Source organism: Benincasa hispida, chromosome 11 (assembly GCF_027475165.1).
Source record: "Benincasa hispida cultivar pf3 chromosome 11, pf3_genome.v1.1, whole genome shotgun sequence".
NCBI classification, from domain to species: domain Eukaryota; kingdom Viridiplantae; phylum Streptophyta; class Magnoliopsida; order Cucurbitales; family Cucurbitaceae; genus Benincasa; species Benincasa hispida.
Window position 1 is genome coordinate 78,823,044 of NC_143488.1, and position 101,956 is coordinate 78,924,999.

General features: G+C 34.5%; 2 protein-coding genes and 1 pseudogene across 5 annotated transcripts; 2 read left to right on the forward strand and 1 right to left on the reverse strand.

Annotated features, from left to right (window-relative positions):
- Positions 1-7,647: 7,647 nt before the first annotated feature.
- Positions 7,648-10,060, forward strand: LOC120090844 (pentatricopeptide repeat-containing protein At1g59720, chloroplastic/mitochondrial-like). Its single transcript, XM_039048548.2, has 2 exons — positions 7,648-8,712; positions 9,209-10,060. The coding sequence occupies exons 1-2, from the start codon at positions 7,846-7,848 to the stop codon at positions 10,034-10,036; spliced, it is 1,695 nt and encodes a 564-aa protein (XP_038904476.2). The 5' UTR covers positions 7,648-7,845; the 3' UTR covers positions 10,037-10,060.
- Positions 10,061-21,206: 11,146 nt separating this feature from the next.
- On the forward strand, positions 21,207-52,191 carry TOP3A (topoisomerase 3alpha). 4 transcript variants are annotated; one of them, XM_090307663.1, is made up of 24 exons: positions 21,470-21,599; positions 21,729-21,963; positions 22,837-23,015; positions 23,105-23,177; positions 23,257-23,379; positions 23,513-23,634; positions 23,729-23,801; positions 23,884-24,000; positions 24,410-24,493; positions 26,018-26,197; positions 26,314-26,442; positions 32,824-32,898; positions 34,533-34,622; positions 34,760-34,864; positions 37,043-37,077; positions 44,296-44,425; positions 45,399-45,451; positions 45,531-45,630; positions 46,825-46,863; positions 48,059-48,137; positions 48,846-48,917; positions 50,365-50,682; positions 51,087-51,207; positions 51,705-52,191. In XM_090307663.1, exons 3-24 carry the CDS (start codon positions 22,843-22,845, stop codon positions 51,949-51,951), a joined length of 2,538 nt encoding a protein of 845 aa, XP_090163789.1. In that variant the 5' UTR covers positions 21,470-21,599; positions 21,729-21,963; positions 22,837-22,842; the 3' UTR covers positions 51,952-52,191. The 4 variants fall into 4 exon arrangements, with proteins under 4 accessions (XP_090163790.1, XP_090163787.1, XP_090163789.1 ...); XM_090307662.1 differs by having other exon boundaries at positions 21,478-21,599; positions 21,721-21,963; XM_090307664.1 differs by lacking the exon at positions 21,729-21,963 and having other exon boundaries at positions 21,207-21,599.
- Positions 52,192-52,572: 381 nt separating this feature from the next.
- LOC150032926 (uncharacterized) lies at positions 52,573-66,136 on the reverse strand (annotated as a pseudogene).
- Positions 66,137-101,956: the final 35,820 nt, after the last annotated feature.

Sequence of the window (101,956 nt, forward strand, 5' to 3'; positions counted from 1 at the left end):
ATCATGATCCATCTGAGGTGATTATGAGAACTATGAATGATTTTTGCAATGTGAGACTTTGGTGTTCATATATCCTTTCTTTCTTGTTTTTTTAGTACTTCGATCAACCTTGACACATATTCGTACGAGGTCGGCCACGTAGCTTGTTAACTTTGACTGGCTCTTCTTGTCTTCCTTTTCTAAGGCCTTTTTTCCCATTGCAACATCAACGATGAGCATGGCTAACTGTTAGGATTGGTGTCCTAATTCTCCCGGAGTCTCATAGTTTGTAGTCTATACACATTGTTATGAATAAAATAAGAGTTATTTTATTTGGCATTTACTCATGTCCAATAAACAAAGCTCCATGGTTATTGTATGTGAACTTAAGCATGTATATGGGATATGCAAGTGGATCATGCCTTAAATGATAACCTAAAAAGGTCTGTAGTATAAGGATTAAGGTGGGATACCTGATCCTAATGACACTACGGATACGACCCATTTTGTAAAGGTTTGCAAGTGTTGTGAACTACTATGGAAGATAGATCCTGACCATTCGTGTGAAGATATGCAAGCAGGGGTGTCCTATACAAAGAGTTTATATAAGAACGGACCACGAGATGACTAGTCTCTTTATATAACGCCGTTGATACTTGAGACTTACATCTCACCTAAACGACCATAGGTTACATGACCTCAATTCTGAGTATTTTTGGAACTTCTGCTTTTAAGGGCGGTCCTATGATTAGTATGGGTTAGAATAGCCAAATTGCCAACTCAACATGTCTACCTTTTCGGGGACTTGTCTGATTTGGGAGCTAGGAACAAAGTTACACAAGATGGAATTCACTCCTTCCTTGAAGCAGAGGTAAGTAGATAGATTGCTCCCTTAAGGGCTCGAAGTGGATATGAATATTTCATCTTTTTCATAGATGATTATTCAAGGTACGGGTATCTCTACTTGATGGAACGTAAGTTTGAAGCCCTTGACAAGTTTAAGGAGTATAAGGCTGAAGTTGAAAACTTGTTAGGTAAAAAGATAAAAACACTACGATCTAATCATGATGAAGAGTATATGAACCTCCAATTCCATAACTATATGATAGAACATAGGATTGTGTTCGAACTCTCGGCCCCAGATACATCTCAGCAGAATGGTATATCAGAAAGGAGAAACAGAACCTTGTTGGACCTGGTTCGGTCTATGATGAGTTATGCTCATCTTTCAGACTCGTTTTGGGGTTTTACAGTGGAAACTGCATGCTATATCCTAAACAACATTCCCTCGAAAAGTGTTTCTGAAACACCTTTTGAGCTATGGAGAGGCCGTAAAGGTAGTTTATGCCACTTCAGGATTTGGAGGTGTTCGGCACATGTACTAGTGACTAACCCAAAGAACTTGGAACCACGTTCGAAGGTTTGCTTCTTTGTAGGCTACCCCAAGGAAACGAGGGGTGAATGCTTCTATGATCCGAGTAAGAATAGAGCGCGTGTTTCTACAAATGTTATCTTCTTCGAAGAAGACCACATCTGGGATCATAAGCAACGAAGAAAACTCGTTTTACGTGAGATTTCTAGTGAGACTGAGACTGCTGAGGGTTCAACAAGAGTTATTGAACAGACTGACAGTTGAACAAGAGTTGTTGAGGTCGGTACATCTAGTCAACCAGCTCAAGAGTTGAGACTGCCTCGGTGTAATGGGAGGATTATGAACCACCAGATTGCTACATGGATTTAATTGAAGCCCAAAACGCCATTTCTAATGATAGGGTCGAGAAACTGTTGTCTTTTAAAAAAGCAATGGAGGATGTTGACAAAGATGAATGGGTTAAGGTCATGAACCAGAAAATGAAGTCTATGTACTTCAATAACGTCTGAGAGCTTGTTGATCCACCTGATGGGGTAAGACCTATTGGGTGTAAGTGGATCTTTATGCAAAAGAGAGGTATAGATGAAAAGGTGCAAACCTTTAAGGCTAGACTCGTGGCAAAGGGTTATACCCAGGTTGAGGGAGTTAACTATGAGGAAACTTTCTCACTTATTGTCATGTTGAAGTCTATCTGGATTCTCCTGTCCATAGCCACATTTTATTATTATAAAATATGGCAAATGGACGTCAAGACTACCTTTCTTAATGGTAATCTGGATGAGACCATCTATATGATTCAACCAGAGAGGTTCATTGTTCCAATCAAGAGCAAAAAGTTTGCAAGCTTAATAGGTCCATTTATGGGCTGAAACAAGCATCTAGATCTTGGAACATCAGATTTGACATTGCTGTCAAGTCATTTAGCTTTGACCAGAATGTTGATGAGCCTTGTGTTTACAAGAAGATCATCAATAGCTCAGTAGCTTTCCTGGTACTATATGTGGATGATATCCTATCATTTGAAATGTTGTAGGGTATCTGATTGACATTAAGAGTTGGCTAGCTGCCCAGATCCAAATGAAAGATTTAGGTGAGGCACAATATGTTCTCGGGATTCAGATCATCCAGGATCAAAAGAACAAACGGTTGGTCTTGTCTCAGGCATCATACATTGATCAAATATTGATCAGATATAGGATGCAGGATTCCAAGAGGGGTTTATTACCCTTCAGACATGAAATCATTTTGTCTAAGGATCAATGTCCTGAGACACCTCAAGAGGTTGAGGAAATGAGATGGATTCCCTATGCTTCTACTGTAGGAAGCTTGATGTATGCAATGTTGTGTACTCGACCCAACATTTGCTATGCAGTAGGGATTGTCAATCGGTCTCAGTCCAATCCAGGATTTAATCACTGGACGAAGGTCAAGATGATCCTAAAGTATCTTCGGAGAACGAGGAACTACATGCTTGTATATGGAGATAAGGATCTGATCCTTATAGGATACAACGTTGCTGATCCCTTTACAAAGGCCTTCACGGCTAAAGTGTTCGAGGGTCACCTAGAGAGTTTGGGTCTGCGGGACATGCATCATCTTGTCTAAGGCAAGTGGGAGATGATACTAGGGCATGCTCTAGTTTATTGTATATTGTACATTTTGATATTGTATTGTACATTACTCTCTCGAGTCATTAGAACAAGGGGGAGATTGTTGGGATTGGTGTCCTAATTCTTCAGAGTCTCGTTGTTTTGTAAAGATACACATTGTTCAATGAATAAAATAAATGTTATTTAATTATAGCATTTACTCATATCCAATAAACAAAGCTCCTTAGTTATCTTATGTGAACTTAAGCATGTATATGTGATACACAAGTGGATCATACCTTAAGTGATAATCTAAATAGGTTTGTAGTATAAGGATTAAGGTGGGATACCTGATCCTGGTGACACTATGGATACGGCCCGCTTTGTAGAGGTTTTCAAGTGTTGTAAACTACTATAGATGGTTGATCCTGACCATTCATGTGGAGACGTGGAGTGGGATGTCCTATACAAAGAGTTTGTATAAGACCTGGACCACGAGATGACTAGACTCTGTATATAACGCCGTTGATACTAGAGATTTACATCTCACCTAAACGACCATAGGTGACATGATCTCAATCCTAAGTGTTTTGGGAACTCCTGCCTTTGAGGGCGATCCTTTGATTAGTATGGGTGAGAGTGGCCAAATTGCCAACTCAACATGCCTACCTTTTTTGGACTTGTCTGATCTGGGAGCTGGAAACTCAATCCACAAGATGGAATTCACTCTTTTCTCGAAGCAGGGATAAGTAGAGAGATTGCTCCCTTAAAGGTTGATTCTGGGGCTTGAACATCATGACCATAACTTCTCTTTAAAAGAGAAGACTCAGTCATGGTAGGACTATGACTTATGTTCATTAGAGGGATCAGTGGTACTTAAGGAGACAGATGTACCTACAGGGGTATAACGGTTATTGGCCCAGTTGTACTTACGAGCGATCTGTGAAGGGTTGTGCCCAGTGTTGATTGGTTAAGATGGACACATAATATATTTGTGGTAAGGAAAGTTCAGCTGTCGATCTTTAGTGGAGTGCCTGGCAATTAACGGATGGTGGATCCCGTGACTAAAGAATTTAGTCAGTTATTCATGTACCGTTAGAGCTTCGAGCTACAGGTCCATAAGGTCCCCTTGGTAGCTCAATGAATTCAGTTGAGGATCAGTTCTTGGTGTTGATTTGAAATGTTCAAATTGACAATAGGTATTTTGATTATATGTGATATAATCGGTATGATGTATGAGATATATCTAGTGAATGATTGATGTAAATGAGTTTTACATTAAGTACTATGGAATAGAAAAAGAACTATGGTTTATATGTTTCATGAGATGAAATATTAAAACTATAGGTTATAAATATAGTATAATAAGTTGGTTATCATTTATATTTATAATAATATTAATTACTGGATAATTAATTCTTTTTCTTTTAAATAACCAAAGTAGTAGGTGGTTATTGAATCGTGGTAACCGTAAGTTTAAAAGGAAAGTGGTTTCCTATTTTAAAAATAATTTTTTACAAAAGATTGAAAAAGTTTTGAGTTTTCTCTCTGCGCAAAAGAAACTTACGAAGTCGACAAGTAAATTCGGATTTACTAAACGACGGTTGGACGAGCTAAATGATCGTGCAAAGTAGAGCTAAACGATCGTGCAGTATTTACTAAACGATCGCATAGTTTGGCTAGACGATCGCTGGCCCAAGGTAAACGATCATGTAGAGTCTGTAGGCGATAGACCGAGCTAAACGATGAGTTAAACGATCGCATAGCTTTTGCTAGACGATTGGGCATCAACCTATGCGATAGATATCCACCATCTCCCACTTGCCCAGTCGTATACGCAATCGTTGTTTCCTCCATTCGTCTGCCTCATACCAAGTCTAAACATAGCCCACCCTTTGGATTCTCACACCGAGAATACCAAGGTTGCCTTGTTGGTGGTGGCAGACTAAACTTTACACCGTCGAGGTTTTCTAGAGGTCGTTCGTGGTGCTGTGGAAGTCATTCGTGTTGCTGAGGAGTTTGTGACCGAGGCCATCGTTGAGGATGAGCGCGAAGTGTTCGTGTGGTGTTGTAGTCGTGTAGATCGAGCGCTCGTGGTTTCTGTTGTTCAATCATAGTCACGCAACGGAGCGTGGAGACGCATCCTCATATGTACGTAGAGTTTAATCTCTGTTCATTTGAGTTTATTCATGTTGTAATTTCTCTGTATGAATTGTATAACCGTTTTTATTGAAGTCAATTGTAAATGCATTGTTTATTCATGATTGTAATTTGGAATAATCTTGTTCCACTGCTCATGGAAATCTTGATTTCGATTTCCTTCATCTAGTGCATCATTGTGTGATTGGTGGAGAGCTTGCACTTCTTCCTCATAAAACTCAAGGATGGATCTTGAATTCCTTACTTGAAGTGAATGTACATGGAAATCCTTTAGCTCTTGATTTGTTTCTCCAGCCATTTCCTTCCTTTCTTGTGTTGGAGTCTCCCCCTACTAGACTTCTGAGGATTACCCTTACTTCTCTCACAGATGGTCTTTGCCCTCTATCTTTAAAGCTATCTTTGGTCGGCCTCGAACCATCTGCTGACGACATCTGCTTTCATTTTTCAATCGGCCAAGATCCTGACAAATTCCCTTAAATATCCATTGTGAATTAGGGCAACTGCATGTAATCTTTAGTCATATGGTCGTGGTCTCGATGGAAGAAACAATATCTCTGTTTATCCCTATGATGTGGCCCTGTCTTCATTTGATCTAGTCCTCTCGAAAGGTTTATATGCTTTATCTCTATAAATATTTGTTCTACTGGGATAGTGGTTGGAGTGTACTTCTCACGTCTTATAATATTGTTGAACTTTTTCTGTTCTTGGTCGTCTAATCCACGTCGCTTAATCTCTGGCTATACTCTTTTGGTCATCATACCTCCCAAGGCCAAAGTGGAAGTGACCATTTCCTCAACTTATTTGCTATTCCCTTTTATCGTATTTGCTCCTCGACGCTCATATACCTGTGTGCTCTGGTAACCAACTGTATATGGGTCTTTGCTTCCCTTTTTTCTAAGGATCTTAGGAACCCCTCATCTCGTAGTCCATTGTAGAAGTAACACACCAAAATTAATAACACCAAAAAATACAACTGAATTGGAATATAGAGGAATTAAAAAAAAAAAAAACAGAGAGAGAGAGAGTAACACACCAACCTCAAACTAATTAAGTATTCTGTATTAGTTTGGGTTGCATAATAAAACAATAAAAATAGGTTAGAAAAAAATCTATAAATACTTATAATGTAGGAAGAGAACTAGTTCGAATAGAGAAGTATCTATGTTACTTTTGTGAAGTACGATATGGATGGAGTCCACGGGTTGCTGGATCAAAACACAATGAGGCACCCTACCACCTACCAAACAACCAAGAGTTAGAACTTAATAATATGAAAATAACATAACCAAACATTAGAAAGTAGAGAAGGAGAAATCGGAGTTAAACAACTCATCGGATTGACAAAATAAATCTTGGGCAATGGAGGCTCTCAGCAAATAGAGAATGATCAATGTTGTTATATAGGAAAAGTGAAAGGAGAGGGGTGGTTGTTGAACATTAATAATAGTTCCAACAAATATTAAAAAAAAGTGTGACCAGCCTCATAATATTAAGTTTACATCATGGGTAAATGAACTCAAATCCAATTAATAAACTGGTTGAGTAATTAATGAAGTAGTTGAATGGGAAGTGGAAATACGTAAGTGGAATAAAATCAACAAACAATCAAAACAGTCATTACTAAAGTTGGTGGACTGTTTAATATATAAAGTAACTAATAATGCATAATATTGAAAATGTGCAAAATGTGTGAGTATGATCGAGTATGTTCAAGCATGATCGAGTATGAATGATTGAGTATGATCGAGTATGATTGAGTATGTTCAAGCATATCGAGTATGATCGAGTATGTTAAAGCATGATCGAGTATGAACGATTGAGTATGATCAAGCATGACCGATTATGAATGATCGAGTATGATCGAGTTTGTTCAAGCATGATTGAGTATGAACGATCGAGTATGATCAAGTAATTCTTTCTCCGAGATTTCATCTTCTACAATTCTAATAGCTGAAAAATCAAAATAAGGTATGAAATTAAAATTTCAGGAGAAAGACTCATCATTGGTCGATCTAGGGTTTAGAAAACAAACTTGAAGTGGACAACGCTCTCCCCCACCAAGCTGCAATTTTTCAACCAGTCCCCGTGCATATTCAACAACCAACGATCGAAGCAACATCGAGGACCAAAAACAAACCGTACAATGGGTTATGGGTGAACGGAGGACTGTCAAAGCGGCAAGGACATGGTTGAGGAGAAGATTGAAACGGCGAGGGGGAAAGGGAAAACACCAGATTTGTGAGAAAATAACAAATTTGTGAAGAAAACATCATATACGTGAAGGAAAATGAAACGGTACATATGATACGTATGAGAGAGAGGCATGGTTGAGGACAAGCTTGAGGAGAAGATTGAAGCGGCTAGGGTTTCAGAGGATGGTTGAGAGAAACAGTGACATACGATACACGAAGGAAAATCGGTGAGATAAGATAATGGACCAATGATATACCATCTCATGTTGGGCCTCCAAACAATCCTCCATAAAATCCTAACTCAATTGATGTTGACTACTAAAAGGCACAATCTAAAACATCCGTCGAGATTTCTTATTAATCTGTAAAACAAACAAATGAATAAATGAAATAGTCCAGAACATAATCTTAAAGCAAGAAAGCTTTGCGGCCTGTCTCGTCTTCCTCTGCTGAGACTTTACTTCTTAAGTCCCAAAATTGGGAGCTTCAAAAAACAGTTAAAGAACTGGAAGAAGAACAACGATTTGCGTCTCTCATACAAAAATGTCCCAACATGAGAGTGCTCCGCCAGCTTCACGCCCACATTCTCACACGCCCTCTTCCCCTTTCCACATTTTCCTTTGCGCTTTCCAAAATCGTTGCCTTCTGTGCTCTTTCTCCGCTTGGCAACGTCGACTATGCCCGTTCAGTTTTCGCTCAAATCTCACACCCCAACATCTTTTCTTGGAATTCTATGATCAAGGGCTGTTTCCAGATTCAAAACCCCTCCAAAGAACCCATAATGTTGTTCAAGAAGCTTACTGAAACAGGGTACCCTGTTCCCAACTCCTTCACTCTGGCTTTTGTTCTCAAGGCCTGTGCTCTTGTTACAGCGTTTGGAGAGGGCTTACAGGTTCATTCCCATGTTTTAAAAGATGGGTTTGGTGGTAGTCTGTTTGTACAAACCTCGTTGGTTAACTTTTATGGGAAATGCGAAGAGATTGGTCTTGCCAGGAAGGTGTTCGACGAAATGCCTGTGAGAAACTTGGTGGCCTGGACTGCGATGATTAGTGGGCACGCGAGAGTTGGAGAAGTGGATGAAGCTATGGAGTTGTTTAGGGAGATGCAGAAGGCTGGGATTGAACCGGATGAGATGACTCTAGTGAGTGTGGTTTCGGCTTGTGCCGTGGCAGGGACCTTGGATATTGGCTGCTGGTTGCATACTTATATTAAGAAATATTTTGTTTTTACTGATCTCGTGCTTAGCACTGCACTTGTAGATATGTATGCTAAATGTGGATGCATTGAGAGGGCAAAGCAGGTTTTTCTCCAAATGCCTGTGAAAGATACAACAGCTTGGAGCTCCATGATTATGGGATTTGCATATCATGGACTTTCAGAGGATGCTATAAACGCGTTTCAACAAATGTTGGAAACTGAGGTAACGTATGATGATATGCAAGTTTCTTATAGGTTAATAATTTTGAAAAGCTTCACTTACATTTTTTAACTTCTAATTTCAGTTCTTATCAGATTAACACTGATGCAGCATATTGATTAGACTAATAAGTGATGGTTTTGTATCACGTGACACAAGAGAAACTGAACAAAATGAAGGAAGACATTCAAGAAAATTTAATGACCAAGTAGACGAAATACATTATAAATCATATATTTTAGCTTATTATCATTATTATCTTTATTAGCCTAATCTCTTGTACCACACTCATACGTACAATTAACATGTCACATCAATATTTAGACAACGATAAAGATTTAGAACTCTAGTGACACATTTCTTCCTTTACAAGTTCATTCTTCTCTGTGTCAGTTCTAGTTCTTGTTTTATAGAAGTTATGGATGTTGATAGTTCTGCACTTATTAAGATAAAACTTGTTTTCTTGCTTTTCCCAATTACTTTCAGTTGTGATTTTCAGGTGATGCCGGACCATGTAACTTTCCTTGCCATTTTATCAGCATGTGCTCACGGTGGACTTGTCTCTGAAGGTCGAAGATTTTGGTCACTCATGCTTGAATTTGGCATTGAGCCATCAGTTGAGCATTATGGTTGCAAAGTTGATTTACTGTGCCGGTCAGGTCTTGTTGAAGAAGCTTATAGAATCACTAAGACAATGAAAATCCCCCCGAATGCCGCAACTTGGCGGAGCTTGCTAATGGGTTGCAAGAAGAAAAAGCTGTTGAATCTAGGCGAGATCATCGCCAGGTATCTTCTTGAGCTAGAACCCTTAAATGCAGAGAACTATATTTTGATTTCAAATTTGTACTCTTCTCTTTCACAATGGGAGAAGATGAGTGAACTAAGAAAGGTAATGAAGGAGAAATGCATTAAGCCGATACCAGGTTGTAGCTCGATTGAAGTTGATGGTGTTATACATGAGTTTGTGATGGGTGATCAGTCCCATCCGGAGGTGAAAATGTTGAGAGAGTTTATGGAAGAAATGTTGGTTCGAGTCCGGGATTCGGGGTATAGGCCTAGTATTTCAGATGTGCTTCACAAAGTTGTGAATGAAGAGAAAGAAGGTGCTCTAGGTGAGCATAGTGAGAGATTTGCAATGGCATATGGGCTACTAAAAACTAGAGCACCTGTTGTGATTAGGGTAGTGAAGAATCTGAGGGTGTGTGGAGATTGTCATGAAGTGATTAAGATAATTAGTATGATATATGAAAGGGAAATCATTGTACGAGATCGAGTTCGATTCCATAAATTCATAAAAGGTAAATGTTCTTGTAAGGATTTCTGGTGACTAATGTGCTTATATTTTCTCTCATGCGTAATCTTTTTCCTTCTGTTTTATATCATTTTCTCCCACACGATGAAAGATAAAATTGAAATCTCAACCTTTTTTTTGTTGAAATTGAAATTCATTGTAATTTGGGTGAGGAACGTGATGCAAGCTTACTTGCACAATGGTTGCATGGTTCATGGATGTACAAAAATACATGTCTTCAAGGCTTTTGAAGTTTGTATGATTCAACCCAATTGATAATGATTTAGTTTTTAAAATTTATGTTTGTAGCCTTCTAATCTTTTTTTATTGTTGTTTTCATCTATTTTAAAGGACTTGAAATTCTAAAGTTAAAATAATAATAATAATCTTTTTATTGTTTTTATTTATCATTATTATTATTTTTTATCAAAACCTCACTTGACTTTTGAAAATAGTAGTAGAATGGATAACAAAATATAGTATGCTATAGGTAGTGTATACTTTGGTATTGAAGCTAAAGTAAATTCATTTTCTAAAAATTGATTTTTCATAGTATACACTTGGTTTGTATTTGTTAATAATATTTTCTTTGGGTGCTATCTTTAAAAAAAAAATTGAACAACTAATCTCTCGAAACGATGGTCAAATCCAAACTTCAGATTTTGAGTTGATAATACAAGCATTGTGCCAATTGAGCTATTCTCATTTTGGCTTTTTTTTTTGTTTTTTGTTTTTTTTTTTTTTTAATAATAAGTCAATATTCATTGAGGAAAAATGAAAGCATAAGTTTAAATAATAATAATAATAGAAAAGAGTAGGTTTTTTATATCTTGAGTGGTGTCATTATACCATGTGAAAATTACCAACGTATCTTCATTGGTCGTCATCCTCACCTCCACTATGGTTACCGATGGTTACTACCACCCTTAACTCACAATCTCTGACAGCCAATTCCGATGACTACACTCTAGCAACCACCTCCAAGGACGACCCTTTTTGGAGGAGTTGTTAGAAAGGGTACGAGATGCATGAATCGTGCAGTTGGAGTGTGAATTTTGCTTCCCGAGACAGATGTGTGTCTTCCATTCAAGTTTTCAATGAATGAATGGGTCTTCTTTTGTGACATCTTGGCGGTTGGATGGTGAATTTTGCTATCATTTTGTTACCCACTGACTATATGTAGTATGGGATTTTTAACTGCCCCAACACTTTCTGCTTCTGATGGCAACATGCTATGGGGTGGAGGTCACTTTTGTGGATCGCAGTCTCACGCGCTAATCCCTACAGGTGTCCATAGTAGGCCGGCCGCCCTACCTAAACCAATCATCATATCGGTCCCTACGACTACCTTGTTACGAACGAGCTACCAAGTTCACACTTTATCCCATCCTAAACGAACATCAAGCTGTTCGCAAGGGCCAACTTGATCCTCTTCCCCAGAGATCCCAGATGAGGGAACCCTAAAGGATCTTATCCAAAATAAATAGATCCATCCGAGTTTTTTCTTTTTTTGAAAGGTATAAGAAAGACGTAGCTATGTATTTAAAATAAAAAATTCATTTTTAAATTTATTTCACAAAGAATTCAGTTTTGATTTATGTAGTTTTAAATATTCAAATTTAGTTTTTATAATTCTAACAAAATTATAAAATATAATAAAATTTAAAACTAATATTAGTTTATGGTTAAACTTTTTGTTAAAAATATTTAGCCACGTGGATTATTTTTGGGATGGATAGAAGATGATTGTAGAAAAATCTTTTTTTTTTTTTTTTCGTGCTTGGTAAAACATATTTAAATTAAATCTATTAAAATCACTTTTTAGAAATAGCGTCAATTCCATGCTTATTTTAGAAGTAGTATCCTATTGCTTTTTAGATTTTCCTACAATCAAGCAGAGTTTTTAATGAATATTTAGGCCCGTTTGATTCATAATCTATATTCTGTTTTATATTTTTAGATTTACTGAATTAAGTGAATATGTGTTTGACAGGCAACCGAACTCTTTCTGAAAATTGTTTACGAATTTCGTGATTCAAACCATGTAAATTCTGAAAACAACCTTTTCATGTTTTCATTGATCCATAATTTGAATTTTAAAATTTAAAATGCATAATTGTATTAAATAATGTTAAAAATATTTAGAAATATAGTATATGTCATGTTATAGACTCGATTTAGTTTTTTAAAAAATTAAAATATTTATTATGTAATATATTATAGATTAGATTAAATTCCAAATTCGATCTTATGGTTAATTAAAAACATGAAGTACGACTCTGTTTTTATTTAATCCCTTGTTTTCAAATATAGGAAAATGAGTCATTTTCTTTTCTTTTCAAGTATAGCAAAACTTCAGTCTATCAATGTCATAGATGAAAAATAACACCATACTAATAGATGTCTAGTGTTAACATTATTTTCCATTAGTATAGTGTTAATATTGTTATACTTGAAAATATTTTCAATCGTCTATTTATTAAAATAATTATCCTTTTCAATTTTATACTTTAAAAATAAAATTTATTTTATATTTCAAATCTATATTCTAATTATCATGAGTTGAATGCATCAATTTTTTTTTAGAATAAAAGTATACCATGTTGTTGTTTTCTTTTAAAATAAAGCTATTCCCCTTTTCAAAGTTAATTTTTAACAAACAAAATATATCATTATAAATAATTTTTTAAAATTCTAAATTACAAACAAGTTTTTTTAAAAAAAACTTATCTATTACTCTACTTTAGCTATTATATCTCAAACAAGTTGTTTTTTATTTATTTACCAACATCAAAACTATTTTTTCAAGTTTAAGTTGAAATTTAACATCAATTTCCTTTATTTAAAGATTGATCTTTCTAGAAGTACAATTGTCAACAACTATAGCTTAATTTGGAAAATGTATTTACATGGTACATTTTATTATTATTATTATTATTTGCCAAATTGATAAAAATTAATTTCGAACTCGAGAATCAGAGGTGAAGATTAACTTTTATAAATTATTAAAACTTCAATAACGTGATTTGATTTATTTAAATCATAGAAACTACAATAGAAGCCGTGTTAGCTGGTGCATGGTCTCGTTGAAAAAAAAACGTCTTTTAATCAATTGTCTCTTGTATATTTATAACAATTTCACCTATCATTTGGCATGTGTAATGGCATGCACAAATCAAATTACACTCACAAAAAATCAATAATCCCTCAAAAAAAAAAAAAACCCAATCAAATCAAATCATCAAAAATCCGTCGAATGAAACACAATCTCAGCATCAAAACTCCTACCCATAGCTACCGTCTCCACTCCACAGGCCGTCACCGGCTCCGTCGAGTGCCCGCCGTGTCGGCCGCCGTCGCATGCTTGAAAAATCTGGTGCAAATAGTGGTGGTGGTGGTGGTGGTCACCGTCGTGATCGGAGGGAGGATGATAGTAAAGCCGAGCAGTTTGAGGACAGTGAGAGTGAAATCTCGCCGCCATTCTCACTCCTACGTCCAACAATTCGACGAATTTCCCCATTGATTAGGCTCTCTATCTCTCTACTGTTTGATTTTGTGATGAAAGAGAAAGGGAATGAAGAAGATGAAGATTGAAGGGGCGAAAAAGGGTTTATATAGGCCGTTGATTTTTGGGGTTTCGTATCTCTTTCGTTTTTGTACGGCTTTTGCAGTGGAGGGCCTCTTTTGTTCTTATTTACTGTGTTTCCCCATGGATTTTGTGATTTCTCTTTGTGGCCATGGAAGGAGTCAAATTTGTGAAAGTAGAAGAGTTGTTGGGGTTTTTATATGAAGAAAATGTGAAAAATGTAAAAGCTGTTAATTCTTTTTCCTTCGTGAGAAAAAATTGTGATTTAGAAGATTGCGAGGGAAATGTTTAATCACTATTTAGTTTTTTGAAAAAAATAAGTTTATTAATTTTTTTTCTTATATATTTTTTAGGAGTATTTTCAAGATTCTATCTAAGTTTTTTTTTTTTTAAATGGCTTCGAAAAATTTTGTTTTCAATTTTATAACTTGTCTAATAAATTAAATGTGTTGGTCAGAAGTGATAAAAGTTACGCTAAATAAGTCGTGACTAAGAAAATTTAAAAACAACATACTTAAATATATTTCAGATAACACTCATCTTTGTACATCCCATCAAATTGTCAAATTATAATTTATCAATTACAAGTTTTTTTCACTTGTTTTTTAAATATTTTAATTCATTTTTCATGTATGTGATGATAGTAAAATGTATAAAAAATGGTGCATCAGATATAGAGATGTCCATCGGGGTGGGGAATCCCCAATTAGACGGAGAATGAGGAAGAGAACGGGAATAATTTTTTTCCCGTTGGCTAAACGAGAACGGAGACGAGGATTATATTCCCCGCCCCGATGAATATATTATATAATTATATTTATATAATAATAATTACTAACTACTACTACTATTATTGTCTATATATATTTTTTACAAAAAAAAATTGTGGTATAAAAAGTTAGTTATTTTCTAATTTTCATTCCAATTCGTTCATATTTTAATACATCTCTAAATTGTTTTAACATTTAAAACCTTCTACCTTAAGTCATAAATGTTGAGTATTTAAATGGAAAGCTTGACTATGATATTGTAATATTTAAAATTTAACTTTTATAAATTATTAGATTAAATTATATTTTTATACATATGATAGTATTATTTTTATAATTATTTTTTATATTATTTTATTTTAATGTAAAATTTATTGGAAATAACTAATTTGATATATATAATTTTATTTAGTTGAAAATAAACAAAATTGCTAAAAATGAATATATTAAAAAAATAAACGGAAAGAATTTATTCGTGGGGATGGGGACGAGGAAGTCTTCCCCATCCCTAGCTCGCCATGAACATCTTTAATCATATACATTTAATATTGTTTATTTAAAAAAAACTAAATGGTTATCAAACGAAATTATAGTTTTAAAAAACTTATGTTTGGTTTTATGAAATTGCCAATCAATTCAAATGGTAAGTTTGAAATTAGAAACGTTTGAATTTTATTTAAAAAACGTTTCTTTACCTAATGTGAAGAAAACATAGTCAATACATTGAGAGAACGAACATAAAATTTAAAAACGAAAGGTCTTTTTTTTTTCTTTTCTTTTATTTTTTTCAATCTATGTTATGTTTTAGGGGAATTATATATGTTATTTAAATGAATAATTTTCCCTTTGCTTTTTATGCTATTTTTTAATTTTGATTGTAAATTTGTGAATGTTTTAATTTGTCGATTGAAAATACTGTTTATACTTTTCTGTTATAACAGAAAAAAGCGAGTCAATTTTATTTTTAAAGAAGTTATGTTCTCTCTCTCTCTCTTTCTTTTTGACAATAAATAAAAAGTTATGTATTTTTCTTTGTTCTTTTTTTTTAAAAAAAAAAAATTATATATATCTTTTACAAACAAATGCATCAAGCTATAAATAGTTCAGAAAAGTTCTCTGTTTTAAAAATTACAAGCTTGACACTTGCTAAGATTGATTTATTTTCACCAAAAAATTTATATTTTCTTAAATTCATATAAAGTTACCTTCAAACTTCAATAAAAGTATTACACTTTATTAAATAAATATGACTTGTATTTTTTTTTTTTTAAAAAAAAGAAAGTCACTCTTAGTCCCTAAACTTTCATAAAAGTAACAATTTAGTTTATGAATTTTGGTTTGTAACGATTTAATTCTCTAACTTTCAAATTCGTAACAATTTAATCCATGAACTTCATTATGTAATACTTTAGTCCTTATACTTTAAGATTTATAATATTTTAGTCCACATTGTAGAAATCAATATTGAGATTTAATGAGATTTCTTGTCTAAATAAATCGATAAATTAATTAGATACTTTATTTTTTATATATAAAATACATAGTCTGCATTATAAAATAATAAGAATTAACATCTAATTTTGATAGATTTGTTTACGTAAGGAACTACATTGTTGTGAATTTAAAAATACAAAAACTAAATTGTTATATACTAAAGTTTAATGATTAAATTATTACAAAATTAAAAGTTTGAAAACTAAATTGTTATAAATCAAAATTTAGGGATTCAATTATTGCTTTTATGAGAATTAAAGGGCAAAAAGTATTTTTTAACCTCATTTTTATGTTCTAAGTTTGAATTGAAAAATTGTCCATACAAAAATTTTCATGTAAAAAGTGACATGGTAGTCTTTTTTTTATTTTTTTTAAATTTTTATTTACGAGTATTAAGAAACTACATTGTTATAAATTTAAAAATACAAAAATTAAATTGTTATATACTAAAGTGTAGGAACTAAATTGTTACAAAATTTAAAGTTCATAAACTAAATTGTTATAAATCAAAATTTAGAGATCCAATTATTGCTTTGATGAGAATTCAAGAGCTACAAGTATTTTTTAACCTCATTTTTGTATTCTAAATTTGAATTGAAAATGCGTCAATACAAAAATTTTCATGTAAAAAGTGACATGGTAGTTTTTTTTTTTTTTAAAAAATTTTTATTTATGAGTCTTTAGTTTGGTTGAATCGTCAATCTTGTACACTAATGAGTCTTCATTCTGTAAAGATTATATATATATATTTATTTCATTGTCACTTAATTTTGTGAAAAAAAAATATAGGAAATTGGGGTAGATTTAGCAACAATTAAATATGGATAAAATTTATAACATTTTAAGTATAAAATTGAATTTGTTAAAACTGTAAACGATATTCTATTGTCTCAGAATACGGTGGGTTGTGATGTCCAATTAAATGTTAATCACCAACGACCACGAATGGATTCAATCGTATCTTAACGTATTTAATTTTTTAAAAAAATAAACCGTTTTAGAAGAAATTTGAGTATTTGATAATTTTTTCAAGTAAATTTTTAAATATATTTTCATCGATTTTTATAATAAATAAAAATAAATTTTTTGAAAAATTATTTTTTCTTAAGTCAATTCAAATTGACCTTTAAAATTTTTGGTAGTCACATGATTTTTTTTTCAATCAAAAGTTTGAATACTGCGGGTCAATTCATTTTTTGAAGTTGTTTCAATTAAGACTATTGATTGATAATTATATCAATTTAAACATATTATTTTTATAAGTATATCAATTTATATTCTTATTACGTTTCATTTGGATAAATAATATTTGAAATTTATAATTATATCGATTAAAACCCTAAACTTCCACAAGGGAATCAATTTATACTTTTAATTTGGATTTCTTTTGAAAATCATCCCAACATCAATTATAATTATCTATTTTAGGTCCCGTTTGATAATTGGATTTTTAGCGAAATTCTAAAAACACAAACAACTTTTTGAAATATATTTTTTTTTAGTTCTCAAATTTTAGATTGGTTTTTTAATTTAGTGGTAAAAAGAAAAAAACAAATGAGGAAAATTAAAGTTGGGAGTAACGTCTATAGACGTAATTTAAAAAATAAATAAATAAATAAAATAGTTATCAAACGGGACCTTAGTAACTTGCTTTTGAAAAAGTCTATATGCATTAAGAATCAATACATTGATAATTTTCAAATGTAATCTTAATAAAAAAGAAAATGTAATCTTAATAGAAATTATTTAAATTGATTCACTCGTATCATTTTAAGTGACTTTAATTGAAACAGATATAAGTCTCACATTATGTTTTTTTTTTAAAATAAAATTTGAATAGAAGTATATGTAAATTGAATACACTTGTGAAAGTTAAATATTTTAAACAATACATTTATTGGTTCAATGAAAATGTTGGAATGTAAATTGATTTTTTGAACAGAAAAATATATTTATTAGTTCATGTAAGATAGAGTTACTGTTTTTTTTTAATTAAAATAAATATCTTAAATTTTGTTGACCGAAATAAAATAAACACAAATTCCAAATATAAAGTTTACCATCTTAAATTATCGATCGATTTAAAAGTTTAACTTAATATATAAAGATAAATTTAATATCATATCGATAACAAATATTACAAAAATCCATGAACTGTTAAAAAAAAAAAAAAAAAAATTCAAGAATAAAAAGGAGATTCAAACCCAAATTAAATGATGGATACAAGAAATGAAACTTATAAAATATTTGGGTCAAATGCGAAGGAAAAGGGAAAGAGAGGACGTGTGTATAAATATAGCAAAGTAAAGGGACCATGACCAAATGGGGTTTCTAGGTTTCTTCGATCATTTTGTGGTTTTTGTCTGTTTAAAGTTCCAAAGGCCAAGAAAATGTCAAAATTGATGGCTCCGAAACTTCAAATTATCTGCGTTGAACTATTTCTGTTTGTGTTGACCTTACGCTTCTTCCATGTTTACTTCCTTTGCATTTCTTTTTCCCTTTCCTTTTCAACAAACGTGGAGAACGTTTGACTTAAATATTAAAGAAAAAAGAAAAACCTCTTTGGGTTTAATTTATATTTGATTCTTAAGTTTCAAAATGTGACGTATTTAAGTTTTGAATTTAGCTTCAATTTAGTTATTAGGTTTCAAAATATTCCAATTTCATCCTTAACATTCAAATTTTGTTTATATTTTATTCCTGAATTTCAAGATTTACAGTTTTAACCTCAATTTCCACTAAATATTTATTTTGTGTCTTCGGTATTAATATATGTTAATGAATCTAGGTTGATTAAATTAATTATAATTAATTAAGTTTCACTGTTTTTCGTCAGTATTAAAACTAAATTTAATATTTTACTTTATAATTATTTAAAATCAATTAATAGATATTCACATCAATGTTTGAAAGTGAATACTTAATGAAAATTGAGGTTAAGAATGTAAAATCTCGAAATATAATGACCAAATTCAAATAAAAATCAAATGTCGACGTTAAAATTGCAAAATTTTGAAACCTGAGGACTAAGTTGAAACCGAATTTAAAACTTAATGACTAAGGCCCCTTTTGGTAGTCATTTTGTTTTTAAAAATTAAGTCTGAACACACTACTTTCACTTTCAAATTTCTTACTTTGTTAATTATTTTTTCCTAGTAGTTGAAAAAACCAAGTCAAATTTTGAAAATAAATAAATAAATAAATAAATTGTTTTGTTTTAAAAATTTGGCTATGTATTCGACTATCGTACTTAAGAAATATGCAGATTAATGTAATAAATGGAAAAGAGATATGTTTAGTTTTCAAAAATGAATAACAGATAATGAAATGGTAATCCAACGAAATTTAAGTGTGTAACATTTTGAAACATAATGATGAAATATAAATTAAACATCAAACTTGGGGACCAAAAAAATATTTCTTCTAATGTCAAACTTATATTTGTGTATATATATATGTGTGTGTCACGAGTTTAGTCTATAAACTTTCAAGTCTAAGCTTTAAAATGTGTTTAATAGGTCTTTTAACTCTTAATTTTGTGTCCAAGATGTTTGTGTGCCTTTAATATGTGTTCCATGGATATTTAAACTTTCGATTTTATGTATGATAGAGTATCGTATTCTATAAATATATGTTGAGCTATGTTGTGTAAATGTTTGGCTATGTTGGGCCATTGACTTTGATCACATGCTAATAACATTTACACCATACCAATATTGCAACAATCCCCACCACCATTAATCTTAATTGAAATGGTCGGTTGCTTTACTCTTAAACTACGTAATAAAAACAAAATACCAAGCGTCATAATTGCACTTCTTCAAAATTCGTGAAGTGACTGTGTGATGCTTGCTCTAGCCCTAGAGCAAGTTAGCTAATTCAACTTATATAGTCGTCAACACGACATGCATATCTCACAACCTCTATACTATTTTGAACATTTGGAGAAAATGATTTTCTTAGACGAATATTTTGAAAAGTGTTCAAAATTTGTTGAGGAAATGATCCTTGCATGTTAATAAGCAAGAAAATAACAACTTAGATGACAAACAATTCCGAATAAAGAGGATGACAACTAGTTTTACTCCACGTAGTATACTACGAGCTTTATTTGGTGTGGCACTCTTGCATGTACAAAGTTGCAAGAGTCTCACACCAACAAGATTGGAAGGAGCGGAAACAAAGAGACGTAAACATTTAAAGTTAGGCCATATTTAACTAATAAATTGGATATTTCAAATTTACGGAGAAATTAGTTGTAAGGGAATGCCATATATATTATAAAATATACACATCATTTATCTTTTTGAATTTTGATATTTTTGTCAACTCAAGCATAATTCAACCAATTATGATATGCACGTTGATGAAGAAATTGTAATATATAACTACGCGCTCATATGTTGTTGAGCTGTACAAGAGAGAGAGAGATAACTTTTTGAATTTGTTTGTAGGTGTTGACATTAACCTACTCAACGGACATCTCTCGATTAATAAATGAAATGTCCGAATCTCATACTTGCAACTTGTCGAACTCTATAAAAATAAAAACTAGATAGAGAACATGTTAGCATGTTAATATTATAGTTTGATCGTGTAATTTGAATCTTACTCTATCATGGTCATAGTTTTAAACTAACACTTTAACCTTGTTTTTTTTTTTAAAAAAATATGTTATCTATATACACAAACATTCAAAATGGAGAAATTAAAAGATACCAGATTATTCTATAACAAGCTTTCATCCATTGATTTCGACAACATATAAGACTGCTAAAATGGTTATAACTCTATGACAATATCATAATCGATAAGAGTTTATAAAAGACAGAATCTATGTTCAAATTTTATTTTGGTCCCTAAATTTTAAAAAACGTTATTTTTAGTCTCCGAACTCTTACAAAGTATTTATTTTGATATATACTAATATGATCGTGTTAATTATTTAAAGATAAAATATGTTTAAGGATGAAACTGCATCAAGCACGAGTTGAGCAAGATGAATGTGAAGCGAAATATCACCAATCAACGTTCCAAAATAATAAATGACCAAAAGCGTTTGAGATCTCCTATAGAAAACCATTTTACCAACCAATTCAAAATAAAAATCATAGATTTTTTAGTATGACTAATTTGTTTGACAATCTAATCATCTGAAAATACAAGTAATTTCACCATCATGTTTAAGAGTTAAATCTCAATAGTAGGGATTAAAGTAAATATTTTTTAAAAGTTCAGTGACTATAGATATTTTTAAAGTTTAGGGATCAAAATAAGATTTAAACCTAGAATCTATGGTGATATTGTATTTTATATTTGTAATTATTTAAACATACCATATAAAAAACCTCCTCTCAAAAAGAAAAACAAAAATCCCAATTTATCCCTTCCCGCCATTTCGTCTAAAGCCCTCCAAAATCTCAGAGCTGTTGCTCGGACGGGCGGTGCAGTAGCCATGTCCGGCGGCCGTCCGATTACCGTCCTCAACGTGGCAGAGAAGCCATCGGTGGCGAAATCTGTGGCCACCATACTCTCCAGGAACCAGGGTCTTCGAGTTCGTGACGGTCGTTCTCGCTACAACAAGATTTTCGAGTTCAACTACGCCATTCGAGGCCAGTCTTGCAATATGATCGTCACCTCCGTCACTGGCCACCTCATGGAGCTCGAGTTTGAAGAACGGTACCGCAAATGGCATTCCTGCGACCCAGTTCAGCTCTTCCACGCTCCTGTCCGCAAAGTTGTCCCTGAGGTCCGTATCGTTCTCTTCATACTTGCATTTTTACCGATTTCTACGAAAATGTTCCTCCTCTTTGCTTCAAAGTGATCCTGGATCATCCTATCTCTGATCCTAGTTATGGCCTTTTGGAAAGGTCTACAGTTAGGCCAATTTCCGGCTACGAAAAGTCTCAAGTGGCTGTTCTTGATTTTCGTCTGTGATCTCCCTTTTGGGGTTACCACATCAGAGTTGCAGTCGTTGGAGGTTTTCGCTTAACAACTAGCTGAAAATAATCGGATGATGGGGAACCATGGGGTAAATGACCTGGAAGACCCTCTCACTATAGGAGGATAGATTGTAAATTTGGAGATATCGACACTTACACCCCAAATAGGAGGTGAGATGTTACTGGAACTATGGAAGTGAAATCAAATACCTGAAAAGGAGAATTGTGTTAAAAGTATGTTTTTCAACACCATAGTCATCATGTAAAGCTGCCAAAAGAACGGTAGGGGTAAAGCCACTCAAAAATCAAAGGGAGAATATATCACACTAGCTAGTTTGCCTATGCTTAAATGCTCTCTTCTTTTCCATGTAGGAAAGATAAGAGATTATTGACTAGAATCCAGATTACCAAGTACACATGTAAACAAAGCTTCTATATGATTTTAAACAGCTCCACGGAACTAATTATAATCTTGAGTTCTCTACGGTTATCTAACTTTTACTAGTACATCCCTTTTGTGAATTAAAGTTATCGACAATGTTCAAATATCTAAACTCGTCCACTCACTTGTATTCTTGGACTTTTATTTATTTTTATTTTTAAAGTCGGATGTAGATTAGATCAGGTGGAAAATATTGTGAAAGCAATCTGCACCATTAAATTGGGTCATCACTGTGGCAAGAGGCGGATACATATAGGCTTCCATCATTCCAAAAACTCAAGAAATATTTTCTTGTGATAATAAATCTCATTGCTCTCCTGAAGCTCCTCCCATTTGTAAAACTCCGTTGACCTATAAAACCTTGGCTTGGCTTAGCAAACTTTTCCTTTTGTTGATCACTCTCCTTCCGCATCCAAACACTATCTAACAAAGATTTTCAAACCTCATCAAGTAACTTTAACCCCACAAGTCCCACAATTGCCACGTGGGCATGTCATTAACATTCACGTCATAGCACAGATCCATGTAAGGTCTGTATTGTAGTCCATGCAGTTTTGTCAAATTTTGAGCTGGATTGTCATTGAAGTTAAAACTGTTGTTAGGACAAGATGGATATAAAGAGGACTTTGGAACAAGAAGCTAGAAGGTGTCAATGGCTCATCCTTTGGCTTGATTGTGATAGAGAAGGAGAGAATATTGCATTTGAAGTGGTGGAAGTTTGCACAGCAGTGAATCGTCATCTTAACATTAAGAGAGCCCACTTCTCTGCTTTGATTGAAAGGTTCCATATCCTAAATCTCTTTTCTGTTTTGCCATGTAGTTTTCAAAAGTTCATTACTTCTACATTTTAAATGATAATCTTGAGTTCAGGGATATTCATGAAGCTGTGCAAAATCTTGTCCAACCAAATAAATGGTTTGCCGATGCAGTTGATGCTAGACAAGTAATTGCACTTCTTGTAGAACTTCCATTTTGTTGTAATTGTTTACTACTATAACTACGGTTGCTTTTTATACTTGCAGGAAATTGATCTAAGAATTGGAGCTTCTTTCACTAGGTTCCAAACTATGCTGTTGAAAGATGCATTTAATATTGATTCTGTTGTAGATGATAGAAATATTGTTTTGAGTTATGGGCCATGTCAGGTATGTGTAGGTGCATGCTTTACTCTTCTTCTTGCTTCTTCTTTTTATTTTTTTTTTTATTTTTTTTTATTTACTTGCATTCCACCACTGGTGATGCTTACCTGTATGCCTTCTTGCTTCCTTTCATCCTTAGTTTCCTACTCTTGGCTTTGTTGTTGAGCGGTATTGGGAGATCCAATCCCATGAGCCAGAGGAATTTTGGACGATCAACTGTTCACACAATTCTGGTGATGGGATTTCTACATTTAGTTGGACGTAAATTTCTAATGACTTGATTTATTTGATAATTTCAATCTTTTTCCAGTCAAACTGTATCTGTTGGTAATTATTGGGTTTATTCATTTTGCAGAAGAGGGAATCTATTTGATTATACTTGTGCTGTTGTATTTTATGAAATGTGCGTACAAGAACCCACCGCTACAGTGAGTATGTTGAAATTTAATTAGGTGCAGTAATCCATAATGCATCCTGATTCTGGAGTTATAATCTTTCAATTGTATTTAGGTTGTAAATGTTAGACGACAAGAGACGTTAAAGTACCCTCCTCATCCATTGAATACAATTGAGCTTGAAAAGCGAGCTTCACGGTACTTCCGAATGAGTTCTGAACACACCATGAAGGTTACAGCCAAGATTTTATCTTTGCTTCATTACTAATCCATAGTGCACGTTGGAGCCCCTTTCTTTAGTAGGGCTCCTTCTGCTGTGGGCTTATTTTTTTGGTGGTTTGTTTTTTTTATGCGTGTATTTTTTTCGTTTTTTTTCTTAATGAAAGTTCTCGTTTTCACCGGAAAGAAACTTTGCTTCATTACTACTAAGTTCTCATTCATCAGCTTATTTCATTTCATCGAACTTTCTGAGTTTCTCATACAAAAACGTTTTAAAGAAATTGGTATATTAGGTAATGAATAATGATTCTCTTGTTTATGTCATCACTATTATCTACTATTGTCATCACTATTTAATTGACTATTAAACCTTTTTTTATATTGCTAATAAACAAGCTATAAATTGTTTTGGTTGTTTTAAGGTGGCCGAAGATCTGTACCAAGCAGGTTTCATTAGTTATCCTCGTACAGAGACTGATTGCTTTTCTCAAAGGACCGATCTTCATGTAGGTATATGTTTTGGTGATGGTCTCCACCACCAATCTCACTGGCATCTTTTTCTTACTTGAGCTAACAATTTCGAGCTTGAACTATTTGGCTGAATTCATATTTTCCACGGGCATAGCTTTAGTAAAATTTTTAATTGAAGTAAACTTAAAGAACTGTCATTTGAATAATGTATTTATTGTGAAATAAAAGGTGTAGAATACTTTTTTGTTTTCCCATCTTTGGGATCAACCATTAGCCTTCACTAACACTGAATTTGAACAAAGGCTCCATAGTTTTCGACGAGTATAGCTCAAGTGAAGCCATGATGCTTCCCACTATAGGGTGTACGTTCACAACCTCTCTGGTTCTTATAGTACGTAATATTAAAAAAAAAACGTTTTGTTTAATCGGAGGCTTGCTAATTTACTTGAAAGTCTGAGTCTAAAGCTATTAGTTATGCATAACTTTCTTATGACAAATGGATATTTAACTTTATCCATGCAAGCACAACATTTTCTAGTGAAAAATGGGAAAGATGTCTAGTGGGCTCAACTTTGTTCTCTCTAGCTTATTGAATTAGTTTTTTTTTTTCTTTAAATTATTATTTTTTAAATATAAAAAAAGGAACAGTCTCTTCATTAAAATCTCAAGGATACTATTGTACTACCCATAGAATAGATCCTATTCAAGTAAGGTCGTAACAGTCTCTTCATTAAGATAATGAAATGAGACAAAGCTCAATATACAATAAGGAAACAACGAACAAAAAAAAACTAAGGATCAGGAGGTACAATCAGGTATCTCAACTAGGTTGACACCCCTTTATAACCCTCATCATATCCAAATCATCCTAAAGAACAAACAAATACGACCAAATATCCGATGAACAAATTACAACTCAACCAACGGAATAAACTAATGACAAACCAACAAAGCCACAAAACTTAATCTACCAGTAGTACACAAAACATCCAAAAATGCTACTAAAAGGTCGTGATACAATGTGCTTCTAAGAAGATGGAGAAATGAAGGCATGTTTGGGGGTGTTTTTATACATAGTAATTTTAACAAAATTGATTTATTAACAAGTAATTTGTTAAAAGTTATTTTTAAAACAATCATTTTGATGTTTGGTTTTATGCCTGGGATTTTGTATAATAGAAAGTGATTTTCAATGACTCAAAGACATGTTTGAGATTGGCTTTTAGCATAAGTGTTTTGAGCTAAAACTCTTAAAAAGAAAAAGACCTTTTTTTTTTCCATAAAAAGTTTAGGATACAATAAAGTGAAATAGGAGGAGAATCTTTTAATATGAAATAATAGTATTTTAAAAAAGAATCACTCACAATCACATAACAAAAATCACCTCCCAATGATTGACCTAGAATCATTTGAAGTGCTTTTGGACGCTCTTTCATCCTTACCAAACATCACAATTGTAGAAGAAAAAGGATTTTATGCATGTCAAAAGTGATTTTGGTCATTTTAAAATCATTCCCAAACTTGCCTTTAATGGGTGCTTAAGAGTTTCAATAATATAGGGCATTGTGCAAGAACAACAAGAACACCAGATATGGGGAGCATATGCACAGAGGTTGCTAGATCCTGGATCAGGACTTTGGAGGAATCCTAGTGGTGGCGGGCATGATGACAAAGCCCATCCACCTATTCACCCAACAAAGTTCTCGGCTGGGGAACGCGGATGGAGCCAGGATCACCATGTAAAAGTTTTTCTTTACTTGTCTGTTACATTGCATAATTGTGTTTATCTTGGTCCTTGTATATTGTCATCTTGTAGTCCTTAGTCATCAATAATTGTGAGATTTTTTCTTCACAGAGATTATATGAGCTAGTCGTTCGCCATTTCCTTGCATGTGTCTCACAGCCAGCTGTAGGTGCTGTGACTACTGTGGAAATTGATATTGCTGGTGAATTGTTTTCTACATCTGGGAGAATGATATTAGCAGTAAGTTCCCTACATAAATTTTCTGAATCTTTATTTATTAAAAGGGCTATTAATATTTTGAGGCAATGCCTTGGTGATTGGCAAGCTAGGATGAGCCGCATGTACGTGACAGACCACCATGTTAATTTTCTCCACTCTTATGTCTTACAGAACAAGCACAATTATTAGGTTCCTAACAAGTAAAGGGACGAGCAGTTCCTAACTCAATAAGAAGAGGTTACAAAAACACCTTTTAATCTAGGTTTATGGTGAAAGTGAAATAATTACAAAAGTATCCAATTGGAAGCTGTGAGCTGTACAAACATAAAAACAAACAAAAAAATTGAACTCATCTTTAAAGTCTCTATAATTCCTTTCGTTCCAAATTAACCACAAAATAGCTTTAACCACATTTGACCATTAACACCTTTACATTATCTCGAAGCCCCCAACCATTGAGGGACTCCACCAGTCAATCGTCTTGCTTAGATCACTGGAGGCCAAACGAATTCTTAAAAAAATCCCATACTCTGCTACTGAAATCTCAATGGAGGAAGAAATGAGACAAAGACTCTCCATTGCTCTTGCATAACACACAGATATTTGGAGATAACTGAAAATTAGGAAACCTTCTTTGCAACTTGTCAAAAGTATTGATACTGCCAGGAGCCACAGACCATAAGCAAAACTTCACCCCATTTCTCAACAACCTTATTTTCTCCGGTAACAATAGGTAAACTCATCGAGAAGTTACCTTTCTTTTCTAACCTCCAAGTTAGCAAGTCTTGGCTAAGGGAAGGCCTTTTAGTGTCCAAAAAGGATGCAAGACAACCCCACTCCTCCAACTCCCTATTGAACGTGGGAAAATGGCATCAATGGCCTATTTTGGAGGCCTAAATGAAATCTGACTCAACTTTTAGAAATCTATGATTTTTGGTCTTTTGCTTACATCACCATGGGGTGAAATTATTAAAACAACAAAAATGCACGACTTTGCTTCTCGATTCTCGTTACAGTTTGTTTCTTCTCCTTCTTCGATTTTTTTTCTTTGTTCTGCAATCTCTTGGATTTCTTTTCTTCATTTTGCAACCTCCACAACAACCTCCTAGATTTCTTCTTCTTTGTTCTGCAACAACCTGTTGATTTTTTTGGCTTCATTCTGCAATCTCTCTCTCTCTCTAATCAAAAAGAAAATTTTCCTCCGTGAGCGCAATCTTCAATCTTCCATCTTCTCCACGAGCGTGTTTGGACCCTCTCTCTCACAGAAAAATCGAGAAGCACAATTTTCTTCCTGAGAAGATGGAAGATGGAAAGCAAGTGTGAATCAGAGCGAGATCAAGCGGTGGGAGCGAGAATCGAGGAGTGAGAGCAAGAATGGAGACAACATAGAGGAAACAAACGGGGAAGGAAGGAGACCAATTGTGAATTAAGAAGCGACATATAGAAGCGAGATCAAGAATTGAGGAGCTAGCCCATCACACGTGTATTTTGGTTATTTTGGTAATTTCACCCAATGGTGATGTAAGCAAAAGACCAAAAAACTTAGGGCATGTTTGGTAAAGAATTCGAAAACAAGAGATTCAATGAAGACAAAGTTGTATTTCACGATGAGGGTGGTATGCATAATGGTAACTGGGAATTTATTCAATGTCCAAAATTAAGGGGGGGCCTTGACATTGGTAATTTTTACCATAATTTTGCGCTCCTGGGTAAATGGATATGGCGTTTTGTTATTGAACCTGATGTGTTATGGCGGAAAGTAAGGGTTTTTTTTTTTTTTGAAATGGAAACAAGTCTCTTCATTAATAAAAATGAGACAAATGTTCAAAGTACAAGATAGTTATACAAAGAGCATACAACAGAAGACCTATGGATCAGGAGGCCCACCCGGACATCTCAACTAAGTTGATACCCCCTTAGCACCCACATCATTTCCTACAATCTAATCTCAATATAAAAAGATCAATATAAAAAATCACTTTTCTTACGGTATTCAAAAAGAGATTACAAAAAGGCAGTTTCCATCCAAACAAAAAGTACATTAGAACAATTATCAAAACGGACTTAAACAAGAGCAAATTACGTAGTAAAGATAAATGCCCGCTAGCTTGAGCAAAGATCTTGAATAGAGAATGCCTCGAAATGGTTGGATTGAGTGCACCACAAAGAAGCATTTCGACGGGTAGCGTCAAGGCAATCTGACCAACCAAGGAATTTATCATGGAATACCCTTTGGTTTCTCTCAAACCACAATTCAACCAACAAAGCCTTGACTGCATTGATCCAAATCAAACGAGGTTTTTTTGTTAAATGAGGACCGATTAAAAGCTGCTGTACCTTGTCTCTAAAATCATTGCTAAACACCCATGAGGTATTGAAGATGTTGAATAATTCCTACCAACACTTAACTGAATAATTGCAATTGAAGGATAGATGCTATAAATCCTCTCCATTCTGTTTACAAAGAAAGCACATGGAAGGAGACAAGCAACTTAAACGCATCTTATGTTGCATAACTGAGGAGATGTTTAGTAAACCAAAGACCATTGTCCATACAAGGACGTTGATACATCTTGGACAATTTGGCTTCCATAATGCATGATAGAACGATTTGTCCAAAGGGGAAGAAGGAGAAAGGTGAGCCGAGAGAGATTTTATAGAAAAGATCCCACTCCCTTCTAGTGGCCAAGATCTTTTATCAAAGTTTTCTGTCACTTTTCTAGCTGAGATTTGCTCGAGCAAATTATGATACTCAATAATTTCCTCCTCTTTAAGCAAACGACGAAAATAATAGACCAAGAGGCCAAAGAGTAATCCCAATGATTAGCAACCGAACCTTTTGGAAACAAGGCTGCTTTAAAGAGTCTTGGAAATAGAATGCCGAAAGGAACCACCATCCCAAGCATCCTCCCAAAAAGCAATACGGCTGCCATTTCCAAGGTTATACTTAGCTAGAACATCCACTTTCTGCCAAGTCCTAGAAATGCTTATCCAAGGATTTCTCAAACTTCTTCTAACTTTTCCGACTGTGTGCCGATTATAAGAATCTTTACCATGGATGCTTCTAACAACTTGGCACCAAAGTGAATTTTCTTCTTCCAAATATCTCCATCTCCATTTTGATAGAAGAGCCAAGGTTTTTGTCTTGAAGCCTGAGTGGGAGGGTTGGCCTTCTTCTAGACATCGAGGCTTTCATCTTTCCCCTTGGAGATACATTTGTCAAAATGTTGGTTAGATTAATAGTCGTGTCCGTCTGCGTATTGGTAATGGTTCTACTACCTCTTTTTGGATGGACCCTTGGCTCAGTGGTATTTCATCTACTACTTTCCGTCGTCTGTTCTGCCTTGCCCTTCTAGAAATCCATCTAGCATGCATTCAGTTTATGTTTTTCTGAGAATGAAGGAATTTTAAGGAATAATGATCAGTTATTAAAACAAATTCCTTGCCTATAAGATAATGTTCCCATTGATGGAGGGCTCTGACCAATGCATAAAGTTCTTGTTCATAGGTGGACCACTTTTGTCTAGCCTCGCTTAGCTTTTCACTAAAAAACTCTTAAGGATGAGATTCTTATGAGAGGACAGCCCCTATGCCAGTAGAGCTTGCATCTATAGCTACTTAAAATACTTTACTAAAATATTTGAGAGCTAAAACCAGTGGGTTAGCTAATTTATCTTTTAAAACATTAAAACTATCCATAGTCTCTTTAAACCATGCAAATTTACCTTTCTTTAGGCAACGAGTTAAAGGGGCAGCTATGGAGCTAAAATTCTTAATAAATTTGCGATAAAGTGATGCTAAACCAAGGAAAGATCCTCTTTGACCGATGTAGGTATTGGCCATTCTTTGATGGCTGCAATTTTTTGAGGATCCGCTTGGACACCTTGTCCAATAATGAAGCCAAGAAATTTGATGTTGCTGCATAAGAAGACATTTCTTAGGATTGATGCATAGAGCATTAGATTCAAGGATAGAGAATACTTCCTGGAGGTGTGTAGGGTGGTCATTGACAGTCTTGCTGTAAATTAGGATGTCATCAAAGTAAATGACCCCAAATTTGTTGATGCAAGGTAAAAATATTTGGTTCATAAATCTCATAAAAGTGCTAGGTGCATTTGACAGCCCAAAAGGCGTTACAAGCTACTCAAATAGTCCTTGGTTAGTTTTGAATGCGGTTTTCCACTCACCCGGTCTAATTCTTATTTGGTGGTATCTACATAATCCACCTTGGAAAATACCTTTGCACCGGCTAATTGATCAAGTAGGTCCGAAATTCTTGGAATTGGAAATCTATATTTGATTGTTATCTTATTGACCGCACGAATATCTATGCATAAGCGTCAACTACCATCTTTTTTAGGAGCTAAAAGAGTTGGGACAGCACAAGTGCTGAGGCTAGGTTGAATATGTTTCTTATGTAAGAGATCTTGGATAATGGCTTGGAGGGCTTGGCACTCACTAGGGCTCATTCGGTAGTGGGGCAAGTGGGGTAAAGAGGATCAGGGGATGAAATCTATGTTATGTTGGATGTCCCGGAGTTGAGGTAGGCCACTTGGGACCTTAGTAATGGAGGGAAACTTGTCTAAAAGGTTCTGCAGTTTGCTGTCCATAGGGGTTGGTAATAAGGCCTCGGGTTTGGCATGGAGAAATAAAGCTAGTTTGAATGTGTTTGCATTTGCCCAAACTTGTTTATAAGGCATGATAGAAAATAAGTTTGCCTTGTGCTTCTCCTTGATGATATGTTTGCTCATAGGAGTTTTCAAATCAATAGGTACAAGGATCACCTTTTTACCCATCCATTCAAACTCATATGTGTTGGCATTACCATTATGTTTGGTATGATTATCGTATTGCCAAGGTCTTCCAAGTAGAATGTGACAAGCGTCCATGTCTAGGACATCGCATATGCTTTGATCTTTGTAATGTGTTCCAATTGACAATGGAACCGTACAAAGTTCATTAACAATAACCTCTCCCCCTTTTTAATCCATCCTACCTTATAGGGGCTTGGATGGGGGTCAATTTTTAGCTTAAGGTGGTGTACAAGTTTCTTAGACAACATATTTGTTGAACTTAGTGAATTTGAAAACATAAAACAAATCTGGATTCTCTACCAAACAGGCCTTTAGGTTTCAAAAGCTGGGTCAAAACTCATTCGGGCTCCTCAAAAGAAGCCATCTATTCAAAAATCTCATCGAACAAGTCTTCTTCAACTCTAGTTTTCAGTTACAACAATTGGGTTCCATCATTGCGGAACTGTGCTATTAATGGCGTGGAAATTTTAAAAAGTAGAAGCAAAATTACTTTATCCATGTTTTCTTATGCATTTCAATCTTTGTATTTACTTTCTTTTATTTTTCTTTATTGTATTATACACTCTGTACTGTGTCATTTCATTATCTTAATGAAGATGCTCGTTTCTTTTTTCAGAAAAAAAAAACTTTCCTTTGATTCACTTTTTATTCACCGTTACTGTCTTGTTCTCTTAGTTTATCACCCACTTGCATATGAGAACTACAAAAAATAGTATTAGCAATTTACAATCAAGATATAGGGTTTGAAACATTTTGCTATCATGTTTAGTCGCCATCCTTTTACTGAACATGAAGTAAAAAGGATGTACATTTTAAAATTGACTTGACTGGGTATTTTTGGTATTTTTGTTTGGTTTCCTTTATACTTTGAGCATAGTCTATTTTCATTATCCCAATGAAAAGATTTTTTATTTTTTAAAAAATTCAGCTGAATAACTTAATTCTTGACTTTATCTCTATTTTGATTACTTTGTTATCTGATTTTATTTCCATCAAGATTTTTCCTTCTAAACAAAGCACAACGGGTGATATGCATGGTGATGATTTGACAAAAAAGTTATATATTTTTACTAGAAATATTATGTGCCATCAGAAATATTATGTGACGTATTATGTTTAGAACATAAGCATGCTCATGGGTTGGTGGAATTTGCTGCTATTGAAGTGGCGGTAAGTGATTTTATTTAGCCACTTTTGAAAATCTTGTTATTGTAAGTGGAAATAACAACCGTTAACTAAAGTTGGTGCCAACTCTTCCGAATGCACCGACAGATGGTAAAGGATCTTCTGCAACACTAAGTAGAAATTAGTCATACTACCATTTTTTCATTGAAAATGGCATCGCATTATTTGCAAAATAATTCTGTAGTATGACCAAACAGGCGGCCGAGTACTGATCTCTGATCTCTCTCTCTCTCTCTCTCTCTCTCATGGATACCTTATCATGCAATTTGGGATTAGCCTTTTTGTCCCCCTTTTTTGTGAAGGACATGAAGTATTGGTGGTAAATAAGTTCTTCTTTCACATACAATTCAATCTAACTCGTTACATTATTGGTTTTGTTTGATGTGATTGCACCTTTGACCAGAGAAATTACCTGGATGTTTACCGCTTTGAATCATGGGGAGGTTCAACTATTCCAACCTATGTTTCTGGGCAACAGGTTTCTGTTCACTCATTACGTTTATATTGATCAGTCCATTATGGTAGTCCTGCTCCTGCATATGGTTGCCTTTTTTGTGCAAATTAATGGGTTCATTCATTATTCATATATGGGTTTCATGCAGTGGTTATTTACTACTATTTTTTTCTGGATGAAAAATCATACTTTCACAGAAAATAAAAGGATATGCTAAATACCACCCAAGTTTCATACCAATAATTTTTATTCATATGGGGAAGGAAAGTATTTCATATGCAAACCAAATTATCCTTCATATTGACCCAAAATTAAATTGTAAGTTTTGAATTAATTAGAATTGTTTATGATGGGGTAAATGGCAGGATCATTTACTAGAGTAATGATTGAGTGTAACAAACTCTCAGTTGAAAACTTGAAGCACTACGGTCGCAAATTTAAAACTCTAATTTTCTTTGTATACCTTTTTTCGTTTTCCTTTGAGATTGAAAATTCTAGTCTCAGGACAACTACCATGGGTTGCCTTGAGGTCACTGAGGCAAGTAACTCCATGGTGAATCTTCTTTTGGTTTCGTACATTTTAATTATTAGTTAATAGTTTCTTTTAATCTCTTCAATGAAAAGTTCTATTTCTTGTTACAAAAAAGGGGGAAATTTTACAATATTACAGTATGTATGAAATTGTATAATATTTATAACAATATGTCTTAACTCACTCTATCTATTTTTTTTATTCTTTTAGATAAGTAACAATTTCATTGATGTATGAAATTCACAAAAAGGACGTACAATCCATGATGATTACAAAGAGCTATCCCAGTTGTTCAAAAGGGAAGCATAAGAATATGTAGCAAAAAGATTAGAACTCTTACACTAAGAAGTAGCATAATAAATGACAATATGAAAAAAACACAACGAAAGATGTTCTTTATCCATGAAGACTTTTTGGTTTCTTTTCTTCCATAGGATCCAAAAAGAAGCACGGGAAATATGTATCCACATTATAGCATTCTTGAGGGCAACTCACTCTATATATGAACCTTCCATTATCAACTCCTGGTTAATGACAAATATGCCTCCTAATCCCTAAAAGTATATCTTATATTTTCATATATTCCTTATAAAGAGCTTTGGCTTTATTTTATTTTATAATAGTTTTTATATATTTATTAAAAATCAGGTGAAGGAGTTGAGGTGTGGTACTTCATGCCTTAGTGCTTAAGCCACGTACACCACATCAGCCACCTTCACTTCCCTATCATGTACGAGGAACCACTCTTTTAAGTATGTTAACCCAAAATCAATGAAAATTGAGGTTGTTCGAACGTTGCATTTGACTAACAATCTTTTGGTGGCAATTAGTTTTATTTACTAATGTTTTTACTTTCCATTTACTCTGTCTCAACGGTATGCCTAACTGTAACATCTCTTATGGCTAAGACAAAATTAGTAACCAAGATTTAGTTCCAAAACACTTGAGCCATAACCTAAAAATTTACTTGAAGCATAAGTAAAATAGTAACCAATAACCATAAGCACTAATTTGAGAGAATTGTTTGGCCTTTTGAGTGAGGAGGTTCAACTTAGCATTTTTTTCTTGTAGAGCAGGTAATTAAAGGTGTCAATAACTACATCTCCTTTGGCCATTTCTTTTACAGTTCGTTCCAACAACATTAACTCTTGATTCAGGAGTCACGAGACCACCTCCCCTTCTGAGTGAAGCTGATTTGCTTTCTTGTATGGATAAGGTAAGTAAGATGTGTTTGACAACTGAGCTTATCAAATTCTGGGGTGTGAGCCTTTATGTTGGACTAAAATTTATATTGCAATTGAGTGGTGAAGCCTTTATCTTTGTTTAAGTTCTTTTTTTTGTTCCTTATTTAAGGAGGGAATTGGTACAGATGCAACAATGCATGACCACATCAAGAAGCTGTTGGATAGATTTTATGCAACGAAGGATGCAAACACTCGGTTCACACCAACTAACCTTGTAATGAGCTTGGATTTTGTCCAGCAGTCATCTTTTTTCCCATATGCTCCTTTCATTTCTTAATGTGATTTATAAGATGAATGCTATCAACGTTACCATTAATGCACGAGCTGATTCAAATTGTTCTTATATATGTTATTATTATTATTTTTTAAAAAATAGAATTAATGAGTTTCATTGAGGAAAAGAGAGAATACAAGTGTCCAGAAAAAACCAAGCCCACAAAAAAGGAAATTCCGCTAAAGAAAGGGACTCCGACTAGCCTATCGAACAATTACAAAAGATCTTTGAAATCGAAGCCTAAAGGAAAACATGTAATCTAACAAGGGACCAAACATCACTAGGATCCCTCTCCACCCCTCTAAACACCCTATTATTCCGCTACCCCTAGATCACTCACAAAATAGTGCACACCCCAGCCAATCATAAAAAACGACCCTTCTCTCAAAAGGGTAGATGGATGAGGAACTCCCCAATCATATGGGTTTTTGATGTTAGTATAGAATTGAGAGAACACTTGAGAAACCCTCATCATATCATCCCGGGAGGAAAAATTCATAAGTGTTATTTATAGGATCAATAAGAATTCCTATTTAGAAATTTATTGGAAGTTCTTATAAAAAAGCAAAAAAGAAATTTATTGCAAGTTAACCATCATGGGTTTGCCTAATGGTAAATAGGAAGCATGACCTTGATAAAGGGTTAAGAAGTCATGGGTTCAATCCATGGTGGCCACCTACCTAGGATTTAATATCCTACGAGTTTCCTTGATACCCAAATGTTGTAGGGTTAGGCGGGTCGTCCAAAAAAAAAAAAAATATTGGAAGTTTGGAACCCTTAACATGAAATTTGTCTTGATTTGTACTCGTTCTTCTAGTTTCGTTAACTTCAGTAGGTGTATTGTCCTGCTAGAGTCAATGAAAAGACTTTGGAGGAATGTGATGTAATTCTCCTAATGAGGCAATAGTATCCAAAGCAAACCAAACCATGTATGCCTTTAGGATTCCCCGTCGACTTTAGCACTTGAAAAATTGAATTGATTTTGGTTTCAGAAAGAACAAGCACATCCAAATTACATTTGTAATTCACAATTTAACCTCAAAAGCTTGGGAACAAAGGTAATCGCTTGGCTTTGAATCTAGGCCCATGACATTCCAAGGGAGGGCCAATGAAGCGTCTAATATCCCTTTGAAAGGATCTGTTCCACATCGAGATCTACCTTTATCGTAATTGATGAAACTATGTTATCAAGTCGTTTTTAATGTTGTCCCCTTTTGTTTCACAGCTAGCTCTCTTGCAGTCCCGTGTTTCAGGAGAATGAGGCTAAATTGTTCCTTTTTTTTTTCCCAGCCATTTCGCTTTAGCTAGGTCCTTCCGTTGATCCTTTTTCTTCCGTAACTAAGGGGGATTTGTTCCTCCCACCTATATTCATGAAGTTTTATGGAGTGTAAAGATTACTAAAAAATGTGAAATGTTCCTTTGGTCATTTGCTTTCTCCTCCTCCCCCGGATATATGTGGTTGAAACCTTCACTCTCTTTGAGGACCGTTGTTCAAGATTTTTCATCCTCTCTTCCACTCTCTTAATATCCCTTTCATCTGTTTCTAGTATTACACTAGCAAAGATGGCTTGACAGGCATTTCTTGAAATATTGAGTTCCTTTCCTTGGACTGTTGCTGTATTTCTCATTGGACGATTAAGTCCCGATGGATTCTACAGCACAAATGAGATTTTGCACATTTGTGTATTTACACAGATTTGCTATTTTTTGACTGTAAAGAGAGGATTTATATATTTATTTACCTTTCATTTTTAAATAAGTTATTAGCAGTTTTTCAATGCTCATGATATATACTTACTGGTAGAATCAAATGGCATAAACTTCACAAATATGACGAAAGAAGTCATCTTATGGTGCCCCTTTTATTCTATCATTTGACCTAGCTATATTATTGAGGACAAAGTTGGGGGAGAAGTTGATGTTCGGTAGAGTCCAATTTATCAAATTTCATGGGTTTCTAAGTATGATTGATTTTAGTGATATTCATTTATTTCTTATGTTGTTGATTATATTTCTTACAGTATCTTTGAAGAGCTTTTGATATACTTTATGGTTTACTTTCTTTATCTACAATCATTTAGTTTTTCTGTTTCTTCTAAAAATTTACAATTCTTTCAGGGTGAGGCTCTGGTTATGGGATATGACGATATGGGGTGAGTATTTTTATTTAGAGTATTATATAGACGGCATAGTTTAAACAAACACCCTTCATCATACAGAAGTTAACATGAGACAAACTAGCTACCTTCATAGAGAAATCACAGTAGCCTAGTAGCTTGTCGTTTAGATATTTTCTGTAGAAAATAAGATAATTCTTTCTAACTATGTTCTGTTAGATTCTGTAAAAGTGTCCATATAATTAAATTTACTATAATTTATGAGCTTAAACTTTAGGGTTAGTCTATTAGCTTATTTTTTAGCTTCGGTTTGATGTGGGTTTTTGGGAACAATGTAAAGGATAATATTTCACATCTTTTGGTTGTCCTTCTCCATCTTCTAGAGCTCAGATTGTGTGGTCAAATGAAGTTAAAGTTTTGGTTTATGAGATTTGGTTTGAATGTATCAGAGAATTCTCCATGATTATTACAAGGATTAGTCAGACAAATGGGATTCAATTCGTCTTTTAGCTTCTTCTTGGCGTTCGCAGTCCAAGCTCTTTGAAGATTATTCTATGTAGGATATTTGTCTCAATTGGAATACTTTTGTTTTTTTCTATATAATCAAGTATTTTAAATCTAATGTAATCTCTGAAATCTTGTTTTGTATTTGATGAAAAGCAATAAAAGAACAGAGGAGAGACACACAATAGTTTACATGGAAAACCCTATAACACGGAGAAAAAACCACGATATAGAATGTTTCTTATTAATTTTCTGATACAAACAATATAGGGAGACTACACATATAAATAGAACAGTAGGAAACCCTAGGGCACAGGTAAAAGACAAAAACGCCCCTAGGGCAAACTCCCCTATTTTCAACACTCCCCCTCAAGTTGGGGCATAGATATCGGTAAGACCCAACTTGCTAACACAAAAATCGAAGTTTTGTCTGAGAAGCCCTTTTGTGAGAACATCTGCGATTTGTGTAAGCCTCAACGCACTGTTTGTTAGACTTCTTGAACATCAACCCCTTACCAGGAGTAGTTTTCAAATATCTCAGGATACGTTCCACAGCCTTCATATGTTCTTCGTAAGGAGCTTTCATAAACTGACTAACTACACTGACAACGTAAGATATATCTAGTTTGGTATGAGATAGGTAGATCAATCGCCCAACAAGACGCTGATACCTTTCGTTATTAACCGGAACACTGTTATTCAAGTTAGTAAGTTTAGCATTAACCTCCATATGGGTACACCTTGTTTACAATCCGTCATAGCTGTCTCCTTGAGCAAGTCAAGAGTGTATTTCCACTGAGACATTGAAATCCCATCTTTCGATCGAGCCACTTCCATTTCGAGAAAATACCTCAATTTTCCAAGGTTTTTAATTTCAAACTCCTTAGTCATTCTCCTCTTCAGCTTGACAATCTCTATAGCATCATCACCAGATATGGCAATGTCATCCACATACACAATAAGTACCGCAATTTTCCCTTATATTGACCTTTTTGTAAATAGAGTGTGATCTGAATGCCCTTGACTATACTCTTGAGATTTTACGAAGGTAGTGAATCTGCCAAACCAAGCTTTGGGAGATTGCTTCAACCCATATAAGGATTAACTTGGGGGGAAACTCATGTAAACTTCTTCTAATTCCCCATTTAGAAAAGAAACATTTTTTATATCAAGTTGATGGAGAGGCCAATCTCTGTTAATTGCTACTGATAGAAGGACCCAAACAGTGTTTAGTTTTGCCATTGGGGAGAAAGTCTCGGAGTAATCTATTTCGAAGGTTTGAGTAAAGCCTTTGGCGACCAATCTCGCTTTGTACCTATCAACCGTTCCATCAGGCTTGTATTTTACTGTAAACACCTACTTGCATCCCATTGTCTTGTGTCCTCTAGGAAGGATGACCCGATCCCAAGTATTATTTTTCTCAAGTGCTTCCATCTACTCCATAACTGCAGTTTTCCATTCATGAATCTCCATCGCCGCATGTATACTGCTTGGTATCATAATTGTGTCCAGGCTTGTAGTAAAGACCTTGTTTTCTGGGGATAAATTACTGTAAGACAGGTAACTCTGCAGTGGATACTTCGTGCAGGATTTGGTACCTTTTCTCAAGGCAATGGGAAGATCGAGAGAGACATCATAACTTTTCTTCTCACTTAACTCTCCATCACATTCAACCTTTTGCTTAAGAGTCTCATCTTCTGAGGAACTTTTTGCACATTCACCCTCCAAAGTATCATCTGCTGGAGTAGTTTTTTGGAAATTATCACCACTTGCAACCACATCATCTTCGCATAAGGCGTCCTTAGCACAATCATCGGTACTATCGAGGATTTTTCTGCTTTTACCCACATCATTTTCAACACAAACATCGTTATCACTAGAGGTAGGAATACCAGTATCTGGAACTAATGCTGGGTCTAACTCATGAACCGGAGTTGGAGAAATAACAAGTGACACTATTTCCTTTCTGAGATTCTTCCGATAGTATGTTATCCAAGGAACTTGTTTGGTCGGAAGGACAGTCTCGTCAATTTGGCAGGCTCAGGAAGAACATCCCCAGGTTCAGACGCAGAAATAATAATCCCAGGTTCAGATAACCCTAATGGACTTGGACTTCAATAAGTCTCCTCACTAGTACTTTCTCCCTGAAGACGACTAATGGGAAAGAAAGGTTGATCTTCAAGGAAAGTAACATCCATCGAGACAGTATTTACGTGAGGATGGGTGATAACATTTGTACTCACGTTGATGAAGAGGATATCCAACAAAGACACATTTTTGAGCACGGGGAGTGAATTTAGTGCGATTAGGATCATGGGCATGGACAAACATGACACACCCAAACACTCGAAGAGGGACATCAGGAACAAGGCGGTTATCGGGATAAAACTCCTTGAAACACTCCAGAGGAGTGTGAAACTTTAAGACACGGGAAGGCATGCGGTTTATCAAGTGGGCTGCCGTTAAGATAACATCCCCCCACAAGTAGGACGGTAGGGAAGTAAACAACATAGGAGAGGGAGCGAATTCAACGAGATGGCGATTTTTTCGCTCAGCCACCCCATTCTGTTGAGGATACAAACTCTGATGAACAATTCCCTTAGAGGCTAAAAATTCCTGGAAAGACTTCTAAAAAATTCATGACCGTTATCACTCTGAAGAATGATGATTTCTGTATTGAACTGGGTTTCCACAGTGGTATAAAATTGTTGAAATACTGACGAGACCTCAAACTTATCGGTGAGAAGGAACACCCAGGTAAGCCGAATGTGATCATCAATAAACGTCACAAACCGACGTTTGCTAGTAGAGGTAGTGATAGGTGATGGACCCCAAACATCACTATGAATGAGAGTAAACGGTTTAGACGACTTGTATGGTTGAGACCGCAACGAGACACGATGTTGTTTAGCTCGGATACACACATCACAAGTCAGACAAAAAATATTAATATTATGAAACAGATGGGGAAATAGATATTTCATATATTGAAAACTTGGATGCCCGAGACAGAAATGCCATAACATGTAATTTTTTTCGGAAGTAGAAAAACAAGAAGAAAGTAAACTAGTCCTATCACATAACCTAGAAGAAGTATCTGCATTAAGGAAATAGCGCCCCCCATCATGCCGGGCAGTGCCAATCGTCGTCCCTGAGCTCAGATCCTGAAAAACAACAGCATCGGATGAAAAAGTGACCTGACATCCCAGATCTCTCGTAATCTTACTAACAGATAATAAATTATAAGAAATTTTGGGAACATGCAACACATTGTGTAGGGTTAAACCCTTAAAAGGAGAGAGATGACCCTTTCCTGTCATAGGAGCAAACCATCTGCAATTCTGATTCTCTCATTATCGACACTTGGAAAATATGAAATAAACTGGTTAGAAGAGTCGGTTAAGTGATCCGTAGCCCCTGAATCTAGCATCCACGGCTTGCTACCATTCACACTAATAAAACCAAAGGATTGAGTTGTACCTGATTGGGCAATCGTACTGACACCCACAACACTGGAGTCATTCAGATTAGTTCCCTGATTTTGAGGCTGAGAGCTACGATTAGCGGACTCACCTACTAATGCTTGTCCGGACCTTGACTGACGTCGTTTACTATTAGGCGGACAACCATGCAACTTCCAACACTGATCTTTGGTATGCCAATGTTTCTTGCAATGTTCACATACTGGAGGAGACTTACTGTTCTGTTTATCATTAATAGGACCAGATGTCTTAAATGTAGCGAAATCTGTCGAAGAGATCAGTAAATTGTTCATGGCACTAGACCTATTCCTCCAGACGAATTTCAGAACAAACTTCCATAAGGGACGGTATTGGACGATGACCCAGGATTCGACTCTGTACGCCGTCGAACTTAGAATTTAGGCCTACAAGGAAATCATAGACCCGATCAGTTTTTTCAGACTTGAAGTGTTCAACTCCCCCGCAAGGACAATCCCAAACCATCTCACGACATAGGTCCATCTCTTGTCATAGTAACGACAATTTATTGAAGTAGGCTGTTACATCCATCGTTCCTTGTTTGCATTCATGAACTTGCTTGCGTAAGGTGTAGAGCCGGGAGGCATTTTGTCGTTTGGAATGTAACTTCTGAAGGACATCCCATATGTCCCGAGCAGTAGCAACATACGATAGGGGTTTCCCTATCTGAGGTTCCATGCTACCTATTAATAGAGATCGGAGTAAAGAATGCTCCTCCTTCCAGACACGTTCTTGAGGGTCACCTGGTCTTGGTTTCAGTATCTCATGCTTTAAATACCCGAATTTATGATGATCCTCAAGGGCCATCTTGATAGATTGTGACCAAGAAAAATAGTTTTGCCCATTCAATTTTTCTCCAACAACAAAACTTGTAGAGTTTCCCATAGACCCAGATAGTAAATGTGCTGTAGGTTAAGTAGGGAAAGAGGTTACCAGATTTTTGGAGTACATTGGTAGATTAGATGGGAAATCTGACGGAATACCTGAGGTTGTCCCAAGTGCTTCTTCGAAGGTAGCTATCTGTTGTTGAATAGATTCGTTTTGCTGTTTAAGTTGAAGTTGAAGTTGGGTGAATTGTTCCTGAATATAGTCAAGTTTGTCCAGGATATGGTGGTGATGATGATTCCCCCACTTCAAATCTGCCACCCATAAGGACTTTTTGGCCGAGACTGCCACCCAAGCTCGGTTGGAACGGAGGCACGGTCGGTACCGGGCAGAAACCACGGCTGGGATCAACGGACGTTGGTTGGGATCGGGTACAGACAACAGTTGGGATTAAAGTGCTGCGGCTGGAATTGGCTGGGTCATGACTGAGGGGACCCAAGCACGCGTGGCTGGAATTGGTCCAGAGGGCTTTGATCTGTTGAAAGCTGGATGGGTCGGGCTGGAAATTGCCAACTGACTGACATTCGAATGTGGACGGCTCGACGCGAGGTTGGAAGCCACTAAACGCCTAGCTTCCGATCGTCTGAGGCGTGCCTCCGGAATTCGTCTGGTTGCTCCGCAGGTCCGTCTGGTGATCGATCCAGTCGGCTGACTGGGTCTGCTGGTTGCCGATCCAGTCGGCTGCCTGTCCTCTGGGTTGAGCTGCTCCAATCGGCTGATGAAGATGTGGTAGGACTGACTGGAAGTACCGTTGTATTACGTTTTGTACGACAGTGGCTATATCGATGGTTGCAATGCCAGATGGCACTTGTGATTCTCCTGTTTGGTTTTCCTCAATGGTGGCCAGGGTTTCTTCTCCATGCTCTGATACCATGATGAAAAGCAATCAAAGAAAAGAGAAGAGAGGCACACAATAGTTTACGTGGAAAACCCTATAACAGGGAGAAAAAACCACTATATAGAATGTTTCTTATTAATTTTCTGATACAAATAATACAGGGAGACTACACATATACATAGAATAGTAGGAAACCCTAGAGCACAGGAAAAAGACAAAACGCCCCTAGAGCAAACTCCTCTATTTTCAACAGTATTGAATATGATGAAGGTGCTATGGCTATGTCAACTAGTTGAGATATCCGGATGCATCTCTTGATCCTCAGTGGTTTATTTGGTTCACGTCTCTTTGTATTTTGAGCTTTTGCTCTTTTCATTATGCCAATGAAAAGTTCTATTTCCATTTTTTTTTTAAAAAAAATGTTAGGATTAGTCTGTGATTTAACATGGTATCAAAAACTCCTACAATATCATTTCCTCCCAATTAATATTGATTTTCATTTGTTGGGTCTTCTACAAATTTTCAAACCCACAAGTTAGTGTTAAAGTGTCAATATAATTTAAGGTCATCTACATTATAATTAATAGGTACTTAATGAACACTAATTTATCTTTTTCAATATGAATTTGAGAAACTGATTTAACTGAAATCATTACTAAAGAAATTGTCTCTTTTATATTTCTAGTTTGTTTCGGATGATGTTCCCTCTTTGGTTTCCTGTTTTCTCATTTTTTTTTCTTTTCTTTTTGTTCTTTCTCTATTCCCTGGGAGGTTGTATCCTCCGATCAATGTTGTTCCTTTTCATTAATCAACTAGTAGTTCATACCTTGTTCAAAAAGTACTCAAGAAATTAAGAAAGTGTATATCTGAGAGTATAATGGTAGATGCAACGATATTTTAAAGCATGACAAAATGTGTGATCCAATCATTTGTAGTAAAATTCTGAAGAAAATCCTCTTTGCAATGGAGATTATGTTAATCATGGTATGGTTGTCATAATTAGACATCACTGCATGTGTCTTGGCTTGATTTTTTGGTACCGTAAAAGATCAATAATGTATGAAGGTCACAAAGAGAGGATTGGTTTTGGAACATGACTGGCTATTTTCTATCTGGAAGTTAATTTGTGCAAAGATTCACATGTAATAATTGTATATTCTCAAATCTATAATTAATATTAATTTTCACCGCAAAGGAAATTTCATTAGAAGAAATAGTTAAGAGTTAGGCACCCTGTCCTATGAAGACAAAGAACGTCATCAATTGTTGTGGCTCAAAAACAGCGCTATAAATATCATTTTGAAATAATATCCTTCTTTATACAAATCAGTTTGTGGGATTTTCTCATCTGAATATCTATCTTAATTGGAGTGATTTCATATATCCTTCTTATAGTTTAATTTTAACTTATTTATGCATTGCTTTTTTTCCCCACCAGAAAACAAATTCTCTCTCATTCATTACCTTCCTTTATGGGTGATAATTCTAGTTTAAAACCATTTTTTTTTCTTTTTCTCTTTTTCCTAGGTATAACCTGTGGAAACCACACCTTAGAGCAATCATGGAGCATGAGATGAAAGCAGTCAGTGAGGGCACTAAGAGAAAAGATGAAGTGTTGGCTACATGCTTGCAGCAGATGAAATCTTGCTTCTTAGATGTAAGAATTAATTGTGTTTACAACTTTTTGTCATGAATTTAATTTCTGATTTTGATTCCACTTTATGAATGAGACTTTTACAGAATTGATTTTAGTTGTGAAACTAAGCATTTGTTATGTACCAAAGTGCCAAAAAAATTTCAGGTTAAATTGTCACGTCCTTGTCACTAATTTTTTGCTAAAATGCTGATCGACTCATATAGCTTGGGGAGATTGGGTTGATTGAGTAACAGAATATTTAGGGAGTTTACTTTTGTTTTTTTGCCTGAGACATTAAAAAGAATTCACATTTTTTCATAAGAAATATAAAATATTTTGTTTTTGGAGTAAACCAGCCAAGACCAATGAGCTTGGAGAGGAAAATATTTTGACCTCTTGCCGATTACCACGGTGAGGAGAGCCATGTTTCATTCCTTGGAATTTATATATCTGCATTCAGCAACATAGTGGGGATTCAACAAGCTATTAAATTGGTCCTTTGATGAGTTGAAAAAGTTGTTTTCACTTTGAGGGTTTTTATTTTTCTTATTTATTTATGTCTATTTGCTTGGTTAGTGGGTTAAAGTCCTCCATGAATAGGGAGTCAATCTCTTATGTTTATGTACTTTTGATGGATAATAAACTTCTTTTCGGTTAGAGTTTTTGGATATTTCTTTTCTTTGATGCTAAGTTGGATCATCTTTTATAGAACAAGTACACTGAATGATATTAGTATATATAGGAAATACTTTTTCATTTAATTGACTCTCGAGAAAGGAAAAGTTCATTGACTTCTAAAAAAGGAAAAATCAATTGACTCTTTGCTTTATTATAAAAGATTCTCAATGCCTGTAAACATAATAATTTTAGATGTGCTTAAATTTCAACTTTAAAATGTTCTAAAATTAAAATGGTTTAGTTTATTCTTCTAAGAAGTGTGAAAGATCTATTGTATTTATGCTGTGTCTTTTTTCCCTTTTCCCCATATCTGCAGGCAAGGGTCAATAAGCAAAAACTTCTTGAAGCTATGGAGGTTTTCTTTGAGAGGTGTTTCTATATTACTTTATAAAAAATTGTTCTTGTATCTTTTTTTTGTCTGTTGATGCATCCTCTTTCACTTATGCAGATCTAATGGTTCTGGCGGTGATGAAAATCGTGCAGTTGGAGAAGTTGTTCAGCGGTGTGGATTGTGTCAGGACTCAAACATGGTGCTTAAAAGAAACAGGGTAATGATATATGTATAAATTCATGTTCATGGAAAATTAGGTATTTCAGGCCAATAAATCACTCTTTCATAGTAATGTGAATTTGTCCATACTTCGTTATACCTATTTCATTGTAAAACTTTTGGAAATTGGAATATTTTATTTATCTTTATATTTTATTTTTGATGAGGGGAATCATCGCCACATCTATTTTATTATCATCTTTTTGGATGAACACAAGAAACTTTGATAAATAAGATTTTAATGTTGGTGATGTCTTGGTGTAAATGCCCCCACCCATTTTCCAACTATAGTCTCTCAATGATTTAAGGATCGATTGTAGAGCTTTTTGTAGTCCTCTTTGATAAGATTTAATGTCTGTGGATGGTTCTTCCTTCTGTAATCAATGAAATATTTGTTATGTATATAATTCGTCTAACTTTTAAAAGTTTACTTCAGTACTTGAATTTTCACTTCTTATTTTTCTCCTTTTTTTTTGAATAGGAAATAGATATTTTCATCAATGAAGAAAAGTGTACGAGAGAAATTATACAACAACGTACAAAGAGTGGGCTGAAAGAAGTAGAAAATAAAAGCAAGACAGAAAACAAACAATGAAATAAAGAGGAAAGAAAACAAACACTCAAGAAAACATCCCAATTGTTACTAATAAATAGAAGTGTAAAATATAAGGCTCAAGTTGGAAAAAATAATAAAACTATTGTGGATGCTTAAGTAGTTAAGTATATTGAGGATCACTGGTTACTGTTTTGCCCTCCTTTATTTTGTTTTTTTAGATAAAAGTTGGAAAATCTACATGAATTTAAAACTAGGCCGTTAGGGCAGTTTGGCTCCTTTTGGGATGTTATTTTTGTAGGTTCATCTTTCAGTTTTGGTTCTCTAGCTATGGGCCGAATTGTATTTTTTTCTCAATAAAAGCTTGATTTTTTTTATTATGATAATCATTTTCCCGTCAATAAAAAATTGGTTCTAGAAACCATAAACTCCAAAGCTGGTCAGTTTTTTTTCATCATCATCATCGTCGTTATTATTATTATTATTATTTGACAATTCTCAATTTGATCAATCCTTTAAAATTATGTCTTAAGTAGTTGAAACTTGGAACTAACTTTGTCCTAATATTTTAGTTTTTATTTTTTTCATTTTTATTATTTGTAGTAACCATCTTGAATAGTTCACTTTGACAATCTGCAGGATGGAAATTACATGGTTGGATGTTTGGCCTTTCCCCAGGTGTGACGTGACCATCTTCCTTGATGGGTGCCACTTATTATAAATATCATGTTGGCATATTAATTTTCCATGAAGAATTAGGAATTTGATTGTTATTTTGTCCAACCCCCCTATTCCGTTCCTTCTTTTAACACACAAATACATGCACTAGTTAGTTTTTTAGTCTAGAAAATGATATCTTACCGTTGATAAGTCCCCTAAGCCAAACGGTATTAGCTCTATTAACTGAATGTCATCGTGGTTTTTGAACAAGAAATAACTTTTCGTTGGGGGATGAAAAGATACAAGTTATTCACGGAAAATCAAAATGACCTATCAAAGGAAAAAAGAAAAAGAACAGCAGTCAACCAAAAATGAAAATAGACCAAAACAACGTCTAAGAAGAATTACAATTAAAAACCTAAAATAAAACAAAGGAACAAACCAACAATAAAATTAACCTGCAACAAAGAACAAACAAAACCAAAGAAAACGCTAGACAAACTTAAGAAACCAAACAAAAGGACCAAAAAAATAACTACTCCCAAGTAGCCAAAGCCAACCAGAAAATTCCAATTAGCTGTAATTATAATGTGATTATTTTGCCTTAAACATCTGCTTTATTAGCTGTAATTATAATGTGATTATTTTGGTAGGATTTTTTTTCTTTATGTTTTAGGTCTTCTATTTAAGATAGAACTTTGTATTCTTGTAAAGTAAGAAATAAGAGGAATTATTCGATAAAATTCCAATTTTACCAACAGAAGTATGCCTTGAAACAACAAATAATACATAGGAAAATATGAGAGCAACAGAGGCACGTGAAGTAGCCAAGAAAGAATCAAACTTCAAAAATTATTTGAGGCTGGAACACCACTTCAAAACTTCAAGAGATAAAAAGATCCCTCCAGCTGACAAACTTCATAAATGATGCGAAAGGAACTGCAAAGAGGAGAAAAACTTCCAACCCAAAGGTTTTGGAGTTTTGACTGCGAATTATGTGGTTCTCATGTGGGCATGCATGGCACAAATTCTTTTAACTTGCTAGCTTGTTCTAAATCTAGATAACAATTGTACTGATTAAATAATTCCAACACATTCTAAGTACCGTATCTTTTGTAATGAGAAAATATAATGATTCTTGTGTTAGCAACTACCACTGCCCCTATTTATGTGTTAGATGGTTATTTAACGTATATTATCTACAAATTTCCAGTGTAGAAATGTTGTCTGGCTACCAGGATCCATTGCAGAAGCTGCAGTAACCTCTGATTGTTGCAACTTGTGTACTCCAGGTTTCTGCCTTTGACTAGCTTCGACTTCACTTCTGTATTTTTCCTAAAAGGATCGGAAATAACCCTAGTGTAAACATCATTACATGTTTGCATCTATGGTTGGATTGGAGGCCTTATTAGAAAATGAAGGACAAAATTATGTGCAACCACATTGCATGTGGGATGTTGGATTCCAGTATTTTTAACATAAAACAATAAATAAAACCAGAAAATGAGTTTTGTTTTAACATATTACCTAATGCTGTTATGTTGATTCTCTTTGCCAGGCTGTTTTAGAAAAATGATATGTTTCATGTTCTCGTCGTGCCATTTTCGTGTCTATTGTTCATATCATCGAAAGTTATTAGCTAGAGTTGTCATCGATTTGGGTATTTGTTTTAACATATTACCTAATGCTGTTATGTTGATTCTCTTTGCCAGGCTGTTTTAGAAAAATGATATGTTTCATGTTCTTGTCGTGCCATTTTCGTGTCTATTGTTCATGTCATCCAAAGTTATTAGCTAGAGTTGTCATCGATTTGGGTATTAGTTTATGTTCTTTTCTATTTTCTTATAATGTGGTCAATGATTTTTCTCTATAGAGTTGGAAATAATGAATGACTTTTATTTTTTGTCTATTTTCATTTATTCAATAAAAAGTTACATACTTTAAAATAAAATAAAATAAAATAATGAATGTCTTTTATTTTCTGAAAAATCTTGAAATAGGTCCTGTCTACTTAATCCAATTTAAGTTTCGCCAGCTGGAAATACCACCAAACTACAATGCTAACCACTTGGGTACGTAATGCTATTTTAATCATGGGACGTCAATTGAAGTTCTGTTAAGCATCAGCTGTCTTTTCTTTCTGATATGATTTTGTACCACGATCTTTATGAGGTTATCCTTTTAGATGCACATATGATTATTGCATGGGAGTTGCACAGTTATTCGTTTATGCGTTATGATATTGTTTGCATGTCTATTCTCCACTGAAATTGATGAAAGATATCTGTATACTTTTTTCTGCTTTACATATTAACCTTGCAGAATCTAAAATTTTCATTCTTGTTCATGCTTTATCATTGACAAGAAAGGATAACTGATAATCTAGAGAATCAGTCAATCTGGTTAACTCGGAGTTCTGAAGACTATGCCTTCTTTAGTTGCTTTAAGTTCTGCAATAAAACTTTTGTATTTCTCTCGGTTGTAATTTTCATGCAGTGTTTATAACTCTCGCCAACGACCAGAGAGTGAAAGACAATATGTAGTTTCTATTGATAAGATTACACTAGGGGCTTGGAAAGAATAAGAAGCGATTATACTCTGTACATACACAGAAACTCAATTACACTAGTTTACACAGATTAACAGTAAAAAAAAAAAAATAAGGGCCTAATTAGCCAGCAAATAATGATGCAACAACTGTCCATGTCTGGGGCAAGTTGGAGATTGCTTGACATTATGCATTTTGTCCCAAAAAAGTTAGATGTTTGAATCCCACCCTTACACCATTGAACTAAAAGAACTCCCCGTGTCTAGAAATGTCTCTTTAATATCAAAAGAGTTTATGTTTACTAAAGGAAAGCAACCTTTGTAGGAACTGCAGTTCGTATTAACCACTTACTGTAAACTAACTCAGTAAAATGTAGTAATGGCAGTTTGCACACAACCAGACAGTAGAATACTCACAAGACGGTAAGTACGGAGTAAATTATGATGTATGAGCTTTTGAACTCAAATTTGTTATTATTATCTTGTTGCCTTTTGGAATTTGGATAATATCATAAATATATTTTGATATTTGAGAAAAAGTGAAAGAGAAGCTACTCCATATATTTTCATAAGCATCCATAAAGCTTTGCGGACCTACAAATATAAAAAACAATCAGCCAGACAAAGAAAGTTAGCTGTAAATAAAATGGAACAGCCTGAAAGGGATAAAAATATTTCTGGCGCTAATTAAATAAGGTAACAGAATAAGAACAAGGTAGAAAATAAAACAATAAAGAAAAAAAATTCTACCGTGGTGCATTTTTTACTTATACTAGGAGTAGAATCAGCAGCTGGTTATGCTTATGTTGATTAATGACTATTTCACAGTCTTTTGTTGAAAGCTGAATAGGCGTATCTGGAGTGGAACTTCTTTTATTACCGTTTATAGTACTATTTTCTTTTGTATAGTTTTTCCTTTTTTTTTCTAAATGATCTATGTACTAAATTCTTGGTTCTTTGATTTATGATTAGGTTGTATAGGTGGTTGTGATGATATTCTTAGGCAATTGACTGAAATCTGTGGGACTGGATCCCGCGTATCAGGCATGTCTATGATTTCAGCATCAAAGGAACACTTGCTATTACTTTTCCTCCCATTTTACTTTTGCACATTCAAATTATGTATCAAATTATGTTTTGCAGCTAGAGGTCGAGGGACTTCATCATCCAGTGTGCAGCGAGATAACACCAGGCAAAGTGTATGCATTTTCTGCCAACAAGTAGGGCATTCCTCAAATGATTGCCCTTCCCAGGTTGTAGGTTCCAGAAGTGCTCATCGTCGGCAAAGTGGTAAAGCATGGTTTTCTGTTCTGTAATTGTAAATGAACAGTTCATACATTTTAAATATTTTTAGGGGTGTGAGCCAAATGCTGTAAACATAGAGATATTTACTGTCAAATGCGTAATTTTTTCTTTGGGTCATTTGCATGTCCCCGAGCTCACATTTCATGAAGGAATTAATTTACCTTTTTTCTTTTTCTTTTTCTTTTATTTTATCTTACTGTAGTCATTATTTTTCTCAGAAATTTGTTATCATTGTTATTTTAATGAAAGGGAATCTAACAAATTATAGTATCTACAAATATTTTGAACTTCTGAAATTGCGGATCATCTTCTTTCAGATTCCTATTATTTCCGTTGATAAATTTCAAACCACCATATTTTCTTTATCTTGTTTTATGTTTTGTTGGCAGGAGAATATTCAGTTTCATGTAGTAACTGTGGCACACCATGCGTCTTAAGGACTGCTAATACTACCAATAATAGGGGAAGAAAGTTCTACAAATGTCAATCTCAGGAGTGCAATTTCTTCGTGTATGCGGCTCCCTTTATGTTTGTTTCGTTTGATCTCTTTGAAATTTTTTTATGACATTAAGTTGACAATTTAACATGGAAACTCAAGCACTTGACAATAATGATAATCTTTCCACCTAGATCAACTGTTCATGCATATATTCTATCTGATAATAAGTTAAAAGTTGACTCGACCAAAGAGCTTAAAATCCCCCCAAAAGGAAAAAGCAATGTGGTATTGAACCCTTGCCAACGTATTTTGTCGTTGCTTCACTTGAAGTAGCAACGCTGAACTTTGGCTTCACAATACCATAGTTATGTTCGATGAGGAGAACAGGTTTCACAGTAACTTAATTCTTTCTTCTAGTTGGGCTTCCTTTTCTATTGTGTTGACTTTTTGTATGCTCTTGTATTCTTTCATTTATTTTTCTTAATTTCTAAAATTTCCATTTAAACAGTTGTTATTGCTTATACCTATCTCTTGTTAACATCATTGTAAATAATGCATCCTTTTGCAGATGGGAAGACAATGTAGACAATAGCAATGGAGGAAATAGTGCTTCACGGTCAAATATCAGGACCTCAGGCTCCGCAGCACCTAATCCTAACCCTGGTCGAAACACTGGACGTGGTCGAGGTCGTGGTTGGAGTCGGATTGCGGCGACATTTGTGTCAGCAACTGGTGAGCCAATATCTGATAGAAGATGTTTTGTTTGTGGCGATGCATCCCACTTTGCAAATGTTTGCCCTAACCGTGGTGCTTGATGACTTTCCCCAGCTGCAAGTTCTAAACAGATTTTGTTATAAAAAAGTGATGTTGTGATCACTTTTGAGGGGGAAAAAAATTCTAATATGATCTTTATTGATTGAGCATTATGTTACCTGTACAGTTATTTTTTAAATAGGATTCATAACCCTACATATTAGTTGAAATTTCTACTAACATGCCTCTGTTTATGGCATTGCTGAAATGAAATTACATTGCTACACAATTTTTAAACTCAAGATTAACATACCCGAAATGTTATGCTCACTGATATTGTTAATTTCTAAAAAATTAGTATACTACAAGGATACATTTATAATCTATTTGGTCATATTTCAATGTTTCAGTTCTAAAGATTTGTTTTAATTCACATGTATTACTTTCAATGAAGTTTGAGATTTAAATCTTCATGCTCCATTTCTACTAAGAAATAATTACGTCGTTTAAATTATATCATTTATTGTTTATCTACTTGCAAATATGTCAGCTAATCATGCATTGCACTATCAACTCATGTTATAAAATTAAATATTGATGCATTTATTCTCCTTATCATGAAATCGTTAATTAAAGAATATAAAAAACATAAAAAATATCAATACACGGATATGCGTGGTTCACTAATGGTGTGTTAGCTACGTCAACAGGTAGAAGGAGAACAGTATTATTAAAGAGGATGTTTTTGGAATATATCAAAACAACGTTTCTAAGGGTTAAAAAGTTTATATAGTGCACTACTCTAAATCCTAGGGTCATATCCCGTATTTGGTTGTTTGAAGTGCCAACAAACAAATTCAAGACATCCAACGTTCTTTTGTGATCTTTCGAGACTCGATTTTCAATTATATCATCTACTTCCTTCGCTTCTCCATCTTCATTATGATCACGATTAGATAGAATTGCATCAACCCAACATTGGAGCTCTTTAGTGGCTGCTTCTTCTATAACAAAACAAAATAATTTCATCAATCTTGTTTGTTTGATTAGTATATAGCTCAATTAATAAAGATATATATTCTCAAGGTAAAAAATTTGAATCTTGAAAAATGCGGAGAAATGACCTAGTCTAGGAACGGTATTGGCCTTGAGGATGCATTATGATTAGAGGGTCATGGAAGGCAGAAGCAAGGTCTTCAGAAGGAAGTTTCAACCAATCCTTTTCACCTATCAAGTGAACAGATTTGACCTTTATTTTGTGTTTGTAGGCAACTTCACATATGCTCTCATCTTTGAATTTTGTTCCTCATATTGACACAAATAGTTTGATTGGGGGATGCTCCTTCAACACCTTTCCCTGTTTTGTCAATAATATGTAAAAATTGTGAGTGTAAACGGTTTTTAATGATATTTTTTTTAAGGGAAGAAAATAAATGGCAACCACAATTTTAATCTTCTATATAGTTTTTTTTTTAAATATTTATACTTTAATTACCATAACAATCTTCATTCTTTATTTCAAGATAAATTTTCTCAAATAGACTAAATGTCAAACTATTTACAAAAATAGCAAAAAAAAAAAAAAAAGAGACACATTGATAGACTTCTATCAGCGTCTATCATGTCTATTAGTGATAGGCTTTTATCAATTTCTATCACTGATAGACATTGATAGATTTCTATCTATCTCTATCATCTATCAATGTCTATCAGTCTCAATAAAAAAAGATCTATTTTGTATAAATAGCTTTATTTATTTTTCTATTTTTGAAAACCCTCTAATGAATATATATCTATATCTATCTATATATATATACATAAAGTTAAGGATGTCTTTTAGAATAAAATTTTAAAGTTCAATGGTAGAATGAAAATTTTCAAAAGGATTTAATTGAAACAAACCTCAAAGTTGAGACGTATTTCGTATAACTTATCATATATTTACAACTAATATAGTTGTTGCTATCATATTTCATTATTTTTAGGGTTGTTTTCAAATACAACAAAATGCGTCAACTTATTTACAGATATAATAAGTGTTGGGATTGTGTCCTAAATCTCGTAGGCTATTGTAGTTTGTAATCATATTGTACAAATATTTTATTTATTTAATAAAATAAGAAATGTTTTATTTGACATTTAGTATAATTAAACCCACAAACTAATAAATTAACATCCAATGTTATCTTTTGTAGCTTAAACATGTATGTAGGGATATACAGGTGGCACATGTTTAAGTGATAGTCTAAATGGTCTGTAGTAGATGGATAAGGTTAGATACCTTATCCTGGTCACACTACGAGTATGCTCACTTTATAGGTGTTACAATTGTTATAAAGTGCTACAAATGAACTGATCCTGATCATTCATATGGAGACATGTGAGCGAGTTGTTCTATATAAAGGAGTTTGTATAAGACTGAACCATGAAATGACTAGTTTCATTATATAACGCCATTCATAATAGAGACTTACATTTCACTAGGATGATCATAGGTGACATGAACTGAATCCTGAGTGCGTTGTGAACTCCTGCCTATGAAGGTGATCTTTGATTTGTATGGGTGAGAGTCGCTAGATCGATGACTCAACAAGCCTACCATTTTGAGGATTCGTCTGATTGGGGAGCTGGAAACACAACTACACAAGACATAATTCACTAATTCCCCGAGGTTGGGGTAAGTAGATAAATTGCTCTCTTAAGGGCTGATTTTAGGGCTTGAAGAATGTGGCGCCACACCCCCTCCTAGGCAGAAAGGGGTTGGTAATAGTTGGACTATGAATTATTATTCATTAGAGGGATCAGTGGTACTTAAGGAATTAGATGTAATTATAGGGACAAAATAGTAATTTTGACTTAGTTGTACTTACGAGCAATTTGTTAAAAGCCATCGCACTGTTGATTGGTTTTATCCAATGGACACAGAAATATATTTATAGTACAAAGAGTACAACTGTTGGTCTTTAGTGGAGCGTCCGAAAGTTAATGGATGTTGAATAGTTTAATTAAAGGAGTTTAAATAATTATTCAAGTACCATTAAAGCTTCAAGCTACAAGTCCACGAGGTCCCCTCTGTTGCTCAACAGGGATTAAATGAGAATCAATTTTGGATTAATTTGAATTGTTCAAATTGATTGAGAGAATTAATTATATGTGATATAATTAATTAAATTTAATCATATATGATATAATTACTATAATGTATTTGATACATTATAATATAAAGCTTATTTAGGAGAAAATAAATATTTGAATATGGTTTAAATATTAATTATATAAATTGGATTCATATAATAAAATTTAATATAAATGAAATTTATATTAAATACGATTGATAAGAGAAGTAAAACTATAAGTTATATTATATGTGATACAATATTAAACCATAGTTATATGTTACGTATGATATAACATATAGTTATATACATATATATACACATATAATAAGTTGGTTATTATATATATATATGTGTGTGTGTGTATATATATATATGTTAATTAATTAAAATTAAAATTAATTTAATTTTAATTTTTGAATTTTGTTTAGGGAGGGAAATAACTTCCTCTATTATCTCTCTCAACTCATGTATTGCGAATGAGTGGTTGGGATAGTTTGATCTTTTTCATTTGGGAGAAGAGACATAGAACAATTATGAGAAATCTTTCCCCAATCTCTTCTCCTCTCTCAATTCTTCTTTCCCTCCCCAAGAATCACAGAGCCCACAAAACTCCTGCGGTTCTCATATTAGAGAATACAAAGGTAATTTTCGTGGCGATGGCCATTTGGAGATCGTTTTATTCGTGACCATTCTTGTTGAGGAAAAACGTGAAGAAAATGTTATTCAAATGTAAGTGTTTTCTTGAAAGCCTGATTCTATTTGCCATTTATTTTTAGCATGTTGTAATTTTTACTTGAATGCATAATATTTTTATATGTTTTCTGTAAAATTGTGAGTTTTGTAAAAATTATGAATTGGGCCCAATCCTCGTTTATGCTCACGAACCTTAACCAATTCCATTAGTAAGATGTCATTGTCTATTGGTGCATGATGAATGGAGTAAATAAATATGTGTTTATCGTTCGTTCTCCATGTGTCGTTGGTCATGCGATGGACTAAGGGATATGCAATATGCGTCTAAGAATTTATGCAATACCCGCGCATTCCTGCCACAAGTTTTCTTGCTCTCTCGTCAAGTATAACAAGATTGCAAGTTTCTCGGGGTGATCCGAGGTCGAACTCAGGGACTTGTACCTAAATGTTATGGAGTAATGTGTTGCGACGAAGGATAAAAGAATATTGAAGTTAGGGGCTATATGCTACTCCTACTCCTAACTAAACAGATTAAGCAATGGAAGTATGACTATGAGAGATAGAGACATGATAACTGTTCACGTGTAATAAGATGCATGTGAAAATAAATAAAATGGCGGAGATGAATTCACCGCATCAATAAGCTTGATCGCAAGGGTAACCCCAGCCAACGCAAGCTATGCGATTGTGCTATACACATTTGACGAAGATGCATGCGATGCATATGCAATAGTGTCGAGAGGACTTATGTCGAAGTCTCTATTCTCACTCACTGCTCCCACACATAAACGAGATGACCGCATACCACCGTATCCTACTTCTGGACGTATGCGATGTGACCGCATGCTTTCATATCGTATCAATAGGGGGCATACGCTGTGTAATAGCAAATAGAACTTATTCTAAGCTTCTATGCTTGCTTATGCATTCCAATATGAATCTCTCGAGCCTAGATTTGGTTTTTAGACTACTCTCTCAAGTATGCCTAATTAATGAATGATGCGCTCATAAGACAAAGTAATCACATAAAGCATGGTTGTCATAAGATTATTCCTATCTCTAGGAACACTGCTTACTTTGCTTAATGTGTTCAACTACTTACCCTCTCGGACAGTTAGTTGCTGCTGATTAACTCATAGACAAGCGTTACTATAGCTTAACACTAAGTAAATAGGATTTTCTCATAATACCCGCGCAACGCACACCTCTCGGTGGTTTGCTACATGCTTCATATATCTATACCTCATTATTAAGTATGCGATACTCTAACAATCTTACTTAGTTGTTGCAATGAAAGTAAAGAGTGATAAAAAGAGGTAACTAAAGATGGAATCGAAGAAAGTAGAGAAATGCATTGATCACAAAATGTATTACTCTCTTAAGCCACAATGTAATACAATATAGAGATAGAAGAGATATGGAGGGCCAGATGGGCAATATCTTGCTTCCATCAAATGTGTGTCAAGGCTTCCGGTGGTTCCATGGATGGGCGGTGGGATAGTCTCTCTTGAGATCTAACTCCGACAGGGCTCCGGTCGTCACTCGGAATGGTAGTAGGAATGAAGAACTCTCAAGACTATCTTCTTACGCTTTCTTCCGGATCATAAGGATCTACTCTAAGGCAGAAGCTCGGATGATTTCAAGTTGTGCTATAAGGCTTCTATTTATAGAGCTCGATCGCCGACAACATTAATGGTCCTTCTTTGAAATTTTGCAGTTAACGGCATGATGAACCTGCTCTGAATCTCTGCTACTAACGGTGTGGTAGGTGAAATGTCAACATCACCTTTTGATACTCCCAAGGTATGCGTTCATGCCTGGTTTCTGAAGTATCATTGCATTCCACCACCCTTGCGTTCATCCCTCTATTATGATTATTACTTTGTAGCCGCAACCTCTATGCGATGGACGCATGCGGTTGATGGCCGCAACATCCATGCGTCGAACATATGCGATCACTCCGCGATGGTGAGATTTACCGCATGCGATCGATTCCTGCGTTAGCTACAAAAATAGTCAATTGGACGTAAAATAATGCATAATAGTGGGTTAGTCGAAATTTTCATAGCTGATTGACGCAAGCTTACTTTCTCATGAATTCTTAGAATAATTGTCGCATATTCTTCTTATCAACCTTCATAATCCTAAATAAAAGGCCTATAATAATGTACATTTCTGCCCGTCATCACACCCCCAAACTTAGAATCATGCTTGTTCTCAAGCATGCCTTATACTTAAGAAATTCATAATTCACCTTCGAGCTTTTCTTCAAGGAGATCTTTTTAAGCTTAAATTAGGTAAGCCTCTCCGAATATAATTTACTCATACCTCTAACCTTGGCTGCAACGCTTTTCTTAACTTCGGCTACTTCTTTAAAGAGATATTTTTTAAGCTTAAATTAGGTAAGCCTTGGCTCAAAAACTTCTTACCCATTTCCCGTAACTTTTAGCTTTTAACAATGCGCTCGTTTAAAACTATTCAAAGCTTTGCGATTTATTATTAGAATGAGGTGTTGAACTTAGTTACGCTCTTCGTTTTGGCTTGCCCCCACGAGTGTCATGCGAACAGCCAACTTCGGTTGCGTGCCATATTCAACTCAACTCTTGTCTTGGCTTAAATTTGCGCTAGACAGAGGAGTTGCTCTCATGCATTGATCTTGGCCACTTACTTTCGTTTTAGCTTACCTGCATAGGTGTCATGAAAAGTATCCAACTACGGGTAAGTGCCTTTCACAACTTAACTCTTATCAGCTTGAGTTTCCCCTTTGCGTTGACAGTGGAGTTTTTATTATCGAACTTCTCTCTCTCTTTTTTTTCCCAAAGGAAGCATCACAATGTAATGAACGCATTTTCCGGGACCACTGCCAACCCCAAACTTAGAGATCAGCAGCGCTCTCGTCGTAAAGCTAAAGACAAACTCATCAGGATTGCGGTAACAAATATTTGAGCAGAGGTTTACACACAACAAAACTTAGACTGTCAAACCTTGAAGAAGCTATTAAAAGTGAGGTGAGCCTCACGATTTTTAATTAGCAGATGTAGTGAATTATAAGTACCTTCATAGATGCTAATTTATCAACGCAAAGGTAGGAAATCGGTCAAAAGAGAATTTCAAAAGGATATTGCGTACAAGATAACAAGAAAAGAACCTTAGAGTAGAATAACACTTACGACCATGCTTTAGAATTCATGCGGTCAAAGCCATGCGTTGAATGATGGAGAGGATTCTTCCTTTGTAACTACACACCGAGGAGAATTATTGTCGCACTTACAAGGAGCGAGTGCACCACATCCAAGAAAGTAGCCGCATATCCAAAATAATAATAAAAATAAACTAAACTAGAAAAACAGGATAAAGATAGAGTAGAAGACGTCCTTGGAAAAATTAGAGTGATGCCACCGCAAGGAGTTTTTTCATGCAGGAGATTAATCTCAACTGCTTGGGTCAAGAGGCTCGCCCTGACCATTGGCACTTCCGACAATTGTTGCGCGCATGCTGGTTGCTACGCGCTGATAACTGCTTTCAGCTCATGCGACTGATTGCCTTTCTATCTTGGGGTCAATATTGGCTTTTGGCGCATTGCCTACACTTTAAATATTGTTGCAACTTGATCGCACAAGCTATAATACTCCCAAGGTAAAAAGGTTTCCTGCGAAAACACAAAACTCAACAAACTATTAGCTGCCAAGTTCCCGACAACGGCGCCAAAAACTTGGTGCATGATGAATGGAGTAAAAAAATATGTGTTTATCATTCATTCTCCATGCGTCGTTGGTCATGCGTTGGACTAAGGGATATGCAATATGCGTCTAAGATTTGGTTTTTAGACTACTTTCTCAAGTATGCCTAATTGATGAATGATGCGCTCATAAGACAAAATAATCACATAAAGCATGGTTGTCATAAGATTATTCCTATCTCTAGGAACACTGCTTACTTTGCTTAATGCGTTCAACTACTTACCCTCTCGGGCAGTTAGTCACTGCTGATTAGCTCATAGACAAGTGTTACTACAACCTAACACTAAGTAAATAAGATTTTCTCACAATACCCGCACAACGCACACCTCTCGGTGGTTTGCTACATGCTTCATATGTCTATACCGCATGATTAAGTATGCGATACTCTAGCAATCTTACTTAGTTGTTGCAATGAAAGTAAAGGGTGATAAGAAGTGGTAAATGTAGTTGAAATCGAAAGAAGTAGAGAAATGCATTGATCACAAAATGTATTACTTTCTTAAGCCACAATGTAATACAATACATAGATAGAAGAGATATGGAGGGCCAGATGGACAATGTTTTGTTTCCATCAAATGTGTGTCAAGGTTGTCGGTGGTGCCATAAATGGGCGGTGGAGTAGTCTCTCTTGAGATCTAACTCCGGTAGGGCTCTGGTCGTCATTCAGAATGGTAGTAGGAATGAAGAACTCTCAAGACTATCTTCTCACGCTTTCATCTGGATCACAAGGATTTGCCCTAAGGCAGAAGCTTGGATGATTTCAAGTTGTGCTCTAAGGCTTCTATTTATAGAGCTTGATCGCCGACAACATTAATGGTCCTTCTTTGAAATTCTGCAGCTAACGACGTGATGGACCTGCTCTAAATCTTTGCTACTAACGGCGTGGTAGGTGAAATGTCAACATCACCTTTTGATACTCCCAAGGTATGCGTTCATACCTGGTTTCTGAAGTATCATCACATTCCACCACCCTTGCGTACATCCCTCTATTATGGTTATTACTCTGTAGCCGCAACCTCTATGCGATGGGCGCATGCGGTTGATGGTCGCAACATCCATGCGTCAAACATATGCGATCGCCTCCGCGATGGTGAGATTTACCGCACGCGATCGATTCCTGCATTAGCTACAAAAATAGATAATTGGGCGCAAAATAACGCATAATAGTAGGTTAACCGAGATTTTCATAGCTGATCGACGCAAGCTTACTTTCTCATGAATTCTTAGAATAATCGCCGCATATTCTTCTCAGCCTTCATAATTCTAAATAAAAGGCCTATAATAACGTACATTTCTGTTCGTCATCATCTATCAATGATAGATATTAATAGCCAGTGACATTTTTTTATATTTGAAATATTTTCAGTAGTATTTCTATGTTTAAAACCATTACTCTTATTTTAATAGTATGAAATATTATGCCACGTTTTTAATTGGTCCATTTTTTCTTCGGTATTTGAACTAGTAAATTTTGGGTTGATTTTTAAATATTTGTATTAGGGATGGCCATTCAAATTGTAAAAACTGAGCCGTTACTAAAAACTGAATCGAACTGAATTGAAAACTCAGTGAAACTGAAAAATGCAGTTCGGTCCAGTTTGAAAAAATTTTGAAATCGAATTAATTCGGTTAAGTTCGGTTTCAATTTCAAAAACCGAATTTGAAACTAAACTGAACCGTTTTTAACTAATATATATATATATATATATATATATATATATTAAAAAAAGAGTAGAATCGAGTTTAATACTGAACCGTTTTTAATTTAAAGAACAAAACCGAATTTAAAACTGAACCGAATCGAACCGTTTTTTAATTAAAAAATATTATATAGATTTTTTAAAAATACCAAAAATCGAATTTGAAATTGAACCGAACCGCATAACCGAATATGTGGTTCGGTTCGGTTTCACATATTAGAAATTCGGTTCGGTTTGGTTTGACCACCAAACCAAACCGAATCGAATCGAACCGTTTCCACCCCTAATTTGTATACATGCAATTTTCGTAAAGGTAATTTCTACAAATATGATATGCGAAGTAATTGTAAATAATGTATTATTTTTTAGACTGTTTTTAAATATAGAAAAAAAAACCAACGTATTTAAAAATATAGCAAAATTTTATCGTCTATACACGATAGATCATGATAGACTATTATAGTTGTTTTTTTTTTATATTTTGCTGCTATATGTAAATAGTTTTAGCAATTTTATTATTTAAAATAAATTTTCTATTTTTTTAATAAAAAATGTCATCGATTTTGGTTGAATTCAGCAAAAGTTATCAATATGTAAAACCATCATTGATGTACAACTTATTTGACTTTGCAATCATTCACTTGACTTACATTTTCTAATATCATCGTTATAATTACAACTTTTGCAACATTTTTTTAGATTAAATTATACAAAATATCTTTACATTTTATATTTTGTATAAAAATATTTTTGAATTTTCAAAAATTTTAAAAATATCCTTAAACTCCTAAAATGAGTTAAAAGTATCTTTACCGTTAGTTTTAGATCAAAGTGTTATTTTTTTGTGTCAAAAATACCTTTAAATTTTGAACGTTTAAAAAATACCCTTAAACTTTAAAAAAATTTAAAAATGCGAAAAAAAATCGTCTTACTTCTTTGTTTTCTCCTTTTTTCTCTCCTCACTCCTCCAATACCCTCTTTATGATATTTTTGATTTTTTTTTTTTTAGTTTAAGTATATTTTTGGAACTTTTGAGAAATATTTTTGAAACAAAACTTTAAATGGTTTCCATCCAAAACTAACGAGAATGGTATTTTTGAACTATTTTTCAAAGTTTTTTTAATAATTTAATCTATTTTTTAGGGTAATTATTTTAAATAGTAAATTGTTTAAAATATTTTCAAATATAGCAAAATGTTACTATTTATTAATTATGGATACTAATAGATATTTATTAATATCTATCAAAATCTATCGGCATCATTGGACAGTGAAATTTTACTATTTTTGAAAATACTTTTAGCATTTTTCTTTATTTAAAAGCAACCCTATTTTTTACGGATGTTTTCAAATATAGAAAAATAAATCAAAATATTTACAAAATATAGTAAAAATTTAAAACTATCAATGATATACGTTGATAGACTTCCACTAGTGCTATCACTGACATTGATAGACACTGATAGAAGTCAATCAATGTCTATCAACGTCTATAATTGATAATTCTAAAATTTCTCTATATCTTGTAAATATTTTCAACAATTTTATTATTTGAAATAATTTTTTTTTATTACTTATATTAATAATCTGTGCCTGTACTTGGTAACCCAACCAGAGTGCTGACAATGCGGCGCCCTGAATAAAGATTAAAATTTTAATTAGTCCACCTTATATAAACTTTAAAATAGAACTAATAATAATAGTAATAAAATAAACCCTTAAAATGCATTTATAATTTATTTACGAAGGTGTTAATTATCTAATGATTCTAATTTCTAATTCGATATCTAAATTTTAGGGGTTTTATGGATGGTGATTTATGACCTTTAAAAAGGTAGATAATACTAAACTAATGATGGTTAATATCATTTTCATGTCGACTAGTCTCTCAAATTTTAATAAATTTTGACATAGTCTTATCAGACAAGTTTTCTTATTACTTTTTTCTTTTAGTACAATAATTGTGACAATGAGAGTTCGGGTTTTCAATCTCAAGAAAAGAAAGTTATGTCAATTACCGTTTAGCTAATCTCACGTTGACATTTTTCTTGTTACCCAAATTCTACTGACTTGATTGTTCAAAAATAATTTAGTAAAGTTTATTATAATCTTTCAATTACCTTTTCTATCACTATAGGGCCGTTTGGCCACTAATTTCTTAAGTTGATGTAAACAACCCGACTTCAATCGTAAGAACTATTGAAATTTATACATTTATCAAGTAATTCTATCTTTCAATTTTTTTTACTTTTCATATTTATCGAAGAACTTCTTCTTCCTTTTTAATTATATTCATCTTAATCCTACTTATGAACTATATTCTAAATATCTTTTCAATTTTAGAAATTAAAAGTTAAAATGAATATAATAATTCCCATATTATTCATTCTATTGAAGTCGAAAGTTCAAATCTCAATAAAAAAAAATTAAATAAACCTACCTGAGAAAAATCTGCATTGTTCCAAGTTTGTGTGTTGTGTGAAATCCTGTCAGGTTTTAAGTCAAATATATATCATTTTCTGTCTTTTTATATATATATATTGAAATATTTAAAAAAATTTAATTTAATTATATTAAATTGAAACCATTCAAAATAAGGAGTTGGAAAATATCCTTCAATCTCTGACTTTCCTCTGCTGGAAATATGCCATCTGGAAAATCCTGTTTAAATATACAATTAATAATAATTATTAGGACTGTTTTCAAATATAATAAAATGAACCAAAATATTTATAAATATAGTAAAATATCTATTGCAGTCTATCGCCCACTAGTAGATATCTATCGCAGTCTATCACCGATAGACAGTGACATTTTGCTTCCCTTAAAAACATTTCCAACCATTTTACCATTTAAAACAATTACTCTAATTATTATATACCATTAACTGCTTGCTTTAGCTAAAATTTATATTTTCATCATGATGCTGAAATTGAACAGATATAAAATTGATTGTTTCTTAAAATTAAATTAAAAAGATTATGATGAACTAAATAATAAGCTTACCACATAAATGAATAATGATCCTAACAATGGACCTAGCCAAAAGAATCAAATATATAAACAAATATATATACACACTCTCTCAAATAGAGAGTCAACCGTCAGATTTAGAAAATGAGTACACTCGACTGATATAAAACTTGTACTCAGAAATATTATTTTTCTAATTCATATATTATAAAAAAAAAAAAGGAAAAAGAAGAAAAAAAGAGAGAAACAACATACTCAAAGTCTCAAACAAAGTTTTTTAAAAAATAGAAAATTAATACACTAGGCCTCAAAATAAAGATGATGTTTCATACCTAACCCTAAATCTTAAAAAAATTGAAAATTTTCACAAAAATTGCTTTCGAGAAGGAGACAGAAAAAACTATCAATTTAACCCACAAATTAAGTTATGTACTAAGACAAAGAAAGATGAGATATTTTCTTCAAATAGAATCTAATACATGTCACATCTAAATAGAAATACTAATTTATAGTAATTTATCAAAATCTATAAAGCAATATATATATATATATATATATATATTGAAAGGGTTTGAGAGGTTAGAAGATGATATATAGTATAATATACAATGTCAAAATGAGCCAAAACGGAAGGATCCCATTTGCTGAGTTGCTTTCTAAGAAAACTTCGTTGGTTCTAAATCCATGGCATAATATCTATCATCTTCGAGGTATTTTTACTTAAGCCTATTTTTGCTCATATATTTTCATAAATATTTTTATATTTGATTTTTTTCAAAAAGGTCTTTTAGTATTATTTTTGGATAATTTTATCATTTTTTATATTTATTTATATTCGTTTTATATATTATTTTTCATATTTTGAAGCTACTTTAATGATAGAGAGAAAAAAATACATTTATTATAAAGAGAGAAAATGCATTCAATATAGTTTTTCTCATTTATCAATTGGAGAGAGAAAATGCATTTATTTTAATTTTTTTTCTATTTTCCAATTTGGAAAGAAAATGTATTTAATGAAATTTTATTTTCTATTTACGTTGGTTTCACATATCAATTTATTGATTTTTTTTAACGGATTAATGGTTATTTTAAATATACCTTAGAACATTTTGTTAGGTATTTGAAAATATTCTAACCAATATATGAAATATACCATAGTATATAAATCTTCATAGAGTTCATTTACACCACAGTATATATATCATAATACAATAAGTTTAAATAAAAAAAAACACTCGTTTATATCAAATAAACGAATATATATACCACAATATATATCAAATTTCCTACAAAAGCTAAAAAATACATATATATCATTGTATATATAAAAATAGGAAAAAAATAAAGTTTATCTTTATATGAGGGTTTATAATACATAACACTCCATCTTCATCTCTTCTTCTTCTTCAGCCATGGCCGTCACGGATCTCTCTCCCCGTCGTCGTCGATCGGATTTGCTTGCTCGCCATGCCATCGATTGAATCTGCTCAACTCGTCACCGGCGATTCGTCCCATGCCGTCTGCGCCATCGATTCATCCCAAGTTGTTCGTGTCATCTCGTGTTGAGTCATCAATTTGTCTCACGCCGTCGTCTACCACTTGCAACTCACACCGCCAGAAGGAAAAAAGAGAAGGAAGAGGAAGAAATGAGTGTGGATTATGGGGGAGAGAATATATGAAATATATTATTGGGGAGAGAGAATATATGCATAGGGGAGAGAGAATATGCATGAGGGAGAAAGAATATACATGAAAGAGTATGCATGGGGAGAGAGAGTATGCATGAAGGAGAGATAAATAAATATATAAATATATATATAACGAGGTGAGGACTAAATTGTAGATAGCCATTGATATTAGTGAAAATAGGGAGACCAAGAAGTTTTTTTTTTTTTTTTTTTTTTTTTGTGTGTAAAAAAATGAAATGTTCAAAATATTAACGTAATATGTGCCTATTCTTTAGGCCTTTTATGTAGAAATCCCTATCTTCAATCTTTCTTCTCTTTTGCCACTTTCCATTTCATTTATTTCCACCCACACAAACACACACAATAACCCTTCTCTTCCCCAACTTTATTTATAGGCCATCTCTTGAAACTTTCTCTTCAACTAACTTAAATCGTAAATTTAACTCTTCCAACTACCCTCTCCCTTTGTTATGTTTAATCACTTGTTCTCTTTCATCCACATACGTTGTACTTATAATAAATAAAGATGAAATAATTTTAAAACGTCTTATTAAAGTTAAGTATAGTTTAATCGGTTGAGATGTACATTCTCAATCGAAAAGTTATTTGCTTGAATTTCTTCAACGTTATATATATCGAAGTCTATTATATTTAATAGTACAATTGTTGCCCCAGATAACTATGATTTCCTTATTAGCAGGCCCAAACTACTCAGCATTAATGGTTAACTTCTCTTTAAGGCACAGGGAAGACTGTATACTTTAAGCTTCAAAACTCTTCAATCGTTTACTTGAATGCAGCTCAATCGTGTAGACGAAGCTTTGAGGGACTAGACGATAGTTCAATTATGTAAACGATATAAAAAAGCACTAGACGATTGTGTAGGCGATAGTTGAATAGAACTAAACGATCGTATAGACGACAACTGAGGAACTAGACGATCGTATAGACGATGCAACGCGGAGCTAGACGATTGTGTAAACGATTTAAGAGGAACTAAACGATCGTGTATACGATATTTAAGTAAAAGCTAGATGATCGTAGAGAAAGAAAGAAATAACACAAGTATTTAAGTGGTTACCAAAGGCCTACGTCCACTGTGCAAATCGGGAGGGTCTCTTTTATTACTTATTCTTTAAACTTCTTTACATAATGAATGCCTTGCTCTCTCTCATTCTCATTATTCTCTCATTTGTTTTCTTTTTATACAGGCGCTCATTTTCAATGAAGAAGCTTTGGTGGTTACAACAGACAAAACAGAAAGAGATGACAACAATCAACTTACTGCAACTTCTTTTGTCTCAGTTCTTTCTGTAACAATCTCCACCTTTGTAAACATCCAGAGTACCTTTCCCTTTTCTCTTGTTGAGCTGATCTTAGCTAATCTTTTTTAGGTAACTCAAACCCAAGGAGGTCCAAGTAACGACCACGCTTGCTTTAAGGAACTGTCTTGGTTAACATATCACCTGCAAAGTCTGAGGTATGTATCTTTACTACCTCAACTTTCCCTTTCTCAATCTCCTGTCTGATAAAGTGGTACTTCATGTCAATGTGCTTGGTTCTGCTGTGAAACTGTTGGTTTTTAGACAAATAGATTGTGCTCTGGTTGTCACAATATATTCTCACTTTTTTTTGTGTAATGCTGAAATTGTTTAGTAATCCCTTCAGCCACAAACTTTCTTTGACAACCTCAGATAGAGCTATAAACTCAATTTCTATTGTGAAAAGGGCCACAACAGTTTGTAAACTTGCCTTCCAACTTATTAGATTGTTTTCACATAGGAAAACAATTCCAGATAGTGAGCGCTTCCTATCCAGATCCCCTACATAATCAGCATCAACATAACCATACATTTCATCATTGGATGGGTCATTCTGTCTGTATAAGATTCGTGCTTTCTTTGATGAACAAAGATACCTTAGTATCCATTTAACTGCTTCCCAATGTTGTTTACTAGGGTTAGCCATATATCTACTAAATAAACTTGTAGCATAGGACAATTCTGTTCTAGCCGATGTCATTAAATACATCAAAGACCCCACTATCTGTGAATAGGGAACAACCTTCATATGGTTAATGTGATCCTCGTTAGTACTTTTAGGACTGTTTGCAGCTGAGATTTAAAATGAGGTGCAAGTGGAGTGCCAATAGGCTTAACACCATCCATTTTGAACCTCTGAAGTATTTTTCCACACTATTTAGCTTGCTCACATACAATCTTTCTTGCTTTCCGTGTCTGTCAATTTCAATGCCAAGAATCCTTCTAGATTCCCCTAGATCTTTCATGTTAAACTCTTTCTTTAGTTTTTCTAGCCAATAACATACCCTTGACTTGCCCCAACTCTTCTTTGGTTTTTCTAGCCAACAATATATCATCTAGATAAAGGAGTAGATATACTGGTTCTTTGAATCTTTTAGAGTTGGTATACACACACCAATCATAGGAGCTTCTCTTGAATCCCATTTTAGAGATCACCTCATCAAATCTGTCATACCAACACCTTGATGACTGCTTGAGACCATAAATTGATTCATTTAATAGACACATCAAGTCTTCTTCTCCTTTCTTCACATACCCTTGAGGTTGCTTCATGTAAATGGTTTCATTCAACAATCCATATAAGAAAGCTGTCTTCACATCCAATTGGTCTAACTCCAAGTCCTTTTGAACAACTAAGGAGAGTAGTAGTCTAATGGACGTATGTTTCACAATAGGAGAAAAGAACTTTGTGTAGTCAATCCCTTCCTTTTGTGTGAACCCTTTTGCAACAAGTCTTGCCTTGAATCTAGACTTTTGCACCCCTGGAATTTCTTCTTTGAACTTATATATCCACTTACATGAAATAGGTTTGTACCTTTTAGGCAAAAGTACTAGTTTTCAGGTATCATTTAGGTTGAGAGACCTCATTTCATCACTCATTGCCTCAATCCACTGTCTAGTATCAGGGCTGTTAGTTGGTTCCTCAAAATTGGTGGGTTCATTGTTGCTTAATGAAATGGCAGCACTCAAAGCAACACTAGCAAAGTCAGATTGTAGATATCTTGCAGGGGACACAATGGTTCTCCTAGTTTTGTCCCTTGCTAAGGAATAATTTTTTAAATATCCACGTGTCTCTACTTGTTCACTTGACGCAAGTTCACTTGTCTCAGCAGTATCATCACTTTCAACTTCTAAATTTTGTGAAGAAGTAGAAGCTCCTTGATCATTCTGAGGCTCCACCTCAAACCTTGTGTTGCTGTTCTTAGACATAGATGTAGATTTTTGCTCTGACATGATAAACATTTTATTTTCTCTGAACACAACATCTCTATTGTTAATACATCTCTTCTCAATAAGATGCCATAGTCTATATCCTTTCACTCCAGGTGCAAAACCTAGAAACATGCATTTGACAGACCTAGGTTTCAACTTACCTTGGCTTTGATGCACATACCCTACACACCCAAACACCTTCAAGTGTTCCAGGTTGGGAGGCTTTTCTGTCCACCTTTCTTCTGGAGTTTTCAGCTCAATGGATTGATGTGGACACCTATTTAGAGTGTAGATTGTGTAGGACACTGCCTCTGCCCAATATTTCTCAAGTAAAAGAGCATTGAACAGTTGACATCTCACCTTTTCAAGCATTGTTCTTTTCAGTCTTTCAACAACTCCATTTTGTTGAGGTGTATACCTCATTGTTCTATGCCTCACAATACCATTTTCCCTGCAAAACAAGTTGAACTCATCTTCACAAAACTCTAAAGTATTGTCAGTTCTTAAGTGTTTAATATGTTTAGAGGTTTTCTTTTCAATCAAGGTTTTCCATTCTTTGAATCTCCCAAACACTTCATCTTTGGTTTTTAGAAAATAAACCCAACTCTTTCTTGAATAACCATCAACAAAGGAAAGGAAGTACCTTGCTCCACTTAATGAATGAGAGTGTGCTGGACCCTATAGGTCAGAATGTACATATTCAAGTATCTCTTTGGAAGTATGTTGTCCTTTAGGGAAGTCTTGCCTTGTTGTCTTGCCAAGGATGCAATGTTCACAAAACTTCAAGTTGTCTCCAACACCTTTAGACAAAATCCCCTATTTTGAGAGAACTTGCAGCCCTTTCACACTAATATGAGATAGGCTCTTGTGCCATAACTCATCTTCTGTGGGTTCTTCATCTGTAGCCATCAAGGCTAAATGTGCCATTTGCACATCCTTAATGACATACAAGCCATTAACTTTGGTTGCCACCAACACTACTTTTGAGTCTTTAATTATCTCAAAGGTGCCTCAAACTCCTCTGTATTCATAGCCAATGGAGTCAAACATCCCCAATGATAGGAGATTTCTTTTCAATGTAGGAACATGCCTCACATTCCCGATCAACTTCACTAAACCATCTTGTATCTTCAAGGAAACATACCCAATTCGAACAGCTCTGCAGGTATTGTTATTTCCCATGTAGATCAGCCCTCCATCCCACTTTTTGTAGGTACAAAACCACCCTTTAGATGGTGTCATATGGACAGAACAACTAGAATCTATCACCCAATCTTAAGTCTCCATAGAATTCTACTCACCACACTCTTCAGTTGCTGCCAAGTCATCTGAATATACAAGGGAATTTTCCCCCACAGTTTTCTCTGTCTATTTTCCTCCTTTGTTCGTTGGTTCAGCTTCCTCTTCAAGGCATAACAGTCTTTCTTCATGTGTCCAAGTTTGTGGCAAAAATGACACTTGATTTTAGACTTGTCACCACCATTATGCTTTCCTTTCCCATTGTTCTTTGTTTTCCCCTTTGAAAAAAAACCTTCTCCTCTTTGATGCTCTTTCTTGCTCATCTGTAACTCTAGTTCTCTGACTCTTACTGCTGAAATTCTTGCTTTTGTAGTGATTCTTTCTCTACCATACTTCATGGTTGTTTTGGCATCTTTAAACGATTCTGGTAGAGAGTTAAGTAAGATAAAAGCCTCATTTTCTTCCCCAATGTTGTCTCCTATTGATCTGAATTATGATGACAGTTTCTTAAATTCGTTCAAATTATCAGTGAGAGACTTTGCAACATCCATCTTGTATGTGAAAAATATTTCCCTCAAGAAAGCTTTATTAGGCAAATCTTTGTTGAGATAAATCTCGTTTAATTTGTTCTAGAGATCATAAGTAGTAGGACGATCAACTATCTGCCTCAAAACACTATATGTAACATTCAAGACAATAGTTCTATAGGTATTTATCTCTTTTGTCTCTTTCTCTGCATATGTGAGTGTTTCAGGGTATTTTGCTGGGCCTGTGATAGCTAAAAGTGCCTTCTTGTTGAATTTTACGTCCTAAAACTTGCAGTTTGTAAAATGATAAACATTTTCTATAATCAATATACTTATTATTGATTTCATAAATTGTATGAAAGTCTAAATCCATTAAACTAAAACCCATGACTATTGTATGAGTACTTGAACTTTATGTGGAGACATAAGAGTGGATCGTGTTCGAGTAAATAGTCAAAATGATCTATGGTACATGAATAAGGTTGGGTACCTTATTTTGGTAACGCCATTGGATTCGGCCTACTCTGTAGTTATTACAAAGGGTTTTAAAGTGCTACATACGATGTGATCTTAATTCGTACATGTTATGACATGAGGAGTGGAGGCGTCCTATGCAATGAGTTTGCATAAGACCGGACCAAGAAATAAGTCATTCTTACTTTATAACGCTATTTACTGTATAAGACTGACTACTTCACTTAGATGACCTAGGTAACTCGATCTTAATCCTGAGATAACTATGAACTTCTGTTTATTCGGGATTGCCCTAAGATTTGCATAGGTGAGTGTTGGCTCAACAGTGCTGGCTCAATAAGACTCCCATTTCAGGGTAAGACCGAATAGATAGTTGGAGACATAGGGTGCAAGACGGATCATGCCTACCTAATTTAAGGATAGGAGAAAGGTTGTTCTCTCAAGTACTGAATCTAGGTCTTGAACAAGAGCCCCACCCTCTCACTGGGCTGAGAGCATTTGGTTTAGTGATTGGATCACAAACCAGTTGTTCATTAGAGGATCAGTAGGAACTTGAGGAATAAGACGTAATCTCGGGGGTAATACAGATACTCGACCCAACCATTATTATGAACAACCTGTAAAGGGTCGACTTGTTGATTATGGTTAAATCATGTGGACATAATATATTTATAGTGAGAGGAGTGCAACTATGGACTTTAGTGGAGTGACTCATTAGTTAACGAATGAGGATTTATCTGGTCTAATGAGTTTAGCCAATTAATCTCAGATCGTTGGAGCCCATGATTTATAGGTCCACGAGGTCCCCCTACTAGCTCGTAACGGATTAGCTCTAGAATAGTGTGATAAGTTAATTTGAAATGTTCAAATTAGAATTAAGGAAATTAGTAATTATATGAGATATAATTACATCTTTAATTTGAGAATTAAAAGGAATAGGAGAATTTATATTTAAATATAATTTAAATATATAAAGGTGAATATGTGTGAAAATGAATTTAATATTTGATATTAAATTAATTAAGTTTTATTTAAAATTAATTTTATTTTTCAGTTTTAAAATCAAAAGGAATTTTAAAATCAAGCTTTGATTTTTGAGATAAAATTGGAAAATAGAAAAAACAAAACGTAAATGGAAAAAGTTGGTTTTCCATTATCCATGTTTATACTTGCTCACACAAAAGCCATTCACTTTACCTTGTCTTTCTCCAAGCATGAGCTGCAACTCATGCAACTCTCTCCCTTGCATGTTGATCTACAATATATGGAAGAGTTTGGAGTGAATTTCGGGCGTGCAATCTAAGTCATTTATTAAGTTTGCTAAAAAAACAACTTTTTTCTTTGAAATAAAATAAGTTCAAGTAGTCACATTAAACTCTTTAATGGACTGTCCTTAACTTACATGCATGCATTAAATCTATCTAATTCACCTTTCCAAGTAGGTTCCTAGGTAGGGGTATTCCGTTGTCGTCACCTTAAATACCCCAGCCTAGACAGAACCCGCCTTAGACTAAAGGTCCCTTATAGATAGATTCGCTACACTTTAATCTTTTATTATTGATTTTAGTTCTAATTTCATTTTATAACCTTTATAAAAGAAACAACTAAAACATACATGCCACATAACGAGGTATTTATAATGCTTATAAATATAACACTTAATAAATAATGCACTCATAAATATAACCCTGATATTATATGATGAATGAGCATGCACTTATGTAATTTAAATCATGCTCCACTAAATCATAACACTTATAACAAAGAGAATATGCATGACTAATGCATAACCTAAGGTGAGATTTATCTATATGTGCATACCATATAACATAAAAAAACATACATCGCATGTATAAAACCATGGATTAATGGACCGGGATGAACCAACAAAAAATCGGGATGAAAATTCTATCTATTACATTATTCCACCGAGCAAACCGGTTCACTAGCGAACCGGGTCTTAAACTGTCGGGTGAAGCTCCCATCATTTAGTAAATACCTCCAAGTAAACGATCGTGTAGCGCACACTAGACGATAGCGCGAAAGTTAAACGATCGCATAGATGAGAACAAGGTCGGAAGCCTAATCGTCTAGACGATCGCTTAGCACGCGAAAGGTAAACGATTTACCACGCATTTACTCCACGATTGTATAGTCAATAACTAAGCGATGAGGCTTACTGAGCTATACGATTGTTTAGTGCGTGTGCTCGTTAAACGACAGTCGAGCATCCAATACTCAACGATCGTCTACCTCATTGTCTACACGACACGACCAACACTTGATCGTCTTCTTCCTCGAAGAACAACAACCCTTGCTCCGAACTTCTTCATGAATGACTCAAGACACAAACTAACTTTGTAATTACAGATTTGATAGCAGTCAATTATGCCAAAAAAATGTAGGGGCCTTTATAATTAACTGGAGAATTTAACAAACCGAGGTTACATCCCAGAAAACTCCATTAATCTACACATCCACAAATGAATTAACAATTAAAACAAAGCGTAGACATGCTGCACCCACCAAGAATGTAAATGCAATTCTTTTGCAACAATGAATTGGAATATCAGAAATCGAGTGCTCTGATACCAATTGAAGGAACTTTTATTCAAGATTACCTACGAGCAGAAGCGGATCTTTCTAATTCATTGTGACAGAATTTCCACATATACATTCAAACATACATATATGCATTCACAATGCTAAATTACTGGCATGCATAAAGGAACAATAAACAAGAGATCGAGAGATCATACTAATTGAAGACTTTTTCTTGACAGTAAATCTTGCTTTAACTGGAACGACAAGCTATCATTCAGAAAATCCCAATCGTCTACCTCGAACAATCTCCACACGAACAGAAGGAAACGGGAACGAAACCACCACTCAGAGCCCTCAGTATTCTTGGAGTGAGAATCCAAATGGTGGGCTTTGTTCGGATTTGGTAGAGGGGAGGAGGAAGGGTGATCGTATACAACGATCAAGCAAGTGGGAGAAAGGCTCTTCTATCGTATAGATAAAATGTTTGATCGTTTTAGGTGAAGTATACGATCGTATAAGAAAAGGTAAGCAATCGTCTAAACGATCGTGTAGGAAAAGCTAAGCGATCGTCTATAGGATCGTTTAGTAAAGCTCGGGCGCTAAATGATCACTTAGTAAAAGGTAAGCGATCGTTTAGTAAATAGCGTATGCAAGTGTAAGCATTAAGTGATTGCTCTTTTGGATCGATATGGCAACCCTAGAGGGGGTGAATAGGGTTTAATTAAACTTTGTTTTAAATTAACCCAATTAAACTAATTAATTCACTTTTTATAAATAATAAGAAAAATTCAATTTATGCAACAAATAAGATGACAAAAATGTGATAATTTAATTTTATCAATTTTTAGCAAATAAATAAGAACAAACTAAAACATACAATAAATTGCTTAAATTAATTGCAAAAATAAAAAGGAAAGAGTTAGAGAAGAAGACACCGTAATTTTTATAGTAGTTTGGTCAAACTCGACCTACTCTCCAAGCGCCTCTTGAAAATTTGTATAAAATCTTTTCGACTTTTTCCACGGATTAGAGCCCAACCGTTACACCACCGCTCCTTTTACGGGTTCAAGAGCAAACCCGATCCTTTCCACGGTTTAGGATCAAACCATTACAAATGTTGGAATTTTTGAAGAACACAATACAACTCTCACTAGAGTGGATTTACAAGTTTAAGCACTCAACAAGTTTATCCTCACAATACAATAACACTCTCTAAGAATAAGATGAAAAGAAAAAAAAATTGGGAACTTAGAGAGAGCAACAATGGAACTTTTGAGTTTTGGATAATTATGAAATGTAAAATTTTTTTGTTTAAAATTTGGAGAAGAAGATGGTTTATATAGAGATGGAAAAATTTTTAGAAACCACAATTAATTTGGACCATTAGATTTTGGAAAAGAAAAATCAATGGTGGAGATTTTAAACTAAACTAGTAGTTAGATACAAACAAAATATAATATTAAATTCTTTTTCTTTTGAAATTCATTTTCTTTTTAAAATTAATCCAAAAAATAAAAAAAAAACATATCATGTGTCAAAAACTAGCCGTTAGACACAAAAATAAAATAATATTAAATTTATTTTCCTTTTAATTCATTTTCTTTTTAAATTCATTCTCTTTAAAGTCAATCCAAAAGTAAAAGACATACCATATGTAAAAAACTAGCTGTTAGACACAAACATAAAATTATATTAAATTTATTTTCCTTTTAAATTTCTTTTTAATTTCAATTTTTTTTTATTTTAAATCAATCCAAAAATCAAAAGTTCATCATATGTTAATCTCTTAATGATCCACCATTCAACCAATATGCTGCCACATGTCTACATGCAAATGGTCTGATTATGCCACGTCATCCACCACGATATTTTCTCTATAGACTTGTTTCGGTCATATCGTCTTCGTCTTAACTCTGATTTGAGTGATTCAATAGGTGTTGGAATCGTTATTCCGAGCTCTACGCTATGGACATGTTAAAACACTAAGATTTTCAGTAATTAAAAATTGAGTTTGTTATCATCAAAAGATTGATTAATTAATTAATTAAAATTAATTAATTTGAGATTAAGGGCCAAAAAACCAACAATCTCCCCCTTTTTGATGATGAAAAACCATTCAAGAAAAATAGCTTGAAATACATGTAAACCATATGTAGCACATAATAAAATTCAACATATCACCATAAAGATCATTCTTGAAATTCACTAAAAAAAATAAATTTCTCCCCCTAATTAATACAATCAAAATCATAACAAATTCATAGCATATTTTTCTTAAATTTCTCCCCCATTGGAATCATCAAAAAGAATAATTAAGAAAAATTTAGAACTACATAAATGTTTTCCTTAAAAACATGATCATAAATTTAGCACAACTCCCCCTAAGAATATTAACACATGTTTTCCATATCTCCCCCCTATCAAAATGCTTTCTAAAAGATTTAACAAATAAAATATAAAATCAAGAGGCATCACAACGAATAATATCGAGCTCAAGCCTATTTTTGCAAAAGTTTTCTTCATTCAAAGGCTTGGTAAAAATATCCGCTAATCGATTATTAGAGCCTACAAATTCAAGAGTAATATTATCATTTTGCACATGCTCTCTAATAAAGTGATGCCTAATATCAATATGCTTAGTCCTAGAATGATGTATAGGATTTTTAGTCAAATTAATAGCACTAGTATTATCACAAAATATAGGCACATTATCAAACTTTAATCCAAAATCACAAAGAGTTTGTTTCATCCAAAGAATTTGAGCACAACAACTAGCAACTGTAATATATTCCGCTTCGGTAGTGGATAAGGCAACCGAATTTTTCTTTTTACTAAACCAAGAAACTAAGGAACTACCAAGAAATTGACAAGTCCCACTAGTACTCTTACGGTCAAGTAAACTACTTGCAAAATCCACATCAGAATATCCTACCATATTAAATTCAACATTTCTAGGATACCATAAGTCTAAATCAATAGTACCAAGCAAATATTTAAAAATTCTTTTAACGGCATGTAAATGTGATTCCTTAGGACAAGATTGAAATCTAGCACAAAGACATACACTAAACATAATATCGGGTCTACTAGTAGTTAAATAAAGTAAAGATCCAATCATACCTCTATAAGTTTTTATATCCACACACTTACCTTTTTCATCCTTGTCAAGCTTAGTAGATGTTACCTTCATTGAATTTGAACCTTTTGAGCAAATCCCTTGTGTATTTGTCTTGACTTATGAAAATACCATCCTTGAGTTGTTTGATTTGGAGTCCAAGGAAGAAGCTAAGTTCTCCTATCATACTCATCTCAAATTCACTATGCATACACTTAGAAAATTCTTCACACAAAGATGGATTAGTAGAACTAAAATTAATATCATCCACATATATTTGTACTAAAAGCATATCATTTTCTTTAGTCTTAATAAAAATAGTAGTATCAATTTTACCCATTTTAAATCCATTCTCAAGCAAGAAATTACTAAGTCTATCATACCAAGATCTTGGAGCTTGTTTTAAGCCATAAAAAGCCTCTTATAGACATGATTTGGAAAATCAAAACTTTCAAACCCCGAAGGTTGTTCTACATAAACTTCCTCCATGATATAACCACTTAAAAATGCACTTTTCACATCCATTTGATACAAAATGAAATTCTTATAAGAAGCAAAAGCAAGCAACATTCTAATAGCTTCTAATCTAGCAACGGGTGCAAAAGTTTCTTCATAATCTATTCCTTCCTCTTGACAATAACCTTGAGCTACAAGTCTAGCTTTATTTCTAATGATATTTCCATTTTCATCCATTTTATTTCTAAAGACCCATTTAGTTCCAATTATAGAAACATGAGAGGGCCTAGGGACTAACTCCCAAACTTTATTTCTTTCAAATTGATTTAATTCTATTATTAAACATATTAAGAGAAGAACGAGTTTTCACACCTTGTTCGGGATCACCAAGAATTAATTCTTTAGGATGGGAAGGACCATACCTCCACTCTTTAGGCATGGATGAAGAACCAATTTCGTTCTTTTCGATTAAGCTCACCTCTTGCTTACTTGAAACAATTTCCTTGCCTTTGTCACTAACAAGTAAATCTCCAAAATTTCCTTCTAAAACATCACTATAAATAGGCTCATTAGAAATAACATTGCAAGATTCATCAAATACTACATGCATAGATTCCTCAATTACTAAAGTTCTTTTATTGAAAATTCTATAAGCTTTACTAGTAGAGGAATAGCCAAGGAAAATACCAACATCCGTCTTAGAATCAAAATTTCCAAGTTTTTCTTTTTTATTCAAAATAAAACATTTGCAACCAAAAACTTTGAAATACCCAATATTTAGAATTTTGTTATGCCAAAGTTCATAAGAAGTTTTATCCAAAGAAGGCCTAATTAAAACTCTATTTAAAACATAACAAGCGGTGTTAACGACTTCCGCCCAAAAGTATGTAGGTAAACCATACTCATGCAACATTGATCTAGCAAATTCTTGCAAAGTACGATTTTTCCTTTCAACTACACTGTTTTGTCGAGGAGTTCTTGGAGCGGAGAAATTATGAGAAAAACCATTTTCTTCACAAAAAGTTTCAAAATCATTGCTATCAAATTCTCCTCCATGATCACTCCTAATTTTAGAAATCAAAAAACTTTTTTCATTTTAAACTCTTTTTGCAAAACTAGAAAAGCTTTTCAAAGCATCATCCTTATGTTTTAGCATCAAAACCCAAGTAAATCTTGAAAAATCATCAACTATCACAAAGGCATAATAGTTCCCTCCAAAACTAGCAATTCTAGAAGGGCCAAATAAGTCCATGTGTAATAGTTGAAGGGGTCTAGTTGTAGAGATTACATTTTTAGATTTGAAAGAGGACTTAGTTTGCTTACTCATTTGACAAGCATCACAAACTTTGTCTTTTTCAAATTTAAATTTGGAAAGACCTCTAACCAAAGAATTCTTGGAAATATTTGAAATTAAGTGCATGCTAGCATGTCCTAGTCTTCTATGCCATAACCAAGAATCATTATGCAAAGCCGATAAACATTTATCATTAATAGGACAATTATTCAAATCAATAGTATAAACATTTTCATCTCTATTTCCAACAAATATAACTTTTCTATCACTAGCATTTTCAATGATGCAATTCTTTTTATCAAACACAACTCTAAGTCTTTATCACACAATTGACTAATACTAAGTAAATCATGCTTCAACCCATAAACCAAAAGTACATTTTCAATTAAAATAGAAGATTCATTACCTATACTACCTTTACCAATTATTTTACCTTTCTTGTTGTCACCAAAGGTTACAAGACCTCCATCCTTTTTGGAGAGAGAGACAAACTTGGATGGGTCTCCCGTCATGTGCCTCGAGCAACCACTATCCAAGTACCACTTGTTTTTCTTAGAGGCTTTCAAACAAACCTACAAATACAAATGTTCAAGTTTGATTCTTTGGTACCCACACTTGTTTGGGTTCTAGATGGTTAGCATTGACGAACGTGGGAACCCATTTCATTTTTGCATTTTCCTTTAAGGCATTGGATTTAGACAAATAAGAAGAATAAGTTGTATGTCCAAACTTGCCTCATGAGAAAAAAACAACATTATGCAAAGATTTATCTCTTACAAAAAATTTATGCACTCTACTTTTCTTAGAGAAATTATTCCTTGGAGCATTCTGAAACTTTGCCCTTTGAGAAAAAAATTCTTCTTGGAGAAGTAGTATGAGCATATTTCAATTTAAAACACTTAGGTCTAATATGGCCTTCAACACCACAATAATGACATATAGGCACAAAGTTAGATTTAACATGTTGCAAGAAGATACAAAAGGGTTGAGTAGAGAATGATGGGTCGTGTGAAAATGGATTTTCAATGCAAGTTGTATGTGTCGATCTAAGTTGAATGTACACAAACTAGAATGTGATGTGAATGAGATGGCTTGCTTATATTTGTTTATGCGTTAAACTCTTATTCAACACTTCTCAACGCGAATAACATACAAAACCTATCTCTAGGATGTATGCGTCGAACATAGGATGCAATAAAACACCAGTAATTCTATCTCTAGATGTACTATGCGTTCTAACTCAATGCTGGTTTACTTATTCTCTTGAATAATCTAAGCTAAAGATGCTTTTACCAATTGATCAAGTTGGCTTAAGCGTTTGAAATGAATTTTTTCATGAAGTATAGATGCATCCAACATAAACAAGAAATAAACAATGGCAAAGTGTGATAAATCAAATATATGAATTTATAAAGAAGAAGATTATCTTTACAAAAGCAATACTTAATCAGATGAAATGATGAAAGCGATAAATGAGATGAAAATAATTGAGTCAAGCCGTAGAGTACAATCTCTTGTCCTTTTTGCTCAATTCTAGTTGTGTACAATCACTTGTATAAGAATTGGACGAAGTGTCTCTCTCAAGCTCAGCTTCCTCCGCTTTTTGATCGGCGGTGATGGTGGTTCTCTTCCTTTCTGCTCTTCTTGGCACCACAACACAGCTCTAAAGATCTAAAACTATGACTAAGCTAATACTGAGAGTGAGAAATTGAAATTTCTGAACTTCAAACTCTGGAGGGATTTTTTCTATTTATATGCGTTGGTCTTCTCCAGCTTGATGATGGGCAGAATTAAAGTGCATGCCCTGGTCAGCCGTCTGACACTCAGATGCTTTTTAGACGCCGCTTGCTATAGGTGCCCATGCTTGCAAGTGGTGATTTGACACAAACAGCCTGAATCAATGAATCTTCCTTGCGTTTGGATCCTTCCGATGCATGGCCCATGCGTTAGCCTTTGCCTGCAACACTTCTTAATCATGCGTTAGCCTCTTGTTGAAATCCTACATTATCATGCGTTAGTGTCGCAGTACTTTTGTAATAAACATTCTTTTGCATGAGTTTGCTAATGTTTGAGTAATTCCATGCGTTTCTTCTAAAAATGAGGAGAATTTATCATTAAAAACCTTAATTGTTCTAACTTAAGAGCCACAATAACTTGTATTTCTACAAGTTATCACCTTTCCCCCAACCTGTTCTCTTTCTGCTACATTTCATAAGACTTGTCATCACATTCCATCAGATACTTGCATATCTTCACAGTTGTTTGTTTGTTTATTTATTTATTTGTCACCACATTTTACAATTCCAATACAATTCATTATTATTTTGTTTTTGGTCGCATATATCACATTAATATCACATTTACCATCGCAATCCCTGTGCTCGACCTCATATCACTCTGAGAAACTTGCGGTGAAATTAAACTTGGTTCCAGCGCAAGAAAACTTGTGACACGCACGTACTACATGAACGTATACTACGAACACATATCAGGAACATCACATACATTATTTTAGAACGTAGTATCGCATTTATTATCGAGAAGCGTGATTTAGCAACACATATTATCATACACATCATCATCCATCACATCATCATTTAGTCTTTGCGGTGGCATCGCATTGCATTACGTACGCCGCAATTTCATCTAACAGGTGGCTTAAAGAGTTGGCCAAATTTGAGAAAAATGGCAATTGTGGAGGTTACTTGGCAAGATTTGAAGGCTGGAATTCATGCATAAAACTCTATAAATACAGGTTATTAAAAGAAGATTGGTTAGGCCCTTTTTACTCAGCCAAAAGAGGTGATCTCATAGCCATCTAAAATTTGGAAGAGTGAGAATGAAAATATAGGGCTGTTTAAAGAAAACTCCAACGAATTGATGTTGAAAATTAAAGAAGATCCAAGGTAGTCCAGATTCTAAGTTCCATCAAATAGTCTTTGATATTTGGTGAACTACGAGCATTCCAAGAATAATTAGGAAGTATGTTTAAGAAGTTCATAGAAGGAAGTTTAAGATTTTAATGAATAGATTTTGAGTTATATGTTCTAAAATTTGAACATGGGATTTAGGTGATGAAGAAGTAAGCAACTGACTAAAGGTTGAAAGAAGCAAGCGGTGTGATCTTTAGACTTATGCAAAGAAGGATATTTTCAGCCAAGTTGAGGCTCTTTGAGTGTAGAAGATAACCTTGGGCTACCATGAGAATTTTTTGCCAGAAGAATGCTCAAAAGTGAAGGAAAAATGATTAAGGTCTAAATTCAAAGCAATTAGAGCAGATTGAGGTATTTGGAGCATTTTGAGCACTTGAGGAGGAATTTGAGGCTCACATTTGAAGATAAGCTTCCTAAGACAATACTTAACAATTTTCAGAATTGTTGTCTAATTCGAGCTGGGAATGATGCTATAAGTGTTGGAAAATGAAGGAAGACAGATAGGGTTTATGTTGAGGTAGCAGTGCCTGCAAGATTATAGACTAACTCATACCATGCGTCCAAGAAGGGACCATGCAACTAATTATGCTACAGAATGAAGAAGTGTGCGTTTGCTTAAGGGATTCTCAAGGCTTAAAGGGTTAGGAAGGGAGATAACTATTTTGGGATTCGAATCTTGAGCAGAAGCCTGTGAACGTTTGCATCCCGCAAAGTGATTTTTACATAAACAAAATCAGTGTACTAAAACAGAAAATAGCATGCTTTAGAGAAAGGAAAGAACCATTCTCACCTTTGTAGATTCCTAAGATCCTAGAACGATCCTCTTGATATTCCAACGAACGACTCCTCGAACGATCTTGAACACGAATGCCTCCTCGAATAATCTTGAATGCGACCACGAGAATAATCTTTTTATTCTCAAGGATTCCAATAGAAGATAGGTGTTATCCAACTATTGGAAGAGGGTCAGGAGAAAATACCTTTGGGAGAGTAGAGAGGATTTCTTTTTGTAGCTAATGGAAAAATTTGTACAATGAATATTTTTCCCCCTTATGCACAATTAATTAAATAATATTTATTTAATTAATTAGCACATTATTTAAATAACTATTTATACATTAAATCCAATTTAACGTATATATACTTAATTACTATAAACATCGTATGTCTAAGTGCAACACCTCTCTATTTGTTAATTAATTCTTTGTGAATCTAATTCACTTGAATTAATTATTTGAATCTCATTCAAATGTTTCTTTCCAACTTAATTTGAATTATTATAGATCACATCCATAATGTTTATCTTACGAGTTTTAGGGTATAAAACCCAACAAATTAAGTGTGAGTGTCTTCTAACTCTAAAGTATTTCAAAGTATTTGCTTTTACTAATATAAAAGTAAGCATGGTTGAAAAATGACTAAGTATAGTATGCTTTATAAATGAGTTCAAATATAGATGTCCAGGGGTTGGGCGGGGACGGGGACGGGGAAGCCTTCCCCATCCCCATCCCCATGAAATTCTCCCACGAAGATCGAGGCAGGGATTCCTCGATGGGGAATTTGCAGGGATCGGGTTCCCTATAGGGAATTTGCAGGGATCGGGTTCCCTATGGGGAAAAATTCCCCATTTCTTTTTTTTTTAATTATTATTTTTAACCACTTTTATACTATTTATGCTCAACCTTAATGAAAATTTATTAGTCAAATGGGTCATTTCCCATGCATTCTTTTCAAAGAAAAATTTATAATTTTTTCTAATAAAGACACTAATAATTTATGTGCAAAGATATACGTAAAAATTTAATCTCATAATTACTAAATTTTAAATATTACAAGTCTAGTCTTCAACTTAAACATTATAACATTCATAATCATGGAAGATATATTACTAAAAAATGTATTAAAGCATGAAAAAATTGAGATGAAAAGTAAAAAAATAAGTAATTGATATTGTAACATCAATTTTGTAATATATATATATATATATATATATATAGTATGATGGATATGTGTTATTATATGTATGTATGAAGGATTTGTGTTATTATATATATGTCATATGTTAGTTAGTTGAGTATATATATTCGTTGGGGCAGGATGGGGAATCGAGGCAGGGACGGGGTTGAAGTCGGGGCTAGGGAATGTAATCCTGTTCCCCGTCCCCATTTAGTCAACAGGGAAAAAATATTCCCCACTCCCTCCCTCATTCCCCTTCTAATCAAGGATTCCACATCCCGACCCCTCGGGTTAAATAGACATCTCTAAGTTCAAAGCATGCTTTAGATGAGTTAGTTACTTAAACATGTTAAGTTTTCTTAAAAGCCTAGAGATGGAACACATAGTAGGTCCACGAAAAACTAAGTGTTGAACAATGTTTTATCTAAGGCATCAAAGTTTTAAAAAAGAGAGCTAAAGCATGATTTTCTTAACTAAGGCTAAAGGAGCTATTCGAATGCATAGCCCTAGCTAATCACAATGTACAGTTTGATTTTATATGAACCAATGTTCTCAAAGTATACTAAACAAAGAATTAGCCTTTTATGAGTTATGTGCTTCAATAGTTTCAAAGTATGTTTAAGTACAATGATTCTTATCTGAGCTAGAAGCTCCAATGTCTTCAAATATGTTTTGGTATGAACTTTTCACGAATGTTTAGTCCAACATGACTATTTATGATTTCTAGCAAAAAGAGCTAACGAGTATTTATGACTAATGAATGAGATTCTATGATTAGATTGTGGTTTGGAATAAAGGATTTCCAACCACTGGCTAGGTACCCTAGAATTACTAGCATATAACAGAGACGTTTGATGGGAATTGTCAATGTACTCTAGTATGTTTAGCTAAGAATTGTCTACATTGAACAGATCGAATCCCGAGTCGAAGCATAAGGACACCTTGCATTTGATTTTTCCATTTTAAAGAGACATGAGACAGCAAGCTTAAACAAAATGAAATAGGATAAACATCATACTTAGCATGCATAATAAAAGAAAAACAAAAGGACAAACGATTTTTACCTTCATAGATTCCAAAACTTTTCGAAATTTCTCTTGTTCTTCACACGAACATCTTCTCAACGATCACTGACACTAACACAAAAATAACCTTGTTATTCTCTAGGATTCAAAGAGATGGATGATTGGTCTCCAACTCTTGGAAGAGAAAGAGATAGAGAGATTGTAGAGAGGAATTAATTTGGAGGCTAGGTATGTTTTTCACAAAAATCAAACTTGCCCTAAATGGGCTAATAGGATGAATTTATATGGAGAAGAGTTTAATCCTTTCTCCAAGTATTTCTTTTTTCACCCTTGATGCCAATTAATTAAATAACCCCTTATTTAATTAATTGGCACATTAATCAAATAACCACATATTAAATCTAATTTATTATATAATTAATTAATTAATATATTAACATCACATGTTTGTATGTTTCCATCTCTCTAACATTATAATTAATTAAATCTTCGTGTATCTAATTCACATGAATTAAATATTTGAATCTCATTCAAATATTTCTATCTAACATTATTTGAATTATAGATCACATCTATAATTAATTATATATTAAGCACATTAATATACAATTTCCTCAGTTGATTTGAACAATTCAAATAATTCCTCATTAATATCCTTTAGTGAGCTAAGAAGGGGACCAGTGGACCTACAGATCAGAAGCTCCAACGATATGAGCTAAACTTATTAACCAAATTAGTCAATATTCTTTTACTGTGGATACGTTCCACTAAAGATCCACAACTGCACTCATTGTTAGGGTGTATGCGCTAAAGCCTCGTAGTTTTATGTTAGTTGAATCAATGATTGGTTGATTTTATATTACCTATGCAATAATCCATTAACCTAAGATCCAAGGTTATCTAATATAACGTAAACATATATGTGGAGACATACAAGTGGGTCATGTTTAAGTGATAACCTAAATGGTCTGTAATATATGGATAAGGTTGGGTGCCTTATCCTGGTAACATTACTGATACGACCCACTTTGTAGTTGTTACAATTGTTGTGAAGTACTACAAATGATCTGATCCTGATCATTATTGTGGAGACATGTGAGCGGGAATATCTTATACATAAGAGTTTATATAAGATCAGACCATGAAATGTTAGGTCTCTCTTTATAACATCGTTTATAGAAGAGACTTACATTTCACTAGGATGATCATAGGTGACTTGACCTTAATCCTAAGTGAGTTGTGAACTCGTGGCTATGAGGGCGATCCTTTGATTTGTATGGGTGAGAATGGCCAGATTTTTCGACTTAATAAACCTACCATTTTGGAGATTCGTCTGATTGGGGAGCTGGGAACACAACTACACAAGAAGGAATTCACTCTTTCCCTATAGTTAGGATAATAAGATAAATTGCTTCTTTAAGGGTTGATTCCAAGGCTTGAACAATGAGACGCCTCACCCTCTCCTGGCCCGAGAGGGGTTCGGTCATAGTTGGACTATGACTAATTGTTCATTAGAGGGATCAATGGTACTTAAGGAGTTAGATGTAACTACATGGGTAAAACGGTAATTTGACCCAGCTGTACTTACGAGCAATTTCTGAAGGGTCAACACACTATTGATTGGTTATATCCAATGGACACATAAATATATCTATAATGCGAAGAGTTCAACTGTCGATCTTTAGTGGAGTGATCGGCAGTTAATGAATGTTGATTAATTTGATTAAAAGAGTTTAATCAATTAATCTCGTATCATTAGAGATTCAATCTGTAGGTCTATAAGGCCCCATCGTTAACTCAATGAGGGTTGATGGGAATCAAATTAATTTTGGTGTGATTTGAATTCTTCAAATTAATTAAATGGAATTAATTGTATAAGATACAATTAAATTATGTATATTGATACATTGTATAAAATAATGTATGTTGATACATTATATAATTTTATTAGAGAAATAAATATTTGAATATGATTCAAATATAAATTATATGAATGTGATTCATATAAAAACTATAAGTTAAAATTTAATGTGAATATGATTCATATTAAATTTATGAAAGAAATAAACATTTGAACATGATTCAAATCTTAATTATGTGAATATAATTCATATAGGAACTATATGTTAAAATTGTTGGAGTTGGTGTCTTAAATCTCGTAGGGTCTTGTAGTTTATAATTATATTGTACAAACATTTTATTTATTTAATAAAATATGAGATGTTTTATTTGACATTTAGTAGCATTAAACCAACAGACCAATAAACTAACATCCAAGGTTATCATCTATAGCTTAAATATGTATGTAAAGACATACAGGTGGATCATATTTAAGTGATAACCTAAATGGATTATAGTAGATGGATAAGGCTAGATACCTTATCTTGGTGACACTACGAGTACGACCAGTTTTGTGGATGTTACAATTGTTGTAAGTGCTACAAATGATCTGATCTTGATCATTCATGTGGAGACATGTGAGCGGGGGTATCCTATACAAAGGAGTTTGTATATGACCAAACCACGAAATGACTAATCTAATTATATAACATCGTTCATAATAGAGACTTACATTTCACCAGGATGACCATAGGTGACATGACCTGAATTGTGAGTGAGTTGTGAACTCCTACCTATGAAGGTGGTCCTTTGATTTGTATGGGTGAGAATGGCCAAATCTACAACTCAACAAGTCTACCATTTTGGAGATTTGTCTGATTGGGGAGTTGGGAACACATCTACACAAGACGGATTCACCCATTCTCCAACTTTGGGGAAAGTAGATAAATTACTCCCTTAAGGGCTGATTCTGGGACTTGAACAACTAAAGTTCCGTGGACGCAATGTGTGATGCATGTTCTTAATGTATGCGTTGATTATCATGCGTCAATGGTCATACGTTGGAATGACTATGCATTAACAAATGTATGCGATGACCATGCGTTCCTGTCACAAGTTTTCTTGCACTCATGGCAAGTATAACGCAAATGCAAGTTTTTTAGGTGATCCGAGGTCGAACTCAGGGACTTGTAACTAAATGCTATGTGGTGATGTGCATACGGTGGTTGAATAAAAGAATGATGGAGGGGTCTCTATGCTAACACTACTCCTACTCCTAACTAACAAACAATGCAATGAGAAGATGAGTGAGAGGTAGAGACACGACAACTATTGACGGGAAGTAAATTGATGGAAAAATAGCTAAAATGTGGAGATGTCTTCATTGCAATCTTTAAGAGTGACCACAAGGGCAACCTTAGTCAACGCAAGCTATGCGATTATGCTACACACACTTGAGCCTAATTCTAGGACGCATGCGATGTATATGCGATAGTGCCGAGAAGCCTATTCATGCTTAAACCTCCATAACCCGCTCTCGCCGCATGAGCGTGATAGCCGCATACCACCGTAACCTATTTCTGGACGCATGCAATATCCTATCCATAGGGTGCATATGCTGTGTAATGGAAAACGGAGTTTATCTCTAAGTTCCTCATTCTTGCTTATGCGTTCCAATCCGCTCTCTCAAGTCTTAGAATTAGTTTTTAGACTACTCTTTCAAGTACACCTAAATGATGAATGATGCACTCATAAGACAAGGTAACTGCTTAAACTTGGCTGACATAAGATTATTCCTATCTCTAGTGAACAATAGCTTACATTGCTTAATGAGACCAACCACTTACCCTCCCAAGCAGTTAGTTGTTGCTGACTTTACTTATAGACAAGCGTTGCGTTCGCCTATAGACAGGCGTTGCTACAGCTTCACACTAAGCAAATAAGGTTTTCTCACACACTTATGTAACGTATACCTCTCGGCGGTTTGCTACATGCTTCATATCTCTTATCCACATGACTAAGTATGCGATACTCTAGCAATCTCACTAAGTGATGCAATAAAAGTTAAGGATGCTAAGTAAAGAAAGATGGAGATGGAATCGAAGGAAATACATAAATGCATTGAACACATAATGTATTAATTCCTTAATCACAAAATGTAATACAATACAATATAAGAAAAGAAGAGAAAAAGAAATGATCGGCTGAAAGCAATGACTTGCTTCCAGCGGATGTGTGCCAAGGCTGCCGGTGGTGCCATGGAAGGGCGGTGGAACTGACACTCTCGAGATCTAGCTCCGATCGAAGGCTCTGGTTGTCACTCGGAATGGATGAGAGAGATAAAGAACTCTCAAGCTTTCTTCTCACGCATTAGTCTGGATTGCAGGGATAACCCTGAATCCCTTGAAATTCTACTCATCGGCTTCTTTATATAGAGCTTGGATCGCCGACAACAATAATGGACTGCTTTGATTCTGACATTCGCGGCACGTTAGTCCTTTTCTGAATCTCTGCTGCTAACGGCGTGGTAGGTAAAATGTCAACATCATCTTTTGATTTTCCCGAGATATGCGTTGATGCGTTTATTCCACCAACTTTGCGTTGATCCCTCTATTATGCGTTATCATGTAGCCGCAATCGTGCAGTGACCGCATTCGCTTAATACCGCAACTTCTACACGATGACTGCAATCACGTGACGATTGCAACTCCTATGCAATGGACGCATGCGGCTGATTACTGCAACACCCATGCGTTGATCGAATGCGCTTGCCTTTGCGATGGAGAGTTTCTCCGCATGCAGTCGTCTATGCGGTAGTCTGGCTTCGCGTTTGAGTCCACTTTTGGCGTTAGCTACAAAAATAGACAATTCAATACATAATAACGCATAATAATGGGTTAGCTGAGATTCTCAATGCTGAACGCTGTAAGCTTATTTTCTCATGAATTCCTAACATAATTGCCACATATTATGCTTAACAGTCCCCATAATTCTAAATAAAAGGCCTAAGATGACATGCATTTCTACATGTCATCACACCCCCAAACTTAGAATCATGCTTGTTCTTAAGCATGCGTTATACTTAAGAAATTCCAACTCACCTTCCGGCTTTCTTTTGCGATGACTAGCTTCTTAGAATATAATTTACTCATACCTCCAACCATCGCCGCAATGCTCTCCTCCACTTTGGCTACTTCTTTAAAAAGATCTTTTCTAAGTTTATATCTGACAAGCCTTTCCTAAAAAACATTTTATTCATTCACCGCAACTTTGTGTTTAGCTTTTTAGAATGCGTTTGTTCAAAAACACTTAAAAAATTTGCGATGACTTATTCAAATGCGGCATTGAATCTGGTTACACTCTTCGTTTTGGCTTACCCCCACGTGTGTCATGCAGGCATCCAACCTCGGTTGCGTTCCATATTCAACTCAATTCTTGTCTTGCTTGATTTGGCTTGCGCCGGACATAGGAGTTGCACTTATACGTTGATCCTGGCAACTTACCTTCATTTTGGCTTGCCCCAACGTGTGTCATATGGACATCCAACTACAGGTAAGTGCCTTTCACAACTTAACTCTTATCAACATAGGTTTCCCTACTGCGTTGACAGTGGAGTTATTATTCTAAAAAATTCTCTTCACTTTTTTTTTTTTTTTGAATGATTGCAATGCAATGAATGCAATTCTCTGAGACCGCTGCCACCCTCAAACTTAGAGGTTGGCAACGTTCTCACCGTAAGGCTAAAAAAAAACTTAACAGGAATGCCGTTATAAATGTTTGAGCGAAGGTTTGCACAAAATAAAACTTAAGGCTTTCAAAATTTAAAGATGCTAATAAAAGTAAGGAGTGCCTTGCGATTCTTAGTCAGTGGATGCGGTGAATTATAAGTACCATCATAGAAACATCACAAAGGAACGCGATCGGAAAAAAAAAAGAATTTCAAAAGGATAATGGATAAAGGATAACAAGAAAAGGACCTTAGGCGGAATATCACATGCGATCATGCGTTGGAATCCACGCGATCGAAGCCATGCGTTGAAGGATGAAAGGAATTCTTCCGTTGTATTGCGCACCAAGGAGACTTATTGTTGCACCTATAAAGAGCAAACGCACCACAACCAAGGAAGCAGCCACATATCCAAAATAATAGTAAAAAATAAAAATAACCTAAATTACGAAAGCAAGGTAAAGATAGAGTAGAAGACGTCCCTGGAAAAATAGGAGTGTTGTCACCGCAAGGAGTCTTCCATGCAGGAGATTACTCTTAACTGCTTGGGTCAAAGGGCTTACCCTGACCATTGGAACTTTCGATAATTGTTGGGCGTATGTTGGCCACCATGTGCTTAAAACTGCCTTCAGCTCATGCGACTGATTGCCCTTCTACCTTGGGGTCAATACTGGCTTTTGGTGCATCGCCTACACTTCAATATTGGTTGCAGCCTGGTTGCACAAGCTACAATACTCTCAAGATGAAAAGGTTGCCTGCAAAGACACAAAACTCAATAAACAATTAGCTGTCAAGTCCCTGACAATGGCGCTAAAAACTTGATGGTGGGAAATTAGATGTCAATTACTCGACAACTAAAATTCCGGGAATGCAATATGCGATGCATGTTCTTAATATATGCGTTGATTATCATACAATATGCGATGCATGTTCTTAATGTATGCGTTGATTATCATAAGTCGATGGTCATGCGTTGGAATGACTATGCATTAACAAATGTATGCGATGACCATGCGTTCCTGTCACAAGTTTTCTTGCGCTCACGCTAAGTATACACATGAACACATGTTTCTTAGGTGATCTGAGGTCGAACTCAGGGACTTGTAACTAAATACTATGCGATGATGTGCATGCGGCGGTTGAATAAAAGAATGATGGATGGGTTTCGATGCTAACACTACTCTTACTCCTAACTAACAGACAATGCAATGAGAAGATGAATGAGAGGCAGAGACATGACAACTATTAACGGGAAGTAAAAGGATGAAAAAATAGCTAAAATACGGAGATGTCTTCATTGCAACCCTTAAGAGTGACCACAAGGGCAACCTTAGTCAATGAAAGCTATGCGATTATGCTACACACACTTGAGCCAAATTCTAGGATGCATGCGATGTATATGCGATAGTGTTGAGAAGCCTATTCATGCCTAAACTTTCATAACCCGCTCACGTGCTATCGCCGCATGAGTGTGATAGTCGCATACCACCGTAACCTACTTTCTGACGCATGCAATATCCTATCCGTAGGGTGCATACATTGTGTAATGGCAAACGGAACTTATCTCTAAGTTCCCTATTCTTGCTTATGCATTCCAATCCGCTCTCTTGAGTCTTAGATTTGGTTTTTAGACTACTCTCTCAAGTATTCCTAAATGATGAATGATGCGCTCATAAGACAAGGTAACCACTTAAACTTAGCTGACATAAGATTATTCCTATCTCTATTGAATAATAGCTTACATTGCTTAATGTGACCAACCACTTACCCTCCCAGGCAGTTAGTTGTTGCTGACTTTACTCATAGACAAGCGTTGCGTTCGCCTATAGACAGGCATTGTTATAGCTTCACACTAAGCAAATAAGGTTTTCTCATACACTCACGCAACGCACACCTCTCGGAAGTTTGCCACATCCTTCATATCTCTAATCCACATGACTAAGTATGCGATACTCTAGCAATCTCACTAAGTGATGCAATGAAAGTTAAGGATGCTAAATAAAGAAAGATGGAGATGGAATCGAAGGAAATACTGAAATGCATTGAGCACATAATGTATTAATTCCTTAATAAAAAAAATGTAATACAATACAATATAAGAAAAGAAGAGAAAAAGAAATGACCGGTTGAAAGCAATGACTTGCTTCCAGCGGATGTGCGCCAAGGCTACCGGTGGTGCCATGGAAGGGCGGTGGAGCTGACTCTCTCGAGATCTAGCTCCGGCCGTCACTCGGAATGGGTGAGGGAGATGAAGAACTCTCAAGCTTATTACCGCAACACCCATGCGTTGATCAAATGCGCTTGCCTTTGCGATGGAGAGTTTCTTCGCATGTAGTCGTCTATGTGGTAGTCTGGTTTCCGCGTTTGCGTCCACTTTCTGCGTTAGCTACAAAAATAGACAATTCAATGCATAATAACGCATAATAATGGGTTAGCTGAGATTCTCAATGCTGAACGCCACAAGCTTATTTTCTCATGAATTCCTAACATAATTGCCGCATATTATGCTTAACAGTCCTCATAATTCTAAATAAAAGGCCTAAGATGACATGCATCTTTGCATGTCATCAGCGTCACACCCTTTCCTGGCCCGATAGGGGTTTGGTCATAGTTGTACTATGACTTATTGTTCATTAGAGGGACTAGTGGTACTTAAGGAGTTAGATGTAATTACAGAGGAAAAATGGTAATTTTGGCCTAGTTGTACTTACGAGCAATTTGTGAAGGGTCATCGCGCTGTTGATTGGTTATATGATATGGACACATAAATATATCTATAGTACAAGAGTGGAGCTGTTGGCCTTTAGTGGAGTACCTGACAGTTAATGGATGTTGAATAATATTATTAAAGTAGTTTAACTTATTATTCAAGTACCATTGGAGCTTCAAGCTATAGGTCCATGAGGTCCCCTTTGTAGCTCAACAGGAATTAAATGAGAATCAATTTTGGATTAATTTGAATTGTTCAAATTAATTGAGGAAATTAATTATATGTGATATAATTAATTTAATTTAAGTATATATGATATAATTGCTATAATGTATTTGATACATTATAATATAAAGTTTATTTCGGAAGAAATAAATATTTGAATATGATTCAAATATTAGTTATGTGAATTGGATTCATATAATTAAATTTAGTATAAATGGGATTTATATTAAATATCGTGCATTAATGAGAGAATTAAACTATAGGTTATATTGTATTGGATACAATATTAAACTATAGGTTATATGTTATATTTGATATAACATATAGTTTAATATATATTATATGATAAAATGGTTATGTAAACCTTCGAGTCTTGTTAAAGGCAATCAAGCCAAACTTGGATATTAAAATTAAATAGGTCTAAGTATAAGGTAAGATTATAAGGAGAAAGCTAGAGGATGGTGGGAAAATGAGGAAAATACTTTAGAGGTTATGAAGCACACGAGTAATAAGATGTAGTTATGCGTGGTTAAGGAGGGCAAAATTTGGCTAAGCATGGAAGCCATGCTTGAAGTCTTGATGAAGTGTGTGGTGTCCTAAGCATTTTAAGGTTAGTGAGTGCAAGATAAGTGTTAAGGTAGGTGAGGTCACAACTAAGGGATGGCTGAGAGGGAGGAGGCCCTTGCGTTGCCCGAGCCTCATGTTAAGGTTATGAGGACAAGGTGATGCATACAATAAAGGGCGATGTGGCCTTAGGCGAGGAGACTTCAATGTGCATTGTTGCATGTTGGTTAAATGAGGTGTGTGTGAGGTAGGGTTATGTGCCAACCATGAGACTAGGCGTTGGGTGCAAAGGGGGCGTTGAGGTATGCATTAACCGAGTAAGGGTTGTGTCCAAGTATGACTATGTGGCTAAGGAAGGGTGATGCGTCCAAGTGAGGCTAGGCGTTGAGTGAAGTATGTGGCCAAGGAAAGGGTGATATACGTTGACTTGAGTAAGCTTAGGAAGCAAGTTTGGGTTGACATCAAATTGGGCATGTGGCTAAACCAAGTGAAGTTTGGGTTGAAACAAGGGTGAGGTGGGCATATGGTAGGGAATGCAAAGGTGGGAAAGACACCTAAAAGATAGGTATGCATTGGCCTAGGCAAGAAGAAGACACCTAAGCTAGCATGCAGAGAGGTGTCAAAGTTGATGCATTGGCTCATGCACGTTGAAAGCAGCTGGATATGCAAGGTTGGAAATGTGTCAAGCACTGGTGGTTTTGGGAATTCTATAAATAGGGTGACTAGGGGACGTTGGATCTCACAATTCATCGTGCAAATCAAGTAAAATTTGTGTGAAAGTGTTGAAAAGGGAGTGTATTAAGTGATCCTAGGCTACCATTTGATTTAGAGAAGTGAGGAGTAAGGAATTCACGTTGGATGACAGAAAAGTCAGCTGGTCGCATAAGGCAGACGCCCATCACACACGCCATCACCTGGCGCACAGTACATGTGTGTGCGTGTGCCCTATCACAAGGCGCACCTCTTGGACGACATGAATACCCATTAGCACGCACACTGCACGACTGAGTGATTCAAACTTGATATGAATCCTAAGTGAGTTGTGAACTCCTACTATGAAGGGGGTCTTTTAGTTTGTATGGGTGAGAATGGCAAGATCGTTGATTCAACAAGCCTACCATTTTGGGGATTCGTTTGATTGAGGAGTTGAGAACACATCTACACAAGGTGGAATTCACCCATTTCGCAACGTCGGGGAATGTAGATAAATTGCTCCATTAAAGGCTAATTTCGGGACTTGAACAATGTGGCGCCATACCCTTTCCTAGCCCGAGAGGGGTTTGGTCATAGTTGGACTATGACTTATTGTTCATTAGAGGGATCAGTGGTACTTAAGAAGTTAGATGTAATTACAGGAACAAAACGATAATTTTGACCTAGCTGTATTTACAAGCAATTTGTGAAGGGTCATCGCACTGTTGATTGGTTATATCAAATGGACACAAAAATATATATGTACTGCGAAGAGTGCAACTGTCAATCTTTAGTGGAGTGTCAGACAGTTAATGGATGTTGAATAATATTATTAAAGGAGTTTAATTGATTATTCAAGTACCATTGGAGCTTCAAGCTATAAATCCATGAGGTCCCATCTGTCGCTCAACAGGGATTAAATAAGAATCAATTTTGGATTAATTTGAATTGTTCAAATTAATTGAGGGAATTAATTATATGTGATATAATTAATTTAATTTAATTATATATGATATAATTTCTATAATGTATTTGATATATTATAATATAAAGTTTATTTGGAAGGAAATACATATTTGAATATGATTCAAATATTAATTATGTGAATTTGATTCATATAATTGAATTTAGTATAAATGGGTTTTATATTAAATATCGTGCATTAATGAGAGAATTAAACTATAAGTTATATTGTATTGGATACAATATTAAACTATATGTTATATGTTGTATTTGATATAACATATAGTTTAATATATATTATATGATAAAGTGGTTATCATATAAATATATATTAATATTTTATTAATTAATTTGAATTTTGAAAAATTATTTTGGGAGGGAGTTGTAACTCCTTCCCTCTTTTTTCTCTCTACTACGTGAAAGTGGGGTGCATATGAATTATCATCTTCTTCATCTTGAGTTTTACAGAGACTCACAGAAAGATTTTCTCTGAGAAAGGTTCTCAGGTTCTCACTCTCCTTTATATAAAAAATAGTTCTCTTTCCCTCTCCAAAAATCACAAAGCCCACAAACTCTGGTGATTCTCATATTAAAGAATACAAAATGCTCTAATTGGTGGTGTCCAAATTAGGGTTTCGAGTTCGTTTCCATTTTGTTTTATGTTTTTTATCATGATCTTTTTGGAGAACGAATTACGAGAATATTAGATCTTCAAGGGTGAGTCCTCCTTATAATTCTCTTTTCTTTTTCATAATAGCACGTTTTATTTTTAGTTTAATGCTTAATGTTTCTGTTCAATTCTGTAAAATTGGGATTTAGGTCTAGTCCCCGCTTCTACTCATGAAACTTCATCGGTTCCTTAAAAAATTAATATGAATATGATTCATATTAAATTTATATAGTTTGATGAGAGAGATTGTTATTTGAATGTGATTCAGATATGAAATTATGTGATTTATATGAAAACTAAAGGTCATATTTTATATGATATAATATAAACTATAAATTATATGTTATATGTGATATAACATATAGGGGAGGGAATTGTAACTCCCTCACCCATGATGTTCTCAAACTCAAAACAAACTATAAAAAAAGAAAAGAAAAAAAAGGATGTGATGTGTGCTCTTTTGATCTCCTCATTTCCTCTCATTCTCTCTGTGAAAAATGGGATTTTGTAGAAAATGGTTTTCTCATAAAGATCTCTCAAGCTCTCTCCTCCTCCTTTACCAAAGTTGAGTGCAAGCTCACAACTTTACACGATTCCTGTCCTTGAGAATAATGGGGAAGACCCTTTGGTGGTGTCTGTTCCTATGTTCGTGGATGTCGAGTTCGTGAGATTGGGAGAAGATGATGCGTTATAGAGAGGAACGTGAATAATAGATCTTCAACAGGTGATATCCTAACCCTTCTTCTTCTTGTTGTACAATAGAAAGCATGTTTAATTAGTTTTGTTTATCTTGTGTTTCTGTCATCTAATTATTGTTCTGTAAGATTAAAATTGGGACACGATTTCTTCTGCTGCGAGTATTCACCTACTCCTTCACTTGTATCAAAGCACGGTTGTTTGAGTCCCAATTTTTTATTTTCGAACTTTAATTCAGATTTTTGGTGGGTGCATAGTGAATTTTGAATGTATGGGTTTCGCATAGTGGATGGTTTCGGAATTGGCCTAGAATTTACTACTTTAAAGGTGTTAAAGTTGTAATTGCCCGGTATTTTGGGCATTTAGTTTCATATAATTGAGTCTGTAATTGTTCATGTCGTTCTTGATGGAGTTCTGGCTTCAAATCGGTATTTTTATTGGAGCAAGAATGGAGCAAATCGGATGAACGAGCGAAGTAGAGCAGACATTTTGCCACGCAGTGTGGCCCAACATTGCGACAACATAAAAGCCAGCATCGCAATGGTAGCATCAAAGTGTTGCAACGCTCTGGATGGTTAGTGTGCACTTCAGGAAACCTTTAGATCCTGAGTTCATGCTTCCCTAGCGGTTTCTTTGCAATTTTTTCATTTTTTAATTATTAATTTGTAATAATTATTTATTTATTATATTTTCATTAATTAAATTAATATAAGTGTTATATTAATTTAATTAATGTTTAGGATGCCAATTTTGGCCCAATATTGTTATTTTTTTAATTATACGTATGATGTATGGTTTTAATTATTTATATGTCATATTTTATGTCATATAGTATAAATCCCACCATAGGATAAACATAAAATCATGCATCATTTTTATATAAAAGTTATATTATATAGTTGCATGATTAAGTTAAGCATGCTCATACATCATATTTAATATAAGAGTTGTATTATATGATTGCATGCATAGTAACATGTCCATGCATCATACTTTATTATAAATGTTATATTTCTATGATGTATAATATTAGTGTTATATTATGTGATGAGTGTGTTATTTATTTTCATTATTTGGTAATATAAATATTATGTTATATAATGAAAATGAAAATGCATGAAGCATCACATTACCTTAGAAATATAATTGTTATATTTTTATATATGTCATTAGATGCATGACTTAGGTTTTGATTGTTTCATTAAACTTTATAATAGTTATAAGTTAAATGAAATTAGAATTAAAATCTATCATCAAGAATTTCATGCAAACATAAGTTAAAATTAATTTCACCTAGACCTATGTTAATATTTATTTCTAATATGATTAGAATAAGATTAATATTTTAATTCCCTTTTAATAGGATTAAATTGCAGTAAATAAAAGATTAAATTTATAACATAATGGTCTATAAGGGACCTTTGTCTAAGGAAGGTTATGTCTAAGGCTGAGGTATTTAAGTTGATCGAAATGGAACATCTCTCCCTAGGAACCAACTTGAAAGGTGAATTAGAAAATAATGTTATAAGCATGCAATGAATGATTTAGGTTTATTAAAGTATTTAATAAACAAGAATCAACATTGTTAAACTATCCAATACAATTGTTATATTGGGTCAAGTTAACAATTCACTTAGATAAATTTATTAGCCTAATTTACCTAAGTTATGAACCCGCATTTATAAAATATTCATTGGGAGGAAAATGATGTATATGATACTTCACTTGCCTTTTCACGTTTCTCCCTAAATAGTTGACATCGTGAGATCTATGCTCGACCTCGAGATACCTTTGCTTTTATCCCCCTATGGATGGTGTTTGCACAGATCAATACCAAGGTAAATGAAGAGAATGTTTATAGTAAGTGGGAGAGGGAAGTGTGTCAACACATCCCACAGTCTCTTTCATTGGTTTGCAGTAAACTTTCATGCTCGGTCTCTAGACACCTTTGCTTTTGTCCCTTTACAAATGGTGTTTGCATGAAATTTTACCCAAACTTCAGAAATGGATAGGATTGCTTTAGTTTTTTCGCCAATCAATTTTTTCCTACAGTTGGTTCATTGGGGCAGAACTCTAGAATCTAAAATGAAGGGTTACACTTATTAGAAATTGTTAAGTAAGTTAATGGTTTCTTAACCAAAATATGGTAATTAGACGTTATAGGAATAAAAAGTTATTATGGTGTAACATTTAGTTGAGAATGTCTCGATTCAGTGAAGGAATGACTGATTGCCCTAGGTGGCTTTTATTCTGACTCACTGGAGTATCATCGCAATAGAAATTTTACATTTAGATGAATGGGACTCATATTCAATTTCATGAGTTCGTCTTTAAATTTCTATACTGAATTAGAATGGATAATAGATTGCATATAATCGATTAACAAATTTTATATGATTCAAAGTTATGGGTATTTCCCTAAAAGTTTTAATTATCGATATAAGTCAAAGGTTTTGATGAATATATTACATTGAAAATTTCATCAACACATAATAGTAGAGTAATTTTGACTTTTAATTTGAGAAATACTTTCAAAAGAATTGTTGTCATTTTATGAAGTGTTCATGAATAAACTTTACAGCGATAGCTTATTGTAATTGTCTACATAATATATGATGTGTCTAGATAAGAACATGACAAAACATATTGTATGCTGGGAATCGTGGGAAGCTAAATGACCTACAAAATTAAGTATCATCGGGGTTCCAAGAAAATTATAATTGTTGAGATTGGTGTCCTAACTCTCCCGGAGTCTCATTATTTGTAATGATACACATTGTTTGATTAATAAAATAATTTTTATTTCAATCTGGCATTTACTCGTATCTAATAAACAGAGCTCCATTATGTGAACTTAAGCATGTATATGTGATATACAAGTGGATCATGCCTTAAGTGATAACCTAAATAGGTCTGTAGTATAAGGATTAAGGTTGGATACCTGATAACTTGTAGAAATACAAGTTATTTATATCATCTTACTTAGAATATGCTGCAATAGGAAGGAAAAGTTATGCCAAACATATTAAAATTGGCTTAGAAACGCAAAGATTGTAAAAGTATCAGAAACACACCCGCTGACCGCATTGGGAGGGCAAAAAGGATGTCCAAATCTTTGTTTTGCAGGTAACAGGTTCACTGCATGCGGCGATTGCTCGTGGACAAAAAGAGCAACACATTCTCGGGGATTTCTGAAATTGTACAACTTTTCTGATGTACGACCTGACAAATTGAACGTGGAGCAGAGCGGACATTCCCACCAAGCCTCGACAGGAAAAGTAACTTTTCAAAGCGGGACCACTGATGCATGAGATGCTAAGGTCTATAAATAGCAACATCAACACTCAGAGGAAAAAAACATACGGAAAAATAGACGAAAAAAGCTCTATGCAAGGGACATTCTTCCCTCGAGAACTCTTCTGAGAAGGAAGTTTTCCACCTCATTCCTCCATCATGCCGGCAAGCAAATTAGCTCCGATCAGGATCCGTGCCAAGACATCGACACGTTGTTCTCGTTTGTTCTTACTTTCCATTCATCGATTGTTGTTCATTTCTTGTCTTTCATTCATATCTCTGTAAAAAACGCTTTATCTTTACCAGTTAATATCATTATCATCTTCATCTTCATCTCTCTGTTCACCATAATGCATTCATCTTCCATTTCTCTCATCATGAGTAACTAAACCTCCAGGGTGTGGGGGAAGGATTGAGCAAGTAAGTCAATCCATGTTGAAGAAGTCAGCTAAGTTTAGTTAACGCATGCTCAATGGCATCTTCACCTACGAGAGCAGAAGAGAAGATGCTAATCCACCTCTCGAAAGAAGGTTGATAGAATGCGTTAACTAAAGAAAGAAGTATTTCAAGAGATGGAAACAACCTTGTGTTCGCAAACGTTCATTCCTGATCATCACAGAGATATGGAAACGCAGGCAATCACCAAGAGGTGTAAGCCAAGGGAAGACAGAACCTTAGTTGCATCCTCAACAGGATTGACAAACTTGTAATGTTCTTTCCCCAAACCCGTTCTCACTCTGATTCTATCCACAAGACTTGTCATCGCATTCTCCCACACACACCTTGCACAACTTCAGATTTATTTACTTGTGTATTCATTTATCATCACATTTTACTCTTTACCTGTTTATTCATTTATCATCACATTTTACATTTCAGCACCTCATAATCTTAAATTGATTACGGTTGCATATATCACATCATTGTCACATTAACATTGCAATCCCCGTGTTCGACCTAGGATCATTCTGAGAAACTTGCGGTGGAATTATACTTGGTTTCATCGCAAGAAAACTTGTGACACGCATAACTACATGAACGCATTCTACAGTGAATTTTGTAACATCACATATATTATCTGGCAGCGTGATTAAGACATCACACATTATATATATATATCATCAATCTTGTTGTGGCATTACATCCGCCACACAACAATACCTGATCCTTGTGACACTACAGATACGGCCCATTTCGTAGAGGTTTGTATGTGTTGTAAACTACTACAGATGGTAGATCCTGACCATTCATGAGGAGACGTGCAAGTAGGGGTGTCCTATATAAAAAGTTTGTATAAGACTGGACCATAAGATGACTAAACTCTGTATATAACGCCGTTGATACTAGAGATTTACATCTCGCCTAAACGACCATAGGTGACACGACCTCAACCCTGAGTGTTTTGGGAACTTCTGCCTTTAAGGGCGGTCCTTTGATTAGTATGGGTGAGAGTGGCAAGATTGCGAACTCAACATGCCTATCTTTTTGGGGACTTGTCTGATTTGGGAGCTGGGAACTCAATCCACAAGATGGAATTCACTTTTTTCCTGAAGCAGGGATAAGTAGAGAGATTGCTCCCTTAAGGGCTGATTCCGGGGCTTGAACATAGTGGCCACAACTTCTCTTTGGAAGAGAGGACTTAGTCATAGTAGGACTATGACTTATGTTCATTAGAGGGATCAGTGGTACTTAAGGAGTTAGATGTAACTACAGGGGCATAACGATTATTGGCCGAGTTGTACCTACGAGCGATCTATGAAGGGTTGTCGCACTGCTGATTGGTTAAGATAGACACATAATATATCTGTAGAAAGAAGAGTTCAGCTGTCGGTCTTTAGTGGAGTGCTTAACAGTTAACGGATGGTGGATCTCGTGACTAAAGAGTTTAGTCAGTTATTCACGTACCGTTGGAGCTTCGAGCTACAGGTTCATAAGGTCCCCTTGGTAGCTCAA

Bases quoted from the DNA above. Each gene is read 5' to 3' on its own strand.
- LOC120090844 (XM_039048548.2), top strand. From the start codon at position 7,846: ATGAGAGTGCTCCGCCAGCTTCACGCCCACATTCTCACACGCCCTCTT. The intron at 8,713-9,208 runs GTAACGTATGAT...TGTGATTTTCAG, and splicing joins AACAAATGTTGGAAACTGAG to GTGATGCCGGACCATGTAAC.
- TOP3A (XM_090307664.1), top strand. From the start codon at position 21,306: ATGTCCGGCGGCCGTCCGATTACCGTCCTCAACGTGGCAGAGAAGCCA. The intron at 23,802-23,883 runs GTGAGTATGTTG...AATTGTATTTAG, and splicing joins TACAAGAACCCACCGCTACA to GTTGTAAATGTTAGACGACA. The intron at 48,138-48,845 runs GTTTCTGCCTTT...ATCTTGAAATAG, and splicing joins TTGCAACTTGTGTACTCCAG to GTCCTGTCTACTTAATCCAA.